Below are 123170 nucleotides of genomic sequence, written 5' to 3' on the forward strand. Positions count from 1 at the left end.
AGCTGTCTGGCAACAGAAATGATAATCTCTCTTGTCAGTGGTTGACACTTTTTTTTTTTTCTTTTTTTTTAATTTCAGCAAAGCCACTGCTCCAGTAAGACTTTGCCAAACTGTATGTGTGTGTGTGCGTTTGCGCGTGTGCGTTTGCACATGTACGTGCTTGCATACTATCAGTCTGTCAGTCTGTCTGTCTGTCCATTCGTTTGTCTTTCTGTCTGTATACATGTAATGATGTATGGCTGTAGGTATGAATATCACACTATATTATATATGCATGTATATTTGTGTGCTTGTAATGCAGCTTTGTAATTTTGATTTTGATGCACATGTCTGACAAAAATGCAAGAGAAAAAAATGGGGGGGAAAAATCTGATTTGGTTCTGACTTCGAGAAATAATGAAAATCTTGCGTATGTGCCTTTAGCACACAATTTATAGATAAGATATTATGTATCACTATCAGACATCAAGAAAGACAGAAACAATGCACTGAACAGAAGTTATTCTTTCAGGGAAAGGAAACGATGCACTGAACAGAAGTTATTCTTTCAGGGAAAGGAAACGATGCACTGAACAGAAGTTATTCTTTCAGGGAAAGAAAATGATGCACTGAACAGAAGTTATTCTTTCAGGGAAAGAAAATGAAGTGCTAAACATCAGTATTTTAATTTGTATATTCATTTTTTGTTTCATTTCACTTGTTATATTTTTCTTGCATTTTTTGATTCCATAATCCACAGAACGCTGATGAGGATTGCAGGGCCTTTAACATGCATATTTATTCTTCTGCATTCATATATGCAATAAAGTGGGTTCAGGCACTAGCAAGTGAGCACTTATGTTGACATGGGAGACTGAAAAAAACTCCATCCTTAACCCACCAGGTGCACGGAGACCGGGGTTTGAACTCAGGATATTCAGGTGAGAATGCAGTGCTCTAACACATTCGGCCAATGTACCTGTCTTGAGTATCTGAATGAGCCTGAAGAAAAATGTTCCTTTTGAATTGCTTGAAGCAGACACAGACAACAAAGTGCTTTGAACTCAATATTGGAATTGATTTCAGGGGCGTTCCTCATCCCCTTCTTCATCATGCTGGTTCTGTGTGGGGTGCCCTTGGCCTACATGGAGATGGCTGTCGGACAGTTCACACGCAGAGGGCCCATCGGGGCCCTGGGAAAGCTGTGTCCTTTCTTCAAAGGTATGTCATCAGCGTAAGTGTAAAAAAGATTGTCTTGTTTTGATATTGTGGAATGATGGCCTTTGTGGTACTCTGTCCTTTCTTCAAAGGTATGTCGTCAGTGTAACTGTAACTGTGTCAGTGTAAAAAAAAAAAAAAAAAAGAATGTCTTGTTTTGATATTGTGGAGTGATGGCCTTAAGAGTGGTACTCTGTCCTTTCTTTAAAGGTATGTCATTGGTGTAAATGTAAAAAGCATCTTGTGTGTATAGTGGACTGATGGCCTAGTGGTAATGTATGTCGAGGAATCTAGGAAGCAAGAGAATCTCACCACACTTGTCAGTATTTCTCCCCCTTCCACTAGACCTTGAGTATTGGTCTGGACTCTAGTTATTTGGATGAGACGAGGAGAAGTCCTGTGTATCGTATGCACTTTGCGCACGTAAAAGAACCCGCGGCAACAAAAGGGTTGTCCCTGGCAAAAATCTGAAGAAGAATCTACTTAGATAAACACACTTGCATTCAGGCAGTAGAAAAGAGAGATGTTGCTGCACTGTAGCAACATGCTGTCCATGGGGAGAGCAGCCTGAATTTCTCCCAGAGAAATCTGTCATGATAAAGAACTAAACAAACGAAAACAAAACAAAGCAAAACAGTACAATGCAATGCAATGCAATACAGTGCAGTGCATTACAATGCAATACAATACAGTAATTAGAACACCTTTACCAATATTTACTTATTTACAGTTGACTTGAATGTACTCTCTGCGGGTTTTTTCTTATACTTCCACGGGTAGAAAACATTTTGTGATTGTGTGTGTGTGTGTATTGGTGGTAAACATTAGTCACCAGCAGTAAGTTGAAGAGAAACCAAACGGGAAAGCCTATATGTATCTTGCCATCTCTATACGAAGACGGCTGCCAGTGAGTGCAAATCATAAATTTTGGCAAATGCTTCAAAGATGATTTTTTTTTTCTTTTGAAAATAAATATTTTCACAGAAACATTCATGAATTATGCCTACTACTGCTTTTTGCAATGGCCTTGCTAAAACGATACTCCAAGGAACTGTTGAGGGAGGGGGATGGAGGGGAAGACAAGAAAACCGTGGACTGACACCCCAAATGACTCTCCACAGAGAAGAGATCTTTTTCTCTCATGGATGTTTTAGTAACTGAAACATACCGTATCAAGGTCAGATCAGGTGTGTTCAGTGAAATCATCATTTTCTTCTTTTTCTCTCTTTAACTCTGTGAAGAGTCATTGGCGTGCAGCACTGTAGAACTGATGACCAGATGCCTCCAGGTCTGTCGGTTGTGTGTCAGTGCCTGGGTCTCTGCAACTGGTTTTCCTGTCCATTCTGCAGTCTTTGTCAGCCTGTTGTTTTATTCTCTGTCTTGTCGTTCATTCAGTGAGATGTGAAACTGACTGTGAGGAAGGTGGCAGAATGGTTAAGGTGCTCAGCTGCCAGTATAGAGTCTGTGAGGGTGTGGGTTCGAATCCTGCTCTCACCCTTTCTCTGAAGTTTGACTGGAAAAACAAACTGAGCATCTAGTCTTTCGGATGAGACAAAAAAAACCAGGATCCTGTATGCAGCACACACTTGGCACACTGAAAAAGAACACATGGCAACAAAAATGTTGTCCTCTGGCAAAATAATGTAGAAAGAAAATCCACTGTGTTATGTACACAAATATTTAAACAAGCACTCAAGGCCTGACAAGTGCATTGGGCTATGCTGCTGTCAGGCATCTGCCTAGCAAATGTGGTGTAGCGTATACGTATGGATTTGTCCGAACAAAGTGACGCCTCCTAGAGAAAGTGAAAGTGAAAAGTAGAAAGTAGAAACTGACCAAATGGAGAAAGTTTATAAAAACTGTGGGCCATAAACTTTCTCCGTTTGGTGTTTTATAGACGCAGCAGTCATTCTTCATTTCATCGTCACACCTAAAAACTGAGCCTGTGTGCAGGCAAGGGTGGGCCTGGCGACGGTGGCATCTGCCTAGCAGATGTGGTGTAGCGTGTATATATATCTGGATTCGTCCGAACGCAGAGACCCCTCCTTGAGCAAGTGAAAGTGAAAAGTGGAAAGTAAAAACTGATGACCCTGTGTGCGGGCAGGAGCGGGCCTGGCAACGGTGGTGATCTCCTTCCTGTTCACCACCTACTACGTGATCATCATCACCTGGTCCTTCTTCTACATGTTCTCCACCTTCCAGTCCCAGCTGCCCTGGGAGGGCTGCCACCACAGCTGGACCTCCCCCCACTGCTGGGTCAACGCCTCCAGCACCAACTCCACCTCCACCAACTCCACCGTGCCCCCTCGCTCCAACGACTCCCGCTCCCCGACTGAGGACTTCTACCTGTATGTGTAAAAATACAGTGTTCTGTTCTGAGTGCATAATGAAGTCAGAATGCCAGCGTCTTATCAGTCGTGCACTGTCTGAATGGTTCACCTGTAATTTTAGGACAGTGTGTGTGTGTGTGTGTGTGTGTGTGTGTGTGTGTGTGTGTGTGTGTTCTCTTGAGCATCACCACAACAACAGTTCCGTATCTGACTGACAACTTAAACACATTGGAACTGGCAATACAGTGTACATAATCAAATTGTAGCCTAGATTGTCAGGATAGCAGATGCCTCCTCTGCTGTTCTGGTGGTCATATTTTGGACACAGCTGACTATCTAAACTATGCTTTACTGTATTTGTGTTTCATGTTGATATATGATTTCTGTTTCACGTTTGTACTTTTTAGGTACTGTCCCTCCCGCTTCTCCACAATAAATCCTTGTGACCCCAGTACACTTGGTAATAAAAACCTATTCTGTTATATTCCATTCTATTCGATTCCATTCCATTCTATTTTTTTCTATTCTGTTGTACTCTATTCTATTCTGTTCTACTCTGTTCTGTTCTATCATAACATTTTCTACTCTCTTCTGTTGTACTGTATTCTGTTCTATTGTACCATATTCTGTTGTACTCTATCCTATTCTAATCTATTTTGTTCTCTTCATGATAAGAGAGCGAGTGCTGGAGAGGTCGTCGGGCATTGAGGAGCAGGGCTCTATGCGCTGGGAACTGTTTGGCATCCTGCTGTTTGCCTGGGTCGTCATCTACTTCTGCATCTGGAAGGGACCCAAGTCCACCGGCAAGGTAGGCAGTGTACAGATTGCTGTCTTCAGTTCCAGTTTGTCAAGGGGGCGTCACTGCCTTTGCACAAATTCATGTACACAACAGCACATCTGCTAAGCAGATGCCAGACAGCTAGCCAGGCCTTGAGTGCATGCATACATATTTGTGTTCACTCGTGCAAACTTGCCCAGCATCTACACCATCTTGATGCAGGCCCAGCTGCGCTGGGCAGGCCATGTAGTTCGCATGCCAGACCACCAGCTCCCCAAGAAACTGCTGTACGGCGAACTCCAACATGGCAAGCGCTCCCATGGAGGCCAAAAGAAGCGCTTCAAAGACACTCTGAAAGCTTCTCTGAAGGCCTTCAACATCAGCCACGACACATGGGAGCTGAATGCAATGGACAGACCAAAGTGGCGTTCAGCTGTCCACAAAGGCGCCAAATCCTGCGAGACCAACAGAATCGCTGCAGCAGAGCAATGCAGACAGGCCAGGAAAAGCAGTGCCAGCAAGTCCCCGACAGCCGCCACCATCCCCTGTCCACACTGCGTCGGAACCTTCCGGGCGCGGATTGGCCTGACCAGTCATCTGCGCACCCACAGAGCCCAACCCACCCACCCCCAGGATGACTAGATGGTCCTCGTCGATCCCGACGGACGAACCACACATATTTGTGTACCTATCAGAGTAGGATTTCTTCTGCAGAATTTTACTGGAGGACAGTACTTGTGTTGCCATGTTTTTGTTGTTGTTGTTTTTTTTTCAGTGCGTCAAGTGCATGCTGCACATTGGACCTCAGTTTATCGTCTCATCTGAATGACTAGACAACCAGTTTGATTTTCGATTCAGACTTGGGAGAAAGGGCGAGAGCGAAAGTTGAGCCCACACCCTCACAGAGACTGTATTGGTGGATAAGCATCTTAATAATTCTGCCACCTTCCTTCTTGCAAAATACAGAATATAGGATATTATAATATAAACAACAACAACAAAAATCAAACAGTAAATCACTCTAAAGTCACCACTGACAGTTGCATGGTTCAGGTGTGTGTATGTGTGTCAGTGTGGGTGTGGGTGTGGGGTATGTGTGTTTGTGTTGGGGTGTGGTGTGGTGTATGTGTGGTTTGGTGTGGTATGACATGTGTGTGTATTGTTGTTGTTGTTTTTTGTGAACTCCATTTAGAGGATGCATGTGGTAGGGGTTAATCATTCTGAACATTTTGCTGATATTTGATAAATCTATGTTGTCCTGAAAGCAAAACGCAAAACATAAGCCCTTGAAGGGCAAGTACACTGGTGCTTCCATCTGTCCATCTGGCCTTTCACAACCAGTGCTATATCAGTATATGATAATAATGATGACAATGTGAATTTCTACAGCACCTTCTTGAGGTATGGTTCTAGGCACTTTACTAAAACAGGTAAACACACACACACACACACACACACACACACACACACACACACACACACACACACATGGATGAAAAATACATTATTGAAATTAACCATTTGATTCATGAACTCTTACTAAGAGGCTCTCACATACCCTTTTGCTGGATTCCTTCTCATTGCGGTTTTTACTATAATGAAAAAGTTGACATTTTGGCTAAAAAAGGAGCTAGAAGCTCCACGAAGGAGTTAGATTTAAATATTTCGTTTTCACAACAAGAATGTTACACCATGGTAGAAAAAGTCCAGTGGTCAAAATTTCAGTTTGAAGAAAAACACACCGATAACTCGGAGTTACATATGAACATACAGAAAATGTATGGTTTCATGGGAAAACATTACCATAATGATTTTCATAAGAGGCAAATCATTTCTCTAATCTGCAGATGGAAAATGAATTGTTTTAGGACAAAATATGTCAGTAATGTTTCTTGCATCTGTGGTGCTTACATAACAGCCGATCATATACCAACTTGCGATATGTTTAGTCTCAAATCCCTGAACTGAAATCATCTTCAGTGTTGACGATCTTCAGCAGTCCATTGCTGATGTATGACTTTTTCAACTCCTTGTTAAATAGTCCAGTTGGTTCGCTGTTATAGTAGTTAGTTTTTCATTAGAAATATGTTATATTGTTATAGGTTTTTTTTTGTTTAAAAAAAATTTTTTTTAACAAAACTTAAATCAATCATTTTCTATATGTAATACACGCACACGCACACACACACACTCACTCACACACACACACACACACACACACACACACACACACACACACACACACACACACACACACACACACACACACACACACACACACACACACACACACTTTCACTTACTCGCATGCGTACACGGTAATTCCCCCCCCACCTTCCCCTCCTCCCACTCGATTTTTTTCCTACCCTCGTCTAATATCACTTACAGTGAAAAGACATTAAACTAAAGAACGAACATGAAAAATACACCATGAGAACAATGGAATGGCTTGTGGGTGTGGTGTACATCAGATTAAAGAAGTGAGTTTAAATAGAGTGGAAGAAGAAGAGCTCCCGATCTGCAAAGGGAGTTGGGCTGTGAAAGAGGGAACAATGAGCAAAGGACCCAACCGTGTGGTTTCAGGTGGTGTACTTCACGGCCACCTTCCCCTATGTGGTGCTGATAATCCTGCTGGTGCGGGGGGTCACCCTGCCCGGCTCACAGCTGGGCATCGACTACTTCATCAAACCCAAGTGGGACCTCCTGCTGGACGCCAAGGTAAAGGACACAGTGTTCATTTCAGAGATGCCAACTGTTACAATTTTGCCATATTTTGTTACACTCGATCGCAGTTTGTTCCTTCTTCTTCTTCTTCTGCATTCACTCGTATGCACACGAGTGGGCTTTTACGTGTATGACCGTTTTTACCCCGCCATGTAGGCAGCCATACTCTGTTTTCGGGGGTGTGCATGCTGGGTATGTTCTTGTTTCCATAACCCACCGAACGCTGACATGGATTACAGGATCTTTAACGTGCGTATTTGATCTTCTGCTTGCATATACACACGAAGGGGGTTCAGGCGCTGGCAGGTCTGCACAAATGTTGACCTGGGAGATCATAAAAATCTCCACCCTTTACCCACCAGGTGCCGTCACCGTGATTCGAACCCAGGACCCTCAGATTGACAGTCCAACGCTTTAACCACTCGGCTATTGCGCCCGTCGCAGTTTGTTCCGACATTACGCCAGTGTCAAAATTGTTCTAGACGAGTTCATTTTCGACGACATAGCATGGTCACATGCTTTCCTGTTGTAACATTACCCAGATGATGTAGACCTATTGATCACAAGGCCAGGGCAGTCACTACTAACCTTGGCCTCATGTGATGATGCTCAGCTGATAGGGTGCATTTTTACATTGAAACAACATTGAGTGGACCAGACAGCTTAATCGTTTGCCCGAACAAGAGAGAACCTGGCTAAATCAAGTGTTTGTATGCCTTGTAGATAAAATGTATGTTTGCTGATGTGGCTTGGGAGTCCAAGTGTCCCTACCAAATTCAAAATGTTCCAACCAAATTACCTGATTGTTCCTACAAACACTTGACAGGGGTTGGCACCTCTGGTCAAGGTCAAGGTCTGTTCCAGACAAGACCCCATGGGGTACATGGAGTGGGTGGGGTGGGGGTGGGGGACAGTGCAACAAAGAGAATAAAAAATGGAAAAAAAACTTGGGTGCAGTTACGTGGTCTGATTCTGTAGTAGGTAATGAACGTAAAGCCCTTGTGGCTGAGAGAGTCTGGTTTTTGTTGTTGTTGTTGTATGTCGCAGCTTCTGTTAATGCTTTATGCTGTGTAGTGTGTAACTTGCAGGTGGGTTGGTGTGTTTTATGCACATGCTTGTTCATGTTTTGACTAGCACCGGTTGTGAATGCATCATTTCATTCGGTTTGATTTTGGGGAATTAATTTGATTCGCATTACCAGCATACAGCTCATTCTGTCAGTGTTGTGATGTGACAGTGATGATGATTTGAGTGGTCAGGTGTGTGTGTGGGGGGGTCTGTACCATTTTTCCACAGGCCCTATGATAAGTCGCTCGTGTCCTGAGTGTGGCTTAACAGCTGAACAGGCCAGTGGCACAAGAGGCCTGTGGCTTAATGGCTTAACAAGCCTGTGACATAATGGGCATGTGGCATAACGTGGCAAAAAGGGGAGCAAAGAATCATATAGATAGTATAAAAGTATATTACCCATTGTCATAGAAAGAGGCTTTTATAGGTGCTTGAATTCAAGTCTAAAACCTCGTCAGTTGACTCTCTCAGACTTTGGTCCGATTCGCAGACCAATTCTGAGTTTAGCTCTCAGACTATTATCAAATTCATTACGGACCAAGTATTGTTCTAATGTCAAGTGCATATGCTTTAGTAACCTGACAATTAAGCGTATAATTTTTTACTGTAGCTTAATGAAGCCTTATGTACATGAAAGTGTGTCTTCACAGTTGACTGAGAATGTTGATGTTTTTGACTTTTTGCATTCATTATCAGTTGTTTCGCTTGTCAGTTTAATGACTTCACTTTTACGAAGTCCTTTTAGTAATTTCCTGTAATTGCATTTAGATTTTTTTTTTTTTTTTTTTTTTTTTTCAAATTTCACCCTCATTTCACCTTCATTTACCCAGTTTCCCCCAACCCTTCATTCATTCACATCTCCACACCCCTTCTAACCGATAATACTCAAATGTATTCATAAATACTTTAACAAAATGTCTTCAATCACCGATATGTGTGACAGGACATTAAACAAAAAATTCCTCCGCATTGTGGACACCACATGTGTGTACAGGTGTGGGTGAATGCAGCGGCCCAGAACTTCAATTCGCTGGGTGTGGCCTTTGGAGGCCTCATCACCATGTCCAGCTACAACAAGTACAACAACAAGGTTCTCAGGTGGGGGCATGACAGAGATGTGAGCCATTCATTTTGTGTATGACAGTCAGTCGTGTCTGACTCCTGCCATCAGAACAGCAGAAGAGGCAACTGCTGTCCCGACGATCTGGGTCAGAATTTGATTATAGTACAGGACGGGCGCAATAGCCGAGTGGTTAAAACGTTGGACTGTCAGTCTGAGGGTCCCGGGTTCGAATCACGGTGACGGCGCCTGGTGGGTGAGCCAGACTGAGCAAAGTGAGCCAGACTGAGCAGAGAGTGAGCCAGACTGAGCAGAGAGTGAGCCAGACTGAGCAGAGTGAGTCAGACTGAGCACAGTGAGTCAGACTGAGCAGAGCAGAGTGAGTCAGACTGAGCAGAGCAGAGTGAGCCAGACTGAGCAGAGTGAGCGACGGGCGCAATAGCCGAGTGGTTGAAAGCGTTGGACTGTCAGTCTGAGGGTCCCGGGTTCGAATCACGGTGACGGCACCTGGTGGGTAAAGGGTGGAGATTTTTATGATCTCCCAGGTCAACATATGTGCAGATCTGCTTGTGCCTGAACCCCCTTCGTGTGTATATGCAAGCAGAAGATCAAATACGCACGTTAAAGATCCTGTAATCCATGTCAGCGTTCGGTGGGTTATGGAAACAAGAACATACCCAGCATGCACACCCCTGAAGACGGAGTATGGCTGCCTGCATGGCGGGGTAAAAACGGTCATACACGTAAAAGCCCACTCGTGTGCATACGAGTGAACGCAGAAGATTATAGTGGAGAGTGTCTTGCCCAAGTTACATCCCCACTCTCTAGGCCAAGAGGGGTTTAGGATATTACAGGGTTGGGATTCATTGTAATATTGAATTCAATACTTAGTTCATTCATCCGCTTTGTACCATCCAGGGTGTTGTGTGTTGCGGGGAGAAAGAGTTGGCGATCAGCAGTAAGGTGAAAGGCTTGGAGTGGTGGGATGTTGTGTGCTGTCAAGGTCTCCTTCACACCCTCAGTCCAGGTCTTAATAATAATAATAATAATAATAATAAAATGTAGGCTTATATATTTGCAGTAACCCCATCTCAGATGGGGCTCACCGCGCTTCACAATAAAAAAAAATAAAAAAAAATTTATGACTAAGTGTCGTAAAATACGTACAAAGTCTACAAACTTTCACATGACAATGGCTAAAATATGCAAATATAAGACTAACTGACATGATAAAAGATATATATGTGTGTATATATATATATATACACACATACATACATATATATATATATATATATATATATATATATACACATATACATACATATATAGACACACATACATATATATGTAAATTGACACAGGCGCCATCACAGTCTCAAATCACACAGGTGCAAATAACAGCAAAACAAAGCACGCCACATTCACCACTGTCAAAAATATTCAGTGAGAAAAGTACAGTTTGAAAAGATACGTTTTGAGTGCTCTCTTGAATGCAGGTGTTGGGGTGTAACGGAGGTGTGAGGGCAGTGAATTCCATTGTTTAGGTGCAACAAAAGAAAAGGAATGTTCAGCATAAGCTTTAGTACAAATCTTTGGAATGGACAGTGTGTGCTTGTCATTTGAAGAACAGAGTTGTCTGGATGGTGAACAGACAGAAAGTAGGTCTGAAAAATAGAGAGGACAAGAATCAGGACTGAGAGTTTGTATTGTACTCGTGTTTGAAGAGGGAGCCAATGAAGGGAAGCGAGTAGGGGAGTGATGTGTTGACGTTTCTTAGCTTTGAGAGTGAGTCGTGCTGCAGAGTTTTGAACTTTTTGAAGTTTGTCAATACAGTATTTGGGGCAGCCAGCAAGAAGAGCATTTCTTCCTTGGTCTTTCCTCACCTTGAGCCCTGACGTTCTTGGGTCGCATGCTTGGTGCGCAGGATGGGGAATTGACATGCACGTCAGGTGTCCACACCTCTTGATTTTCTCTGAAGACAAATTGCCGTGATGTTGTGCAGCTCCCAGTACAAACAGAAGATGTACACTTCAGTGACATGCACATATTTAAACTTCCGAAGAGATCATATACAATTCCATGTTGATGAACGTAAGAATATTTGAAGTATTTAAAGCCTGAACTGGACTATAAATGGCGGGCGATTTGAATCAAGCCAGTTTCTCACCAGAGTCTGACACTGTGACGTCGGTGAAGGTTTATTCAAAATAAAAGCCTAATAAAGCTACGGTTTGGCTTCATTTATGGCAGAGAGCGAGATTTGCCTAGCAGCTTCCAATCTAGACCTGAATTGACTTTGGAAAGTACAAAATGTGTCAGCTACACGTAATACAAAATTTGAATGCAGAGAAAAGGGGCGGAGCTAGAGCCGTTTGTGTTTGCGCTAGACGTGTCTGTCAGATAAAAATAGCACCAGCACGTGGTACTGTCCGGTGAGAATTGGAAAGCATGCAGACAGCCCCTCGACGTTGGCAACCGTAAACGACCACATTGTGTGGCAGGAGTACACGGATATCTTTCTCCGCTAACAGTGAGTCGGTCTTTGTTTTGCTTTCACCTCCCACATGTTTACATTTCTACCGGACATGTGCTCGCGCTTTTTATAGATAAACTCCGCCCCTTTCCCTTTTATGGATAGGCTCTAGTGCGCATGCGCAACCGAAACCTTGCTCTCGGGAGTTAAGACTTTAAGAACAATTAACAGTTAAAATGATACATGATAAATAAATGATTTGACCAGTTAAACATGTATATGTTTAAGCATTGAAAAAGACCACATAAAATTACTTGGACGTTAAGAACATTTGAAGTATTTTAGAACAATTAACAGTTAAAACAATACAAGATAAATTAGCAAATAGATAAATTGACCAATTGATAAAGCAGTCAACAAACCAGTTAATCAGTTTATCATTCAGCCAATCAATTAACAAGTCAGTTACAACAACTACAGTAATAATATAAGAATATACTCCGAGAAGACATGCACATGTTTAAGTGTCCAAAATGATCAGATAAGTTTCTATTGACTTACCTAAAAGCAAGAGGCAAAGCCTTCAAGACTCACTTGTGCTTCGCGCTTTATCCAGTAGAGGAATCATGAGGAGCAAAAAAAAAAAAAATAAAAAAAAAAAATAAAAAAATCACAGAAAAGTGCTCTGTATTAAATATGATATATAAAATAAACTCTGGAGAAAAAATCTGAAGATTATTTTTAAAAAGGCACGTGAGCGGGATCGAACCATGCATGTTCAGTTCCGAAGCAAGCAGACTAATCCCCATTGCTACACATCATTTGACTAAATTTGATACTGAAAGGAATGTTGACGTTTTCTTCTTCATGCGATAAATAGATGTGATTGTAACATAATTATGCCATTTAAATCATTTTTTTGTTTTTTTTTTGTTTTATTATATCTTGATTATTCTTTTATTTCGGCAGTAAAGGAGACTTTGCCATCCCTTCAAGCACACCACAACACATGGTAGATCTCTAGATCTGCAGGAACCAGTCCAGTACAATGGGCTGAAAGAAACAATCGATTCAATTTTTTTTTCATGTTCAATCCAGTTAATTCAGTGACCACTTTAGAATATTTATATACAGTAAACACATCAGTGGTGTAGTTAGTATCTCTGTATGTGTTCTGTCCAGAATTTGTATTTCTTTACTTTTAATTGTGAACAAGAAAAATAAGGTCATGTTGTCTTGGAATACAACCTACCTTCTAGTAGGCCTATGCCTAACTCCGTAGGAAGCGGTTTTTAGAATTTTCGGATTTCCGAACGAACCTCAACAGAATAATAATTTGGAAAAACTGCTTATTTCGGGAGACTTACAACCTGTTATTGGTATGACTGTGAAATTTTTTTTTCATACTATGTTTAAGTCAAATTTGGTATTGGCAGACAAAGTATTTCCAGAGAAAATGGCAACGTTAAAGTTTACCACGGACACACACACACACACACACACACACAGACACACACACAGAAACAACCAAACATCGGGTTAAAACATAGACTCACTTTGTTTACTCAAGTGAGTCAAAAACCAGCACTTTTACATATTTATGTACAATACACAGCAGTGTACATGTTTGAGCATTCAGTGAGACCACATAGATATCCATTGATATATTCAAGACAGTTAGATCCTGGTGTTCCTGATATTGTCCCGCCATGTTTTATTCACGACCTTCCTTACATATCGTGTCTTGCAGGCATTGATTTGGCATTCAAGGGGCTTGGTTTGAATGCAGTATTACAACAAAAGAAAAACAAAATAGCAGTAAATGACCAACTAGCAATGTCATGAAAGAAAACAAGATGATGTAGGTGTATCTTTGTTAATGTTTTGTTAGACAGCTGTATGCATTTTTGCTTTTCTTCCAAACTTTATAAAGTCATACAATTTTATCTGATGTTTTTGTTGTTTTGAGCAAAATAGATTGTAAATTGAATATTTGCATTTTGTACAGAAGAAAACTGAAAAAAAGGGGGAAAAAAAAGCTGCTAGGTCTTTCTTTGAAAATGAAACTTTTTAATGGGAAGAAGGGCTCCAGATTTCTTTCATTTGATTTCACTAACACGTGACTGCTTGTGAAGACTATGCTTGTCTGGGCTGTCACACCCTGGTAAGACAGCTTACAGGTCAGGGTGTCAGTCCAAATCAGTGACACCACTGACAAGTGCACAGACAGTAGAAATCCTGTTGGAAACACATGCCACACTGATCTTGTTTCCCCAATGTTCAGCACTCAGGGGGTTTAGGAAAGACACACACACACAAAGTATCTGTTATTCCGTTTAGGATTGTTGAATAGTGTTCAGTGATTACCCTAATTAGTATTATTTCTATCTTCTTTGCCATCGTCAGTATCATTATCATGATAATTATCTTCTTCTTCTTCTTCTTCTTCTTCTTCTCAGTATGATGATGATGATGATGATAACTGTGGTCATTATTGTCATCATCATTGTCATCATGACCATTATTGTTATTATTATCATTATTATTCATATCATCAATGTTATTAACTTTTGTTGTTAAATCTGCTTCGGGCATCTAAAAAAAAAAAAAAAATTGAAAGCATCGTAAGCAAATTTGTCAATTTACCCCTACAAGGCATTGCATTTCAGATCTGTTGCAACTTCTAATTTTCTTCAGATACTCTGCTTTGTGTGTGTGTGTGTGTGTGTGTGTGTGTGTGTGTGTGTGTGTGTGTGTTATACCCCTTCATGAGGGGCAGTGGCCATAATAGGAATGAAACACTGGTATCACAGTGGTGATTGTTGTTGTGTTCAGGGACGTGCTGGTGCTGGCGGTGGTGGACGCAGGCACCTGTATACTGGCGGGGTTTGCCATTTTCTCCACCCTGGGGTACCTGGCCTACAGCCAGGGCAAGGCTGTGGAGGATGTGGTCAAAGAAGGTGAGACAGAGAGAGAGAGAGAGAGAGAGAGACTGAATACAAGTACAACTGTTTTACTGGTCAGGCCTTTGGTCCATATCAATAGAGGTTGACTTGTTACATTTGCTGTCGACTGGTTCCAGGCAAGCAAACTGTTTTGGCAATGAAACCAACATGCGAATCAAACACTCGAGTAAGGCAGTTGAGCAAAACCATTGAAAGCATACCAACAAGTTTCGTATTCAGGGGATGATGTCCCCAGCTCAGCCAAGTCGTATTTGCCACAGTTAGGAAGGTCAGTGGTTACAATGATATAGCATGATCTGTGTGGTTTTGTGGGTGTTTTTTGACAGAGTTCAGCATTGAACACAGTTCAGTTTTTTTATGTAGCTGGTCGGACCTGATGTGGTTCTGTGCAGTCAGCTGGCTTATAAGCAACAATGTTAAATGTATTGACGCTTTGTGTGTGTGTGTGTGTGTGTGTGTGTGTGTGTGTGTGTGTGTTTACATGTGTGTGTGTGTATGTTTACATGTGTGGTGTGTGTGTGTGATGTGTGTGTGTGTGTATGTTTACGTGTGTGTGTGTGTGGTGTGTGTGTGTATGTTTACGTGTGTGTGTGGTGTGTGTGTGTATGTTTACGTGTGTGTGTGTGTGGTGTGTGTGTGTATGTTTACGTGTGTGTGTGGTGTGTGTGTGTATGTTTACGTGTGTGTGTGTGTGGTGTGTGTGTGTATGTTCACGTGGGTGTGTGTGGGGTGTGTGGGGTGTGTGTGTGTGTGTGTGTGTGTGTTGATACAAGTGTATCTGTGGCTGCAGGTCCAGGCCTGGTGTTTGTCATTTACCCTGAAGCCTTCACCACCATGCCGGTGTCCCAGCTCTTTGCCTTCCTCTTCTTCTTCATGCTCGTCTGCCTTGGTATCGACAGTCAGGTATTGCTCTTCTTCTTCCTGCTTGTCTTGCACACGTAGAGTAGTATGTGTGTGTGTGTGCGTGTGTGTGTGTGCATGTGTATGTTTGTGTGTGTGTGTGTGTGTGCTTTATTGTGGGCCGAGGAGGATGTACTCTGAACAGTTGTACTTCTCAGCTCTTGTTTTTTGGGTTTTTTTGTCAGATGGCTTGATATCTAAAAAAAAAAAAGCAGTTATCGCTTATCCAGTGTACTGTCTTTAAGATAAGATCTTGCCCTGGACACTGTGGGCAGTTTGCATCCGTGGAGGTGATAGTGACCACCATACAGGATCATTTCGGCAGCGCTGTGCGACGTTACCTCCGTCGTAAAGAGGTTCTGGTGTTTGTCGTCTGCCTCGTCTCCTTTGTCTGTGGCCTTCCCAACATCACACAGGTCAGTGGTGTCGGACACTGCTTGCTTGACTCTCTGTTTCTGTTAACGATTTTGTGCTGTCGTTCACGCAGAACATAACACTGACATAGTATTTTAATTTAAATGCGTTACCTGTTAGTGCCTACAACTATAAGCAATCAAGCGCCTGTGCCTGGCAGTTCTGGACTTTCCCAGCATCCTGGAACAAAGAATGCTATCACTGAGGGAGCATAGACAGCCAAGCAGGCTTCCTCCCTCCTCACACATGTGTCAGAGTACTGACTCTATATTTGTAGCCTCAGCAGAGTATAGTGCCTTGTAAACTAATTCCACACAAGTTGAATCTAAGTCAGTTAGAATGTGAAGATAGAAACGTGACATTATCAGATTTCTGAAGCTGGGAATTGAGTGTTATCTGGAGGAAGGAAGCTGTCTGTCCTAGAATATGGGAAGGGTGTTGCTAGCGTGAAGGGGATGTCAAGATTGTCTTGTGGTGGGAAGACAGTAGTTGATGAAAGAAGGGTTTTATCCTTGAAGGGTCAAAACACATACAGTGCCTTGGTAAGCAGTTAGTCCAGGAACCACATAGGCACTTGAAAAAATAACATTTTTACACTGGCATGATAGTTACATTAGTACCTAGTAATTACATTATATTTCTTTCTTTTTTCATTTTTTCTTTAATCTTTAATGAAAATGATTTTTATTCAGACCATTGGTCCTTTCAGAAGAGAGGTGAACAATTATGTTACAAATCATAATCATGTACACATAAAAATGTGTAATCGTTTTTTCTCTACCCCCCTCCCCACCGTCTTTGAAAAGAAAACACAAAATTGTGCCTGTGTTCCATTGTCTTGTGTGTGTCCTTACCTAAAATTGTGACAGGAATTGGCTCATGTTGGATGGAGTTGGTCATGGTTTATTTATATATGTATCTGTCTGGCTGTCTGTATTTATTTGGTGGTAGTGGGGAGTGGGTAACGGGAATAAATCTCACCCGTTTTCATTCTAGTCTCACAATCATCAGGTGAAGAAGTGAACGTGAAAAAAAAAGTAATCTCAAATGATACAGTTGAATCATGTACAAGATGGATGCAACAGAAAAGTGGTTTAGGGTCTCTAAGTCAACGGGTTCTTGGTTTGATTCCGGTATTAGTATGTGGTGGTTTAAGAGTAGAGATTTTCAATCAAACAATCATTCAGTCAGTCACTTTATTGTCTGAACTAGAGTACAGAAATTCGCCTTCAAGCTCGTCGTAAAGAAATTAAACACTTATTTTAAGATATAGTTGCTTTTAAAAGTGAAGACATTCATTCCATCATTAACTTAAAACACACGAACAAGGCTGGAAAGAGTATGGGATGAGGGATGAAAGGCGTTGCACTGTCAACATCACAGTACATTTGACAACAATATAAGTACAAAGCTTCCACATACAAATACATTAGTTAACAAGTGTTAATGATGGACAGGTGAGAGGGGTGGCTGGGGGGTCCGAACTAAATTAGAAGGTAAGAGGTGGGGAGGGGACGTAATATAGCAACAAGGAAACCTTTATACACACACACACACACACACACACACACACACACACACACACACACACACACACACACACACACACACACACACACACACACACAGACTCACACAATCTCCCAGGTTAACACATGTTTAGACCTGCTGATGCCTTAATTGCCTTCATCTGTTTTTGCACAAGATCAAATCCGATGCTCATCAAAGGTCCCATATTGTGTCATTGTTCAGTAGATTATGGAAACACAAACATACCCAGCATGCACATTCTTGAAACAGACTATGGTTGCTTGCATGGCGTGGTAAATAAAAAACAACAACAAAAAACTCTTGTGCATGTGAAAGCCGTTGTGCACTTGTAGATGTAAGTGAACATTTGAGTTACACAGTCCATAAATACAGTATAAGAAAAGAAATTTTAAAAAGATTTTAGAAAATGCATAGACTTTAAACTGTGTGGCAGGGTGGGCAGTGGTTTTTCACCCTCATCGACTACTACGCTGCAGCTCTCTCCCTGATGATTCTGGCCTTCTTTGAGGTCATTGCCATCAGCTGGTTTTACGGTGAGTTGGACACAGCACACAGTGGTTTGTATTTTATTGCATTGCGTTGTATTGTTTTGCATTGCATTGCATTGCATTGCATTCCTTTTTCTCACAATGACATTCGCTTGTGTGAAATTATTGTGTGGGGTATTTAAACAAGAACATACTCGGCATGCACCCCACCTGAAAACGAAGTATGACTGTGTACAGGGCTGGAGTAAAAACGGTCATACATGTAAAAAGCCTTCATGTGAATGTGAGTGAATGTAGGTAGGAGTCACAGCCCATGAATGAAAAAGAAGGAGATAAAAGCAATTACTGGTGCAGCAGTGACAAGCCAGTAGACTGTTCAAAACGACGCTTTAAGTGAAAAAGGAAGGATGGAAGTGTGATCAGTCTTCACTGAGGCAGACTGCACAGTCACCCTTCCACTGACACAGTCACAGACTGGTTGGCCAACAGACATGTGGAGAGAGCAGTTCCTCTTGTCCACCAGGGGCCGTTTTCAAGAGAACATCGTGTCTGAGGGTAAATGGGCGGGTAATCTGCCTGAGGCAAGGCAAAGTGCCTGAGGGTAAGCAATATCCAGTATTCATGAACACAGGAGTCTACCCGCGTGTCTACAAACCCGAAGGCAATTTACCCTTACTACCTGCCAAGGGTGACTGCCCACGAAGCAGAGGTAAATATGGCGGATGCTTATGCAGCATTTTTCTTTCTTTTTTTTTAAGGGAAAACAGGCGTGCTTTACGGATGGCACATGTTTTGCGAACTCTCTCAACAATGTTCAGAGCTGTGGTGTGATGAGAAGTGAAACTGAGAGCATGCGCAGATGGGGAATTGTTGGGATTTTTTTTAAAAGACGATGGGTTAGCTGTCTGAGTGAGCCGCGTGTGTCTTGAATACGAAGATAACTTATCCTTCATGGTAAACTGTACCCGCGGGTCCCAACCATGTCAAAGATAACTTGCCTGAAGGCAAAATGAGTTTCTGTTTCAGTTTCAGTTTCAGTAGCTCAAGGAGGCGTCACTGTGTTCGGACAAATCCATATACGCTACACCACATCTGCCAAGCAGATGCCTGACCAGCAGCGTAACCCAACGCGCTTAGTCAGGCCTTGAGGGAAAAAAAAAGAAAAAAAGAATTTTGTCTTGAATACGGTCCCTGAAGGTTTAGTTGTCCCAGACAGTTGGACAGGAGTGGTATTTGGAGCCTTGCATGTGTTGTCAGGCCATTGCTTTCTGGCTCAGTAGAGAGGGAGCCAGAGTTTTGTTGTTTGTGTGTTGTGTGATGTTGTTTTTTCTTTCTGTGTGTCTGGAGGCATTTGGTGTGTTTTTGTGGGGATCTTTTCTCTTGTTTCTGCTAGTGACAGTCGGTCTGTTTGTGTGTGCGTGTGCATGTGCGTGTGTGTGTGTGTGCGTGCATGCTTGCATGCATGCATGCATGCTTGCATGCATGTGCACATATGTCTTTTGCCTTCGTGTGATGTTTTTGTGTGTCAACACGTACATATAATAATTATGATACTTGATCACTTGTGTGTCTGTCACTGCCATTGTGAGGTTAGTGCTGTGTGTGTCACCATTGTGTCCACATGTGCCATCATTGTCTGGGTGTGTCATTGTTGTGTCTAGGTGTGTCATAGCTGTGCCTAGGTGTGTCATGTCGTTGTGCTTAGGTGTGTGTCATCATCGTTTCTGTCATCATTTGTGTGCAGGTGCCAGAAGATTAGCAGAAGACATCCGGAGCATGACAGGCAGCCGACCCAATCTGTTCTTCATCGTCTGCTGGTATGTCATCTCTCCTGTGCTCATCTTTGTGAGTATTTCTTTTCTTTCTTTTTCTTTTCAAATATTTTTATTCAAAATTTTTCATCCAGACATACAGTGATAATGATATTAAATAGATTAGATATAAATGGAAGAAAATAACAGGAAAACCGAACGGTAACAGTGTATTATTTGGACAATTAGTATTACCAAAAAAACAAAACAAAACAAAAAAGAAGAAAAAAGAGAGAGAGAGAAAAAAAAAGAAAGAGTATTCCTTCTTCTTACTTCATTCATCACATGTATTGCTTCTCTTCGGGTTTTTTGTTGTTTTTTGTTTTGTGTTTTTCGATGTTGTCATGTTTTTGTTTCAACCAGTCCTGATAAGTGAGTTTTGTTGTGATTGTAATTTACATGTCGTTTGGTTTGCTTCTGTTTGTCTTGCCTGTAAGCTGAGTATTGTGCCCAATGTTGATATTTTTTTTGTAAGTGTTTCCCCCGATTGTTATTAATTGTTTGTTGCCTGGCCTCCTGTGCTAAGGAGGTAGAGCACATTATGAATATGCATTATTTTATTTCATGACTATCATTATTGTTGTTATCATTATTATGTTGTTGTTGTTTTGATTGGTTAGATTTTGATTTTTTTTTTAGAAGGGAGGGTTGTTGGGGGGTTGGGGTCGGTGGTGGTGGTTGAGGTGATGGTGGATGAATCTGTCTTGTATTGTTCCTAACTTCTGAAAAAAACACATCCCATCTTGCTCTCTACAGTCAGCTTCAGAACGACTCTGCTTCTGCATTCCCAGATTCCAACACTCCACAGTCTGCTGCCACTCTTTCTCTGTCTCTGGACCTTGCACTTGGAATGGGCTCCCTCTTCGGATTCATCAGGTCTCTGCACGTAGCTCTTTCAAGCCTGGCCTCAAAAGCAGCCTCTTCCTAAAATAGCACCAGCCCTCCCCCCACTCCCCTTTCCCTTCCCTCTCCCCTCTGCTTCTTCATGGTCCACACTTTAGTTTCTTCAGCTTTCTGTTTGCATGTGTTTATAAGTTTTATTTTTCATCTCTGTGATTAAAGTTATGCATGCGTGTGAATGTCTGGTTTGAGAACACTTTGATTTGTCTGTGTGCAAAATTCAGCACTATTATAAGTACTTGTTGTTGTTGTTATTATCACTGTAGTTTTTTTTGTTTTGTTTTTTCTTGTATTGTACCACTCTTTTGGTCACAACAGATTTCTCTGTCTGAGATTTGGGCTGCTTTCACTGCACAGAGAGCACCCCCCCACCCCCCACCCCCGCACACCCCCCCCTTTTTTTTTCCTACCTGCACTTTTATTTGTTTTGCTATCAAATCCTACTGTCATTATTATTATCATCAATCAGTCATTCGGATGAGACAATAAACCGAGGGTCTGTGTGCAGCATGCACTTAGCGCACGTAAAAGAACCCACGGCAACAAAAGGGTTGTTCCTGGAACAATTTTGTAGAAAAATCCACTTCCATAGGAAAAACAAATAAAACTGCATGCAAGAAAAAAAATTTTTAAAAAGGGGGAGGGGGGGGCGCTGTAGTGTAGCGACTCGCTCTCCCTGGGGTGAGCAGCCCGAATTTCACACAGAGAAATCTGTTGTGATAAAAAAAAAAGAGAAAGAGAAATACAAATTGATACAAATATTTGTTACTCTGTCCTTTCAGGGTATCTTCATCTTCAGCATGGTGCAGTACAAGGCGCTGACGATCGCGGGGTACACGTACCCGGTGTGGGCCCAGGTGGTGGGGTGGTTCATCGCCCTGCTGTCGGTCATCTGCATCCCTGTGGGCATGGTGCACGCTGTCTACACTGCCAAGGGGTCCACCCTCCTCACCGTGAGTGAGCCCTGTCTTGTGCCATAGAATTTGGGGGTCACTTTCTTTTCCGTACTTGTATTTTGTATTTTTGTTTGTATTTTCTTTTTATCCCAACAGATTTCTGTGTGTGAAATTCAGGCTGCTCTCCCCCAGGGAGAGCGCGTCGCTACACTACAGCGCCACCCCTTTTTTTTTTTCTTTTTTTTTTTGGTATTTTTCCCTGTGTGCAGTTTTATTTGTTTTTCCTATTGAAGTGGATTTATCTACAGAATTTTAATAATAATAATAATAATGGATACTTATATAGCACACTATCCAGAAATCTGCTCTAGGTGCTTTACAAAAACGCTTTTGTTAACATAAAACATCATATCTATGTTACATACACTCACCAAAATGTGACTACACACACACACACACACACACACACACACATGCGCGCGCGCTGCATACATACATTTTAACATACATGTGTATCTAATTTTGCCAGGAACAACCCTTTTGTTGCCGTGGGTTCAGTCTGTGTCAGTTGGAGAGCTGATCCTTCTATTTATAGGTCCCCCAACCATGCAAAGGTGGTTTGAGTCAACAAATGTCAGTTTGTGTTCATGTTACTGGTCATTTCACGTCAGGTTTAAAAAAAAATTTTTTTATTTTTTTTTACCTAACTCTTGATCAGAAGGGTGGATTACATGCTACATGTCATTTCTCTCATGTCAGCTTTGTAAAATGCAGGAAAGTTTTGGTCCCTGAATTTCTTCCTCTTCTGCACCCTTAACTCTGTGAAGTCAGTGGGGTGCTGCACAGATCTGATCACCAGATTCCTCCAGGGACGAGGTACATGAGGCGATCTTTGCAGCACTAAGTTTGCTTAGAGTTAAGAATATGCCTAAGTGTGTGGAATTTACCGTGGAGGTGGGAACATTCTTAACGAAAAGGAAACTTAGCACTGCTAAGTTGGCTCATGCAACCCACCCCAGGTCTGTTGGTTCGCTCGTGCAACCCACCCCTGGTCTGTTGGTTCGCTCATGCAATCCACCCCAGGTCTGTTGGTTCACTCATGCAGTCCACCCCAGGTCTGTTGGTTCACTCATGCAATCCACCCCTGGTCTGTTGGTTCGCTCATGCAATCCACCCCAGGTCTGTTGGTTCGCTCATGCAATCCACCCCAGGTCTGTTGGTTTGCTCATGCAATCCACCCCTGGTCTGTTGGTTCACTCATGCAACCAACTCCCAGTCTGTTGGTTCACTCATGCAATCCAGCCCAGGTCTGTTGGTTCGCTCATGCAATCCACCCTCAATCCACCCCAGGTCTGTTGGTTGGCTCGTGCAATCCACCCCAGGTCTGTTGGTTCACTCATGCAGTCCACCCCACGTCTGTTGGTTCACTCATGCAATCCGCCCCAGGTCTGTTGGTTCACTCATGCAACCAACTCCCAGTCTGTTGGTTCACTCATGCAATCCACCCCTGGTCTGTTGGTTGGCTCATGCAATCCACCCCACATCTGTTGGTTCACTCATGCAATCCACCCCAGGTCTGTTGGTTCACTCATGCAATCCACCCCTGGTCTGTTGGTTGGCTCATGCAATCCACCCCAGGTCTGTTGGTTCGCTCGTGCAATCCACCCCTGGTCTGTTGGTTCGCTCATGCAATCCACCCCAGGTCTGTTGGTTGGCTCATGCAATCCACCCTCAATCCACCCCAGGTCTGTTGGTTCGCTCATGCAATCCACCCCTGGTCTGTTGGTTCACTCATGCAGTCCACCCCTGGTCTGTTGGTTCGTTCATGCAATCCACCCCAGGTCTGTTGGTTCACTCATGCAATCCACCCCAGGTCTGTTGGTTCACTCATGCAATCCACCCCTGGTCTGTTGGCAATCCACCCCAGGTCTGTTGGTTCACTCATGCAATCCACCCCAGGTCTGTTGGTTCGCTCATGCAATCCACCCCAGGTCTGTTGGTTCGCTCATGCAATCCACCCCTGGTCTGTTGGCAATCCACCCCAGGTCTGTTGGTTGGCTCATGCAGTCCACCCCAGGTCTGTTGGTTCGCTCATGCAGTCCACCCCTGGTCTGTTGGTTCACTCATGCAGTCCACCCCAGGTCTGTTGGTTCACTCATGCAATCCACCCCTGGTCTGTTGGTTGGCTCATGCAATCCACCCCAGGTCTGTTGGTTCGCTCATGCAATCCACCCCTGGTCTGTTGGCAATCCACCCCAGGTCTGTTGGTTCGCTCATGCAATCCACCCCAGGTCTGTTGGTTCGCTCATGCAATCCACCCCAGGTCTGTTGGTTCGCTCATGCAATCCACCCCTGGTCTGTTGGCAATCCACCCCAGGTCTGTTGGTTCGCTCATGCAATCCACCCCTGGTCTGTTGGCAATCCACCCCAGGTCTGTTGGTTGGCTCATGCAATCCACCCCAGGTCTGTTGGTTGGCTCATGCAGTCCACCCCAGGTCTGTTGGTTCACTCATGCAATCCACCCCAGGTCTGTTGGTTCGCTCATGCAGTCCACCCCTGGTCTGTTGGTTCACTCATGCAGTCCACCCCTGGTCTGTTGGTTCGCTCATGCAGTCCACCCCTGGTCTGTTGGTTCGCTCATGCAGTCCACCCCTGGTCTGTTGGTTCACTCATGCAATCCACCCCTGGTCTGTTGGTTGTGTGCAAAGCCCTGGGTCTCAGCAAATGGTTGTCCTGTCCATTCTGCAGGGTTGTCAGTTATCATTTTCTTCTGTCTTCCCTTCCGTCTCCCTCCGTCAGTAGTTAGCAGGGTCACTGGATCTTGTTACGTGGCCATACCAGCTTAGCTTTCTTTTCTGGACTGATGTCAGCAGATCTTAGTAATTTGCTACGTTTTGCTTGGTGGTTTGGTGCACTTGTTCAATGGTGATGTGATCAGTGTACCTGATGTAAGTGCCTTGCAGTAACACCTAATTTCTGTGGATACTAGATCATAACATTACCCAGACAGGAAAATTTCTGTGGTTTCAGAAACTGCCGATAAGTGTGTTCCATGGACACTAAAACATTACATTACCCAGACAGGAAAATCTCTGTGGTTTCAGAAACCACTGAGAAGTGTGTTCCATAGATACTTAAACATAACATTACACAGACTGTGTGAGACCAGAAAATTTCTGTGGCTTCAGAAGCTGAAGGGAAGTGTGTTCCATGGACACTAAAACATTACATTACCCACACAGGAAATTTTCTGTGGTTTCAGAAGCTGCGGAGAAGTGTGTTCCATGGATGCTAAAACATAACATTACCCAGACACAGGCATGCCTACCGTTACTGAGGGCCTGTTTTTGTCTCGGAAATTTGATAGAATGGACAGGGTGTCCCAGAAATACGGATATTTGCTGCATGTCCCAGAAAATAGAAAAAAATCCGACCGTAACATTTTTTCCTGAAGTATCTAGTGGGTACAAGTGTACCCTTAGATGGCTTTCCGACCATTGCCGAAGACACTTCGGACACACATGAAATGCTGCAGAATATTACCAAAGCCACTTTGTGAAAAGCCGGAACTGTCTGCACAGTACTGAAGCCATTTTATGAAAATCCACTCAATTTCTGTCACTGGCAAAGTAAGACCAATGTCTATGCGGGTAAACACTAACTGTATGTTTGCTGAGATGCTCCTGAAAATAATACCCTGTCCCTGATTCTAATGTGTGTTGTTCCTGAAAAGAAAAGTTGGGGGTAGGCATGCCTGCTGAGACCGGAAGATTTCTGTGGTTTCAGAAGCTGCAGAGAAGTGTGTTCCCTGGACACTAAATCATAACATTATCCAGACAGAAAATTTCTGTGGTTTCAGAAGCTGCAGAGAAGTGTGTTCCCTGGACACTAAACCATAACGTTACTCACACAGGAAAATTTCTGTGGTTTCAGAAGCTGCAGAGAAGTGTGTTCCCTGGATACTAAATCATAACGTTACCCACACAGGAAAATTTCTGTGGTTTCAGAAGCTGAAGAGAAGTGTGTTCCCTGGATACTAAATCATAACGTTACTCACACAGGAAAATTTCTGTGGTTTCAGAAGCTGCAGAGAAGTGTGTTCCCTGGATACTAAACCATAACATTACTGACACAGGAAAATTTCTGTGGTTTCAGAAGCTGCAGAGAAGTGTGTTCCCTGGATACTAAATCATAACGTTACCCACACAGGAAAATTTCTGTGGTTTCAGAAGCTGAAGAGAAGTGTGTTCCCTGGATACTAAACCATAACATTACTCACACAGGAAAATTTCTGTGGTTTCAGAAGCTGCGGAGAAGTGTGTTCCCTGGATACTAAATCATAACGTTACCCACACAGGAAAATTTCTGTGGTTTCAGAAGCTGCAGAGAAGTGTGTTCCCTGGATACTAAATCATAACGTTACCCACACAGGAAAATTTCTGTGGTTTCAGAAGCTGCAGAGAAGTGTGAGGCCTTGCCTGGAGCTGGACCGTGGCCCCTCCGTGGCACTGCAGCAGGTGTTGGCGTGCAGTGAGTCCCCCACCCAGCACTCCACCAAACCCTCGGTTATCGTCAGTGTGGGCAGTGCAGGAGAGCCCCTGAATGCTGCCCAGCTCTAAGAGGACACGTTGTGTTTGTTGTTGTTGTCATTTTGTCAGAGCTATACTGTGATGGAAGAGTGCAGGGGGAAGACCAGGTTTCTGACCTTTTGTGTTTTTTCCTGCCCCATCATCTGCACCAAATCAGTGGCATTACTTTCACACCGCTCATTCCACGCCCCGCTTTGTCTGTCAAGTCCCAGTGTCGGCAGTCCGCAGGGAACCATCAGTGTTAGGTCACCAAGAGGCCACACACTAGGGGAGACCCTGCACTGCTGCTTTTGTGTTTTCTTTCTTTCTTTCAGCTCCAAGCTGAGATCATTTTGTTTCATCATTTAGCGTGTGATTGGTTTTTCGTTGATTTGTTTAAGACATTGAAACCTCAAGTTTTCATGTTTACAACATATGCACAGTTTTCAGAAGTGCATTTATTTGGTGCCTGTCAGTGAGTGGATGAATAGAACCGTTATATGATCATTAAAAAAAAAAAAAATTGTGATTGCATGCCAGATTTTGTTTTAAGAATCAAGGTATATTGTTTATATCTATGTTGAAAGTCTTCCAGCACAGGAATTTCAAACCATCCTCATTTTACAATGATGTGCTAGATCTTGTTTTAACTAACTAACATGAATGAATGTTGTGTTTAGTTGTGTGTGGAAAGTTTGCAACACAGGAAGTTTGTTCCATCCTCAGGCAGACTTGCATGATTTTACTGTACCCTGTTCGTGAGAGTGACTTCTCCATGCAAGATTTTACCTTGAATTAATGGTTTTAACTCACCTCCGCTTACGCCTTCCTGGTGATCAGAATTTCTTTGTTTTTGACACACTTTGATGAAGAGTTTATGCACATACCATTGATGCTGATGTATGTATCAGTGTTACAGTGTAGTCTTTCTGTGCTGATCAAGGTCTTTTCAGACCAATGGGTTTATGCAAAGGTCGGGCATCTGTTCCTTTTCATATTGGTCTCTTTTTTTTTCTCTCTTTTTTTTTTTTTAAACAGCAGATGGTGTGTAATGTTTATGGAACAGTCCGCATGTGTTGACATTTCTTGAAACTGAAGCCTTGTGTTAGAGTTTTGTAGGGTTTTTTGTTGTTGTTTTTTTTGGGGGGTTTTCTTATATTTTTGTTGTTGATTGCCTTCTTCAGTGCACTTTCATTGGCCTGACCTCAGACTGCTCATCCTTCCCGCTCTCTGAGGTCTTCTGGAGAAAAGCTCCTTCAAGTCCCCAGTCTCCTGAAAGACATATGGCCAAAGGGCTTTTCAGTCTCATGCTCCTGCTGTCTTGAATTCTCTTCCTCTGGATCTCCGTCGCTTATCAACGCTGTCCTCTTTCAAAACAATTTTTTTTTTTTAAACTTATCTGTTCAAAATGGCCTTTGGTTGTGATAAAGCATCGTTGTCTGTCTGTCTCCTCTCACCGCCCCCCACACCTGTATGCCCCCATTTATGTTTTTTTCTTCTCCTCTCTGTTGAAGTCTTCATGCACTGTGTGTATTTGTTTTATGTGTCTTTGTTCATATTTTGCAAATTGTAGTATTATGTTGTATGCAGATATACGTTTTTTTCCTAGTGTTATTATGTATGTTGATATATTTTTTTTCTATTTTTCAGTATGTCTTCATGTGGTGCCGTATGCTACTATGCACTATTGCGTATGTATTGTTTCGTGTGAGGCGCTTAGAGCCTATTACATGGGGAGGTTGCGCGATATTACTTACTGCCCATTATGCATTCTGGCATGTAGAGCAGCAACGAGATCTGCCACTCTTGTCTGTTTAGGGCCAGTCTCTGCATGCTACCCAAGGTGTGCTTCAGGGTCTTGAGTTCTCCTTTCACTGTTCTGTACCGGGTGGTTTTTGGCTGTCCTCTCTTGTGTCTACCTTCCAGTGTCCAGTGAAGGGCTGCCCAGGTGATGTGACCTTGCTCTGGGTGCCGCACTGGGGGGATGTGCACATGTTGATCAACATTCTGAAGGTGGTTGTGGCCATGCTGACATGACCCTTGATGTCGCTGCCTGCTCCCCCACCACTAGTGTCTGACAGTGCTGCCCAGGTACACACAAATTCTTCAGTCGTGGTTAGGTCTGTTCTGTGTACTTGGATTGGTGACGGGTTTGGAATGTCCAGTGTCATCATCAACTCTTGTTTTCTTCTGGCTGATCTTCAAGCCTGTCTTCGCAGTTCAGATTTGTTGAGACCGGTTGTCTTCCCTTGCATGTGATGATGGGTGTGGAAGACCAGCGCCAGGTCATCTGCAAAGTCCAGATGAAACCAGTGTGATCCATTGGAGCATCTTCCAGTGACTCTTGAGGCCCGTCACACACAGTACACTTGGTTTCTTCCGTTGCTGTTTCCGTGAGGGGCTCATCTGTCAATACATAGAGTCCGTGAAAGTCTGGGTTCGAATCCCACTCTCGACCTTTCTCCAAAGTTTGACTGGAAAATCAAACTGAGCATCCTGTCAGTTGGATGAGACGATAAACTGAGGTCCCGTGTGCAGCACGCATTTGGCACACTGAAAAAGAACCCATGGCAATGAGAGTGTTGCCCTCTGGCAAAAAAGAAATCCAAAAAAAGAAATTTGTAGAAGAAATCCACTCTGATAGGTACACAAATACACATGCATGCACTCAAGGCGCATTGGGTTATGCTGGTGGTCAGGCATCTGCCTAGCAGATGTGGTGTAGAGTGCATGGATTTGTTTGAATGCAAAAAAAAAAAAAAAAAAAAAAATTTCTATGGGACTGGGTAACAGTGTTAGCCCTGAGCCCAACACCCAACCTGGGTGACCAGAGGATTTCACTTCATCCAGCCTCCACCCTTCGACCTGTCCGGCTTGGGTGGCTCCCATCTGCATAGCTCTGGGAGTCTCTTGAGGTACACAAGCCACCCCACCATGGTAAGGTGGCAGTCCTTCAGGCACTCAAAAATGGGGTTGCCCCACATAACTACTGTATACCATTATCATTGTTGTCCTGAAACCTCCATGCACATTGACTTGTGGGCATTTTGTGCCAAGTATTGCCCCAGTGTCGGCAGTTAACTGCAGGGAGCTGTCAGAGACAATCTTCATGCCTGTTGGTGTTTTTGTGTAGGCTTTGCTGCTGCTGTTTTTTTTTGTTTGTTTTTTGTTTTTTTGTTTTTGTTTTTTTTTGTGATAAATTATTCTCTTATCAGAGACTAAACAAAACAAAAAATGAAGGTTTTATTGTTATTTAAGCAGATTGTGATATTGTACACACACATATATATATAAATATATGCGGCAGGGTGGATTTTGTTTTGGAAGACCCCCCCCCCCCCCCCCCCTTTTTTTTTTTAGATATATATATATATATATGTTGTTTTTTTTGCGTTTAGTTGTTACTGTTTAGTAAAGCAGATTATGCACATAGTGTCCTGTGAAGTGTACATACATACATTTTGATGCCTTGGAAACAGTAGTCAGACACCTGCATACATTTGGATGCCTCAGAAACAGCAGTCCGAAACAGTGGCAAAGAAAACTGTGGAAATGGTCTTGGTCAAGGCTTACAGTGCACAGGAATGTGTAGCTTCCAGTTGTTGTTCTTTGTTTTTCTTTCCGTTACACGACCAACATCGACTTGCTGATGAGTCTGTCATGGTTCATGCGTGCTGGGTATTTTCATGTCTCCATAACCCACCGAACACTGACATGGGTTACAGGATCTTTAAATAATGCGCGCGTTTGATCTTCTACATGCGTAAACACACTAAGGGGGTTCAGGCACTAGCAGGTCTGCACATATGTTGACCTGGGAGATGGGAAAAAGCTCCACCCTTTACCCACCAGGCAGCGTTACCATGATTTGAACCCGGGACCCTCAGATTGAAAGTCCAATGCTTAAACCACTCGGCTATTGCGCCTGTTCTTGTCAAGAAAGCTGAGACTTCAGTCCAACCGGCATGCAGTCTGCATTTCTGAACTGCTATGTCAGTTATCAGGGGTTGATATTTCCTCAGTTGAAGTATAAAAAAAAACAACTAGTGGCAGTGAATAAAACATCCGCTTCTGTTGTAACTGCCTGTACAGATGTGGGGTATAAGACTTCCTCTTCCCTTCACCAGACTGGAGATACACAGCACTTAGCCCCTTCACTGCTGAACCATGCTGAAATGAGATCAGTGTGGCATGAGTTCTGAAGTGCAGTCACTGCTCTCTCTGTACTTTTCAGTGGTGTCACTGATTTTTGTGTACTTTTCTGTGTCCCTGATTTTTGTGTATTTTCTGTAGTGTCACTGATTTTTGTGTACTTTTCTGTGTCCCTGATTTTTGTGTATTTTCTGTAGTGTCACTGATTTTTGTGTACTTTTCTGTGTCCCTGATTTTTGTGTATTTTCTGTAGTGTCACTGATTTTTGTGTACTCTTTCTGTGATGTCACTGATTTTTGCACACTTGCTAATAGTGTCACAGATTTTTGTGTACTTTCTGTGATGTCACTGATTTTTGCATACTTTTCAGTGGTGTCACTGATTTTTGTGTACTTTCAGTGGTGTCACTGATTTTTGCATACTTTTCAGTGGTGTCACTCAGTGGTACTGATTTTTGTGTACTTTCACTGATTTTTGCATACTTTTCAGTGGTGTCACTGATTTTTGCATACTTTTCAGTGGTGTCACTGATTTTTGTGTACTTTCAGTGGTGTCACTGATTTTTGTGTGCTTTTTCTGTGATGTCACTGATTTTTGCATACTTTCTAGTAGTGTCACTGATTGTTGCATACTTTTCAGTGGTGTCACTAATTTTTGTGTGCTATTTCTGTGATGTCACTGATTTTTGCACACTTTCTAGTAGTGTCACTGATTTTTGTGTACTTTCTGTGATGTCACTTATTTTTGCATACTTTTCAGTGGTGTCACTGATTTTTGTGTACTTTTCAGTGCAGTTACTACTTTCTGCATACTTTTAAGTGGTGACACTGATTTTTGTGTTCAGTGGTGTCACTGATTTTTGTGTACTTTTCAGTGCAGTCACTACTTTCTGCTTACTTTTAAGTGGTGTCACTGACTTTGCTGAACAACAGTAAAGCAATCCCCCAAGACAGAGAAGTACAAAAAAAGAACATTGACTGGCGTTCTGACTTGTAAAGCTCTGTCTTCAGGGTCTGAAAAAGTCTTGGAATTTCTGTATAACCCTTTATCAGTACCACTCAACAAAAAGCTTAACTCTCTCCATACGAACGGCAAAAGAGATGACGTTGACAGCATTTCAGCCCAATTACCATCATCAAAATATAAAACAGTGCAAGCGGAAGGCTCTTATACTGAAGAGGTGAATGTTGACAAAGAATACCACAATTCTGATGACAGAAGCTAAAGGTTGGGTCATTCAGACACCCACTGGACATCCGAGGGGTCTGTGTAGAGGAGAAGAGAGGACTGGCCGTACTGAGTGAGATAATGCACATAAACAACAACAACAAAGCAAACATAAAGTGATGATGACTGAATAGAACGAATGGAGTGGCTGGGGCATTCTGTGGACCTGAATAATGTTCAGGACATCATTGGATGAGCTGTGCTTTTGCATGTAACAACCATCCTTGTACTTAACCTGAGCTTGAGATCACTCTCCAGGGGCCATATTCAAGACAAAATTCATTTTGCCTTCAGGCAAGTTATCTTTGACATGGCTGGGACCCGCGGGTACAGTTTACCTTGAAGGATAAGTTATCTTCGTATTCAAGACACACGCAGTTCGCTCAGACAGCAAACCCATCGTCTTTTTATTAAAATCCTAATGATTCCTGTCTGCTCATGCTCTCAGTTTCACTTCTCATCGCACCACAGATTGGAACATTGTAGAGAGAGTTCGCAAAACACGTGCTGTCCACAAAACACGCCTGTTTTCCCTTAAAAAAAAAAAGAAAAAGAAAAGAAAAATGCTGCAAAAGGATCCGCCATACCTTTGCTTCATGGGCAGTCACCCTTGGCAGGTAGTAAGGGTACATTGCCTTCGGGTTTGTAGACACGCAGGTAGACTCGTGTTCATGAATACTGGATATTGCTTACCCTCAGGCAGTTTGCCTTGCCTCAGGCGGATTACCTGCAGGTACACATTTACCCTCAGGCACGATGTTCTCTTGAATATGGCCCCAGGAGGATTGGGACAGGATATCCCCAGCAGCAGACAAGAAACCTAGTTTTCAGCATGAGGCAGTGTTGCAGGGCGGTCATCGAGGTTTTATTTATTTATTTATTTATTATTTATTAAGACTTCTTGCTATAGCGCATATTCTTGAAGCTCTATGCGCTTTACAATAGCACTAAAAACATTCACTCAAACATCCCCACACAAACATATGCATATAATTTGAAACATAGGCTTGAGAGAACAATTAAAATAGGTCATGTCAGTTGATTAAATCAAGAAATGCAACAGGTATTTAAAAAAAAAAAAAAAAATAGACAATTGAAATTGAAAGAACACAAGCACGTATACACATGCATATATATGTAGGTACATACATACACATTCACAGCGTTCACTCGTTACTGACTTCATTTTGTGTGATTTTTACACTAATTCCTGTTAATCGAATGACTTTTTCCTCCTGTGCCTTGTTTGTGGTTGATTTTAGTGGTATCCTTTGTAATGTGTTCATTGTTACCCACTAACCCACATAAAATATTTACGAATCAATTTTCTTTGTATTGATTTCTAGACAAGGAATGTGATTTGACCATTTTGTCTTGAATAACATATTTTTCTTTCTCATCACGTGTTCAATGTCTGATCATTAACAAGTATTGAACAGTATATATCTGCATGCATGCGAAACCATACTCGGGTATTGGGTTATTCTGCCGTCAGGCATCTGCCTAGCAGATTTAGTGCAGCGTGCATGGGATTTGTATGAACACAGTAATGCCTTCTTCAGAAACTGCTGCCTATCTTGTGCTGTCTGAGCGAGCACCCCCCAGGTATAGCTGTTCTTCTTCAGTTCTTTTTCAACCATTTTCTGCCACGTGTCCTATGGTCTTCCTCACACTTTTTCTTCTGGGGTCCAACGAAGGGGCACTCTTGGAAGTATGTCTGGTGGCATCCTAAGGACGTCTCCTGTCAAGTGCCATCTTCCTTCACTTGAACTCTGTGGTGGTATCCATGATGGAGGTTCTTTTCTGGATCGCTTTGTTTGAGATGTTCAAAATCCAGTCATGTTATTGTAGTTTTAGATGGCGTTTTGCCAAACATAATTCATGATTTGTTCATTCACACACACACTCTCTTAGAGAGGGTAAGATTTGCACATATGCATTCCACATGGTGTGTGTTTTTGTGATGAGATGGAGACCATTGAAAAAAAGAAAAGGCAGTGGAGTAAATGTGTTTCTTGGTTTTGAATTTAGTTTTTGTATGTTGTGCAAGAATGAATTAACCTGTTTGTAGAAAAGTCTGTCTTCTTGATGTACACTTGTGCTTTTGAAAGCTTCTGTCAAACCTTCAACAGTAATTCAGAGCATCATTCAGTGTTTTTGAAAGCTGCTGTCAGACCTTCAACAGTAATTCAGAGCATCATTCAGTGTTTTTGAAAGCTTCTGTCAAACCTTCAACAGTAATTCAGAGCATCATTCAGTGTTTTTGAAAGTTTCCATCAGGCCTTCAACAGTAATTCAGAGCATCATTCAGTGTTTTTGAAAGCTTCTGTCAGACCTTCAACAGTAATTCAGAGCATCATTCAGTGTTTTTGAAAGCTTCTGTCAGACCTTCAACAGTAATTCAGAGCATCATTCAGTGTTTTTGAAAGTTTCCATCAGGCCTTCAACAGTAATTCAGAGCATCATTCAGTGCTTTTGAAAGTTTCCATCAGGCCTTCAACAGTAATTCAGAGCATCATTCAGTGTTTTTGAAAGTTTCCATCAGGCCTTCAACAGTAATTCAGAGCATCATTCAGTGTTTTTGAAAGCTTCTGTCAGACCTTCAACAGTAATTCAGAGCATCATTCAGTGTTTTTGAAAGCTTCTGTCAGACCTTCAACAGTAATTCAGAGCATCATTCAGTGTTTTTGAAAGCTTCTGTCAGACCTTCAACAGTAATTCAGAGCATCATTCAGAGTAATCTTGGACATCACAATACCTACCTTCACACTGCTGTTTACCTTAAACTTGTAGACTGTTTGAAAAGGAATGTTTTAATATATATATATATATATATATATATGTATATATATATATATATATATATATATGTATATATATGTATATATATATATATATATATATATATATATATATATATATATAGATTTGTGTTAAAGGATGTGAGTGAAGGACCGTGACAGACCAAAAAAGCCAGTGAACAGCAGAAGAGCTGAAAGCTCTCCCGCTCTGTTGAATTGGGAAGGCAACAGATTATGCCATCAGTGGAAGAGCAGAGAGACCTTGTATCATTGTGTTTCAACCCTTGTTTGTGTTCCCTGTTCACAAGGGGAGGTACAGCACATTGCTTTAATTTCTTCAAAGTTCTTTCACTCTTTTATCTCCAGGTTCTTTTTTTTTTTCTTCTTTGGACTTGTTGGAATGATAATCTATGGCATTCATGTTGTTGATCTCAGAGATATTTTTTTTACAACACACTGTGTAGTAATAGACAGGAAAGAGACCAAAGCAGACTGACTCACTGAAGTTCAATGGACAGGTGAAAGTCAAAGAGAAAATGGAGATTCTATTGCACCAGCACCAGGTTGAAAAACTAATTGTTGTGGTGTGTTCATTCACACGTCCTTATGCACCACTGCCCGTTACGTAAGATTAAAACACATTCAGTGCATGTGGATGGTCCAACATAATTTCCAGAGAAAAGTTATTACATAACTTTAAAAAGGAAAAAAAAAAGAAAAGAAATCCTGATCTTTTATTCCCTGGATAGTATTTTCCTTGTTTTGGGACTTCTGGGCCAGAGGTATCTTGTGCAATGGTACTGACAATGATATATTGTTTGGATGCTAGGCTTTTTATGCTATCGCAGTAAGTAAACATACATTTGTGTGTGTGTGTGTGATTGATTTTTTAACTCTCTTAGTCTTTCAAGGTTGTGTTACGATTCTGTAGGCTTTTTATGCTATCACAATAAGTAAACATACATTTGTGTGTGTGTGTGTGATTGATTTTTTAACTCTCGTAGTCTTTCAAGGTTGTGTTACGATTCTGTTATTTTTACTTTTTAGTGCGTTTGCACCAGCTGATTGATACACTCTTTTCGTTTCAGTGACCATTTTCCTCCCTTTTGAGCCAAAATGTTCACCAGGTGTGTTCAGTGGTAAACAGCAGTTGTTGAATAATTGTGTCTCTATGATAGTCATGAGTAAACAGCAACTGTTGAACCATACTAGTAGTGTTTGTTAAAGTTATGTTCAGTGAAGGTTCAATAGTTCAATACATGACTTTCTTAAATGGAATTTTCTGTGTATGTTTTCCTGTACCTTTATTTATTCATTTATTTATTTTATACTTGCATGATTCTGCTCAAAACTTGTCTTTATCTGTATAAAGCAGAACAAGAAGAAAAAACAGTGCGGACATTAGATTTGGGGGGGGGGGGGGGGAAGATTGATGTTTGTATAGACCCCTTCACAGGGGGCAAAGGTTTTGTTTGCGAATGCAAGTCAATATTAATGATTTGTTCAGCTAAGTGAGTGTGTTATCGCCTGCTGTTTGTTGTCCATGTGTGTGGTAATTTTCGACTCACTTGTGTAAACAAAGTGAGTCTATGTTTTAACCCGGTGTTCGGTTGTCTGTGTGTGTGTCTGTGGTAAACTTTAACATTTTCTCTGCAAATACTTTGTCAGTTGACACCAAATTTGGCATAAAAATAGGAAAAATTCAGTTCTTTCCAGTCATCTTGTTTAAAACAATATTGCACCACTGGGATGGGCACAAAAAAATTAAAAAAGAAGCCTAATTATATGCAAACTGCATTTACTGTAACAGGAACTTCTTTTGCTAAGCGTGGAATTTTTATTTATTTTGCAAACGTTTTTGTGCAGATAGTAAAAAAGGGAAATTACTCTGTAATTAATGTTAGGGGACTTAATTTATCACAAGTGAGTCTTGAAGGCCTTGCCTCTCTTGTTTAATGTTGGAATGTTCTCAGCAGCCTCAAGTAGAAAAGGAACCAAACTTGGAAGAATGGCAGGTACACACACATCTTTCTTGTCACCACACTTGATGTTGATGATCTGCTATGGTTTAGCAAGGAGAGAGAGAAAGATAATAAATTTTGTTGTCATATACTGCACCATATCAGACTAATACTCTCTGCCATGGTTTAGCAAGGAGAGAGATAAATATCATAAATTTTGTTGTCATATACTGCACCATATCAGACTAATACTTTCTGCCATGGTTTAGCAAGGAGAGAGATAAAGATCATTATAAATTTTGTTGTCATATACTGCACTATGTCAGACTATAATCTGTCAACCCACCCCCAGGCCAGAGCACCATTGTATCCCCACGGGAGGGGATACTGGTCGTGTTCACCGCTTTCCAGCCGCTCTCCCCAGGCACCAGCGTCTCTGGTGGGGTGGGAGGGGAGGGGGGGCGAGGTATGTGACGGGCATTCGTGCTTTCCTGCGCACCTCCCCTGGAACATCTGGATATCAGTGGTTGATTTTTTTTTTTTTTTTTTTTTTGTGAAACAAGTCATGCAGTCCGGAGAGAAGGAAGTCCAAATAAGAGTGGTGACGGACTTCCTGACCGTAAGTTAATAAGTTAGGTGAGGTGACAGCCCTTCACTGACAAGCATATTTTGTCAGCATCAGTCAAAGTGTTAAAGTGAGCGCAAGTCACTGCATAATCTTGTTCCTGTTAGTCAAAACTGGATGTCTCAGGTATATGAATCATTTATTTTTTATACTAGCATGTTTTTTTTTAGTTAAAAAAAATGTATATATATTTGTCAGTCTGCTCCTGAATGTATTTGGATGTGTTTATTTGCACCAGTGTATAGACTGCACAAATGTTTTGGATTTGTTGTCTTCACATGGACCAGGTAATCAGTCTTACAATTTCAGAGATGTTGAAAAAAAAAAAAAAAAAAGGGGTGGGGGGTGGGGAAGAGAAGAAATACTTAACCCGTTTAATAAACTGAATAACTGCAAGTGATATTATATGTTGTTTCACTGACTTTTTTTGTGCACATTTATTTTTGTCCCACATCAAAGCTTAATCACATGACTAAAACACATTGAAGAAGTGTTTGTTTCACTCACACGCACAACAAACCAATACTAATGTGAATTAGGAAATGTCATCTCCAACACACCAGACATTTTCATCACCAGGTTTCTTTATTGTCAACACCCCATGTGAAACCACTGTACACAAAACAGTCTTACAAAAATAGACCTCTCCCTCCCACCCTGCACACACATTTAACAGTTGGAATTACTCTTTGCATGTCGAGTAGCTGCCATGCTGTGAACAATGGATTTGAAGCAGAAGAACCGACTAGAGGAGCAAAACTGGTAAATAAGCCATCATGCATTATCTATGACCAAACGTCAGCAATGGATCCCCGCAACTCGACACAGTTCCAAGAATGAAGCTGCAACCAAAACAGAAGCAAAAGCAAAGCGACTTCGACTCAGGTCATAGTTGTCTTACACTCCAAAGACCGACAAATCACATTTCTCTCGGTGAAAAGCAGCAGATATTTATAAGGAAGCCCCAGATATGTCTTACAATGTTTTAACTATACACAAGTAGTTCCTTTCAACATTCCATATTTTACAAAATCAAATTGAGGGACTTCACAACAGTAACAGGAATGGGTGGGGGAACTAACTAAATGCACAGAAATGTCAAATGCGTTGATTGAACTTAGAAACATACATACATTAACAGAAGTTATTGTGAATCTTTTGTGCTGGTACACAAACATTAACAGAAAGCTAAACATGCATTTCTTGTTTGTTAGTACACCGGCTCAAAAATGAGTTAACAGAAATAATATGACGCTTTTGTTTTAGTTTCCAAGAAGTGGAAAGAATATTTGTGTTGGGATACTGACTTGTGCTCGTGCACATAAATTAACAAGAATAATCACTGATCTTTTGTGTAGATACACACAATAATAAAAAATAAACATGAAGCTTGTGTTGGTATCTTGGTCTAATTCAGTGAAGTACTGAAACACACCTCTATCAATTCAATACTTTCAACAGACATACTTAATCCAAGGAGCAGAAGGGGGGCTAGGGGGTGGAGGAAAGGCTGCCTGCCATTACATTTTCTGGAACAAGAGAGGCCAGGCTTTTTCAGAATTTTCTGAACATTCATTATGTCAGTGACACACTGTAATCTTGCATTGGGGAGAAGTGAAGAACTGCTGATGCTAGGCGACAACAAGCCAAGCATTGTGAAATAAACACAAACAACCCAAAGTTCTATCCCACCCCCCACCAACTCCTCCAAAACCATGAACACAATAGGAGAGGAATGTGTAGACATATACACCATACTGATATTACAGGACAGGAAACAATCTACAATCCGCGATGACACCAAAACCGACACTGCGCAGGATACTGGAAACGATTACAATACTGCAATGACATTAATCTACCACTGTTAATATTGGGTACATGTAAACGGTACATTCAGACAGTAAATTGCTAATACTGCTATAGTGACACTTCAGATAAACAGATGTATCAATGATATAATCTCCCCACCACCACTTTCCACATGCTGCCTTTAGTTCACATTGGGTTACTTCAGGAACATCAATCGTAACATTGCAACAACCTACTCACTTACAAACCAACTCTCTTTTTTATGGCAAACAACAAAAATTCCAGACATTGGATTATCACAAAGTGAAAATAGAACAATGCAACAGAATGCCTGTTGGGAGACCAAGACCAGTATGCAGAGGCGATCATGTCAAATGCAGATGAACAGGTTTTGAGTCAGTACCTTTTTTGGTAAAGATGGATTGTCAAATAAAGGATAGAAAGAAAAAAATATTAAAAAAGCAAAATGCTTTGTAATTTGACAAAGAACACTTCCACTTTGGTCACTCAAGGCTTTTTTTTTTTTTTTTCCACGCTCAAGCTAAAACAATGCACATACAAAACACTGTTCCCTAAAGTATGCTGTTTATAAAGCATAAAAATTGGGCCTTCATATTTTCAAGGTTCTTTCCATTAGAAAGTCGGGATTCAGCACCTCTCAAAAAAGCAGTCTCAAGATGTACACTAATATCTCGCTTTGATTTCCTTTCACATATGTAAGCTACACTGAGAAAAAAAGCACATACAGTGCCTCATTTCATCCGCTTTCATGAATGAGCTTGTTCAAATCTCCTCTTTCCTTACAGCTCTCAGTCACTTGATATGAGCTGGAGAATCTTTTCCCCACAATTTACTGGAATCATTTCAAGGAAATGGGTGTATTGTGAGACGGTCTTCTTACCACTGTCACATCACGTCATGACATTGTCAGGCATGTCTACTAATCACTGAAACTTGACCTACTTCATTTCCCCCATGTACCACCACCACCAAACAAAAACCTGTATAGAAAGAACAAGAAATTCATCAAAGCAGTGACAGATAGCAAGCTACGGCACAGACTAACTACACGTGCTGCACAGAGAGCAATCACCGACCCACCACCATCTGGCCTTTCAAGTGCAAAAACCCTCTGCAATAACAATCCCCCTGAAGCAAGCACACTTTGTTTTTGTTTGGGTTTTTTTGGTTATATTTTTTCCTTTCTAAACTACATGTTTTTGATCTCCACGGCACTAGCTGTTTCTCTGATAAATGTGTGTGTGATCATGTGTGCATGCATGCATGCGTGAGAGAGAGAGAGAGTGTGAGAGAGTGTGTGAGAGAGTGTGAGTGTGTGTGTGTGTGTGTGTGTGTGTGTGTTAATGACTAAAACCTGACTGACTTGGAAAACGAATGATGAGCACCAGAGTCAGCTGTGCCCAGGCAGGCAGCCTGTTGTGCAAATGACCCTGTAAAGCACCTGGAACTTCTCTAATGGAGGATAGGTGCTAAATCAGTATGCTCAACATTATCTTAATCAATCATCAAATCAAAATGTTGTGGATAAACAAACCCTTTGCAGTAAATAACGTCACGCCAAGACACTGCACCACCACCTCTCCCTCACTTCTTACTTCTTTAAGTAACATGCGTTGCGTCCCTGAAGAACTATCTTTGGAAATAGTCAAGAGATGAAACATGCTGTAGTTTTACAATGTGGATGAACGATGACAACACCGATGATCACCAGACGAGGGATCTCTCACAAGTCTTGTTCTGCCACAGACTGTTTCAGATATTCTGCGTACAGGGTTTGCTGAAACAGAGCACACAGAAATCTGTTGTGACAAAATGTACTGCAATACAATATAACACAACATGCACCAGATCAAAGAAACAGCATGCAGATTACAAAAAACAACAACAAAAAACAACTAAACAAACACTGACAGCATTTACATTACCCCCTTATCTGCTGAAGCTTGGTAAACTCAGATCAGTGTGGAATCAATTTCAGTTACAACTACTACTTTTTGAGTACATTTAAGTAATGTAATTGATTCTGCAAAGTCTGAAAGGCAATATTTTGTGAACTCTTCGATGGTGTCAATGAATCTGCTGAACTAAAGTCATGCAAGTCCCAAGAGGAAGTAGTCCAGATACAGAATGACAACCGACATCCTGACCTGAAAGCTCAATTTCAACACAGTGAGGTGAAACCCTTCACTGATAAGTATACCTGTCAGCAGCAGTTGAGGAGTTTACTCTTGTAAAGGTGTTATCAATGTGACGTCATGAAGATGTATTGTTATTTTATACCTTCTAGCTCATCAATTCAGGAAACACAAGACCAGATATGGCGTCAAATATTTATGATCAGCTGATTGACTCCATATATATCTATAAGCAAATTCAGGCTTAAGTACAATCGTCATGCTGCACTTGCACACACACACACATTTATATACTGTACCTCTCAGGTTATCAGTCATCAAATTTGGTTTGTCTAACTGGATATTATTTCAGTTACTGCTTCATGTCAACCTCTGGCCATTTTACTGTTTCCACACAGATTTTGATTTCTCACAAAAATACACCACCACCAGTTTTTTTTCTCAGCGGAGTATCTTATCAACAGAGTCTGAAGCACAGTGTATGGAAAACAACAATCACAGAAACAGATACAAAAGAGACTTTGGTAGATCACAGGGCTGCATCTGCAAGAATCTGGCCCACAAGGATGTTCCTTTGTATACTCCCTGTTTAGGAAGTACACTAAAAAAGGATGCATTAAAAAAAAAAATAAAAAAAAATCATTTCATAATTCCATTTTTTCATACAGCCAAGCTCCACCACTTTCCTTTGAAAATGAAATAAAACTGACTTTTACCCCAAACAGACCCTGTAGATCTGTCAAGAGAAATAATGTTCCATAAACACGTGAGAAATAATGTTCCATAAAGAAACTAAATTCATTTATACTGAAGACGATGAAATTACCTTTTTGCTCTTCACAACATTCTGCACATAGTCACTGATGTCCTCCAGTCCCCTCTTCTGTTTGCGAGTCAACGTGGGAGTAGTTCTGCAACCAGAAGAAAAAAAGTCAGTTTCAGCGCACTCATACAAGGCAGACAAAGCTGAATTAATTCAGCACAGTGTAAGCCAGTCGTTCAAAGGGGTCACTGACACAAAAAGAATGATAATTGCATGTGCCCCCAACTCAACCCCCTCTCCCATGAATGAACAAATATACATGCAGCACACTTGCTAGCACACACACACACACACACACCTCCCCCACATTCCCCTGTCTTTTTTGCATACAGCTCTATCACACTAAGTTACCGCATGAAATAAAAAAAAACCCAACAAATAACTACTTTAAATTCAATGAAGTTCTAAAAGAAAACATGCCCCCAAACCCATAAAATCTACACCAAATTTACACAGTAGAGGAGACGACAAGGTGAGCGAGCAAGCACAAAAGAGGGAGAGAGAGATAGAGATGCAGTGAACTGCTCACAGAAAAAACAACAGAAATATATAAATATACATTATATAGAAATATACATTGAAGAAAAACAAACAAAAACATAATAACCAATAACAACACATTTAACAAGTTCACACCACACTGTAGATTTGACAAAACTGGCACACGCAAAAAAACCCAAACGAACAGAACACAGACCTGGAAGTGAACTTGGCGATGAGCAGCATGAGGAAGGCCAGAGCCAAGATGCCTCCGATGACGTAGTTGGAATAGTCTGTCGGCACCCTCCGCCACATGTTGCTCAGGGGGCCCTGCGCACAGCGTCACCACTTCCTTGTCAAGCCAGCTTCATCATCTCTCAAAAGATATAGCCAACATGTCGTGGCATAGCTCGCAATACAAGCAAAAGATGTACACCAAAAAGACATGCACATCATGTTTAAGCATTCAAAGAGACCATAAAACACTGCACAGACATTTAAGAACATTTTACTTTACAAATATGCCGACAGGCAGGATAAAAAATTTAAAAAATAAGCGGTACAACACTGTATCAACACTCTCTCCAAAGAGAAAGCAGCCTGAATTTCACACAGAGAAATGTTGTGACAAAATAGTAACCCAATACAATACAGAGAACTCTCTAACAATACACTACAATACAGCCCGCCACCAGGCAGGGCTGCCCTTACCAGTAAACCAGCCCTGAAATGGCCCCCTTGTGGGTCATCAGCTGGGCTCTTTAATTACGCAACATGATTTGATCTGGCCCTCACCAGGTATGTGTCGATGAGGATCATGAGGTCATCCCCAAGCAGCGTGGTGAGGAAGGAGTGCGAGGTGCTGATGAGGAAGGTGGCCAGCAGCAGCAGGGGCAGCACCATGCCCACCAGGCTGTAGCACACGCCCCGCACACGCGCCCGCAGGTTCCGTGACGCTCGCGCACTGAATCGCACACATACACACAAGGTTCAGATTTCAAGATGGAGTTAAACCTTTGAATCCCCGTCTGGGGGAGTGGAGGATTTTTGTAAAGCAATATAGTCAAGAACACAAATGGGTTTAACAAAATTTTGTTTTCATTAATCAAAATAAAACATGGGTTTACATTCCTTCATCTGCATCATAGTAGCCTATGTAACACTGCAAGTGATTGCAACACGCACGCACAAAACCAACCTCATCTCATTCTTCAAGACTGAACAAATTAAAAATATTCAAAAAATATTCATGAAAAAACAAAGTAACAACAGTGATGCTAGTTAACAACAACAAAAACTCTGTCCAACACCATCTTCCCCCTAAATCCTCAAACCCTGTCGTACCCTATCTTCCTCTCTGACCACAATCCTCAAACCCTGTCGTACCCTATCTTCCTCTCTGACCACAATCCTCAAACCCTGTCGTACCCTATCTTCCTCTCTGACCACTGACCCCAATCCTCAAACCCTGTCGTACCCTATCTTCCTCTCTGACCACAATCCTCAAACCCTGTCGTACCCTATCTTCCTCTCTGACCCCAATGCTCAAACCCTGTCGTACCCTATCTTCCTCTCTGACCACAATCCTCAAACCCTGTCGTACCCTATCTTCCTCTCTGACCCCAATGCTCAAACCCTGTCGTACCCTATCTTCCTCTCTGACCCCAATCCTCAAACCCTGTCGTACCCTATCTTCCTCTCTGACCCCAATGCTCAAACCCTGTCGTACCCTATCTTACCATCTGCCCCCCACACACCCAATCCTCAAACCCTGTCCTACCCTATCTTACCATCTGCCCCCCACACCCCCAATCCTCAAACCCTGTCCTACCCTATCTTTCTCTCTGACCCCAATCCTCAAACCCTGTCGTACCCTATCTTTCTCTCTGACCCCAATCCTCAAACCCTGTTGTACCCTATCTTTCTCTCTGACCCCAATGCTCAAACCCTGTCCTACCCTATCTTAACATCTGCCCCCCCCACACCCCCAATCCTCAAACCCTGTCGTACCCTATCTTCCCCTCTGCCCCCCACACCCCCAATCCTCAAACCCTGTCCTACCCTAACATCTGCCCCCCCACACCCCCAATCCTCAAACCCTGTCCTACCCTATCTTACCATCTGCCCCCCACACCCCCAATCCTCAAACCCTGTCCTACCCTATCTTACCATCTGCCCCCCACACCCCCAATCCTCAAACCCTGTCCTACCCTATCTTACCATCTGCCCCCCACACACCCAATCCTCAAACCCTGTCCTACCCTATCTCAACATCTGCCCCCCATACCCCCAATCCTCAAACCCTGTCCTACCCTATCTTACCATCAGCCCCCCACACACCCAATCCTCAAACCCTGTCCTACCCTATCTTACCATCTGCCCCCCACACCCCCAATCCTTAAACCCTGTCCTACCCTATCTTACCATCTGCCCCCCACACACCCAATCCTCAAACCCTGTCCTACCCTATCTTACCATCTGCCCCCCACACCCCCAATCCTTAAACCCTGTCCTACCCTATCTTCCCCTCTGCCCCCCACACCCCCAATCCTCAAACCCTGTCCAACCCTATCTCAACATCTGCCCCCCACACTCCCAATCCTCAAACCCTGTCCTACCCTAACATCTGCCCCCACACACACCCAATCCTCAAACCCTGTCCTACCCTATCTTACCATCTGCCCCCCACACCCCCAATCCTTAAACCCTGTCCTACCCTATCTTACCATCTGCCCCCCACACACCCAATCCTCAAACCCTGTCCTACCCTATCTTACCATCTGCCCCCCACACCCCCAATCCTTAAACCCTGTCCTACCCTATCTTCCCCTCTGCCCCCCACACCCCCAATCCTCAAACCCTGTCCAACCCTATCTCAACATCTGCCCCCCACACCCCCAATCCTTAAACCCTGTCCTACCCTATCTTACCATCTGCCCCCCACACCCCCAATCCTCAAACCCTGTCCTACCCTAACATCTGCCCCCCACACCCCCAATCCTCAAACCCTGTCCAACCCTATCTTACCATCTGCCCCCCACACCCCCAATCCTTAAACCCTGTCCTACCCTAACATCTGCCCCCCACACCCCCAATCCTCAAACCCTGTCCTACCCTAACATCTGCCCCCCCACACACCCAATCCTCAAACCCTGTCCTACCCTATCTTACCATCTGCCCCCCACACACCCAATCCTCAAACCCTGTCCTACCCTATCTTACCATCTGCCCCCCACACCCCCAATCCTCAAACCCTGTCCTACCCTATCTTACCATCTGCCCCCCACACCCCCAATCCTCAAACCCTGTCCTACCCTGTCCTACCCTATCTTACCATCTGCCCCCCCACCCCCCCAATCCTCAAACCCTGTCCTACCCTATCTTACCATCTGCCCCCCACACCCCCAATCCTCAAACCCTGTCCTACCCTATCTTACCATCTGCCCCCCACACACCCAATCCTCAAACCCTGTCCTACCCTATCTTACCATCTACCCCCCACACACCCAATCCTCAAACCCTGTCCTACCCTATCTTACCATCTGCCCCCCACACCCCCAATCCTTAAACCCTGTCCTACCCTATCTTACCATCTGCCCCCCACACTCCCAATATTCAAACTCTGTCCTACCCTAACATCTGCCCCCACACACACCCAATCCTCAAACCCTGTCCTACCCTATCTTACCATCTGCCCCCCACACCCCCAATCCTTAAACCCTGTCCTACCCTATCTTACCATCTGCCCCCCACACCCCCAATCCTTAAACCCTGTCCTACCCTATCTTCCCCTCTGCCCCCCACACCCCCAATCCTCAAACCCTGTCCAACCCTATCTCAACATCTGCCCCCCACACCCCCAATCCTTAAACCCTGTCCTACCCTATCTTACCATCTGCCCCCCACACCCCCAATCCTCAAACCCTGTCCAACCCTATCTTACCATCTGCCCCCCACACCCCCAATCCTTAAACCCTGTCCTACCCTAACATCTGCCCCCCACACCCCCAATCCTCAAACCCTGTCCTACCCTAACATCTGCCCCCCCACACACCCAATCCTCAAACCCTGTCCTACCCTATCTTACCATCTGCCCCCCACACCCCCAATCCTCAAACCCTGTCCTACCCTATCTTACCATCTGCCCCCCACACCCCCAATCCTCAAACCCTGTCCTACCCTATCTTACCATCTGCCCCCCACACCCCCAATCCTCAAACCCTGTCCTACCCTATCTTACCATCTACCCCCCACACACCCAATCCTCAAACCCTGTCCTACCCTATCTTACCATCTGCCCCCCACACCCCCAATCCTTAAACCCTGTCCTACCCTATCTTACCATCTGCCCCCCACACTCCCAATCCTCAAACCCTGTCCTACCCTAACATCTGCCCCCACACACACCCAATCCTCAAACCCTGTCCTACCCTATCTTACCATCTGCCCCCCACACCCCCAATCCTTAAACCCTGTCCTACCCTATCTTACCATCTGCCCCCCACACCCCCAATCCTTAAACCCTGTCCTACCCTATCTTCCCCTCTGCCCCCCACACCCCCAATCCTCAAACCCTGTCCAACCCTATCTCAACATCTGCCCCCCACACCCCCAATCCTTAAACCCTGTCCTACCCTATCTTACCATCTGCCCCCCACACCCCCAATCCTCAAACCCTGTCCTACCCTAACATCTGCCCCCCACATCCCCAATCCTCAAACCCTGTCCAACCCTATCTTACCATCTGCCCCCCACACCCCCAATCCTTAAACCCTGTCCTACCCTAACATCTGCCCCCCACACCCCCAATCCTCAAACCCTGTCCTACCCTAACATCTGCCCCCCCACACACCCAATCCTCAAACCCTGTCCTACCCTATCTTACCATCTGCCCCCCACACCCCCAATCCTCAAACCCTGTCCTACCCTATCTTACCATCTGCCCCCCACACACCCAATCCTCAAACCCTGTCCTACCCTATCCTACCATCTGCCCCCCACACCCCCAATCCTCAAACCCTGTCCTACCCTATCTTACCATCAGCCCCCCACACACCCAATCCTCAAACCCTGTCCTACCCTATCTTACCATCTGCCCCCCCCCCCCCCCCCCAATCCTCAAACCCTGTCCTACCCTATCTTCAAAGCCTGTCGTACCCTCCCCACCCAGCGCCTCCCCAAGCTAACTCACCTGTCCTCTCTGAGCTTGTCCTGCACAATCTGAGAGATCTGGTCGCAGTCCCTCTCCAGGGAGTTGAGGGTGTTCTGCACTGTCTGGTTGATGGTCTTCTCAACGTCCTTACACACCTCCTCTATCTGGTTGGCGCACCGGCTCCCCTGAAAGTCACCCAGTGCACAAAATACTTGTTCAAACCAGTCCGTTATCATAGCAGGTCGCAGATGTTTCAATCATACTGAGAAGCTGGTTTCACAGCACACACCCTGGACTGTGTCCAATAAGCCTGCAGAGGATGGTCTCCTCTTTCCCCTTCCCCAGAATGGAAGGAGTTATTTGAGGTCAGATACCATCTGAGACAACTTCTGAGACATGTTCCATTCCTCTTGCCAAGTGTTTCACCTAGGACTGAACCCAGAGTTTCAAGTCTGTGAACCGGATTGTGGTGCCAGCACAATATGTGTTAGTGGCCGATCCATGCTAAGAAAATCAAAATGGAGACAGCATGATCGACGAAGCCTGTTGGATGAAAAATGCTAGTGTTTCAGATGAGCCTTATCCATAGAATCAAAATCACTTCATCCTGTTACCTCTGATCTTCCCTTTAGCTTTTAAACAAATTTGTATGACATTAAAACTGACTGAAGCGAAAACAAGAAGTGATACAAATTTCACACAGAAACCCTTTCTTCCTTACTAGAGAGCATGCCACCGGTCACAAAAAATGATGTACTCTACATTAAATCACAAGAATCTGAGTTTGTTTTTTGCATTCAACATAATCCCAATTGTTGTTTTGTGTTTGTTTTTTTAATTAGTATTTGCAGTGCAAATACAGTGTATACTACATACACATGTATACAATCATGACAACATGAGTTTTCTCTTGTTTAACAAGTTGCGTATTTCACACACTGTCATGAGAATTCTAATTTTCAGTTGTGTGAAACTGTTCCAGTGTATTCAACACACTCTACCATAACAATCATACTTTTGTTTTTATTCTCCCCCCAAAGTACAAAAAAGCCAAGGCACTGTAGAAAGAAAAACAAGAGAGGCAAGGCCTTCAAGACTCACTTGTGATACACTGAAAAAAAAATCCAAGCTTTTTATGTATAGTGTATAATTTCAAAATGTAATGTTTCAGATGAGAAAGATCAGTTTAAAGCAAATTAAGTCCCTTTGCATAATTACAGAGTAATATCCCTTTTTTACTATCTGCACCAAAACGTTTGCAAAATAACTAAAACTTCCATGCTTAGCAAAAGAGTTCCTGTTTGAACAAAAAATGATAATAATGACTGCTCTTGTTGTTGGGTCAGAATATCAGATCAAAGTGCCAAGTTTAGAGAATACAAAAAATATAAATATAACAGTAAATGCAGTTTGCATATAATTAGGCTTCATTTTTTTTTTTTTTTTTTGTGTGTGTGTGCCCATCCCAGAGGTGCAATATTGTTTTAAACAAGATGACTGGAAAGAACTGAATTTTTCCTATTTTTATGCCTAATTTGGTGTCAACTGACAAAGTAGTTGCAGAGAAAATGTCAATGTTAAAGTTTACCACACACACACAGAACCGAACACCGGGTTAAAACATAGACTCACTTTGTTTACACAAGTGAGTCAAAAAACAGAACAGAAAGACACCCAGTGACCCCACTGTCAGACAGACACACTGATACAGTTGTCACCTCACCTTCTGGTTCATGTTGGGCACATAGATGGTGGGCATGTCGAACCCTGTGCGATTGAGACCTGGCCGTTTGCACAGCTCCTGCACTATCTGCATCATCACCCTCTGCAAAAACAATGGATGTTCACATCAAAAAACCGGAGGTGGGGAGGAGCATCCACAGGATAAGCTCAACCACTCTGACTTGTTTCAGTCTAAAGCCAACCAGCCGCTGTGCCAAAGTGGTCAGCATTGTGAACTGACGACTGGGAGGGCACAGGTTTGATCCCCATCAGGTGGAGTTTTTTTCCCGCCTATGGCCTTCTTCTACCCACAGCTCAAAGTATTATGGGCTTAAATGGGAAAACTGGGACCACAACACTGAGGGTCATCTACTTCATGGATGCATCTCTGGCAGTGCTGCTCAAAGTTCCCAACTAAGACTGCAGACATCTTTATCTTTTCTTAGCCCAGTTCATGCCTGGAACAAAATTGTGATAGTACAGCTTTTTCAAGTAGTCCCAAACCTAAATAAAATAGACCCCCACTGCAGTGTTTTCATCACCCCCATCATCAACGTACAGAAAGCAAAATGTTCTAAAGTCTGGGGCACACACACAAATCTAAAGCCAGTAAAGTTCCTGTCCAAAGTTCCTTTTCAACTGGGGAAAATGTCTTGTAGTTCTGTCTTATTTCTGATGTGTTATCTTCTCTTTGTTCCGACTTTATAGAAAAAACAAAACAAGACTTTTTAAAATTTCACAGGCTTCCATGACTGAGCGAATCCTGTATATACCATGTCAGAACTTTTTATCAATCCTCCACACTGCCCTACTTTGTCATACACATACAAACACAGACGTAAGGTGCGGGGTACCTGCCTATCACTCTCTATTGTAATAATATTAACAAATAATGTACATTTATATAGTGCCCTTTCTAAGAGCTCAGGGTGCTTCACACTCCCCCACACTGCCCTACTTTCAGTTGAACACACACACACACACACACACACACACAGGTAAGGTACAGGGTACCTGCCTATCACTTTATTATAATAACAAATTTGTCACACTGCTCCACACTGCCCTACTTTAAGTCAAACACACACACACACACACACACAGAGGTAAGGTGCGGGGTACCTGCCTATCACTCTCATGGCCGGCCTCGTCAGCCTTGCTGAGGTAGAAGCGCATCCGGTCAGCATGCTTCTCGTTCAGCTTCTCCACCAGGTTGAGGGTGCGCTTGCACAGCGCCTGGCCGATGGGGTCAAAGAACACAAAGATCAGGTCCGCCAGGTCACCTGCACACCAATCATAATCATGCACATTTGTATACTGCCCTTTCTCTCTTACATGGGTGTGGGAGGTGGTAGGGGAGGGGATAAGATTTGCATGTCAGCCTATTCAAATTTGCGATTTCTTTTTGTTGCAAAATATGGTGAACTTATTTTAAGTTCATTACCCCTTCAAATTGGGCTCTGGCCTTACTGAATGAAATTCTGATTCTGAAAAATTCTGATTCTGATTCTGCCCTTTCCAAGAGCTCAGTGTGCTCTACATAAAGGCATAAGTTACAGATTATATGAACCATTCAGTTTCATTTGTTACTTTTATAAGTTTTATTTGTTCAACGCACTGAAGCAACAAACACTGAGCACAACAAGCAGAAGTTTTTAAAGCATACCACTCACTCTCCACATGACCAGTCCCCCCCCCCCCACTCTCTCCCCCTCCTCCCATCTCTTCCTCATTTCTAATACATGTACATGCAAAATGAGTTGGCAGGCATGGATGGGATGGTGTTGCAGAAGTGGGAAACCAAGAGTGCTTGCAGATTGGTTTTGAAAAGATGAGTTTCTTTGGTGAAGAGCGAAAGGCAGAGACTGAGACGGAGTCAGATGAATGGGCAAGATAAGGAACCAACATACACAGCAAACACAATGCATCAACAGTACAGCAAAGGAAAGGGACCAATAGAAACCTACATGTGTTGTCTTGTGTTGCTTTTTGTCACAACAGATTTCTCTTTGTGAAATTTGGGCTCTCTGCCCATGGAGAATGCATTGCCACAGTGCAACACCACCCATATACATTTTTTCTTCTTTCCTGTGTGAAATTGTAATTCACTTTCCATCAAAGTGGATTCTTCGACGGAACTTTGTCAGGGACAACCCTTTTGTTACCATGGGCTCTTTCACGTGCGCTAGGTGTGTGCTGCAGTTGGGTCCTTGGTTTATCTTCTCACCGAAAGACTAGCACCCAGACCACCACAAGGTCCAGTCAAGGAGAAGTAAAAATCCCAGCCAGTATCAAATGGGACTCTCACTTCCTAGTCCGGTGCGTTACCACCAGACCAGCACTCCATCCGAACTGTCACTATCAAAAACTGACATCTCCCTCCCTCTGAGTCTCTTGTGAAGAAAATTATCCTATGATAGAAGGCAACAAAAATGCTGAATGCAACCTGCATCCTCCAGCTCACTGAGATAATACAGCACTACTCCAAGACACTGCACACGTTGCCAAGATGAGGTTTCTCCTTGCCTGGCTTATGGCAAACTTTGTGGTGCCATCACTGACTTCAACAGCCACACCATGATTTCACAGCAACAGCCCCTTAAACTACAAGTAGTACACCAATGGTCAGACATGCTTTTTTTCTCTCTCTCTCCTTTAATTTTTTTAAAATAAATAACATACAGACTTAACAAAAAGTTAAAGACTACTTATGCAAGAATATTTTCATAAAATGTAAAAAAAATATTTTCATAGAGGATTTAAGCTATGTGGGCTGCTTATGGTCTCACACTGGCCTCTCAATTCACAAACATCTGTTTCAGGCATAAATGTTCCAATAACAGCTTGAAATGCGTATATGATAATGTTTCAGACAAAATTTTACACCTATTCACTGGTTTATGAACGATCAACATGGTTTTTGTAGTTGTAGTAAAAAAAAAAAAAGAAAAAAAGAAAGAAAAAAAGAGATATATATATATATATATATATATATATGCATGCACAAGAAAGTTCCTCTGGTTATAACTGGTGCTCATTACATTGCTTGCATACAACAGTGTTTGCAGAAATCATTTCACCATGCTCCCCAAGTCCATTTCCTTGATTTGAGGAAGGAAAAAGCATTACTGATAGGCTACTGGCATGAACACACACACATATGTATGTATATATATATATGTACGTGTGTATCTATAATATATATATATATATATATATATATATATATATATACACACACACACAAACACCCATATATTTATATATATGGTGATTAGTATTCTGCTGCTGATCAATAATCTTCTCATTTCCCCCCACCCTCAAAGCCTATGTGATCAGTGCTGAGAACTGGTGTCTCTTTTATCTGTCTCTGGACCTTACACATGGAACCATCTCCCTATTTCGCTTTCTCAAATCCCTCCCACTCAGCTCCATTTCTGGCCTTACAACCTACCCCCTTCCAAAATGGCCCCTTCCTCTTTCCGTCAACAGCTTCTCTAGCTTGTCTACATTAGTTATTCATCCTTTTGTTTCACAGTTATGCATGCATGGAAAAGTTGTCAGTGAAAGAGCTTGAAACTATGTCTGCACAAGATTCAACAATAAACAAATTCATTCTTTCTTCTTATTATTATTGTGTCAACTGGTGATAGGGAAAGACTAACATGCCAAACCAGAACTACCTCTGTGTGTGTGTGTGTGTGTGCGTGTGCGTGCGTGTGTGTGTGCATGCGCGCGCGTGTGCACGCTTGTTCATGTATGATGTCCTTGGTGCATGTGTAACTTTTAATCGAAAATGCCACATGTTCTCTGCCTGGGAGGCTTGTGCATCAATCTGCATTTTTATCATGATCATTAATTCATGATTAGTTTGATGCTAGCTGGTTTTTTGGTTTTTTGTTTGTTTGTTTGTTTTGCACCAGAATCCATCCATACCATTTTCAAAGCTATAACTTATAGTATAAAGCACACAACTATCAGTTAGCCTCCCTGTCTCTCTCTCTCATGTCTGCTAAGACTAAAAACGAAATCCTGTACAACAGCCTTGAAACCATTATCATTTCACTCCCTTCTTGCCAAGGTATCATTGAAACACAACACCCATCCCTCGTCACTTTTAAAACAATTCTTAAAAGAATCCTTCGACTGCTTCCCACACAATCAGCACTATCTGCTGATACAAGATCCCCCACCCCCATCCACCCCCTCCCCTTCACATTCCCCCCACCCACACTCCTTCCAGATTCATTTGCGGACAATTTACACAAGATAGACTTCAGGAGCTACTGCCAGGAGGAGGAGAGCAAAAAAAAAAAAAAAAAAAAAAAAAAAAAAAAAAAAGGAGAGAGAGAGAGAGAGAGAGAGAGAAAAGACACATAGAACTGAAGACGCAGGAAGCCAAACAAAAATAGCTGGCTGCCTATTGTGAGAAGAGGAGCTCTGACCTGCACCACCCACTGACTGCATGGCTGCCTGCCTGCCTGCCTGAACCGCAGAATAATCAATACCGCTGATCTGCATGTGAGAAACACTATATATCCTTGGGCTCTGCTGGCTCTCTACCCAACATGTATGCGGCATGGGGAGGAGAGAGAGAGAGAGAGAGAGAGAGCAAGAGAGGAGGGGAGGGGAGGGGAGCCAGCTACCCTCCATGTCTGTCTGCATGTTCTGCTGCTGCACACCCCAGGAGTTTCTTGCTGAGCTGGCATTTTTCCCCCCTCGCCCTCTCTCTGCCCACTACCTCTGTCATCATAATCATCATGGTGGTGTCCCACTGTACACTGCACGCTGTCTGCGGCTGGCGGCTTTCAAATTAAGTACCTTCCACACAATGGAAAGGATCATTTTTTTTTTCAAATCTTGGACATTCATTTTTTTTTTTAAACAATTTTTTTTTTTTTTTTTTTTTTTTTTTACATACTGTGTATGTTTCATTTTCTCATTTAACATCAGCCTCACTGATGCCTTGCTTCAAAATGTACACACACTTAAAGGCAAGATGCACACATGTGAGAGAGAGAGAGAGAGAGAGAGAGAGAGAGAGAGAGAGAGAGAGAGAGACCGAGAGACAGAGCAGACAAAGAGTTAAAGAGAACAGGGTCAGGTGGAGGGGGAAAAAGGTCAGTAACCAGATCTACTCCGACCCTAAAATACTCCCACCCTCCCTCCCCTGTCTCTCCAAATCTCTCCCGTTTTCTTCCTCACTTCAAGCACTCCCCTCCCACCCCCACCTAAAAAATAATAATAATAATAATAATAAAAATCCATAACCACACAACAGGAAAACCACCATCCGGGAGGACAAAGACCTGTCCAAAATAAGAAACAACAACAACAACAAAAAAGGCAATTCAGTACATGACCCCCCACCACCCCTCCTCCTTCCACACATTATATTATTCCTGAACCTAGCAAAGGAGGCAAAGCCCTACCCTGGGCTAATCAGCTGCTAGCCAAGCCACGCTCAAATGAGCCCTGGTCATTAGCGAAGCGACAGAGAGGCTATTCCACCCTTAATGCCAGTGGACTGACTGCCAAGGGGGGTGGGGGGTGACCAACATGGTGAGGTGAGGTGAGGTGAGGTCACTGACCACCACTCAAGTCTCACACTCACCACCACCCCACTAGCCATTGCCATCACCACCACCACCACCACCCACCATAGGCACAACACAGTGCTCCTCTTACCTCACACCGATGGACAAGAAAATCTGCTGACCTGTCACTTCCTTCTGTAGATGAGAGAATTACCAAGGGAGGGGTGGATGGGGCTGGGGGGGTAGGTGGGGGGAGAACAGACAGAATAAGTACACTGACAGAGAGAGAGAGAGAGGGAGTAAGGGAGGGGGAGAGAAAGAGAGAAAAAGAATGAGTGAGTTAAAGAGAGAGTGGGTGGCTGAAGTATTCAAGCTTAAAAAATAAAAATAAAAAGGGGGGGGGGGGGGGGGGGGGGGGGGGGGTCAAAATAGAGGAATCTACAGAAGGGAAGGAAATGTGGTAGAATGGATTAATTTTATTTACTAAGGGTAACAAGAGTAAGCACACAATCTTATATATATTTTTTTATTCTTTCAATTCGGCTCTGAGAGAGAGAGAGAGAAGTCTGAAGTCTGAATGGTTTATTGTTTAGGCCTTTCTGCCCGTGACAACAGGGGTAAGGGGGGTGAGGGGGGCTTCCGTGTTAACATCCATTATAAAGAACAGCGCCAATATATGAACAGCAAACAAAGAGTAGAAAAGAGAGAAAGGACAGACAGAGTAAGACAGAGAGAGAGGGAGGGAGAGAGGGACAGAGAAAAGAAGAAAAAGACAAAAGATAGATGGGCAGATTGGTGTGTAATCATGTGTCATTAACCAAAGATAGACTTGTTTCTATGGGTGAAGGCTTTGGACAAGAACAGAGAGAGTGGAATGCATGTCTTCACATCTGCAAACAACAGTGACAATTTAAATGCATTGGGGCGCACATGATACTTCTTCGGTATATACTGTTCTCTGAGATTTTTGTATTCTGGACATGTCAAAATAAAATGGAGTTCGGTTTCTTGTTCATCTTTACAGAATAAGCAACACATATTTTCACGCTTTTTTGAATATCTCAATCTATGCGGTTTCAATGGGGATACACCAAGTCTGACTCTTGTGAGAACTTTTCTTAAAGCAGGGTTCTTGATTATGTTTAGATATTGCGGGGCGTTGTGTAGTTGTCTGAATGTAGAATATAAGGTAAATCTATCATGTGATGTTACATTGCTTTCCAAATCTTGCAGATGGCAATCAAATAGTCTCTGTTTAAAAGCACACAAGAAACTGTTTATATTTTCCACACCCTGGTTTTCCCACACATAGCCAAATCCATATCTATATAATGTAAAACAAATTCGTGATGCCCAATTGTATTTATCCCTACAATGGAGACCATACAACATTCTATATGCTTTAAATGGAATGCGACTTTCATGCATCCTAGTAACATTTAACCAATATCTAATACAATTAGTGTAGGTCTGGATATATAAAGGATATCTACCCGTTTCACAGTAAATTAGGGTACTTGGTGTTTTCACACTAATATTTAGCAGACGTTTGATAGCGAATAAGTGTACTCTCTCAATGACAGTATGGTCTGCTATTAATCCCCAGACTTCTGACCCATAGGTTAACATCGGTTGAATTTGACAATCAAATAATTTGAAGAAGATTTTCGGGCAATTTTCTCCTAACGTCCACAAGAATTTAAGGATTCCATACACACCCTTTTTTGCTTTCAAAGACATTTCCTCAAGAGCATATGAAAATGTTAAACCAGTGGAAAAAAATACGCCTAAATATTTGTAAGTGTTCACAACTTCCAGTTTTTCGCAATTATAGAACCATTAGAGAGAGAGAGCGAGAGAGAGAGAGAGAGAGAGAGAGAATGGACTTACAAATTTTATTTTACGGGGGTAAAGGAGTAAGCACAAAGTACTTGTTTACATCCGGCCCTCTGGGCAAGAATAATAATTGAGAAAAAAAAAAAAAAAAAAAAAGCGTGAGAGTCAATTCACAACACCAACGTCAAAATTACATAAGCATGTGCAAACATAAACATAGAACTTATGTACAATACAATATCGCAATAGATGAATAACAAAGACAAAAGGATAGGGGCGTGGTGGACAGCAGAAGGAAGAATGGATAGGGGGAAGAGAAAAACTAGAAGGGGAGGCTGACTGAACAGACAGAATGACTGAACAGACAGATATAGTGACAGTGGAGACAGACATAGAGACTGACAGGGGAGGAGAGAGGCATGAAAATATTGAAAATCTATACATGTTTGTTGTTTATAATTGATATGTGTCACATAATCACATGTTTTTCAATAAATGTTTTTAAAGTTAGGGATGCTTTTTACAATGTTTACACTGAGGCAGGATAAAATTTCATTCCATAAACAGCCCCCTGAAAAAGACAGACTAGATTTAAAAAGATTGATCCTTGGAAGTGGTACCGTAAGAGAGAGAGAGAGAGAGAGAGAGAGAGAGAGAGAGAGAGAGAGGGGGGGGGGGGAGAGACAAATTCATGTTTATGTAAACCCCACCATTATCAAAACACTGCTTTTTTTTTAGCCATTTCACAAATAACCATTCCTGGTCCAGTACCCAAATTAAGCTGCACGCTACACAGCAGTTCGATGAATTTCACACAAAAACTGGCTTATCACATACAGTCTATAAATATTTCACTCTGTGTGCATTTTGCTTCCTGTTTTCAGTGCAACACCTGTGTGTATAGAGGGCTTTTTATAAAGACAAGCTGGCAACCCCATGGAGTTAGTTATTTGAATTTGACTTTCATTTTTTTCATTTCTAAATCTGAGTTTCTGAGTTATAAAAGGTAAAAAAATAAATAAATAAATAAAACAGGGGTTTTTGGGGGGCGAATGGGGGGGGGGGGGGGTAGGGGGGAGGATCCCTTACCCTTTTATAGCCATCAGAGTGGTGTCTAGGGACAGGACAGTTAAGTGGTGGTGACCAATCCTCTCCTTCCAACGTTTAAATTTTCCCCAACCAAAGTCAGGTACCCACTGACACCAGGGTGGAGAGAGGAAAATCAAAAATCAGAGAAAAGCCCCCCCCCCCCCCCCCCCCCCCCCCCCCCCGGACAAAACACCATCTGAAAGGAAGCCTCAAACTGGTCAACGCATTTGCCTGCGAGCCTCCAGCTGATCCAGAAGGCTAAGCTCTAACAAATCAAACTTTTTTTTCAATGTACCTTTGATTTATAAGCTCCAGCAAATCAAACTTTTTCAATGTACCCTTTATCCCCCCCCCCTTCCCTCCCAAAACATTCTTTTCTTACTCTGAGCTGCCTGAGGAAGGACCTGGGCTAAAACTCAGTTGACAGCTGGTTGGGTGCATGGGGCATTATGGTGTTTCGGAGGGAAGGAGGGGGGAGGGGGGGGTATTTTTTTTCTTTTCTCAATGGGTACTTGGTGTAAACAGGAAAAAGCTTCCTACTTTCTCTACCCGCCCGCCACCCCATCAAATTATTCACAGATAACTTATTCTTAATTTCTGCCTATGGCATCAACTAATACAGTGATAGCACAAACATTGGGAGAAAGAGACACGCATGCACACATACACACACGCGCGCACACAGACACTTAAGACAGACAGAAGACAAGACAAAAGACAAAAGGCAAAAGAGAACAAGAGTTTTGAAACACCAGACTGCATAATCCCTCCTCCTTCCTTTCAGCGCCATCTTCCTCTCGAATTGTCTTTCCTTGAAGAATCCCCCCCTCACCCTTTCATCCCCCACCCCACCCCCCAACCTCCCACCTCTGCCTGCCAACAGCACAGAACTGTCACCAAGCCAGCTGCACGGGCTAGGAATAACCAAGGGATTACTGTAATGCTGCTGTACTCTACAGGCAAGTCCTGGTGTCAGCTATTCCTGGAACACTGCACCAGAGGCAAAGCACTGATCAGCAGTCAGTTTCAGTTTCAGTAGCTCAAGGTGTCACTGCGTTCGGACAAATCTGTATACGCTACACCACATCTGCCAAGCAGATGCCTGACCAGCAGCGTAACCCCAACGCGCTTAGTCAGGCCTTGAGAAAAAATAAAATAAAATAAAATAAAAAGTGAATAAATAATAGATAAGCTACATAAATAAATAATAATTATGATATAAAAAAAAAGGGTAGTAGTAAACAGCAGACAGCTACTGAAAATACTGAAAGTGGAGCCATAGTTATGTCCAACTGGGAAAGTAGGACTGGAAGTGAGTCCATAGGTTCGACTTTATACGGGCAGGAACTTTTTACTCCCCCAAACCCCCTCCACTAGACCCTGAAAAGTGGTCTGGGTACTAGACTTTCGGATGAGCTGATTAACCAATGTCCTGTGTGCAGCATGTGCTTAGAGCATATAAAAGAACCCATGGTTACAAAAGGGTTGTTCGTGGCAAATTCTGTGAAAAAAATTCCAATTTGATAGTAAAACAAATGCTATTAACTGACAGGAAAAAACAAACAGTGGGTGGCACTGCACTGTGGCAAGTACTCTTTCCGGGAAGAGTAGCCTGAATTTCACACAGAGACTGCTGTTGCTTGTAAAGGAGGTAAAACTAAAAAAAAACAAACAAACAAAACAATTGTTTAGAACGCTGGAAAAATAGTAGAATGATTGTTTTTGTTTATGAGACCAACAGGCCCACTGAAATTTCAAGCTCTGATTATGTAAACCGATGATGGGGTAAAAAAATGCACACATCAAGTTTCATAGCATACATGTATACTAGAGACAGAAAGAGAGAGAGACACACACACACTGAGACAGGGAGAGACAGAGAGAGAGACTGAGAGAGAACACACAAACATGTTTAATGGTTTCAGTTTCAAGAAGGCGTCAAAGTAAGAGGACTGATCCATAAATGCTATAACTTGACAAAAAGTAACTGAATACAAATTACAATGTACATGACCCTTGATTGCCTGTCATGGACACTGGAGAGAGAGAGAGAGCGAGAGAGACAGAGACAGACAGACAGAGAACACAAGAACATGTTATACTGTTTCAGTTTCAAGGTGTGAAACCAAGTGGACTGATCCATATATATGCTAAACCTTATCCCCTTTAAAAAAAAAAACAACAACAACAAAAACAAAAAAACAAATAAAAAGGGGCATAACTGTTTTAGGCTAGACATCATGTAATCTTTGGCTTTTCAGGTGGCAAATAGCATTGTCAAACATTCCTGACGGACCATCATCATCATCTTTTTCTCCCTAAACTGTCTGAAGAATCACTGGGACAGCGCACAGAGGAACTGTTCATCACATTCCTCCGGGTCTGTCACTTGCGTGTCAATGCCTGGGTCTCTGCAAATGTTTTTCCTGTCCATTCTGCAGTGTTTGTCAGTCCGTTGATTTTCTGTCTTCCCCTCCATCTCCCTCCCTCAACCATTCCTTGGAGGATTGTTGCAGAAAGGCCATTGGATGCAATGGCCTTGCAGTGAAACATTACTAATTGAAAAAACAAAACAAAAAAACCCAAGAAACTGGACCAGACAAAGGCAAAACAAGACATCACACACACACACACAATCACACACACAGCATGACGGGCACAATAGCCAAGTGGTTAAAGCACTGGACTTTAAATCTGAGGGTCTGGGGTTCGAATCTTGGTAACCGCGCCTGGTGGGTAAAGAGTGGAGAGATTTTTCCGATCTCCCAGGTCAAAATACATGCACACCTGCTCGTGCCTGCACCCCCTTTATGTGTAATCATAAGCAGAAGATCAAATACGCACCTTAAAGATCCTGTAATCCATGTCAGTGTTTGGTGGGTTATGGAAACACAAGAGCATACCTAGCATGCACGCCCCTGAAAACGGAGTATGGCTGCCTACATGGTGGAGTAAAAAAAACAAAACAAAACAAAACAAACACAAAAAAAACCACGGCCACTCATGTTCAAACTGATGAACATGGGAGTTAGTTGCAGCCCACGAATGATGAAGAAGAAGAAGAAGTAGAATACACGCAGCATTAAGACTTGTCAAAAGTTCTCCAAAGACTCACCCAGCCACAGAATGGACTTGTTGACGTCAAAGGGATACTTCATGTCGCCATCCACCAGGCCTGGCGTGTCCACAAACGTCACCAGGCTGAATTTCTTCTGCTTGGACGTTGATATCTCCGTCGTCAGGTAATCGAGGACACCTGCACCGCAACAAACATCACTGTTATCATCATAATAATAATAATAATAATAATAATGTCAATAATAATAATGTGCATTTATATAGTGCTTACCCTGCAGCTCTTGGCGCATTTATCAATGACAAGAATGGAAAAGAACCAGAAATATAATAGCAAAAAAATGTTTATACCAACTTGCTAAAAACAGTATTTTAAAAAACAGTGTTAACATCACTTACGACTAACACACCTCTCCTACTTCACCCTGGACTCCTCCACACAAATCTATCGACACACAACCACACATAAATGATGGCTGGGTTGGTGGGGGTGGGGGTGGGGGTGGGGGGTTGGGGGGGGGGGGGGGAGTGATCTTGTTTAAATCCTCTTCCAATTTCCCAGTGTTTTGCCCAAAGTGTTGATACTGTTAGTGTGTGTAGCTGGAGGAATCCAGGTGGTTATGATCAAAGGTTCCACCGCCTTTAAGACAGCATTTTCATGAGACCCAACTGTGTTCTGTTCGTGTGTGTGTTTGCATTTTTATAATTAAGATTAAAGACCGAAGTCAGGGCAATGAATTCACATCCACAGTGTCTAGGAGAGGGGGGGGGGGGCCTAATCCCCTCTTCCACAGTTTTAACCATCCCCAACTGACACGAGGTACCCATTCATTTCTGGGTGAAGTGAGGGAGATCGGAATGAAGCTCTTTTCGAATTCCCAAGGACACACACACCAGGCTGAAACAGGGCCTTGAACAAAAAAGATTTATAACCAATTCAACAGTGCAATTTAATTTTCTAACTTAAAAGTAGCTGCTCTGACGGTAAAGAAATGGAGACATTCTCACACAATGATAACTTTTGTCTCAAGTTTGTGTGAAAAACTAGGTCATACTGTGTCAATGCATTATCACTTGACATTATCTCAAACACAAGCATGTGAGATTTTCTTCAGAAACCAATAATTCAAAGAAAGTAACGAAATGTATCAAAATGCAGTTCAACAAAAAAAAGAAGAAATGGAATCGAAAGTATCAAAACACAGTTCAACAGGAAATATATATGGAACGTATGGAACAGGAAAAAAAGTAACAGAATGCATCAAACAAATGGTCATACACATAAAATGGTGTGTGTGTGTGTGTGTGTGTGTGTGTGTGTGTGTGTCTGTGTGTGTGTCTGTGTGTGTGTGTCTGTGTCTGTAGGACTGAACCCGATTGATATGACACAGGAAATGAATGATGAGTGCCCAGTGGCAGCTGTCAGCTCTACCCACGTACGCTGCCTGTTGTGCAAGTGACTTCTTGTTTACAAAGTGCTTAGGGCTTGGTCCCTGACCAAGGACAGGTACTATGTAAGTATTCATATCAATCAAATAACAGTTCAACATGAAATAAAAGTAATGGAATGTATGAAATAACAGTTCAACAGGAAAATAACGAATCATGAATGTATCAAACAACAGTTCAACAGGAAAATTGAAAGAAAATGTATCAAATATCTTATCTCACTTTCCTACATTTAGGAAATGATTGCTCACAACCCTGTTTAAAGTTTTTGCTGCGCATCATTTTTTTTTCTAGAATTTTCACACACACATATGATAATCTAATAGAAAGTCCTTGCTTGAAACATTATCCTCCTTCACTTTAATTCTACTGTAAATTTTCAAATACAGAAAGATGATAAATTTCCTACTATTTTTTCAATGAAATATTTAGATAGTACCAACTGAAACTTCCTGTGACATTACAACTCAAAATACATATTTTCAAAACAGTACTGTTGTAGGTATACTTAGCATGTCATTCTGCACACAAAATTTAAAAAAATCAAAGATGCAATTCTTTCAACAAATTTCAATTCACAATTTGATAACTGCTTCTCAGCAATCACTTTTGTCACAAGCTTGCCTTGTGCTCAACTTCATTATCTGCTATGGAATTTTGTGTAATCTCTCTTAGTATATGTCCGTCTATCTATCTATCTATATACATACTGCCTACATCATGTACATATAAAGGAATCAATAAATCTGGATTGGCCACAGGTCTTTCAAGTCAAATGAAATCCTTTGCTGACGTCGCCACCCAGCACACACAAGAGGAGACATTCAGATGACTGTCATGCCAGCTGACCTCATGCATGTGCTGACACCATCCATTACTTTTCAATGTTCTTCTGAGGAGACATCATATCGGCTCTAGTGATTTCAACTCTGATCCTGCAGCTGACCTCACCAACTTGCACATCTTGAAAAAAGCAACCACTCTGACCATGATTATTTCAACTGAAATCCACTGTCCACACCATCATCAAAAACATGCTCAAGCTTCAACGCCAAAAGATTCAGAGACCAAAACTGTAACAGCAAGACCGGGTATGACCAGAAAACTACCAAGAACACTACTCAAACATATTTGATGATATCTATGGTTTAATTGTCTCAAGGTGTGACAGTGTTCCCTTCAAAGATCCGTCAACGCTTGTGGAGTTGCTGGAAGTGCTGGCATTCCCACCAATCACAGCCCTTCATTTGGCAGCTCTCCTTTCAACACACGATAGCTGTCCAAAGGAAGAGCGGAGAAGAGCAGGTTCAAGATGATGTGATCAACAAGTAAAAAAAAAAAAAACTGTTCCATCCGCACCAATGTTTTCATGTCCATCAACCATGAAGGCACATTCCCTGCCTGCAAGATTGTAAAAACAAATTCTGATGTCTGTTGTAAAAACAAAGAGATCTTTCTTGAAATTTCAGACGTCAGAGACTGGAGAACAATCTCTTATTCCCAACGCTCGGAAAGACTGAGAAACGGGGGGTTTTAGAGATGGGATGTGGGGGAGAAGAGAGAGAGAAACAAAGAAAATCATGTTAATTGTATTATGTTATTCCTAGCCCAGCATAACACAAAATAATTCCACTGGCCTTTCACAGCAAAATCAAAACTGGAATGCTCAATACCTCAGCAACACGTCAACCACTGTCAGTCCACATTCTGCTGAAGATTCCCAGGGAAAGAATGCTTTGGGGAACTTTTTACCCCTTCCTCTCTTAACTGTCCAGACACCATCTTATCAAATGGCACACAGACATGATCCTTCTTTTTAGCAATTAAAAAAAAAAAGCAAAAAAAAAACAAAACAAAAAAACAGCTGCTACAGGATGAACCACCATGTAAGATTTTGCAATGCAATCTGCTCTTGTATTCCTATAAAAAAACACAGGAACAACTCTTGACCGCAGAGATAATTCATCACATTTGTGTCAGCAGAGCATGACATGTACATGACAGCACATGGGGTATTGCATTTATCAGGTGACTTTATGTGACCATTCATTGATTGCACTACCAAAAGCCTTGTTGATTAAAATCTGAAGCTACCACAGCATGGTAAATGTAAAGCTGACAAAGGTCAAGGCAGATTAATTAGAAACAGATGTTGCACATTGGCTTCTTTCAGTCCAACACACACACCACTGACTGTATGACTTATCACGAATATTACAGAACAAGATGTTTGAACTCATGAACTTGAACAAGAAACTGGTCTGATAATGGTAATTATCATCCAGATCACATGCCCCAGCAGTTCCATCCCTCCCCACCCCAAATCAGACAGACATTTTTGGACACACCCTTCATATGCAGCCTCCCACTTCCAGGTTCACGTTTTCCTCCTCAGGTAGAAGTTGAAGGATTATTATTACTTTTTTCTCTTTTTTTTTTTAAAGGAAATCTTTCACCTATTCAACACTGGGGAGCTTACAACCTCAGCTGGTTTCAATGCCATTTTTATGTGGAAAAAAAAAAAACACACACAGAAAATATACTGTTTTTCATCCAAATTATGTGTGGACACATCCAAAAATACTGAGGAACTCGGTTCCCTTTCCCTGAGGTTTATGCATATTATATAGGAATGTGAAAACTATTTTAATGAGACAAATTTTGATGCAAGAGCTTTAATGAATGATAGCACAGCTGCCAACCTTCCAGAAACAAAATTGTGAATCCTGTTGGAGAATGGGTTCAGGAAGGGAGCGTGGCGTGAATCAATAAATGAAAACTGTTCCTTATACTGTGAAGTGCTGATCCCCCCACCCCCCAAATGATTTACTACCCACATGGACTTTCACTGCTTGACGCCATTTTAGTAAAACAGCACTGGCGCCTTGCACAAGCACAGTAACTGTTTTCCAGTTGAAAAACATGGATCGGTGTATGGACCCAGCAGGCGGGTTCAGTCACATTTTTTTTTTTTTGTTTGTTTTTGTTTCTTGGTTGAAATTTTGAAATTCAGAAAAAATATGCAGAAAATCATTTCAGAATCTGTTAAAATTCAGAAAAATTAGGAATGGTTTGCAGCTATGCCTTAGTAAGTAGACCCCACCCCAAGTCCCTAAACAAATTCCTATCCTTTTTTTTTTCTTTTTTCTTTTTTTTTTTTATAGCCATGACCCATGACCTTTTCTCAATGCAACGTGAACACAGTCAGCCAAAGGTGCTTTACCAACTAAGTTACTAAGTTACAATCATCAGCAAAAGTGCACATCATGCTAAACGGCGCTACTGCTAAGTACCCTGGCCAGAGTACAGTTAGCCTCATGAGCTGCTGCCCCGAGACTGGCCAGGTGCCCAAGCCAAGTCACTAGAGCTCTTCTACATGCCACACAGCCCATGATCCCTCAGGGTCTGCTGGCTGTGGTGATCAGCGCCATGTTACATCACCCTACACCCAACTCTAGTGGCTCAACTTGGCAAAGCAAACCAAGGGACTGCGAACAAGCATCGATTGATCATTCAAACAACCTTCTCCCCCCCCCCCCTTCTTTCTCTGACTCCCTCTCCTGTTTTCTGGTCTTAACAACAAAGAACTTTTTTTTCTGGGTTTTGTGTGTGTGCGTGTGTTCTAAGTTACTTTTCTGTGAACCATAAAACCCCATACTGTAATGAATTATTATTACATTAACTGTGCCTTATCAAAATATGCCCATTTGAAAAGAAATTAATCTGCGCGACAAGAGAGAGAAAAAACACCTTTTATAATGAATGCGTTGATCAGAAATAGCACATAAATACGCCATTCCGGAGTCAGCACACATGAAACCACAAGCAGTGTACACGCACAACTTCAGGCACTGTCAACTGCCACAGGCTACCACCACCATCACAAAGGACAGGTGCACACACGTTTCAAGCCACTGACGCCCACAGCATGTCCCACCAGCCGGCACGCTGGTGACTGAAAGGCATAGTGAGTGGTGGTCTGGTGGGAATGCGCCTGCCGAGGAAGCGAGAGAATCTGCGTGAATGGGATCGAATCCCACACGTGCTGCTATTTTCTACCCCTCCACTTGACCTTGCTAGTCAGATGAGATAAGCTGAGGTCTGATGTGTAGCGTGGCATTTAGCACACATAGAATAACCCATGGCAACAAAAGGGCTGTCCCTGGCAAAATAAAATCCACTTTAAATGGAAAACAAAAACTTACTGGCAGAAAAAAGAAAACAAAAATATGGGAAGGGAGATCAGCCCAAATACCACACAGAGAAACAAAGCAAGAAAACAATAAAATACAATACAATAAAAGAGCAAATCCTCTGAATCTTTCATGAACCCATAGATGAATAGGTCATGCAAAGAATGAAGTTTCAAATTAAACTTCAGGACTTGTTAGCCACCCTACCTCATTCAGGAGCAAAGAAATGTGTTGGCTACAAATAACATACACTGGCCATTCAACAGTTCTGGAGTTGTGACGGCTCCATCACAAAGCAGGGCCTGTGACAGGAGTCTCAAAAATGTTCCTGTCTATGCTTAGACTTTTTTTAAATATAAAGACGATCCACACACATTTGACAGTCCTATTGTTGACATCTGTTTAGCAAAGCTCCTCTGGGGAGTCCTTTTGTCTAAAAAACAATGGAGATAAGTTTGACTGAAAATCTGCCCCACTGATGCCTATGTCTAGACCTCAAACAATGCACTGCACAAATGTCTCATTACAGTTAAAACAAAAAACAACAAAAAACACTAGAATACACATCCTGAACAGACTGGGACACTCTGGAAATCCCACACAAACAAGCAGTGACATGTAATGACCAGTATGTTCAAAACTGGGAAATCATGCCACCTGCAACCAAACTGCCCCCACTGATATTGGTGAATGCCACTGATATTGGTGAACGACACTGATGTCAAAGTCTAGATTTCAAACTGCATACAGACAGATTGAGCCCTGCAGCTAAAAGGGAGAAAAAAAAACAAAGAAAAAGAGATCACACCCTGAAAAGATTCTGGACATTCTGGAAATCCACCAAGTAAAAATGTTTAATAGCCAGTATGTTCAAACTCGCAAATCATGCCACCCAACAGTACTGCCCCTTCCTCAAGGAAATTGGTAAATGAAAGCCACAACACGCAACAACCTGAAAACACTATATAGTGCAGTACATGGAAACCTTTCCTCCTGCCATCCACCCTCAGTTTATTGATCAATGATGCTCCACCTGTTGAAACCATCAAGGCAGCTGTCAGGTGTCGCTCTTTAAACCACCACCACCACCCTCGCCACCACCTCAATTTTTAATATCTGAACCTGTTGCAACACCTGAAGTAGTGTACCTGAGAGGTTCTGATGTGCACTTCAAACCATGTCTCTCCACATCCATCTCTCTCTCTCTCTCTTTTTTATGAATTAATCACTAACCATCTGTTATGTATCACATGTCACACTACAATAAATACAGACTGGCAATATTAAAATAAATATTAAAAAAACCCACCATAAAGCAATATACCCTAAAGGCTTAAGGTAAAAATCATTAAACTGTACGCCCCGAACAAGACCTGCACAATAATTATTTGGTTCAGTCTTTGAGAAGCACTGCCTAGACTTCTGCTATATCAATGTTTAATGTAACACTAACACACACACACACACACATATATATATATATATATATATATATATATATATATATATATATATATATATATATATATATACACACACACACACACACACACACACAAAGCATATATCATGTATATTTTTTTTCTTAAATGTCAGTGTATGTGGATGTTGCAATAAATGGAAAACTTTTTTAAGGGCAGATTTATCAACCACCGAGCACGAATGCTTCAGCTTGCATGCAGAAGAAATGTAGACTTTACATGAAAACTGAGCACACTTTTGCTGATCCAGGTAATCACAAATGCGCACAGGCTTTGAGGGATTTTAATGCTGTGTGTGCATGCCAGGCAAAACATTCCCAACAACAGTTCAGCTCAGAAGTGGTTGTCAGTATTCTCTCAGCCCCAATCCTTCCTGAATCCATGCAACAATCTGTCCTCTGCTTTTCCACGTTTTCTGGAAGAAGAAAACTGGTTACGCCGAGACAACAACATGACCAGAAAGTTAGCCATCCAGTCACAAAGGAATCTCTGACACTCCTCCTCCAACCTCTCAGCCACAGCAGCAGCAGCATAAATGTCATGACTCTTGGACATGCACAGACATCCATGCCACCCAGGTTTCTGGCATCACCTGCTCCCCATCATTCTGCAGTGTTGTCCTGTCCTGCACAAGAGGACAGCTCTTCATCAGGCAGCTTGAGGGTTCCACACAAGGCGACCTAGTGAAGAGCCGCCTCTGATCAGGACCTTTTACTCCACCTCCTCCTCTGCCAGCCACCTTCAGCAAGACAACTCCACCTCATGTGTCAGGCTGTCTGTTTTTAGGGATCAGTGGAACCCAGTGGCAGGGTTCTCTCTCAATGACGTGACCAAAGATACATTTGTTTTTTTTTCAAGACCTGACTGAAAATCCTCCTTACCCAAACCCAAACCGAATCAAAACATTCATCTGCAACACTGCCAATGAAAGAGATCGGTGGATATCCTGGTACCAATGTTCAATTTTCACCGCTTCTGTTTGTTGTTTTTATTTATTGTTATGTTTATTAAAATGCATGAAGCTCTTTGGTGCAGAATCTTTAGCAGAATCCGCGAGGCTTTGGTCTTCTGATCTAGCAGTCCGGCTTTGATCCCACTTTTTCAGCCTGGTGTTGTGTCCTTGGGAAAGGCACTTTACTCCCGATTTTCCTCACTCCACACTGGTGTGAATGGGTACCTATGTTGGGGATGGTTGAAATGATGGAAGGAGAGGACTGGGTCCTGCCTTCCTATGCCGAGCCCTAGATACAGTGAATATGAATTCAATGCCTCTATGGCCGTAATAGGCTACTGGACCTTTAACCTTTAACTTAACCCAAACTCTGTTGGATACTACTGGTCAAACTCAAAGGTTTCACTAACCATCCAAAACGTTTCAAAGCCATGAAGAGCAAACATTTTCCCTAAGTTTTTTTGTTTGTTTTTTTTCCAGCCCTAGAAATGGTTCTCTTATTTCCCCTGAAGACTTTAGGGAAATTCCCAGATTTCCATAACTGTACAAATCCTGGGAACAGACACTGCCTCCCCCTTCTTCAAGTCACAGCAATGGAACAAAAAAATGGGGGAGGGTGCTGATGGCACTATTACAAAACAGCATTCATTCTTTACAGATCTATACAATTCAAAATATATACACATGCATGATAAAACTATACAAAACAAGATTTTGGAGATCTAACATAAAAATGAAACAAAAACTTAATAGTGGCTCTCTCCAAGATTTCCATTTCCTTGACAACTTAGTATGTAAGTTTCCATGGCCACATACAGACAGACATTGCAACAGACTAGGGAAAAAAAAAAGTGGAATGCCATGCTGCTTGTAACATTTAAGTCTTCATGACTCGGATGTATGTATACACAAGACAGCACCAAATGTCAGCACCTTCACCTTTTCCAAACATAATTATTACATCATGAAGGTAAAATCTTAATGCCGAATAAAGTTTGCTTCATAAAGGTGAAAGGAAGAGTATTACAGCACTTGTACATAGATAAAAAAACCCAAAAAAACCCACCATGACCAAAATTTCTTGTGACTAGATGAACAGCCAGGAATAGTATGGTGCACCACAGACAATGAAGCATGCTAAATAACACAGGGGAAAAAAAAAAAAAAAAAAAAAAAAATCCCTCACACCCCCCTCCCCCTGTGATATAAACTTTTCAATGGTGTTCATCTGCAGACTCCAGTCAAGGTTCACTGTGTCAGCACCACCTTCCCATCGATTCTCCTGTTGCTATTTCAGAGTCCTCTTCCTGTCAGACAACCTTCGTTTCTTTTCTTTTTCTTTTCAATCGGAATCTTGTATCATCAAATTACACACTGACAGCAATTCTTCAGCTATCATTACTACATCTTCAGACAGACCCTCTCAAAAGGGAAACTGCCCATAAATTGTTACCTTATTATCAACAAAGACCGCTGAAGTCTGCCTTTCTCATCCGTTCTCCTCTTCCCCCTCCCCTTTTTTCTTTTAACCCCCCCACCACATAAAGATGGATTAAACAGGTGAAGGGAGCAAGCAGAAGGGAATTCAAATGGGAAGGGGAGTGGCAGAATGAACAGAATGAAGAGAAATATGGAACTGGACAAGATAAGGGAAGGTGCAAAAGGGAGGATTTGAAGTAGATGCATTGCTAAGGTGGCTATAGCCTTTAGATGGTCTAAGTGGTCAGCGATGACTCTAAGCACCATCATTTCATAATCTGAAGAGGGAGGGAGGGAGAAGGAATACCATAAATGCGATAAATCACCTACCTTCGATCTGGCGTAAGGGCTCAAAATGTGGATACAGATGCAAAGTCGCATTTCCCTGCAACGACACAACAATAAACCAAAGTAATATTAGAAAGTGTCTTTTAATTAAAAAAAACAGGAGGAAAAAAACAAAACAACCACACACAAGGTTCTTTTCCAGTTCATCGAACATGTACAGCTGGAAATATCTGGTAATAAAACCCAGACAGAATTATTAAGCTTCACAGCTGAAAAAAACCAAACCCATTAAGAGCAAAACTTGAGACCAAAAATAAAAACTAAATAATGTATCATTCTGTCTGTGCATGGGGTGGTTTTTTTTGCATGTATGAGTGTATGCTGACTGTACACAGAGATGAAAACAGCACAGCTGTTAACAGGCATGATCAACATGTACCATTCATCAACTGACAAAACACTTACACCTTGATCAATTTCGCTTATTCACAGATTCACCCCGTAACATCTTCCGCATGAAAACGCAGTCTCCATAATTAATACTTTAGTCATCCACATGCAGTTTGTCAGGACATACATGGCTGGTAACAAAAGTTCACAAAACAAAACCAAACTCATCTCTCTATTTGATGATGGTAGCATTAGATGTGGCTGAAAATGAAGTCTGATGCAACAAGTGGAAGTGAAAAGGAAAACAACTGGCCGCTGCTCCTTCTGTGTCCCTGGACCCTGCACTTCCAATGAACTCCCTTTTTCACTTCTGTCCAATCTCTGATCACCTCTCACAAGTGTCACCTTAAAAACCATCTGTCATTCCTCCAAATCAGAATGACTGGTGTGAATGACTGGTGAGCATGCGCTTCGATTTGTCTATGCGCAAGATTCAGCGTGAAATAAATACTTTTATTATCTGTACACTTCTTCACACTGTTTGCATCTCTAACATTCACTGATACAGACTGTGACAGAGAAAGCTAACTCAAAGAAAAACTTCATCCGTCATTGAAACCTTTTTCTAAACTTCAAACACTGCTAAAAAAAACAAACAACAAAAAAACAAAAAATACAAAAGCCAAACTTTAGCCGATTTTGTTAAGAAACAACCTTTGGCACCTAGGCCGGAAGTTTGGCAACAATCCCCCTGCCCCACACCCCTCCCCCCTTTCGAAAACGATTTTGGTGTGTTTCATTGAGGGGCAACGCAGAACCACATGATCCCCGAAAAGGCTTGCACCCTAGCTGTGACATTTAAAGCTGGAGGTATTTGGGTTTGGGGGCTGCAACATTTTTTAACAACTGGAAAGGTGAGAGAGACAGGGGGGGTGCTAACTGACCTTTCCCAAGTTTTCACATTATCTTTTTTCTTTTCTTTCTGAAACCCAGCTACTTTAATCAAATAGAGTTATTATTTAATTGCTTGCTTGCTTGCTTGAGAACTGGAAAAGACAAAAATTTCTGTTGCATACAAAGCTTTGATGACAAGAGAACTGGTGGGGTCTTTTTATGAGCAGTAACCATGTGGAAGTGGGCAACTAGAATGAGGAATGTTCATGGCAGTTTTCAAGTCATCAATGACATCAAGTGCTCATGTCCACATTCTCTGAACAGGAACAATGCGGATCCCCAGAGGTGGGATACTGTGTGCACTTTGTTCCCACTGGTTTTAACTCACTCAGTACGGCCAGTCCTCTCTTCTCCTCTACACAGACCCCTCGGATGTCCAGTGGGTGTCTGAATGACCCAACCTTTAGCTTCCGTTGTCAGAACTGTGGTATTCTTTGTCAACATTCACCTCTTCAGTATAAGAGCGTTCCGCTTGCAATATTTTGATGATAGTAATTGGGATGAAACGCTGTTAACGTCGTCTCTTTCGCCGTTCGTATGGAGAGAGTTAAAACTAAGGGGTGAAAAGACTGAAAAGTTTCTGAGCACCACTGGCCAATTCAGGAAACAGTTTGCGGTAGTAATGGGACAGAAAGTTGGGGGAAATGAAGGGGGAGGAGGAGACCTGTGACCAAACGCGAGAGGGGGGTGAGGGTGGTTGAGAGGTAGGGTAGGGAGAGAGGAGAGGGGAGTGGGGTGGCTGAGCCATGTGGCAAGGCCGTGAGCATGAAAGTGGGGTGAGTGAAACCATGCAAACATCCAAATGAGCGCCAGTGATGTTATGGACTGGTAAAGATGACTGATAAGTAGTTTTGGGGAAAAATAAGAAAAAAAAAGGGGGGGGGGGGGGGGAGTTAATATGCTGATTTATCCCACACTCTTGTGCATATATTAATAATACAGAGAGACCTAAACACTCATAGTCATACTCACGGTGAGGGACTCCCGTTTCCGGCCACTGGTGACAAAGGTGAACCCCTGCGTCTCAATGGCCACACCTGTCTTCTGTACATGCTCTTCCACGTACCTGACAACACACACAAGCGCAGCAAACCCGTCAATCATCTGCCTCCTTGTGCACATCAACCAGCTGACAACTTAACCACCTTCAACCACATTTTCAGCAACACGACTACAGGCATTTGCTAAACACAGGAAAGGGTGACACATGTATCACACCTTCACACGCACAGACATGAGGATTCAAGGCATGTGCCTGTGTTTCTTAAACCTGCCTGCCAGGAGGAATGTGTTTTCCTTGCCACTCAACGCACATGGTCTGACCGGTTGATCACCTTCGCTTTTTGGCCCCCCCTCACTTTCAGGCAGCTGCCAGGGGTTGGTTCATGTGACTGGGTTTTTCCCACCAATCTCAACCTCTGGACTGTATAGCTCTAACCCAGGATGCACATTTTCACTACACCCATACAACGCTGACTGCTTAAAGTTTAAACATATCACCCGTATTTCCTGTAATATACACATGACAAGAGATCCCACTTACATGTGACAAGGTTTTTGTCTGTTTAAAAATAAAAAAATTCTGTGATAAAGATGTTCATCAATAATCAACACAAACGCAGGTGGGGGAGTGAGAGGGGGTTGAGTGGTTGTGGTGGGATGAAACAAAGTCGGTTTCTTAACCATAAAAAGAAAATATCCAGTCAACTCAAATTTAAGTCCAAAATCCACTCAGAAAGTGATTCCTCTTGAATAAAACAACCACTGTCGGCTGTGCAGTTACGCAATGTCACTTGATTTTTTTTCTCTTTTTCTTCTCTAATTTTTTAAAGACATCAGGTTTTCTGTTCATGTGCGACCAATGATCAGTATCTTAATCATCGCCTATTCAAACAACAGTTCCTATTCAATCTAACTTTCAACACAAAGTTCCCAACGTAAGGAAAACTGATAAACCGAATGCTGCACAAGTCAAAACACCAGAAATAGAACTTCCCCTTCACTGCAAAACAACTTGTGATCTCATGCTAAATCTGGTCTTGTATACCGGATACCATCAGCAAATGGCTGTCAAGTATTTCAGTCAACCCAAAATACCATTTCTATCCTGAACCAGAGCTAAACATGCACTTGCATGTTTATACATGTCTGCAACATTTGCTGATGTCAGTAGAGGACACTGCACAGACTGTCGCTGAACAATCACTTCAAAATGGACTCAGCAACAACATATCTGGAAAAAAATATAAACCACTCCTCCTCCTATATCCACTTAGTCTACATTCCTTGAATAAGATGGGTAAGAAAGCAAATGGACAACCAGTGGCAGCGGTTTATGGTAGTCATTAAGAAGGTCAACTACTATCATCTTTTTACTGCAGTCCATGCTAAACACAGACTTCACAAAATGTTAACGACCAGTTCATAAAAGCAGATAGGTTTTCACAGAATGGGGGAAAAAATCATGGTTGATAAATTACGCAGACTGTATACGGTCTACCACTGTCCTCTCATTGAATACAGAGTCGGCTTACCACACAATATCAGGCACATTGTGTACCGTGAACAGCTTGAAAATGTGTTTGAAAAATCAATATCTCAGCCAAAGCATCAGTGGTTTGTAAATAATGTCTGTGTAATTTCATTTATCAAATGTGTAGTGCATGTGCTAGAAAGCACTTCTGGTTGAGAGTGGCGCTCATTCCACTGATGTTTGCTGGAAACTCAACATCAATTCACCATGCACCCAAGAAGAAATCTGAGCAAGTTCCCAAGTGGCCCTTAACTTTTTTGTGAACCCTGTAATTTTACTGATATTCTGTGATATCCTTAAATTCAATTTCCTGATTTTATTGAAGCCGGTGAATAATTCCAAGTTCGCAACATCCATGCCATTATGTTTAGTTATGGACTATTTCCAGAGTCTGATCATCCAATGGCAGCATTAGTTTTCTTGGTTCATTATTTTTCTATGTGTGAATGGAGGAATTCCCACCACCTTGGTTGCATAATGCGTGCCATTCTGTCCTCATATGTATTGGATGTGTGTTTTCAATATCATCCGACAGAATCACAGTTGTGATCCATGTAACTCTGTGGTCTCCTACTGCTGGTGAGTATTTTCAATATCCCACAAAAATCCACACATCCCAGCAGCCTTCCATATCAACACCAATAAACCAACAATTCAATACTTAGTGTGCAATCAAGGCCAAACACCCCCTTTTTTCCTTCTCTCTCTCCATTTTGAGGTGGATGTATCTTCAGTATCTAACACAGCCGAAGTTACCAGCCTCTGGTAGCAGCTGCGCTTAAAAACCCCACCTGCCCATTCACAGTGCCAAAGGTTTCGACCTAGACAAAACTATCTCCCCACACACACTCCCCTCCTAACACATTCCACAGTCTGAATAGTCTCCATGAATGGCACAAACTAGAAGTGGGGTAGCAGGGTAGGGAGCGAAACTGAAAGAGGTGGGGTGTTGTTTTTTTGGTTGTTTTTGGGGGGGTGAGGGGGAGAGGGGGGAGTGGGTGGGGGGGGGGGGGGGGGGGGGGCAGGAAGGGCTGACTCATCCTATTATACTACCAGCCAGCCAGCCAGACCGGGCTGGTGGGTATAGGTTAGAGGAGTGGAGACTTTCCAAGACTTTCTCAAACAAATTACATTTGTCTGGCATACAGGCGTGTGCCACCTCTGTCTAGACTTGTCCTGGCCAATGGAATGATGAGCTTGCAAAAAATGTTCAGGTCCTCTGCAGCCCTACAAGAGCAGTCAGAAACATTTCATATTTTCTGTTTCCCCCCCCACCCCCTTTCTCTTTCTTTTTCATTTGATCTTATTCTATTCTTATCCAGAAACAATATGGCTAGCTAGCCCACAGTATGCTAATACTAAAAATGAGAAATGTGATGAGATGAAGAGGAGGGAAGGAAAAGGTGAAAGAAAAGATAAAGAGGAAGAAATTCAGTTCAATCCGAAAAAACTTCGGCTTTTTTCCCTCTCTTTTCTTGAATAACATTCAGGTGAGAACAACACTGTCAATGAGAAAGACAAGCAGAGATACAATGGGATGTCTGTAAAACACAACTGAGAGACACATGCCTGCACACACACACACACACACACACACACACACACACAGGCCTGAAACTGAAGAATGTAACACAAGAGACAGAAAGAGACAGGGGAATGTGTAACAATACCCTCCTCCCCCACACACCCCCACCCTGAAAAAAAATCACACCATTATAAGTAAGAAGAAAAAAAATCTGCTTCAAGGTAGAGCCAGACTTAAGATAGCCAAGCAGAACCTTCCAGAAGGTGTGTTTGGTAAGAGGGGTAAATTATGCACGCCAGTGTAAATATTGTGACACAGAAACAATGGCTGAAGACACAAGCCAGCCCCCAAAGTCACAGTCCTGACAGCAGCACACACTGCTGACAACCAACTGGGGCCTGTGCCCTTCCCAACCCAGGGAACACAAGTGTCCAACAGAAGGGGAAAAAAAAGTCCTCAATGAGTCAATGAGCCGCTCTCTCTCTCTCTCTCTCTCTGTGTGTGTGTGTGTGTGTGTGTGTGTGTGTGTGTGTGTGTGTGTGTGTGTGTGTGTGTGTGTGTGAGAGAGAGAGAGAGAGAGAGAGAGAGAGAGAGAGAGGGAGAGAGAGAGAGAGAATGCATGTTACAGCAACAGTACAGAGGAAATGAGAGAAAGCAGCCTACAAGTGAAAGAGCGAGAGAGACAGAGTGAGATAGTGTGTGAGGCACACACACACACACACACGCACACACACACAGTGTGTGCATGCAAGTACACATATTATGCGTGTGTCTGTGCGCATTCCCGATTAGACCTTATCTGTATGGTGTTTCTCTAAGTGTCTTTCAGAAAGCTCAAACCAATGTGTGCTGAACATGACTAAATGGAACAAGAAGATAAGAAAAACAACAACAGAAAAACAAAATGCAAAGTGCGCAAGTACCACACCTGTTAAAGGTATGAAGCAATGCGAGATGTATTGGGCAATGACTGAACTAAAATATGTTTCTAAGTCAGCACTGGAATCTAAAGCTTGTATGTTTGCGTACACACACATACACAAACTCACGTCTACTAGATAGATTTTTCTTCCAATCAACTTTCTTTAAACTGAGCAACATTTGATACTGGACGAGTTGAAAAGCTTGCCACAAACAATGAGTTCACTGATCAGCATTCAAATAAGCTTCACACATGAAGAAGTATATCCCTAACTGGCTTTTTTTTTTCATTTTAAGGTCTACAATTTTCTTGCACCACACACACAGGTGTACCACCACACCCAGCCTATTTACAGGCAGATATCTTTGTCCTTTTTCAAACACCCAATTTTAGTACTTTTGTTGTACTGTGCAGCTCTTAAGCCTCTCACAAACGACTAAGCGCGTTGGGTTACGCTGCTGGTCAGGCATCTGCTTGGCAGATGTGGTGTAGCGTATATGGTTTGTCCGAACGCAGTGACGCCTCCTTGAGCAACTGAAACTGAAACTGAAACTCGCAAACAAACCTCTCAATGTATTTTATCACTTCACAATCAGAAACAGTTTTTTGCATACACATACATATACATACATGCGTGCACACACACACATGCTACTCATTATCTTTTCTACTTTTTTCTCACCATTTTTGTTCTGATTTTTTTCCTACCATTTCTGTTGTACTGAGCAGAGCATGTTTGCTGAAAAGTTAACAGGTCTCAAAGTATCAGTCCATACACACTCCATTAACAAACAGAAATGGAATGATTTTTGAATATTTCTCTTCGTCTATTTCCCCCTCAACATTTCTCACATAAACAGCTCTCAACATCTTTTTTTTTTTTAATATCAATTTCTCATAAAACGTGTACCCCAACAACAGTGTTTATGAAGAAGCACTTTGATTTTTTAAACAGACACACACACACACACACACACAGATATCTTCCCCTCTCTTTCCAGCCAACAAAAAGTGCAGACATCAAGCTTTCCAGCAAAGCCTTGTGAATCTATTATCTTTCTTTTTTTTTTTATAAAGCAGTCCGAAACAAAAGAGACAGGACGAAGGCGACAACAATAATATATACCTACCAAGTCACACAAAACCAACACACATGCCTCCTCCCTTTCTTTCACCGGGCACACACTGGCACACCCTGTAGCAACCACTCCAACCACAGAACAACGACGACCCTCTCGCTGTGTCTTGTCTGTCGCTTCTCCTGGTCGCCAACACAGCATACAACATAATACCCACCACACACACACACACAAAGTAAGTGTATGGGTGTGGAGAGAGAGAGAGAGAGAGAGGGCTGCGGTCTGTCCGGTCTGTCCTTTCGTGTCCTGAGCTCTGTAACCAATGACACAGACCCCCACCCACCCCGACAGGTAACACTTGCCAGCAGGAGAAGGGACTTGCCACATACAACCCAAACTACCAACCAACCAACCAACCGGCTAGCTGACCGGCCGGCTTGCCACCACCACCACCACTACCACACCCCCATCACCACAACGCACCACGCAGACACAGGTTGCCCAGGGATCAATGGCCGCCCACTCTCATATACTGTGTGTATGTGTGTGTGTGTGTGTGTGTGTTAGTAGCTGGGGGGGGCTCACTGAACTGCTGACTTGACAAACAGCCCATCACTAAGCATACTGGTGGTGCCGCTGACAACCAGCTTTTTCATTGCTGCACACACAGCCATCCAACTAAACGGTTGAGAGAAATGTTGCAAGAATGTGTGTGTGTGTGTGTGTGTGTGTGTGTGTGTGTGTGTGTGTGTGTGTGTGTGTGTGCGTGCGTGCGTGCGTGCGTGCGTGCGCGCGCGCGTGTGTGTGTACGTGTGCGCGCACGTGTGAACACATGCTTGTGAATGTGCGAATGCTTTAATTAGCATGTGCACGTTTGTGTGCCAGTGATAAACTGTGCGCATGTAAACCTTTTGTCGTCAACATATGTAACACATTCAGTGCACCAGGCACGCTGTAGATCTATCTGAACAAAAGCTTGCAGCCTGTTCAAATATGTATACATATAAAATACATGACAGTACAAAACTAAAGTGCGCCCACGCAAATAATCATCTACATAAAGATCTGTAGACGAAAGCTGTTGCAGGCAGTCTGCGACATGACATTACAAAATTGCTGGTGATTTCCGTGTACATAGAAAAAAAAAAAGAAAAAAAAGAGAAGAAAATGAAGATATGTCCTTAACTTGCTAATTTACTTCACATTCTCTCACATACATGGGCGTAGGGTGTGGTGTTCAAACGTGTATACGTGACAACGCAAAAGCAAGGGCGCCTACGCGCATAGTTATTATATACACATTTGTAGACGAATGCTGTTACCGACAGTTTGTGACATGGCATTACAAACTTACCCGTGACTTCTGTGTAACATTATCAATCACTTGGGGAGGGAAGATGGGGAGGGAATCCTCGTCTCACTATTTTTAATGCTATTTTACTTCACATCTTCACACTATTTTTAATGCTATTTTACTTCACATTTTCAAACACATAACTAAGAACTCAAAACATTTGAATCCAAGGATCAATTAAGATTTTTGGCATGGCATATTCTTCCAGTCCGTCCTTGCTAATCTACATCCATTAGTGCGCACACACATATACGAAGGAAAAGGGAGAAAGAAAGAAAGAAAAAAACCTTTGTGCAGAAGGGAATAAATGATGGAGAGCACTCACAAACGCACACACACAATCGCGCGCACACATTGACAGATGGGCAGGAGACTGAGACAGGGGTGGTGTGGGAGAGAAGAGAGAGAGAGAGAGAGAGAGAGAGAGAGAGAGAGAGAGAGAGAGAGAGAGAGAGAGAGAGTCCACATATTGTCATCTAAACCTGCGCAATGAGAAAAGCCAGTGTTATTTTGACGAGTGCGTGCTCACACACGGCAAAACTTCTCCTTCAAATTAATCATATAAAGTGAATATACATTTATGCTGATCATACTGATGCATAACACACACATATATATATGTGTGTGTGTGTGTAGAAAGAGTGAGAGGGGGCAGAATGAGAGAAAGAGTGCGAGACACATAAAGAGAAACAGGGGAAAGAAAAGGAAACAAAGAAAAGACATAACGAGAGAAACGGTTTTTGATCCGAAACCACACTTTGCAAATACAAATGATGTTAAACTGATGATCAGTTTCAGTTTCAGTAGCTCAAGGAGGCGTCACTGCGTTCGGACAAAACCATATACGCTACACCACATCTGCCAAGCAGATGCCTGACCAGCAGCATAACCCAACGCGCTTAGTCAGGCCTTGCTGATGATCACCAAGCAACACAAACGCGCACAGTCGCACTCATTAGCGAACTCCATTCCTCTCTCTCTCTCTCTCTCTCACACACACACACACACACACAAACACACTCATTAACCAACCCCATCCTACAACTTATCTCACACCACGGACATAAATAGGCTCGTCTCTCTCTCTCTCTCTCTCTCTCTCACACACACACACACACAAGAGTAACGCCCCATGACTGGACAGGACATAATAACGGGACAAGTGAACTTGACGACGTGGAGGGGATGATGACGTCAACGGAATGTGGCAGAGTTTTCACCGCTCTCACCACCACCGGCTGTTGTCAACTGAACTCCGACGAGACCCCAGGTTAACGATAAGCAGGCGGACAGCTCCACCACAACCACCACCACCTGATCCTTCAGGCGTTTTCGTTTGATGACTTTTTCGCTTTTTTTTTTTTTTTTTTTAAACACGTCAGAGCCGCACTAACTAACAAACACGCACGTTCTCACAACCCCGATCTCTCTCAACCATCACTGAAGTTCAACCACCATTTCTCCCCTCCCCTCCCCTCCCCACACAGCTGTCGCGCAGTTGCGCCAAGAATATTTTTACTCGGATACCGTGGCATTTCCTCTTGGGAGACTGACGGGACTGAAGAGAAATAGAGAATGAGACAGACTTGTAGACAGACAAGGACAGAGAGAAAGAGACACACAGAGACAGAGAGGGAACGAGGTTGGGGACATGGGGGATTGGCAAAAATGAAGCAACTGGAACTGACAGGGGTGGATGTTGAATCAGCTACTGCTTCCACCACCATCTACAGAACGGAAGTCCCGTGGTCGGCATTCTAGAGGAAAATCAACAAAACAAACGACAACAACCAACCAACCACCCTACCAAGTTTCCGACATGAAGGTAGTGAAGCGGGTGGTGATGAGTTCGCGGACTGATGAATGATTCACAAAGCAACGATGGGGATCCGAGTATGTATATCAACGATCGAGAGATCCGAGTACATTACATGTAGATCAACGATTTTCAGCTTGTTGTTCATAGTTATGATTCTCTGTCGAAGTTTTGATTCAACCAAAAGTGTTGTCCTTTTTTTAACGATACTTGGGGTGGTGGGCGGCCATGAATGTCCTTACAAAGGACTACGATCGACGAGAACTTTTGGGGATGGGAAGGAGGGGGTGGGTGGGGGGAGAGGGGGGGGGTAACGCCGACTTTGTGCGCATGGGAACTTTTTAACTTTTTCAGATTTAAACGACCGATTCATTTCCAAGCGCCTTTTGCTGACTCAAAGGAAACCCCAGTGCTATACCACAGACGCACAAGCGGATGACATGACAGGTCTCTCTCTCTCTCTCTCTTGGGGAGGGCGGGGGGGGGGGGGGGGGGGGGGGGGGGGGGGGGGTGCGGATGGACATGTATCACACCCATCGTGTGTGTGTTAATACATGATCGGTTTTGTTTTTCAACAAGCTGTTATTGAACAAAGGCGTTTCATTTATCTGTTGATCCGAACTAAGAGAGTGACGTACTTGTATCTCGCCCGACCCAGGCCTGTACAATTTAAAAATATTGTTTATCCCTAACCCCTATTAAAAAACAAACAAACAAAAAACAAAAACAACTTCACGGTAAAAACTGATTTCGGTCCAAAATGACTGCGTCTGCCTCCTGTCCGGCCTGAAGCAGTTTGTAACCGGTTTTCTTGTGTGCGGAAAACATCCGGTGAAACCTGAACCGTAGCTGCCCTGGGAGTTGAAGTGATCCGTTTCGGCGACATCAAACATGACTGAAACTCCTCCATGAAACTCCAGCTACTCTCACCATTGACCGTATATATCATACGGTCTTTGCTCTTACTAGGAATAAGTATCCTAGTTTTCATGCATCGCTTGGTCAGTGTGGTGTTGATGGAGATTAAAAAAAAAGAGTTTCATAATATTAATCCACTCCAAATATTAATCCCTGTTAAGTCTGCTATTCTTTATTATTATTATTATTTACCTGTACCTTTTAATGATACCATAATCAAGCAGTATCAAACACACTTAAAGCCGCACAAATATACGTAGGTATTACGATTATGACTTCCATTAGTATACTATAATTACGATGTATATAAAAACGTTTCCACAGTGGTTATCGAAAATAACGTGTCAAGTCCCTATCATTTAGGAGCCCACTGCGAGACAGAGTAACAAGCTGCGAAACTCGGACGGGGCACCACCACCTACTGGGTGTACATAGTTAGCAGCGTAATTTATCAACCTGAGCCTCGGACCAGTTTCTGGACGATGTAAACTTCACCATACACGTACCTTTCTAGAAATCCTCTCATTCCACACACACACACACATATATATATATACACACACACACACACATATATATATATATATATATATATATATACACACACACACATACACACATATATATATACACATTGTGTGTGTGTGTGTGTGTGTGTGTGTGTGTATGTATGTGAGTGAGAGAGATATTAAATCGTAATTAACACACTTACTCAGCAAGGGGGGAGGCAGGGGGGGGGGGGGAGGCGGCACACTGAACAGTGAATTTTTGTACTTGAATCAGGACAGCAGTCTCGAGTCTCTCAGTGGCGGTAAAGCCAAGGCACTGTATTTTCTTTGGCAGTACTTTTGGTGGGGGCCCTTGAATGGAGCAGACAGTAGTGAACTGCAGGTGGGTGGGTGTTATCTGAAAACAGACGGCGCCTGAGTCCTGGCTGCCTTTGTTTCCGGGTTGTACTAAGGTTGGGTTTTGTTCTGTTTTTCGCTGCCACACTTTTCACTATTATACAGCTCTGTGTGAACTTCCCGACTTTCTACTAACAGCCGTAAAAGCACATGAACTTTTGTAGCTGCTCCATAGCGTGTGTGTGTGTGTGTGTGTGTGTGTGTGTGTAGTGTGTGTGTGTGTGTCACTGTGTGTACGCGCGCACGCTTGATATGCTGGACCAATGTCGTCAATTTCAAGTTCGATGAGGTGTAAAAGCGTGCAAGCAGATTCTTGTATGCTACACCACATATCCCCCCCGCCCCCTTCTTTGTTTAAAAATAAATAAATAAAGGAACAGATGACTGACCTTCACATAAAATTTCGTACCAATAACTGGGTAGGCAGGGTAGGTAGAAGGTGGGAGCAAGGACGGTGGTATTGTATTGCATCGTATTGTATTGTATTGAGGGAAGGGCAGGGGGACAAAGATGCGAATGTGTAAGGTATCTAAGGCATAGGCATAATATAAGGGGGTTTAAGGAGAGGCAGTGTGGATGAGGGTGGGTGTGTGTCGACATCACCTCCCAACACGGCGTTCCATCAGTTCACTGCCAACCAATGCAACACGCCCCCACCCCTTCCTCCATCCACCCTCACAGACAAAATGCCTGAGCAGCATGCATCATGCATCGTATCACCGAAGACTTGCCAAAGCCGATGGCTTGCCGCCACGTTTCTCCGGCTCTTCAACAAACTGGGCGACTGGTGTGAATCAAACTTCTCGTCCCTAATCACCTCCGCAGTCCTCTTTCCTCTTGGTGGAGTTAGCCAACAAGGAACTGTCCACAGCATCTTTCTGATCTCATTCATCCTGACATACCCTCACGTCAACTCCGCTCTTCTTTTGACACCCGTATACTTAGGACCCCCTGCTAGTTTCAGAAATTGTTGGTTGTATTTTTGATTGTGTACTATTTACGATTGTGTGCTATGGCTTCTATGCGTGCGTGCTTGTGTGCTTGTGTGCATTGTGTGTGTGTGTATGGGGAGGGTGATTAATTTTTTTATGTTTGGTATCTTGTGTTCAATTTTTTTCCTTTTTGATATTTACATAATTATGTGTTCTATTTGTAAACGCCTCGGGCTTATTCTCAGGAGTAGGCGTAAATGCTCATAATAATAGTTTTGTCAGGCCCTGATCCTTCTTGACTCAGGCTCTCACTCATGTGTCTCTTTCATCCGAAATTACGCACAACTCGAAACTGTTGACAGGGAAAGGACGTCGGACCACTTGCCGAAAACAGAATGTGAAAAATTCATCACTGTTGTTATTGATAAATTCAAAATTTGCCAAGGCACGAACGATTGTATTGTATTGTATGGTATGTTATACAATATTTCTCTGTGTGTACTGCTGTACTCGGGTACAGAGCGTTACAATGGAACAGCAAGATTTTTTTTCTTTTTTTTTTTCTTCTATCTGCAAGTGTACATGTATTCGTTTTACTGTAATAAAATATTGTTTATCTTTTTTCTTTGCAGTGACAAAGTCCTGGTCCGTATAATGAAGGTCTTTAACCGTTTCATGCTGATTTATTCTTAGATCAGTGACTCGAACCCGTGAACACTAGCTTCCTCCTGGTCGGGCACATCACCACTTGCTCCGCGGAGAGATTTACCGCTCAAAATGTCGCAAAAGCATCATCGCGCACGAATAATGACGCTCGGACTCCATCCGAGAATACTGGATGAGGCTATTACCCATACGTCACTTTTTCACCGTTTTGGTCCCTTTAGTGTCCTGCTGTAGCCAGGCGATGCTACACTAACGAGTTAATACTGCTTCGAGTCAATAGCGCTACGTACCACCAAGCACTACGCTCATTATCGTAGCGATATAACTAAAAACACGATACGTATCGACACGTACTGTGCTGCTGAACGTACCACAATGGACAGTGCTGTCGAGGGAGGTCTCCGCCCTGGGTGGTCGGGCTGGTGGTAAACGGGAACAAGTGCTCTATTATGTTCAGAGGACGGTTGGGGTCTGATGTCCCTCACATGCCAAACACTATGACGTGTTTTTGTCATCAGCATGACGTCGTTCCATTCTCAGCAATCCTCGCAGCGGCATTGCTGAATGTGTCCCACACAATCTAACAGCCTAACAGTATTGGTACGACTGTTGACCGTCAACCCCCCCCCCCCCCCCCCCCCCCCCCCCAAAAAAAAAAAAAAAAAAAAAATAAAAAAAAAAAAAATCATGATTTCCTTATATACCCAGACCGCTTTGTTCTGTCTGGCAGTTCTTTCTTCCTTTAAAAAATATATATATATTATTGCTATAATTATTATTATTATTATCATCATCATTATCATTCAAGATTAGCTTTGGGTTATAATTGAATTTCGCGCAGAATAGCAAAACGCAAGCATGACTCGTGAGCGCGCAAGCACGACACGTACACACGCACGTGCGCACGCGTCTAAACGTTCCACCACATCTGCAATTATTTCACTGGTATGCACACCAGTGGGCTTTTACGTATATGACCGTTTTTACCCCGCCATGTAGGCAGCCATACTGTTTTCGGGGATGTGCATGCTGGGTATGTTCTTGTTTCCATAACCCACCGACTGACATGGATTACAGGATCTTTAACGTGCGTATTTGATCTTCTGCTTGCATATACACACGAAGGGGGTTCAGGCACTAGCACGTCTGCACATATGTCGACCTGGGAGATCGTAAAAATCTCCACCCTTTACCCACCAGGCGCCGTCACCGTGATTCGAACCCGGAACCCTCAGACTGACAGTCCAACGCTTTAACCACTCGGCTACTGCGCCCGTCAACAGAAGGACAAGAAAGAATTCTGAAGCAAGCAACCCACCATACGTCTAAGACAGAGGAACAAGAAGTGGCAGCCCATCTTGCCAACAACTGTTCTTCAACCCCTTCTGCCCAACGCTCCCCCCCCCCCCCCTCTTCCACATACACACAATTTGTGTGTGTGTGTGTGTGTGTGTGTGTGTGTGTGTGTGTGTGTGTGTGTGTGTGTGTGTGTGTGTGTGTGTGTGCGTGTGTGTGTGCGCGCACGCGCAAGCGCGTGCGTGCGTGCTTTCCATTCCGCCGCAACCAACCCATTATTGCCCCATCTGATCGGTCTGAGAATGACTAGTATTCCTTTCCTGGCAGACAAGTCAGACAGACACACCCAAGCTAAAAATACATAAATACATATAAAATGTGAGAGGGGGGGGGGGGGAGAGAGAAAAAAAGAAAAGAAAAAAGAAAAAAAGGAAATGAAGGAAAAGAAAGAAAAGGTGTCCAGTAAGCCAGCAATCTCTACGGAGTCAGTCAAGTGTTGCACGTGGTTGTCTGTGTGTCACACTACTTCGCAGTTTCAGTCAGTGAGCAGTACACACTCACAGGCACTTTCCCCTTGTGTGCTGCTGCTGCTGCTGCAACCAAGTGGAAGAAACAAATACGCAATTTCTGTCGTCGTCTTGTTTTATGTTTGCTACAGACAACAACACAGACAGTGCGTACCTACATGTATCTAAATATTCATCCTGACATGTTTGGTTGACACATATATTATCATCTTGCACATTTAGTATTCGTTTTCATTATCAAACCACAGTATTGTGTACAAACACACACACACACACACACACACACACACACACACACACACACCGTTTCAATTAGAGACAACAGCAATTAAACAGCACTGAAGCGTGCTGAACGCAGAACTGCCGTGTTTTTCAACAAAAATTAATACGTTTCGTGTCAGAGATCCATGAGTCAATTTGTAGCAGGTGCGCGCGCGCGTGTACGCGCACACACACACACACACACACAGAGGGGAGAGTGAGAGGAAGGAGAGAGAAAGGGAAGAGAGAGAAACAGGTCAGTGACATGATCTCGGGGTCAACAACCCACAGTGAGAGAGAGAGTGTGTGTGTGTGGGGGGGGGGGGGGGGGGGGAGTGCGGAGTGCAGCGAGACCGAGTTCAATGACTGATGCTCCAAGGCTAATATTACAGTAATCCACAGAGAGAGAGGGGTGGGGGTGGGGAGAGAGAGAGACAGACACAGAGGGGGGTGGGGGGGGGTTAAGACGGACTCAAATTGAGAGGCAAACATGTTCAATGACTGTTGCTCCCAGACCAACAATTCAAAGAGAGAGAATGGGAGGGGAATGGGGGCATTTTGGCTGAGAAAGACTCAGGACTCAGGAGACAGATAAAAGAAGACAGACAAATTCAAGGACTTCTGCTCTCAGGTTTGCAACCCACAGAGAGAGGGACTCGGAGAAGGTAAGACAAACTCGGACAGATAAAAGACCAACATACATGTTCAATGACAGTTCACTGCTCCAAGACTAACCCACAAAGAGAGGGACTAAACAGAGAGGCCATGACAGACTCGAAAAGGGAGACATACATGTTCAATGGCCGTTGCACCCAGACTAACAACCCAAAGACAGACAGGGTTGGATGGGGCTGGCAGACAGTGAATCAAGACAAAGAGGCTAAGACAGACTAAAAAATGGAGAATAGTAAAACCAAGAGAGAGAGAGAGAGAGAGAGAGAGAGACTCAGGCGAAGACAAACTCAACTGAAACAGAGAGATCTCACACAAGTGCAATGACTGTTGCTCCCAGATTAGCAACAACCAGAAGAAAATGGGTAGTGGTGGTGGGGGGAGGCAGACTCAGACTCAGAGGCTGAGACAGACCGAAAAAAAAAAAAAAAAAAAAAAAAAAAAAAAAGGTGAACAGGTTGAATGACTGTTGCCCCCGCGGACTAACAACCCAGAGAAAAAGGATGGGGGAGAGACGGATTCAGACAGAGAGGTTGGGACAGACTCAAAAAGGGAAAACTAACAGGTTATACGGCTTTACGTGCTCCAAAGACTACCAACCCACAGAGAGATATTGGGGTAGGGGCAAACTGAGACAGACATCAGGGGAAGAGACAGACTCAGAGAGGCTGAGACAGATTCAGAGACAGATAATTTAATGGGAGAGAGACAAGTTCCATGACTGTTGCTCCCAGTCTGACAAAACCACTAAGAGAAAGGGGTGGTGAAGAAGACAAGACAGACAGGCCGAGTCCGAATTAGAGACAGATAAAAGGGAGAGACAGAGAGACCAATCAAATGACTGTTGCTCCCACTCCCAGACTAGCACACACAGACACACACACACACACACACATAGGGGGAGGGGGGGCGGGGGAGCGGGGGGAAGAGACTTGACTCTAGAAACACACACATTATAAAATTAAAAAATCTAAAAAAAAATCTAAAAAAAAGAAGAAACAGACCAGACCAGTTCAGTGACCCACACGCTCTCTCTCGAGCCGACAGCCAGAGAAAGAAATGAGAAACGGCAAAGCGAGACAGTACGGTTCTAGAAAGAATAAGAGACAGACACACCAGACATGTTTCGATCACTGATGCTCTCCAGCTCCAGCCATCAACCCACCAAGAAAAGAAAAATGTGTGGGGGAATGGGGGGCCGGGTGGGGGGGCGGAGTAAGAGAGACAGACATAGAAAGACCGAAGTCCAATGACTGTTGCTCTCAGCCTTACACCCCTCCCCCTCTTCCCCAAGAGAGAGAGAGAGAAGAGGGAAAAATTGTGTGTGCGGGGGGTGGGGGGGGGGGAGGTGGCGTGGGGGGGGCGGAGTGAGGGGGTGTGCGGGAGAAAGAGAGAGAGGGAGGGAGGGAGGGAGAGAGAGATAGAGACAGAGACAGAGTGAGTTCAGTGACTGAATGACCAGGTCTGACTGGAGACATTCTTAAACTGGACTGCAGGTCAATAGATATTGCTCATCAATGGGGTTGATATAAAATACTTCAATCTCCAGATGGGTTTTCATTCCCACAAAATAAGAACCTGGAGACATCCTCGGACTACAAAGGGGAAGATTATGATGCAATGTAATATGAGATGTATGGACATTCACTGGGAACCCTTTAGGGACTCTGCTCACCCCCCACCGACACACATACCCTGTCCTCAAACACACAAGCTCTTGCAATTATTCCATGTGAATCACTGATAAATGTCTGCCTTTAACATCCCCACATAACAGTATTTTAAGCACAGCCAGTTTGACAATGAAAATGCATCATTGACATTTTGCTCAAACTGTGTGTTAATTCTAAACACAAGCGCGTGCGCATAGCATGCACACACATACAGGCAAGCACATGCACACAGGTCCAAACGCACATACATGCTTACATACACTCGTTGACAACATATGTATGCAGACGCTGCTTTCGAAGATCAGTGCTTTCCCATGTTTTATGAATTATCAACGCTATCAGACAGAAAGCAAAGCCAGACAGGCAGAAAAGCACAGATTTGTCACGACCTAGCTTACAACAAAAAAACAAAACAAACAAAAAAAAAAGTCCAAACAAAAACTGACGGAAAACCGTTTTGCTGCCAAGGTTTTATAAGCAGTCATGTCTCTGCGCGCGCGCGCACATACACAACAAAGGAACGGTTCGGAGTCAAGTGAGTGCATAAACAGAAAAACCGAACAATACAGTTCAACCTGAATCTCAACTTACAAGTTACATTCACTTCTCATAGAAGGGGAGGGGAGACAGGTGTATAGACAGACACAAGGCAAACAAAAAGGGAAATACCAAAAAAGAAAAAAAAAAAAGAGTTAAAAGCGAAAACGTGAGCACTAACACTGGCAAACACAAAAAAAGTGTCAGTCGTCCCTTCACCTTTCTTCCTCCTCTCTATTCAGAATTTTTTCTTTCCTCCACCCACCCTCCCTGTGTGTGTGTGTGTGTATGTGTGTGTGGAGGGGGTGGGGGCGAGGGTCAAGAAACACAAAGGTGTGGTGGTGACCAGCGTCGACAATGCAGACAAGAGAGGAAATGGATGACACATCATGCTGGCTATGAATGGTGGCTGGTGGACTCACCTCTTTGTTGTTTTTTTTTTGGTCCGTCCCTCACGTTTTTGAGCTGGAGTGCACTGAACCCAGCTCTCGACCTGGCCTTTGCCTGAACCGGCCGGCTACATCGCATGGCACGGGCCCAAGTCCGTCAAGTCCGCATACTTTCGTGAGGGGAGGGGGGAGGGGGAAACCTTTCGTGATCACTTTTCGCTCGGCTCTGACAAGTTAATATATGTAACATCCGGCATGAAAGAATAATGCGACTATTTAAGGAAAAAAAAGAAGAAAGAAAGGTTTGGGGAGGAGAGACAACACATATTGTCACGAGCACCAGACTTCGTGTTACATGCCGTTCTTTTCGAGGAATGTGCATGGGGTAAATTCTTGCTTCTGTTGTTTCGTTCTCTCTCTCTCACCCACCGTGTCTGACCATCTGCGTTCACAGTTGATCAATGACCGGAATTCAACATGGATTTTCTTTCTTAAAACAAAAAACAAACAAACAAAAACCCCAGAAATAATAATAACAAAATAAAATAAAATAAAAAGTGGAACTGAAAGAAGAAAACGCTGGAAGGCATGCAGGCAGACGGCACAATGAGATGCTCAGACAGCGCGATTTGGGGGTTTGGGGGGGGGGGGGGGGGGGGGGAGAGAGGTAAGGGGGCGGATAAAACAACAGTCTGGGGCATATAGCGCTGTCGATACGATCCGTTGAACGGGCAAGAGAGACAGACAGACAAGACAGACTCCTCCGAAACATTCCTCCCTCGCCTACCCTATGAATAAATAGACTGAACGATGATGCGAGATAATAGACAAGACAGATAAAACTGATAGATACCGGCAGCAGCAGGAAGAAGCAGGCTGACAGGTTGAACGGGAACCACCACCACACAGTTGGTTGGAAGACTGTTGTGGCGAGGAGTGACTTGACTGACGACTGACGACTGACTGACTGACCGGCCGGCACGGCTGCTGTGGTTAGTGGCGGATGAGGAGACAGAGGAGGAGGAGGTGGTAAGGAGTGGTGGTGCAGCAGCAAGCAGCAGCATCGAACTGCTGCTCCCAGACTGAACTGAACTGAAAGCAGGAAGCGGAGAGCTCCAGCGCCTCTTGTCTTGGAGGGGGGGGAGGTACGGGAGGAAAGGAAAGAGCCCCCGCACCACCCCCCAATCTACCACTGGCCCTGCAGTCACGTGTCGGCTGACCCTGGCCTGACGGTTCTGTGGCAACGAGGCCTAAAGCACGTGATTGCGGTGGTGGGACTGCACCGCAAGCTGCACACTAGCGGGAGCTGTTTAGTGGCTGTGGCTCTGTGTGTGTGTGTGTGTGTGTGTGTGTGTGTGTGTTTGCGTGTGTGTGTGGTCTGCCTGTCTGCCTGCCTGCCTGCCTCTGCCAGCAACCCGCTACTGCTGGGGAGCGCCGGCTGTGTGCGCTGTGGATGGATAGTCAACAGCAACCATACTCACTTCTGCACTGCGCCACATCCAGTCTCTCTTTTCCAGCCGACCGCCAGCTTCACACACACACACACACACACACACACACACATGCACAACGCCTCGTATTTCTTCCAACTGTTCCGCAGTTATCAGAGGGGGGAAAGAACGAAGGGTGGGGGGTGGGGGGGGGGGGGGGGAGGAGTAGGATGTGAGGTGAGGAAATAAGGATCGGCCATACTCTCAAGCCACCCCCTTTAACCACTTTGTGTGTGCCATGATAAATAGTGCGTGTGCAATCATGACCGACCGTTGCCCAACTTTTAATGAATCAGTGACGTCGTGTATGTCTTCACGCGCAGGCCCGTGTGTTAACCACCTCCCCCTCCCCCCCAAAAAAAGAACCCCCCCCCCCCCCCCCTAAAAACAAAAACAAAAACCACCACAAAAAAACCCAACAAACACCGCACATCAAAATGACCTTCTGACATGTGTTGAAAAAAACAAAACAACAACCCTCACCGCAGAAAAAAGCAAACGAACAAGAAAAAACAAAACCACCACAACAAAAAAAAAACAAAACCCCAAACCAATCCAAAACAGCATGTCTATGATTGTTATTTCTATATCAATTGAGAAGAATGAAATAGCATCATTGCTGTATCAAGCTGTGTTGGTAACGGCCACATGAAACAGTTCAACCAAATTATGAACCGGAAGTGACAGCATGGATCCGGGCTGATATCGTGTTGCTTAAAAGTAATTGTCAGTTACCACTGAAACAGGAGACCTGGAACGCGCAAAGGGTTTTTTTTTTTTTTTTTTTTAAATACGTGAGAACCAGGGCAGTGAGAAACCATCACCAAAAAGTGTTTACACATGTAAATAAACACACACACACACACACACACACACACACACACACACACACAAAACGTACTTCGTACGAAACGACCTTTACACAGAGATAAACGTTTCACACTGAGGACTTTGAAACTCTTCTAAAATTATCTTTAAGGCGCAAGTCAGAGGGCTAACGCATTTATCTTGAAAACGAGCGTAAATATTATTTATCCTGATGTGTGGCTGTTACATTAAAAGTCAACGGGCGTTAAAAACACGCACATACAATGATACATGCTTGAATCTGGCAGCGCGTTTTCAATTTTATATTTTATATACAGTAATCGAAAAATGAATCACAACCATCATCAGGCCACCCCTAACACACATACATTCAGACAGACAGACAGACAGACAGACAGACAGAGAGAGAGAGAGAGAGAGAGAGGGAGGGAGCGAGCCACAATGAACACGATTCCTGACATTCCGAACAGAACCTTCTGGTGAAGAGAGGGGAGCGGAGGTGGGGGTGGGGGGTAAAACGAGGAATCCGCGTTAAAAGCACAGACAACACACAAACATTCCTTATCTAATTCATCCAGTTACTTATTTTTGGTTTTTTTTGTAAAGATGTCTGTGGGTTAAGACATCAACTCTACCCAAACCACCCAACCCATCAAGTCAAGACAGTCACAAAACAGTGGCATCCCGTTGCCCCTCAACTGAAAGCCAAGGATGGGGTTGCGCCAAATGTTACAACACACGCCGGCGGTATGACACCATTACACTACAAAGAATCACCAAGAGGCAGCAGCAGCAGCAGCAGCACAGAAAAGAGGCAAGCCAGCAGACAGTGGTGATTAAAATTGGGTAAACTTGGCACGTCTTCTTCCCCGACGGGGCGGTGACGGCACCGGCCTGTTGTTTTATCGGAGGCGGAGGAGCAGGAAGAAGAGGAAGAGGGGGAGGAGGAGGAAGAAGAAGCAGAGGAGGAGGTGCTGCCAGACAAGCGGATGAGGAGGAGGAGGAGGAGAAAGGAGGAGATCCGCCAGACAGCTAACGTGGCTCGGGTGGTGGTGGGTATGGTAGGTGGATGGGAAAAGCCGGTCGTCACGAGGCAGACATCGATCCTCCTCTCCCCCCCGCCCCCACCACCACATACCCCCCCCCCCCCTTCCATCCCTAACCCCCATCTTTCTACTCACGCCCTTCATCACCACCATGACAAGATTCAGCGCAATATAAATATATACAAATTATTATCATTATCATCATTACCACAAGTCAGTGCCTACACACAACACCCTATCCCCCACCCCTCCTCCCACGACTTTCCATGTCTTCCAAACTTTCCTTTTTCTTTTTACAATATTTCTTTCAATCCAGTCCACAAGCTTTCCAGGGGAAGTATGAGAGAGAGAGAGAGAGAGAGAGAGAGAGAGAGAAGGAACCGGGGAGCAGAGAAGGGGTGGCAGCATAATAATAATCATGCAATATCACAAGGACATCTATCATCCGGTAACCAGCTTCAGCCTACATACTCACATTCACTCGCCGGAGCCCGGGGGTGGGGAACAGTTTTTTCCCGTTTCTCCCGCACCCCCCCTCTCCCCCCCCTCTCTCTCTCACTCACTCACAAACACACACAAGCGCGCGGATAGTTTGTGTGCTGGCCATCGCCACTCATTATGAAAGAGCTGCCAGAAAACAATCATTCGAAGAAGCAGACTGAGTACAAAAAAACAGACAAGAACAAGTATTGCTGAGCAAGCATTAAATTCGCACGCCCCCAATCCCCCTCCCCCTCCTATACAAGTCCGAGAAAAGTAGAGGCAGACGAAGTGGAAAGGGTACAGAATGGGTGAGGGGGGGGGGGGGGGGGGGGGGGAGGGGAATTGGAAGGGATCAGCAAGGGAATTTCGCACTCCCCTCCCTTCCACCTACGGCGGCAAGTCCAGATATCCCCACCCCACCCCAACTTTCCCCTCCAGAAGACATTGACCAGCAAGGAGGGATAAGGTCGGGAGATGGGTTGGCGGGGAGGGGGAGGAGAGAAAGACAGAGAGAGAAAGACAGAGAGACAGAGATAGAGACAGAGAGAGGCAGACAGAGACAGAGCCAAGAGAAGAGGAGACAGGCGGGCGGACGGACGGGCGAGAGGACACCGGCGCGGCACCGGTGGCTGCCAAAGTGGGCAAACTTGAGAGCGGAAAATCAATCAGCCAAGCCTAGCACCCCCCTGTCTGGCTGCCCGAGCCTGTCTGGGTTAGCAAGACCTGTGGTGTGGTGTGGCCTGTGCGCCCCCCCCCCCCCCCCCCCACCCTCCCCCTCCCCTTGTGCCGTCCTAACCCCCTACCCCCACCCAAACCACATCCCACACCGACCCGGCCTCCACCCCTTCGTCGTCGCCGCCGCTCCCTCCTACCCTCTACTGCTCTGCTTTCTTCCCTCTGCCCCCACCCCTCCTGCATCTCCATCCAACAGCAGCGCCCTTGCTAACGGCACAGACAGCAGCCAGTGTCCTTTGCTGAGGGTACAGTGTCCACTGACAACGGCACAACGGACCGGGTGTCCTTGGGGAACGCGCACGAGTTGTGTCCTTGTTGCTGTTACCAGTACACGTCACCATTATGCACAGTGTCATCGCAAGCGGCTGTGTGGGGCCTGTGGGGCCCCTGGCTGCCAACGGCACATGGGTCAGTGGCCTTTCAGTTTTGCTGACAAACACAGGTCACTGGCTTGTGCAGATGACGCACGAGTCCGTGGCAACTGGAACTGATAGATGAATGCTCTTGCTAGCGGCACAGCGTGCTCGCTAACGGTAAAGCGTACTTGCTAACGGTAAGCGTACTTGCTAACGGTACACGGAGTGCTTACAAACGGTAAAGCGTGCTTGCAAACGGTACAGCGTGCTTACTAACGGTGAAACGTGCTTGCTAACGCCACAGTTGGTAAAGCGTGCTTGCTAATGGTAAAGCGTGCTTGCCAACGCTATAGCGTGCTTGCCAACGCTAAAGCGTGCTTGCTAATGACACAGTTGGTACAGCGTGCTTGCTAATGGTAAAACGTGCTTGCTAACGGTACAGATTGCTTACAAACGGTAAAGCGTGCTTGCAAACGTAAAGCGTGCTTGCAAACGGTACAGCGTGCTTGCCAACGCTAAAGCGTGCTTGCTAACGCCACAGTTGGTACAGCGTGATTGCTAATGGTAAAGCGTGCTTGCTATTGGTACAGCGTGCTTACCAACGCTAAAGCGTGCTTGCTCATGACACAGCATGCTTGCTAACGCTACAGCGTACTTATTACAGCATCCTTCTGAATAGCACAGTTTCCTTGCCAAAGTGTAAAAAAAAAAAAAAAAAGGGGGGGGGGGGGGGGGGGGTTTGCTAACGGCACAGCATGCTTACTAAAAAGAAAAAAAAACAAGAGAGGCAAGGCCTTCAATACTCACTTGTGATAAATTAAGTCCCCCAGCATTAATTACAGAGTAATTTCCCTTTTTTTTTTTACTATCTGCACCAAAACGTTTGCAAAATAAATAAAAATTCCATGCTTAGCAAAAGAAGTTCCTGTTTGAACAAAAAATGATAATAATGACTCCTCTTGTTGTTGTGTCAGAATAAGAGGTCAAAGTGCCAAGTTTAGAGAATACAAAAAATATAACAGTGTTTGCATATAATTAGGCTTTTTTTTATTTTTTCGTGCCCATCCCAGAGGTGCAATATTATTTTAAACAAGATGACTGGAAAGAACTGAATTTTTCCTATTTTTATGCCAAATTTGGTGTCAACTGACAAAGTATTTGCAGAGAAAATGTCAATGTTAAAGTTTACCACGGACACACACACACACACAGACAACCGAACACCGGGTTAAAACATAGACTCACTTGGTTTACACAAGTGAGTCAAAAAAGCAGTGACGTCCTTCTTAACAGCGGTGTCCTTGCTGCTGGAACAGAGCTCAGTGTGGATGTTAACAACACAGATGTCTAACCCGATGATTATTCACTACGATATCCATGCCAGCGGCACAAATGAATGCAAGTGTCCTCGAGACCGCGACGCCAATGCCCATGCTGGCTAACGGCACAGGGGGGGGGGGGGGGGGGAGAGAGGTTGGTGGGTGTCCTTCACTGCCAGCGGCAAAAGACCAATGTCTTAGCTGATGGTGCTGACGCCCAGGGTTGGCTGGGTTAGTTATATTGTGGCTTCATTAACGCCGACAATCACCTCGGGCGTCACTACACCCAGGTTGTCGCTGTTAACCGGATGTTTATGTATGTATGTGTGTGTGTGTGTGTGTGTGTGTGTGTGTGTGTGTGTGTGTAGGGGAGAGAGAGAGAAAGAGAGAAAGATAGGGAAACAGATTCCACTCCAGAACAGTACTGCGTCAAAGGGAGCGAACCATTCAGTTCTTTCTCGTCCTATCCTCCCTCCCTGCCAATCTCCAACTACAGCAAACATATCACCCATCCCAAACAACCGTCGTCGATGCCCATCTCATGATTTTTTTCTTCTTTTTTTCTGTGTATAATGAGGGCTAACACTGTGCTTTGAAAATAAATTTAAAAAAGTCGACAAGCATTAAAGCCAACTCCGAACGAAATGGACAATCTGATCAGTTGTCTGTCTGCATGGAAAGCACAATCAGTTGTCTGTCTGCATGGAAAGCACAATCAGTTGTCTGTCTGCATGGAAAGCACAATCAGTTGAGCGGCATGGAGCTTGTACGCATTCAGATAGTTGCCAAGTTTGATTCCCTGCTGCCTTAAAAAAAAAAAAAAAAAAAAAAACTCACTCACTCACTACCCATCACCTCAATGCGTGATCACAGGAAGCTCACACGCATTCAGAAGGTTGTGAGTTCGGGTCCTGGCTGCGCACCCCCCCCCCCCCCCCCCCCCCACCCCCCCTCATAAACTCACAACTAACCCTATCTCTTTAATACGTAGTCGTTCGCAGTGCAATCAGAACAGATGGACGCCTTCCCACTTACCCCTCTACACTCGTGTAATGTTTTCTTCTAGTTGGTTAAATCACCTGCACGTGATGGGTGTCGACCGGAGGCACGATTGTGACTCAGTCAATCTGAATGTATTCAGGTACAATCAGCGGGATGGCTGAAGCAAAGGACAGACGGGATAAGTTAGGCACTCAAACACACAGAAAGAGACAGACCGACCGAAAGAAGGGGGATTTGGTTTCCCAACACCTTGGATTGTTGGTAGAGATTGGGGCCGGTCGACAGATCAGTCACCAAGGCGTGCAGTCAAAGCGCACACACACACACACACACACACACACACACGCACGCACGCACGCGTACAGAGAGAGAGGGGGAGAGAGAGAGAGAGAGAGAGAGAGAGAGGGAGGGAGGGAGAGAGAGGGAGGGAGGGAGAGAGAGAGAGAGAGAGAGAGAGAGAGCAACTGCAAATTCGTAATGAAGATGTAAACGGCAAGCAGCGGAAGACGATTCTTCCCCCATCCCCTTTAAAAAAAATTTTTTTTTAAACCCCCACCCAATACAGTACATATAGCACGATAATTTATAAATATTTTATACGTGCAGTATGAGGCAACAGCAGCATCTCAGCTCAAGTCAACTCAATATAGCTGGCTGGCTGGCTGACCGCGACCCTCGGACAGTGATCAGATGACTGGGGGGACTTAACTGGGAGAGGTCAAGCTAGCCATGTGGCCAGCAGCCGAGACAACTCCCCTCCCTCCCTCTCCCCATCCTTCGGCCACCTTCCACGACGAAACCCTCCTTCCCCGTCCCCACTCCACTTCCATTGGCCAATCACTTACCCCCCCCCCCCTCCCCGCCCCACCAAACCACCTCCACGTCTGCTTTCTTGCCTGCGGGCTGTAAGATCAATGGATGGTAGGGAGTGGAGGTGGTTTTGAGGCGATGGGGTGGGGGACGGGGGGTAGGGGGGAGGGAGCTCATCTTAGAGGTGTCCCCGACACGACCTTGCCAGAGCTGGGCCCTAGACCTCTATCCTACACCAGAGGGGACAGATAGAAAGACGCAAATGTCATTCTTCATCCTCATCCTCCTCTTCCTTCGTGTCGTTCCCCCACCCCCCTCTGTCTGTGACGTGTCCAGTTGAGTAGAGTCGGGTCTAGTCTGCGGACGCGAACGGTAGTCAACAATCATATTATGTAGCTGATGCAGACAGACCGGATCAGCAAATATTGTGACTGTCTGGCTGTTTCGTCGTCGTCGTCGTCATAGTCATCGTCGACGTCGTCCCAGGCTGGCACCTGCCCCTACTCACAACACCCTTCCCCCCGTCCAATCTTCATGCTTTGATGCGAATTGTATTCTACACAGTACTGAATCTCTCTAGAAAGTTTACTTCAACAGACAACGAATTTTGTTCGCATAAAAAAACCCTGATAAATCGTGTGTGTGTGTGTGTGTGTGTGTGTGTGTGTGTGTGTGAGAGAGAGACAGAGACAGAGACACAGAGAGAGAGAGAGAGAGAGAGAGAGATCTTTTCCCTCTAACATATTCATTTCTATTCACACTGTATTATATATTCTGACCTTACAAATCTTTGAAAAATCATTTTGTTACTGACGCCAGACAGAACAGTTGCTCGGTTTACCTACGCTCTATTTCCCGACACTGTTGTGTTGCGTGTTTAAACCACCAGCCACTCCTTCAGCCAGCAAATCACAGTAACATGTTAACGTTTTAAGCTTGAACAGAACAGTCTGGGGACAGTTGACGTAAACACGGAGGCGAGCTACGTCCTCACTGTGGACGATACCCTCTCTGTTGCTGGATTTGTTTTGAACGTTCTAATACAAGAGACAAGACAAAACAGTTTGTGTTTGTTTTTAAGAAAGAAAAAAAAAGGCCAAAACACACAAAAAAAAACGCTTGTGCAACAAAAAAGCTTCAATTAGTGCTATTTCATGCTGCTGCTCCTGGAGTTTAAAATTGTTTCTACACATACTGCAGCCAGAAGGTTAACATTTCATGAATACAACGGCTGTATCATTAGCATAATATAGACACAAGTCTTCCTTTTTCCCCCCATATATTTTACATCGGAACGTTCAGTTCTGTAACACACGATACCATGTGCTCTGAGCGTCTGTGGTCTCTGGGGTCCATTGTGGAGGGTGTTATTCAAAAATAAAATGGCCTGACCAAATATCGTTTAAAAAGCTTCAGTTAGTGCTGTTTCACGCTGCTGTTGCTGGATTTTAAATTGTTTTCCCACATATTGTAGCCAGAAGGTTAACATATCATGAATATGCAAACGGCTATATCATTAGCATAACATACCCACTAGTCTTCCCCCCCCCTCCCACATATTTTTACATCGGAATGTTCATTTCTGCGACACACGATACCATGTGCTTTGGGCGTCCCTTGTGGAGGGGTTTATTCAACAATCACCACCACCAAAAAATAAAAATAAATAAATAAATAAATTAAATAAAATAATTAAAAAATTTTTTTTAAAACGCCTGGCCAAATATCGTGTTACACACACCTACGCACTGACAGAGAGATGGTCAGGCAGACAGAAAGGGGGGATGGGGGGGAATACAATTTCGCCAATGAAAAGGTAAGCAAGAAAATATAATGCACTGGCGGCGGACAAGACGAGAGATGCACATACAACTCGCGCGCACGCACACACGAACACACACACACACACACACACACACGTGCAGGCGCGCGTTGTATGTCCAGCCCTCTTCGCCTTGTCCGCCGGCAGGGCATTTTCTTGGAGACAGACACACAGACATAAACACGCACACCCACTCTTACACAGAAACAGACTGACCGATAGTCACTGCCCTCATCTCCCCTCCACACACGCACACAACCTGCCAATCAATTCTGCTGCACTGGTAGTATGACAATTTACAAAACCTGCTCGGGGCTCGGGGCCCACCAAACCTTGTTCGTGCATTCTTACTCTCTAACCATCAATCCTCTCGGTTTTTCCAAGGCCTCGCCTGCCGCCATAGCCCTCTATTTCGTAACAGTTCATTATGCTGAACGCTTACTCCCGTTTTATGCCGGTTTTGCGGATTATCACACTCCGTGACCGAAAGCACCCCGATTCGATTGCACAAGTGAAAGGGGCTGTCCCAATCTCTCACCTGTAAAGTGAGCAAGCGAGCGAGAGATATCGACCTTGTGTGCGTGTGTGTGTGTGTGTGTGTACGAGGGGGACGGAAACGTGTGGGGCGAGGGGAGCGGCGGGGGGAGAGGGGTCAGGAGGATGGGGGGGGGGAGTGGGGGAGGGGGGAGTTGAGGGTATCACGCGCGCGATGTGCACACGCGCGCGCGTTGAAGACGGACACAAAAAGAGACCGAAAAACAAGGGACAGAAAGAGGCCATGGGGAAAACAGAAGTGGGGGATTCCCCCTGCCACCACCACCACTACCACCCCGCCATTCCTCCTCTCCTCCTCATGCATGCAGTCCCAATCATCGTCGTCATTATCCATGAAGGGTACTGCAACAGCCAATGGGGGAGGAGAGGGGGAAGGAAAGTAACGAGCCAGATCAAGAACAATGAATCTTATTAACAACTGTAAAGAGCTTCCAGCATCCTCTTCCAGACCCTCCCCCCTCCTGACCCTTCCTCCCTCTGGGGTAGCCCGTAGCAAGCAGCCAACAAAGGCCCACCACACCACACCAGAGCCCAGTGCAGACAGACCGACCCTCATCACCCCCTCCCCCCATTTACTTCCCCTCTCCTGCCTTTGGATGGCACGCCAAGAATGTCAGGTTTGGCATGCATTACCACTGCATTGCGGCATGCTACCAACCACACAGCTAAGCACAGGCAGGGGCAAAAACCGCTTGCTGGCTCGCTCACTCTCTACTACAGAACTGGCCCTCTCCTCCCCCCGTCCCCCCCCCCCCTCTCTCTCTCTCTCTCTCACACACACGCGCGCACTATTCGCCCACAGCACAACACACCACAAGGTCTTTTGCAAGTTAGTTGGTCCGTGTAATCGCGTTCCTGGTAACCCAGCTACCCTCTACCACCATTTAACAACACTCGCACTTTCTCCCACCAAGCGAACTATTGTTAACAGGATGTTGACCTCAGTGCAAGGGAACTTTAAACAGGGAGAGGGGGGGGTAGGGGGGGAGCAGGGGGTGGAGAGGAGTATGGGGAGTGGGGGAGGGGGGATGTGGAGCTGCGTGGCCCGCACACACACACACCGTTTGATCAGTTTCGCCCTGTCCGAACAGCCACGAGCCCCGGGTACAAGGTGTCCTTTCATTACATCCAGCATCACCTCCCTAACAGTAGCCCCCCACACACACTCCCACCCACCCCTCCCCCCTTAACTGTGCAGATGTCGGCTATCTTTAGCTCCCCAAAGACGACGATGCTGATGGATATATTTATATTTACATATAAATATATATTTATATATATATGTTCATGTCCGGAGGAGGGCGAGGTAGGAAGTGGGAATGCATGGAATGCACAGTGGAATGTTCACGCTTGCACAAGTCTTACACAAGTGAGATTACGTTGGAAGGGATTGTTACACCAGGCTCTCGTTCCTGTCACGCGCAGTCTGGTTTAGATGAACGCTATATGTTTGACTAACTAACACGCATTCCACCGCTGCTTGGAGACGATCAGCTGTCTGCCACTGATCTGGAATGTCAATGTCCATATTTATCAATTGTTCACACACTTAGAAGGCAAAAACAAAAACAACCCCATGACCATTTATTCAAGTACACTTATATAAATAACAGGCCTTCTGAAAAAGGTAAACACACACACACACACATACCTGATAAAACTTTGGCTTGAACTTTAAAAACCATGCCTGCCAAGAATGCTGGAGCACTTGAGATTACATACTGGTGAGTGTGAATGTGTGCATGCACTTGTGCATGCATATTACATACAACACAGACGGACTAAAAAAAAATAATAATAATAAAAATAAAATAAAATAACTGAACTCGCGTGCTAGAGATTATAAGCATAAGCGCACAACTATAGAGGCCAGCCTCTGCTTGTGAGAAAAAACTCAATACAACTACATACCATAACTGCAGACACAGTTCTTCACTACAAATTGTCATCACATTGCATCCAGCTGCATACACAGTATGTAGGCTAAGTTCCATTCAGAGTCTACCCCCCACCCCACTTCAATGTCCTTCAAATGCCCTATCATTTCATAGCTAGACAAGCCAGTGCTTTGTTACACTCCCTCAAAAGCAGACAGACTGGTGTCCCTTAAAAGAAAGAAAAAAATCACCAAGGTTGTCTGTGAAATCAATAAATCAATGCCAGCTGCCAGCAAACTTTGGGACACATAAATCACCACCAACAGTGCTTTATCATGCTGGTCTTGTTTGTAATGTAGTCTGCACTAATTTTGCACACCATTTTCCTTTGAAATTTCAGTTTAAAAAAGAAATTCATTTGCAAACTTTTTCTGAAGATTGATATCAAATTCATTCTACCAGTCCAATTATCTATTTCATTCAACCAGTTCAATTACCTGCATTACATATTCAATACTTTCTGAAACACTTAAGTTCCACAAACAACTTAAACAGTGAAAAATGAATGGCAATACTTAGGATTCAGATGTTATGCATTATATTTAGTCCTACAGAGATCACTCAGGTATGTCACAGACCTGATCTGGGGAGGGAGCATGGACTTCAAATGCCTTGACACTTTACATTCAAACTTTCAGTGTCCATGAGCTTTCAGAGACCAGTAAACAGATCAGCTAAAAGTGCTGACTAATGAATGTGGAGCACAGCAGCAGCAGCATCTACTACTACCTCTCCTTAAAAAAAAAATCAACAACAAAAAGAAGAAAGAAATTACCATTTTGTTTGCTTAATATACACCCCCTCCTCCCCTTGTTTCCCTACAGTTTTCTCCAACCCATGATGTCCCTTTGCCCCTTCTTATTAGGTCATCAAATTCCAGTTAGCAATGTAATGCCAGACAAATGGGTCTGCTGCTTTTGGAGCAGAAATGAATCTGGTCCGATCAGCTTTCCTCCTCCACTCCCTGATTCCTTTACTGCCAGCTGAAAAGCAGCTATTCTACTGACCTTTTTTGAGGGATGAGGGGGCGGGGGGGGGAGGGGGGGGGGGGGGGGGGGGGGGTTCTTTACTTCAGTGATCACATTTCCTTAAAAAAAATCAAATTGCACAAACAGGGTTTAGACTTCCTCCTTAAGTGTGTCACCGAGTGACTTCACAAAGCATGTGCAAAAGGCTCAGTCACAATCTTCACATCTTTAACAACAATGATCTCTACTTCCAAAACAGACTATGGCAATTTTCTTTTTCCTTGTTTATTCTGTGTATGCATGTGTGCGTGCATGCGTGCGTGCGTGTTCATATGTAGGGTACATGGAGGGAGCAAGTGTCATTGTTACTTATACAATTATTGATCCAGCACTTTTTTCTGAAACTCACAAACTCTGTTCATAAATATAAATGAGCACAATGTCTGTAGGTGGGTTTTTTTTTTGCCTTACCCTTGGATCAGAGCTGAAAGTCCTGGTGTGACACTTCACTCATTGCACACACTTCTTGCCTTCAAACCAAATCTCACATGTAAATACACAAGTCACATAATCACGAACAAGACCACTGGACAGATGTGCGTTTTTTAAGATTTTATTTTCATGCGGTTTCATAAACACTAGATAGCTCGCTTTACTGATAATGGCCGCTGAAAACAAGTGCTGACACTGCAGTGATCCCTCCATGTTTGCACACATGCACTGACACACATAAAACACACATGGGATACTGCACAGGGTGGGAGAACATTCAACGACAAAAATACTCAGAAGCAAGGCCTTCAAAAGTCATGTGATACTCACTTGAGTCAATCGAAACAGGACATGAAAAATCTCAGCTTTGTAATAGTCTTACATACATACATCACATTTTGCCATGTTGTGACCTTCAGCTCTAACCTTTGAAGATAACCAATCACTACTGCAGATTGTATGCAAGACCTTGTAAGTTATATCTCTTGTACCCACTAAGTGACCACAGAAAAACTGCGGTAAATAGCCACGAATGCTTGCAAACAATCATTTTTGGTACTTTGTACAGAACAACGAATGGTCAGGGTACTTTCAATATTGTCACTGTTGTCCAGAAACACTTGGAACAGTCAAGAAATCAGTCATATTGATTTGAAACATGTACAAACCAATCTAAAGGCAATTAAATGTTTGATGATTTTTCTTCAAGTATATAGAGCATTCTCTTTGCCCACAAAGTTGCCAAGGGCTCAGCCCATCACATGGCGCTACTTGACAGCACTAAACCATGCCTGCTGCACAGTATCCTGGCCTCATCACCTCCGCATTATGCGGAATGGCTGGCAGACTGATTTACGTCATGTAATGACAAGAACACACATTTAGTAATGTACTCACACTGTCACACACACACACAAGCTAATAATCAAAGACATGATAGGGAAGAAGGAGACAGAGAGACTCAGTTTCAGAAAGAACATCATTTGAAGTAAGCAACAGTTAACAGACAACTAAAAGATTCAATTCCTAGAGAAAAGGTTCATAATCAGCAAATTTCTTTCCATTTCTTACAAAAAAAATTTAAAAAAGAAAAAAAAAAAAAAGAACGTAAACTTAAATGTGTGTTTTTCACTTTTTGTGGGTTTTTTTTTTTTCCAGGCAAATTTGCACACACAAAAAATGTTACCAATCAGTATGAGATTGACTCAGTTTCCTGTCATCTTGAACGCTGTCAGCATACAAAGCATAAAATCTTGGGAAGCTGCCATGGACGGTGCAAATCGCTGCCAGTGTTTGCTTCCACTTATCTGTTTGCTTTAGACACCAATTACGTTCACCCAAAGAAAATATGGGGGATGGAAAATTCCAGCAACGACATCTCACATACTCCGAGTGCCAAAACAATAATGAGCAGCAGCTTCTTTGTTTTGGGGTAAAAAATAAAAATAAAAAAAAGAGAAAGAAAGGAAAAAACAACAACGATTCTTACTTGTAATCACTATGATGTATCATGAATGTGGTGTATACTCAAACGATTTATGAATGACAAATTTCACTGTTTCAATTACACCTTGGAGACTCCATTCTGAAACATGTCCACATCAGCTCTTCGTCTACTCATTCTGGGAATAGTCCGAATACCACAAAACATCATCTCCCTTGGGGGCGATCCAGTATCGCAGTTACAATAGTATGAGAAAGACTTTGCAGTCTACTCTAACTCATTCTGGATGCTAGTGTCTGAAACGTTAAGTGATCAATCTTCATTCACAGAACACCAAAGCAGTCTTTTGTTCCCACAAGTACACACTGCAAAGTGTGTGATATGGGCATCAACGAAAACACCAACATCTTACCAGTGTGAACTTATATATATGATGCACATTCTGACCATAGTCATCTTACACCCCAGTCAGACGAAAAAATAGATCATGCTCTGTCTCCACAAGGCAGTGGATGCTCCCAAGAGATAGAATGATCTGACTCGGTTGGTTGGCTTAGACATACATTATGTAATATGACTGCACCCATTAATGAAGTAAAAGTCGCGGTTTCTGACCAAAACAAATTACTGTACCCTGTCTGACAAGACTTGGTGCAAGACCCAAGCACTATTTTACCTCCAGCTTTTTTTGCTTTTTTAATTTTTTTTTTTTTTATCTCATTAGTGTAATCTTGACTTCTTGACCTAAATCCCTGGATCAATTAATCTTATTCTTGAATTTCAAAGTTCTGAACTTGAAGGTCTGACCAAAACAAATTTCTATAACCTGTTTGATTGTTTAAAAGAGTGGAGCCTGCTGTGCCTCCAAGATCTCTGTTCATCTTGTGTCCTTGATTTTACCAGACATTCAACAGAGTGTGCTCTCACCAGCACCAGTCATGAGACAAGTTAATTGAAGTCTGGAGTAACTGTAAATTTGAGGAAGACTATCACACCAAACAGCTCTTTCCGTTCTTCTATCCTGTCACCTTCTCCCCTTTAACCACAGACACCGAATTTCAGGAAGACTATGGCTCAAAATGTCTTATCTTCATTCATGCTGATTTTGATTACTCTGCTGAGAAAATCAAAATGCCACAATATATGTATATCAAAGAATCAACCAGAGTTGCATGCACATGTGTAATTAAAGGTTATTGCAGGAACTCGAATCAGTCAAGAACAAGAGGCAATCCCTTCACATGTGATTCCTGCTCATTCCTTCATGTTCTTCAGCTCAGATACTTTACAACAAAAGCAGCTGTCACGTGCTGAAAGTCCCCACAGAAAGTGACTGCGAAAAGACAGCGGGTGAAGTGGTGATAAAATTGTCACCATCTTGAATTTTTTACATTATAATTACAGATTTTATAGTTAGTATCATTCTGTGTGGTCTGTCCAGAATTTCTCTTTTCCTTTCTTGTAACTTAGGATACGAAAGAGAAGAAATAGAATGCCATGCTGTCTTAAAACCGCAGCTCAACAGAATGCTAATCCAGCACACACAAAAGAAAGAAAAAGAATGACCCAAGAAAATCTGAACAAATCAGTAAGAATCACGCATGTAATTTATTGTTTATACAGAAACTGCCAGAATAAGATGTCACGTTCGAGTAAGAATCTTTACCAATAATTTCTTTATTTACAAAGGTTATAGTAGAGGAACTGTTTCATGTGTGTGTTGTCTGTGTAAATACATGCAAAATGCATGTGCGTGCCTGTGTGTGTATTATCTGGCTGGCGGGCTACAATCAGCAAAACCTCAAAAAATGCTGCAGAACATTCAATGCAGCTTACATCAACTGGGCATAATTCATGTTATGACTGGAAATCATCGCTAATTTTCACTTCAAGGTCACTGGTCCAGAAAAAAACATTTTTTTTGCACCTGTACTGCTTACTTGAAATAACAACAACAAAAACAACCAACTGCCGACTTCCCATAAAACTTGACAGACTAAATGACTGACTCACCACTAACAGTTCTCAAAGTCAAAGTACAGCCTTGCCCAAGTGACCTGGACTTAAAGTCTGGTCACAGATGGCACTCTTTAGTTCATGGTTTTGACGTGGCTTGCCCTAATGCGTGGAAACACCAACAGTGTGTAGGAAATAACCATTTGTGAGCTGACCCTGTTTTCAAGAAGAAAAAAAAAAAAAGAAAAAAAGAAAGAAAAAGAAACCACACCACAGAAAAACTTTATTGCAACAGCATGTCCTTCACCTCAAGTTGCTATGTCCCTTACCTGAGCAGAGGAGCAGCAGCAGCAGCAGTACCACAGCCAGAGAGGTTTGGTTCATTTCATGGCTATTGCCAAGTGCTGTGTGGTCTTGGGTCAGAACTCCAAGCACTTAGTTGTAATATTCTAGCTATCATCTTTCCCAGTCCCTAGTTCTGTTAAATTACAAAGCATAACACCCATCTGCCAAAAATATGGATACAATGTTGGCTTACTCAATTGTGAAATCTTACTTTTTGCTTTCCAGAACGATTATTTGGACCTCTGGACCTTAGGAAAAATCAATAAGTGAATCAAGGGGAAAAAAATGTTTCTAAAATATACTTACTGACAGACACCAAGTTATCAAAGAATGTGTTTATACCAGCGGTACACATGCTAAAATGATTGCACAAACGCTAGAAAGATTTAGTGCATGCCTGTTTGCAGATGCCAACGTACTATTCTGCAACAAGAGAAAACAAGGCTTACCAGTTGATGAATGAACTCTTTCCAGCAGAGTGGTTGCCTATGAGGAGGACAGTGATCTTTTTGCGTGGTGCCAGCAAAGACAGCCCCAGGCTCTCAGCAACCTTCACCAGACCTGAAACCAGAATTAAACCATACAGCCTGTTAAAGACTGGAACTTAGTTTACTTAAGATCAGACCAAAAATCAAGACAAAAAAAGTAACATCAACCACAATGGAGATCTTTCTCCTGCTCTCCCTCTACTTTGAAGAGTCATTTGAGCGTCACACAGAAAGAAAAAAAACAAAAAACACTGTTCAGCAGATTCCTCCAGGTCTTTCATTTGTGTGTCAAAGTGTCAGTCTTTGCGAATTGCTTTCCCATCCATTCTGCAATGATGTCAGTCCATGAATTGTTCACCCCTCCCCCCTCCTTCAGTCAGGTCAAAGGTTCTCCTCTGCTACTGGTAACCATGTAACCCAGTACTATCTGCTGCATGTGGGAAGTTAGCCCAAGAAAACTTGATAGATCTAGAGATGGATTGGATGGGCTCCACCGGATTTGACTATGTTTCAGTGTATGGGGTGAATCGGGAGGAAGGGCTTTTTTTTAATTTAATTTAATTTTTTTTTTTTTTTTTAGTATTGCCTAAAAATTCAGGCGCTGCTCTGAGGCCGTCAACGTCGAGTTGCTGGTTAAGGTCAGTTGGGTATTTTATCATTAAATGGTTGAAGGTTAAAGGTCCCATAGCCTTTAGACTGCATCAGGGAGTGATTTCAAACCTACTTTGTCTCGAGGTCTGCTCAGGAAGGTGGGACCCAATCCTCTCCTTCCACTTTTTTAACCTTCCCCAACCAAAGTCAGGTACCCATTCACACCTCCTAGGTGGAGTGAGGAAAACTGGAGTAAAGTGCCTTTCCCAAGGACAACACAATGCTGAAACGGGGCCTCAAACCTGGATCACTGGTGTACACTGGATCAAATGTCCAATGCCTGATTCTGCTTCAGCACCTCGATTTGTTCACACTTATGTTTGAATAAAGAATTTTTTTAAATTCTAGAGTGTTGCATCTTGTCATTCTGAATTTGTAATTGCTGACCTAACTGTTGCCTTTTTGATCTTTAACTATGTGCATACACTAACAAATTATCAAACTCATTTTATAGATTATAGTCAGCAGGGAAGCCAGTGAGCAAGGACAATGGAAGGAACATGTCCTTTTCTAACAGTATTTCAACAACAAAAAGTGTCAATTTTATTCTTTTTAAGTGTACAGGCTTAGGTATAAATTATAATATGTTGTGTCCATTAAAGACTGGGTCAGAAGAGAGGTAATAATACATGTACCTGGCAACAGGTGTGTGTGTGTGTGTGTGTGTGTGTGTGTGTGCGCGCGCTCATGTGCACACATATATATACACACACAGTCATGCATGTGTATGTTTCAGAATAAAGTGGAGAGGAACTCCAAAATGATCTTGTGTGAAAGAGAATCAAGAAGATAAATCAAGTAAAGAGTAATGGGACCCTGAAGCATACCAAGATAGAAGGGGAGAAGACGAAGACTGGTATCTAGTAAAAAATAAAACATCATGAATAACTAATGACTCCAGTGAACAAGGTCGTGCAACATCAGACTTGTACCAGTTGATATGTGACATAGATCTTCAAACACCTCCTGAGCCTCTTCACAATCACTTCTTGTGACCTCATCTGTCAACTGTCACAAAAGTGTGTCAGTGTGTTTTCATCTCTATCTCTACATCATTTATACATGACTCCATCTATATATGAGAAAGAGAGACAAATATAGAGTAACAGAAAGACAGAGTGACAAAGAGACAGAAAGAGGAGACTTGGCTGTCCAAAGAAACAGAAGGTAAACAAGGACTGGAAATGGAACTAGAGACGAATGGAGCAGAGGAAGGGTAAATGAACTGACACTAGTGACAGAACCGAGAGCCATAGGCTGACAAGAGTGACAGACTGACAAAAGGTAAACTGACAGCCTCCATCATCATCCTCCCTCCCACCCCCAACTTTTATGTTTTCTTCCCTCTGCTGAAAGAAGGAATGCACTTCTGTCGTCTTCTTTTTTTCTCAAAAACATGCTGCCTGCCAACATGGCTGTGTTATTACCATTGTCATGCTGCCAAACTTAACTGTTTAGTCTTGCTTCCTTCTTTTCCTACTTCCAAGAATGTCTAAGGATAATCTGCTGACTGTTACTAACAAAATATAAGTTGTCTGCTTTGAACTGGGTTTTATAATATGTATATAGTACGTAGCAAAAGAACACTGTATTGTGAGTATCTTTGTTATTCTACACAATAAACCAGAGAAAACTCAGAGGAGCGAACCGCCCCTGACACTTAAAGCTAACTTGCCTATGGAAAAGCCTTCTCCGAAAAATCTCAGTATTCATCCATCTAAACACACACACACACACAAAAGAAATGTACTATACAAAAAAGACAATAAAAAAAGGACATGGTTTCATCATTATAAATAATGAAAGCTTGGTGAAATCAACCAAAATATAGATTATAGATCACTGACATGCATGTGCTTAGTAACAACATTGTAGAACATATATCATTATAAATCCCCTTCTAAATCATATGTGGCAGGCACGAACATTTTAGGGGGTATAACAATATCATCAATCCCCTAAATATGGCAGACATTTTTCCAACAGTTTAAAAAAGAAAGTAACACACTGTAGCACTTCTTCCTGACCTTCTTCCCCTCTCCATGGACCATTACAAAACCTGTCCCACTCACTCACTCAGTGGTTTAGGGTCACCAGGGACAGTGACAAACTGAGTTCCACTGACTCACGTCACTGTCTTTCAAATAACTCACTTTCAAATGACCCCTAAACTCAAAACACACTAAAAGTCTAAAGTGTCTTTACTCTTCTTGTCTAGTGTGTAATTATTCCTCACACTCACAGCGTTAACCAAAAAAATGAGGTGTGACTCTCAAATGGCAGTATGCCTAAACCAAGTTTAACTGAGCATGATCTAAGCTGTGAGTAACCAGCTAGATATATCAATATGGCAGACGAAATCTGACGGGCACCAAATAAGTACTTGTAAAATGTGGAATACTTATCCATTCTTTCTTAATTGTAGGAAGGAAACTTCTGACGTCTGAATGAGAACAGTACAATGAAATGAAAATGCAGAAAAAGCCATGACATCTGTTGCAAATACTGCTTATTATCAGCAAACAAGCAAACACTGAAGCAAAAGTTAACATGAAACTACTGAGTGTGCTTTCTCAAAAGAAAGGCAGTTTTTCGTTAAGGCAAGAACCAAAACTGGCTCCTGCAACCTATGAATCCAGATAATTATCTACAGAATGTATCAGCGAATGGCATGTATTCCACTAGCTTACTATCTGAAGAAATGATGATGGTAGGCACTGGCTAGAGCAAGATAATTGTTCAAGACTGAAAAGCAAACTGATGCCATTGTAAGAATTCATTAAATGCACTGGCTTATCAAAGAAAGGCGAATGTCCAAGACAAAAACACAAACAAGTGCCGCAATGCACAAGTACTATTACAGTATAGTATTTTCTACTGTCTGGGGAAAGCTGCCTTTTTCCTGGCTGCAAAATCATTACCTCAGACAAAAATCTTTAGTTACTCGCAACATTGCCAGCATTTCACCTATTTCAAACTGAAAATCGGATCTCACTCTTTTAAGTTTACACATGTACTTCTGTTATTGGTGTATGCATATCAGCCACATTACAGCATGTTAACATCTCACCTTACTGCAAAGAGCACTGCAGGTTCATCTGTCTGGACCTGTCTTCCCGATACAAAAGTTTGTAGAACTACTTTTACTGATAAGTAAACCATTCTAAATTAAAAGGGCTCTAATCCTTGTGACTATCAGGCTTTCTTTTGGAAATAAAACGTTAATTCTATGTATCTTTCAGTCTGCTTTTGCCCCTCACTCCACCGCACTCTCTCCATCCATTGGGCCTACCGGCAAATCCGGCTGTGAAGGGCTGCATATTTAAGTAGCACAAAAATCGAAAGGTCTCGAACTGAATTGTTGATACGTTCGTTTATTTAAGAGATATTAAACATCATTACATAAGGTGAAAACATCTTTGCATGACTCATCGACATAAAATGACCTTTGATCAACTGAGGACAGCAACCTCGCCCAGTCCCTCGTTATTCACTTTCCATGTCGAAGTCGTGATCCGACGGCCGCACCGGCCACGTCAAACAAAATCAGCAGAAACTAAAACAATTAATTTTCCGCCAAACATAAAAATTGGACCTGGAAGATATTTTTAAACAGGCTGCTTTTAAACATAAATTTTGCAGAAAACAGCAAACGGACCAGTACAAGCCCACTTTCTTCCATCAAAACCGCAGAGTCAGCCGTCTGGTCTCGCCACCGTTTACGTAGATCGGAAATCATGTAAATTTTTTCCCAAAGCTAGCTTATTTCAACCAAATTGTTTACTAGATACAAAAAAGGAATTGTATACCGTTTTCTGGATCGATGTACAGCAAATGACATTCTTTCAAAATTCTTTCGTTGAGTGATTGCGTGGCAGTGTCCGCAGCATTCGCAGAGGACCTCGGCTTCACCTTCCCAGACATCTTGCAGTTCTCGCTGTCAGCAGTGGACAGACGAAATTCACGCGAAAGGATGTTCTTGGAAATGAACACTGTCTGGGAAGGCTTTCATTGCCGTAACATATTGTACCCAAAATTTGCACATTAAATGAACTTTTCACACGCAATTTCCATTTTGTGTTTTGATTAGCATGCGCTGCGATCTTACAGTGTATATCGAGAGATATAACTAGTTTCATTATTATTTATAAATCCAAGGAATCCTTTAGGTTCTCTTCTTTCCACACTGCGGACATCGATATCCGTCAGCTGATCGAAGAGTGATCATTGTAATTACATTGAAGATAACAAAAACTGTTGAACAGTTTAAAAACTTTACTTTATTTCATTATAAACTTTTCAGTTTTATGTTTTTTCAATAAAATACGTGCGTTTTTCACGTACTTTCACGATTGTCAGTGAAGACACGCGCATGGCACGATGCCGGTAATAACATCCAATGAAAAAAAAAAGGTCTGTTTCTGCGGACTTTCGATTTGAAACAATATGGCTTCTCTTGTCGCAGATTACGGCGACAGCAGTGGTGATTCTGAAGAGGAAGAAAACACAGGATCTATAGGCCTCAAACGGTAAAGTTTGCAAATGTGTTAGAATTCATTTATTGTGGCGCAGACGTACAAGCTTTGTTTGCATGTTTTTTGGACGATTTTCTTAAAGCCCAGACGTAAGTTTCACTTTGAGAAATGCCAGAGATACCTAGTCAGATGGTGGCAGACCAAGCTAATCATTTTAGACATTTCGTAGTGTATTGCAGTGACTCATACAGTATGGTTTTGCATGGTTATTCTCAAACAGTGAAACATGCAGGCTGTCAGCGCATACACATGAACATGTGTCACATAAACACACACACACACACACACACACACACACACACACACACACAGTCACCGTTATTTCATACAATAGAATAACAGACTCGATGTTGAGCTGCTATCTGTTAAAATGCCGTCCGTTCAGTAACATCAATAATATACCAATAATCAATTTTATCATACTGCCTGTTTATACAAATAGACTGATATAAAACATGCAGACATTACATCCCTCCACATCTATGAATAAACATATTTAAAAAAGGTGTTGATTTAGAATTTTTCTTGCACAAGTTTGAGACTTCATAAATTTTTAGGAATGAATTATGATACTATTAACTCCCTGGAGTTTTTTCCCTTCATTTTCGATCACCGGTGATCGATGAAGAATTTTTGGAAATTATCATACATAAAAACACCTGTTTATTAATAAGAGCAATCATTCACTAAAATAAACCTAAACAGACACATTATCATGAAAAAAGGTATTACATTTAAGATTTATTGTCCTGAATCTATGCGAAAGGAGAAGGTCGCCACATGCTTTCGCTTCTGATGCCATCTTGAATTTTGACATTTGACCCGGCATGTGCTCACCAATTTTTCCTGCAGTAGGACTTCAAACGACTCTTTCTCAGAAGACTAAGTCTTCAATAGCTCCAATAAAGACACCTGGGAGCTACAGGATGCCATGTCTGACAGTGATACAGACGAAGACCCAATCTCCCTTCATCAATTCCAGACCATAGCAGATGACACCATGCGTGAGTGTTTCGTTTTCATCGTTCGGTCTCAGTTAATTAAAAATATCACAGTTGCGATACATAAATGAAGAAAACTGGTCACTGGAAATTATTTGTCGGCTTGTTTTTTATGTGTATCATTGATCATTTGACAGTCAATAACATATAAACATGTGATTCTGCTTCGACATATCACATGCTGGATCTTGCAGACTGACCCAGTTTCTGCTTGCAGACGAGCAAGTGTTTCGCTATGAGAAATCAAGACAAACTGAGCAATTGCACTAAGTGTGTAGATGCTGCGCTGGTTATAATTGTGTGTGTCCATGATTTATGTATTTTTCATGACAGTCTGTGTGTGTGTGTGTGTGTGTGTGTGTGTGTGTGCTCTTTTTACTGTTGCATTCAAGTGTGTGTGTGTGTGTGTGTGTGATGGCCAATGGCTAGTACAGTATATATATATATATATATATATATATATATATATATATATATATATATATATATATATATATTGTGTGTGTGTGTGTGTTGTGTATGATTGTGTGTGTGTGAGTGTGTGCATTATTTGTGGTGCACACTTCTATCAGCTGAAAAAAAAGGTTATTTTCGCCTTTTGTTACAGGAATGCATGTTACAACATGGAGGATCCAGGATCACAGAACTCCCTCCCCCCCCCCACCCCCCACCCCCCCTTTTGAACCTGGATAATGTCAAAACAAGGGCTGACATCAACCAATATTTGCAGCCAGTGGACATACTTTCTACGCAATGGGGAGACAACAAAACTGTTTCATTTCTGTCAACAGCTCATACAATGAATAGATCCAGCTTTGTTTATCAAAGATCAAAAGTTCTGGGGAAGTTTAGAAAAAAATCAATGTTAGACAGCCACAACTAGTCAAAGTGAATAAAAAATATGGGTGGGGTGGACAAAAGTGATCATTTAATCAACAAATACCGTGCATTACACAAAACAATGGTGGGAAACCTTTTTTCATTGGCACAGCACAAGTAAATGCTTTTGTTTTATTTCAAGATTTCAGGAAAAACAAACAGACATTCCAGAATTACAGAGACATGATAGATATTGTCAGTTAGAATTTACTGAAGAAGTGATTAAACAGCTTGCAAGCTTGGGTGAATATGAAAAAGTTCCAGAAGCATCAAATGAAAAAAAAAAAAAAATATATATATATATATATATTCACTAAACGTTCCATTTCCCTGTTAAAAAATGAGAGAGAGAAAGAATTGCAAACAAAAATGTTATGCAGAGTTAAAGAAAGAATTTTTTAAAAACAAAAACAAAACAAAAAATGTGATGTGTGTTACCTGTGGAAACCACCTGTGCCTTGTGGATGGCAGGAGCTGCCTTCTGAGTTTTCATGTAGGTCAGGTCACGCATGTGTGTGTGTGGGACACAAGTGCAAGTAGGGGCAGGTTCTCTTGTTTTGTTTTGTTTTTGTTGTTGTTGTGTTGTTGTTTTTTCTGCAAGTAAGTGATGACTTGTGAAACAAGTATGTTCAGTGTGTTATTACCAGTAGTGTTATGCCAGGGAAAAGCCAGAATGGAAGGGTGACGACTTTTTAACCTTCGCTGGCTGTCGCTTTTGACTACACACGGAAGCTCATGTGGGTCGTCCATGACCCATACCTTTACAGAGACAAAAACCTGTATATTCCTCCGAAGCTTGTGTGGGTCGCGCACTACCCATACTTTGTAAAGAGACAAAAACCTGTATATTCCTCCAAAGCTTATAACAAAGTATAGAAGAGGAAAACATATCGTAACAACTGATTACACACACATGCGCTCGCACACGCACACACAGACTCACACAAACACATACACTCAGAAGAAACACATGCTCACACATTCACACACACGCACATACACACACAAACACACACACAACTGATCACACTCACAAACGCATAACACTACATGCACATACATACAAACCCTACTTATGCACACAGAGATAGATAGAGAGGGAGGGAGAGACTGAGACAAACAGCGAGACAGAGAGAGAGAGAGGGGGAGAGAGATGACTCATAGCATCATATACACGTACAATCAAAGATATTCAGTCACACAGGTACATGCTGTTAGAGAAAGAGATGGAAGGGGGTTATAGCTGAAGACAGGCGAAAGGGACGGGGCGGGGAGGGGGTGTGAGGGAGGGGGGGTGGGGGGGGGGCAGTGGGAGAGTAGTGGGGTAGTGAGGCTATTGAAAGTAAAACTTCTTTATTTTCCTTCACTAATTGCAAATTAAACCTCCTGAAACCACTATTAAAAAGGTATGGGTTGTGCATGACCCACATGAGCTTTTGAGGGGTGACCACGTTTTTTCCTCTTTAAAAAGCATGGGTCATACACAACCCACACAAGCATCTGTGTGTAGTTAAAACGCCACCTTTAATTACTCATTAACTAATTAATGAATTTTTTGGCAAAAGTTGGCCTTTTAGGTGTAGGAAGCATTTCTGAAATTTTGTAGAAAAATATTAAGAATTGGCTGAGATATTTTCATTTTTGTACCCTTCTGGGTCGTGTACGACCCACGATAGCCAGCGAATGTTAATATATATATATGCATTTGTTTGTCTCATACATTTCTTTCATAGTTTCTTCCTCAGGATGTTTTCTGTACATTCTTTATATACCTTTTTTTTTTTTCTTTTTTAAGAATAGATGTGTAAAAACAAATTGGTTTCTTTTTGACGTTCTCTTCATAACCCATGCGTATCCAAAGAACCAAAGCAACTGTTTCCACTGTAAAAACAGGTAAATTGTTCATATAGGGGTGGTCGGTCTATTTTTAGCAACAATATCAACAAATTTTTGGTTTAAAGAAAGAAACTGACTGTAGTTTGTGAATAATATATATTTTTGTATCCACGGGATGCTATGTTAGTGTTAACCGTCTAAACTCTTGTTTTTTTTCTGCAAAACAAGAAGTCTGTTGTGGTGTACGTGACTGATGTGATTTGTAGTAATCAATCAGGAAATATAGTTATGATTTTATTCACAGTACTGAACATGTAGTTTTTGACATAGCACTGTGAATTTTGTTTCAAATGAAATAAAAATGATTGCTTTCTCAGTAAAAGTTAAAGTTGTGAATTTGAACTCAATATTTGATTGTTTGTTCAGTGAGAATGTGAAGAATATTGAAAATACTAAAATTTTCCGTTTTTAGCGACAGAGGTCAAAGGTCATCAAAATAACTGCTCTACAGCATTTGAAAAAAAACATCATATTTTGAAAGTTTGTTTTATTCTTATGACATTGATATGTAACACATGAAGTTTGGTTCATGAATGCACATTTTATAGGCATTTTGAAATTGCTGTATAGTTATTATATAAGAAATGAAAAACTCCAAAACTGTTGACAGTTAAGTGTGCTTACATTTCTTACACTTGAGAGTTCATAAGTTGGACAACCAAAATATGTTATTAAAATTGTCCTTCACTTATTGTACTTGAGAGTTTATGTTCATGAAGAAATGTTCTTGAACTGATTAACACATAATTTAATACAATGATGAAAATATGAACTTTACAAAAGCATTTAGTAAAACTGAACTGACTGTAATATGCATTTTAGCGCACACACACACACATCGATACATATGTTATATGAAGGAACATGCAATAGAATTAATAGCTCATGTGACACATTCAAAACAGATCAGCTACATAAATGTCAAATGAGTATGTGACAGGACAGAATCATGACGTGTGGAAGGTCCTCTCTTGAACTGTCAGATTTTGTTTTGTTTTGTTGTATTGTTGTTGTTTTTTGTTGTTGTTGTTGTTGTGTGCATAGTCACAAAGTCTTTGAGATGTGCTGGCATTTTATAAATTCTTTTCGAATGTCGTGTTTTTCTCGGAATTAGACTGCTCATTGTGGACTGTGGAATTTCTGGTTCACTTGGGGCAGGAGCAGGCATGGACTGGTTGACTGGATCAGCATCAGATGTCACTGGGTCAGTTGGATCACCACACCACCCACAAGGTCCTTGTTGCTGAGGTCTCTTCTGGCAGTTACTTCTTGAAGTGGAGCTTCTGGGGTTGAGCATTTTTCTGTGTTAATCTTCTCTGTGATGAACAGCGTTTGCAGGCTTTGTTTCTCCTTCCATGGTTTTTGCTTGGATGTCTGATAACTCTAATGCACGAGCAGTTTCTAGGGGTTGTCTAAGACTCACTTTTGTTTCATGGAGAGCAGATCTCCTGAGGCGTGATGAAATGCATCCTTACATGATTTGAGTTTCTATTTTGCGATCAACATCATCAAATTCACAGTTGACAGCTAACAGGCGTAGACGAGTGTTGTGACTGTCAGTTGTTTTGTTTTCTTGCTGTCTGCACTGTCGGAATTGGAAGGTTTCAAAGTCAGTGTTCTTTTTTGGATTAAATCGTAATGTCTGTTTATACAGACTGATATAAAACATGTAGACATTACACACACACACACACACACACACACATACACACACACAAAAACAAAAACAAAAAAACCCCACACAAACACACACACACACACAAACACATTTGCATGCACACACAGTCAAATGCTGTTGATTTTGAACAGCTTTGCTGTGTCAGCAGCTCCATCAGAGTCCATGGTGGCTTTTTTTTGTTCGTTTGTTTTTTGCAGTCATTACTGTTAGCAGACAAATCAGTGTCCATTGTTGGCTTCTGAAGTTCTGTCTCTTTCAGTTTGAGTAGATTTATTGACAACCTGACAGGGTGCTTACACCTTAGAAGAAGAATTGTATCATGCGTAGCATTATGGTTGCTGAATCAGTGACCGAGACCTATATGTACACTATCAGAAGTATTGCAAATTCTTTTGTGCAGACTGCTGAGTGATAACTGATGTACAGAGTGATAATGCCATTGTGATACGCATACGCATACATGCACGCACACGCACACGCACACGCACACACACACACACACATGCAACAGTCTCAGAATTATGATTATTTGTAACAAGTGGGAATTGTTCAGTTCGCTAAAGATAGCTTTCAACACCCGGCACATCTACCATGACTCAATTTAATTGTCAACAGTGACTATGTTGATGAAAAAATGGTGACTGCTGGACCGTTTAAAACGAAGTTAAAAATGATAAAAGGTGGTGTAAAATCATAGGTGCCTCAAGGTGACGATTAAAACACAATGTTTTGAGTCTTAGACTCTTTGTCCAGTGAAGAGGTGTTGGGAGGCCACAGTAGTCTGTACTGAGGAGGTGGGTTCAACTCAATGGCTGGAAATTGCAGTTCAGCTCACTGACTTGATGTTGGAAGAGAGGGGGATGGGATGGGTTGAGGGTGGAGTGCAAGGAAAGGAAGGGGGGGGGGGGAAGGGGAAGACGGTGGGGGTTGGGTGGGGGGATTGTCAGGGGGAGGGAAGGGGAAGAAGAGGAGGGGGGGTGGAAGGGGAAGGAAGGGGAAGGGAGTTCAACTGGTGTAACTCTCTGACATTAATTCCTTGAGGTTGTTCTGTGCCTGGGCAAGAGATGATTTGGCTTTTCATGAATTTTCTGTATAGACGTCTCACATTGCTACACCAAAGTGCTGCCAGTGTGTTGGTTTGAGATTTAATTGCACACAGAGATCAGAGTGAATTGATCAAGCAATGTAGTATCATGTATGAAATCATGAGTTGAATGTGAATTTTGTGTGTGTGTGCTCATGCATGCGTGCATGCTTGGCTGCATGTGTATGTGTTCAGAGTATGCAGGAGACCATGATGGCTGGTTGGTGAGAAACGTATATATGAATGGGAGTGCATCGAACCTTCTTAGGATAAGTTCAGTATCAAGAAGAGTAGGTGTGCACATACTTAGATGGATCACCCAGTGAGTGGAATGGTGGCTTTGTGATTAAAACCATCTCCAGGGAAAAAACCGGAAAAAACCTGTATTCATGTTTTCGTGTTCACTGGTGTATTGTCTGCGTTTGTTGTCCATATCCAGCAGTTGATAGTTTATATGGAAACACAACTAATTCCTGGTACAGAGGTAGCATAATACATGGAAATAAACTATATCTGCTTCATATCTGTGATTAATTTTGATTGCTTTCATTTTATTTTTTATTTTTCTGTGCGCCTTGCCAGCTGATCTCCTTTGGCCAAGCGATGAAGCATCTACTATGATTCAGGGACAAACCCATCAGTTACATGTGGCCTTCACAAGAGATCTCTTTCTTGTCATAATGAGAGGATGGCCTTTGTTTAGGTCTGATTTCTGACACACATAGAGAAAAAAAGGGGAGGGTAAACAATCTCATTTTATGTTTCAGGGAGGATGCAGGCATAACAAAGGAGGTCAGCGTCAACTTTTTCGCTGAGGGTGACAATGACAGCTCAGACGACGCGACTGCTGATGCTGAGTCAAACAGCAGCAGCAGCAAACCTGAAGAGAAGCAGCAGCAGCAGGCGGAGAATGTGCCCAAGCTGCCCAACCCCTTCCTCCAGAAAACCAAACTGCCTTCCCCTCATCTCAAGTCCAAAAAGAAATCCCAGACCCTCATCCCAGGCCCCACCTCCTCAGTGTTTGTGAACCCGTTTGAACAGGCTGAGCAAGCCAAACTGGGCATTCTGGAGAAGCATGTCCGCCTCACCGAGGCGGCTCCCCAGAAGCCGGCCACCAAACAGGTCTGTTTCAAGTTCAAGAAAGGCAAGTGTTTTCTTGGGGACAAGTGTCGCTTCTTTCATGACAGGAGCAACATCGCCCTGGGTGCTGGCAGCGGCAGCGAAGGGTCAGGGGAGGCTGCCAGCCCAGTGGCGGTTCAGGACGAGGGACCGGGGTTTGGCAGGGGGGACAGAAGCTTCAAGTTTCCAGGCTTTGGGGGAGCATCAGGGGTGAACGCTGATGGGCAGTTCTATCATCCTGCCGCGCAGTTCAGCCAAGGTCAGCCAGCTGATCCCCGCACCATGGACGACGACAGTTACATGGCAGGTGCAAAGGGCAAGAAGCGCCATGGCATCACAGACTCTCTGATGCCTCCCAAAAAAGCCATGACGGATTTGGGGGGGTTGAGGAAGCAGGAACGACCATGGACAGTAAAGAAGTAGTTGTGACTTATCTGTCTTGAGAAATGGCTGTGGTTTCTGAGGAACCGAATGAGGGAAGGTGAGCAATGTAGAGTGAATAATTATATACGTATACATGTGTGAGTCTGTTGTGTGTGTGTGAGTGTGTGTGTGTGTGTGAACATGTGTGAATGTGTTATACAGAAAAGCAGCATTTACAATCCTCACAAAAGTACTTACTAGTGCATCTGCATGTTCATTCGTGGTTGCATGTCTTTTGTTCAACAGTGTTCAAGTTCTCAACTATGTCACATGTTGAAAAATTGATTGATTAATAAAGTATGTGGATTTACAATATGTTCTGTGAAATGAATTATTTCAGCAGTTTTCTTTTTGTGTGCATGTCACCTGTCAAAAGGTTTGGTATTTCACTCAAGCATAGACAGACATGTGCACACTACAAAGACACACTTGCAGTCTGTTGATGCAAACCTCTTTCAATCGGGTCATAAACACACACACACACACACACACACACACACACACACACACACATGAGATCAGGCAGCTCTGTGGGTGCAAATAGACTTTTTTCCTTAAAAACAAAATCTTTTTAATATCTTATTTTCATATCACAAGTTTACTTGGAGGGGGGTTTGGGGGGGGGGGGGGGAGAAGGAAGGATGAAAATGGCTGTAGCCATGAGCAACAATGCATACAAACAACAAGGATTACACTATTCCATTCATATAAAAAAAAAATTACCAAAGTGAAGTTTTGCATCTAATCTACTGCAACAGAAAAGAGAGAAATGTTGTTCATTAAAAAAAAAAGACAGATGACAATGAATATTAAGAGATAGTACATCAATTGAAATTGAAAACATCAGAGGACAGGGTGCCATTTCCAGCTGGCAAACTTCTGCAAGCTGAGATTATAGCAATCATGCTAATTCAAGAAGTAATTTGTACATGATCTGTTTGTTCCAGATGATGGAAGGGAAATTTGATTCCATTTCAGCTTAATGGTGTTAGAACATGAGAAAGAGAGAGAACACCGACCAGTTAAAAATCTAAAAAAGAAAGAAAGAGAGAGAAAAAAACAAACAAACAAACAAAAAACCACGAGAAAAGGGGCATACAGAGAGAAAAATACCTGATTGAGTTCAACTTTTGAGTTTAATTGGAAATATATTAAACGAATATGTACACTTTGTGTTCCTGTCAGGGGTTGGCTATTTTCTTTGACACCCATGTGTGAAGAAAATAAGAAAAAGATTTGTACAGAAAAATATCCTCACAACCCACCATGTCCACTTGACTCTCAACCTTTCTACCCCAACACGCATCCCCCCACCCCACCATGTCCACTTGACTCTCAACCTTTCTACCCCAACACGCATCCCCCCACCCCACCATGTCCACTTGACTCTCAACCTTTCTACCCCAACACGCATCCCCGCACCCCACCATGTCCACTTGACTCTCAACCTTTCTACCCCAACCCGCATCCCCCCACCCCACCATGTCCACTTGACTCTCAACCTTTCTACCCCAACCCGCATCCCCCCACCCCACCATGTCCACTTGACTCTCAACCTTTCTACCCCAACACGCATCCCCCCACCCCACCATGTCCACTTGACTCTCAACCTTTCTACCCCAACACGCATCTTCACAACCCACCATGTCCACTTGACTCTCAACCTTTCTACCCCAACCCGCATCCCCCCACCCCACCATGTCCACTTGACTCTCAACCTTTCTACCCCAACCCGCATCCCCCCACCCCACCATGTCCACTTGACTCTCAACCTTTCTACCCCAACACGCATCCTCACAACCCACCGTGTCCACTTGACTCTCAACCTTTCTACCCCAACACGCATCCTCACAACCCACCGTGTCCACTTGACTCTTAATCTTTCTACCCCAACCCGCATCCCCACACCCACACACACACAAAAAAAACAAAAAAACAACAACAACAAAACCGAAAGACGGGGGAAAAAAGAAGATATTTTGGTGATTATATAACAGACTGTACATGTTCTGTGTTGCTATTTGTTAACACATGAATTCCTTTCTTTCTTTCTTTTTCTTTT

General features: G+C 43.0%; 3 protein-coding genes across 7 annotated transcripts in view; 2 read left to right on the plus strand and 1 right to left on the minus strand.

Annotated features, from left to right (window-relative positions):
- The window catches only part of LOC143288350 (sodium- and chloride-dependent GABA transporter ine-like), an 82397-nt gene extending 52937 nt beyond the window's left edge, over nt 1-29460 (plus strand). For both annotated transcript variants that reach the window (XM_076596732.1, XM_076596731.1), the window contains 12 exons: nt 1066-1200; nt 3302-3545; nt 4203-4335; nt 6889-7023; nt 9092-9195; nt 14469-14593; nt 15390-15502; nt 15775-15915; nt 17898-17997; nt 19697-19797; nt 21446-21616; nt 26011-29460. In XM_076596732.1, coding sequence (XP_076452847.1) covers nt 1066-1200; nt 3302-3545; nt 4203-4335; nt 6889-7023; nt 9092-9195; nt 14469-14593; nt 15390-15502; nt 15775-15915; nt 17898-17997; nt 19697-19797; nt 21446-21616; nt 26011-26178 — 1670 coding nt within the window. In that variant the 3' untranslated portion in view covers nt 26179-29460. The remainder of the gene's footprint in view (nt 1-1065; nt 1201-3301; nt 3546-4202; nt 4336-6888; nt 7024-9091; nt 9196-14468; nt 14594-15389; nt 15503-15774; nt 15916-17897; nt 17998-19696; nt 19798-21445; nt 21617-26010) is intronic.
- Nucleotides 29461-39197: 9737 nt separating this feature from the next.
- LOC143288351 (uncharacterized) lies at nt 39198-112431 on the minus strand. The gene is made up of 12 exons (XM_076596734.1): nt 112303-112431; nt 107804-107915; nt 72734-72827; nt 70460-70514; nt 60616-60756; nt 50161-50321; nt 49040-49141; nt 47356-47501; nt 42960-43128; nt 42382-42494; nt 41688-41772; nt 39198-40503 (listed from the first exon to the last, which is right to left on the minus strand). Exons 1-12 carry the CDS (start codon nt 112415-112417, stop codon nt 40450-40452), a joined length of 1347 nt encoding a protein of 448 aa, XP_076452849.1. The 5' UTR covers nt 112418-112431; the 3' UTR covers nt 39198-40449.
- Nucleotides 112432-112901: 470 nt separating this feature from the next.
- LOC143288023 (uncharacterized) lies at nt 112902-121415 on the plus strand. Of its 4 annotated transcripts, none has more exons than XM_076596276.1 (3): nt 112925-113022; nt 117963-118052; nt 120334-121415. In XM_076596276.1, the coding sequence occupies exons 1-3, from the start codon at nt 112940-112942 to the stop codon at nt 121106-121108; spliced, it is 948 nt and encodes a 315-aa protein (XP_076452391.1). In that variant the 5' UTR covers nt 112925-112939; the 3' UTR covers nt 121109-121415. The 4 variants fall into 4 exon arrangements, 2 of the variants coding, with proteins under 2 accessions (XP_076452392.1, XP_076452391.1); XR_013056026.1 differs by lacking the exon at nt 117963-118052 and adding an exon at nt 113881-114032 and having other exon boundaries at nt 112954-113022; nt 120334-120452; XR_013056027.1 differs by lacking the exons at nt 117963-118052; nt 120334-121415 and adding exons at nt 113881-114032; nt 114637-116150 and having other exon boundaries at nt 112954-113022.
- Nucleotides 121416-123170: the final 1755 nt, after the last annotated feature.

This window comes from Babylonia areolata, chromosome 12, assembly GCF_041734735.1.
Source record: "Babylonia areolata isolate BAREFJ2019XMU chromosome 12, ASM4173473v1, whole genome shotgun sequence".
NCBI lineage: Eukaryota > Metazoa > Mollusca > Gastropoda > Neogastropoda > Buccinidae > Babylonia > Babylonia areolata.

What these genes read in the sequence shown, in the direction of transcription:
- LOC143288023 (XM_076596276.1), top strand. Translation starts at nt 112,940, where the DNA reads ATGGCTTCTCTTGTCGCAGATTACGGCGACAGCAGTGGTGATTCTGAA. An exon ending in GGATCTATAGGCCTCAAACG is followed by an intron (nt 113,023 to 117,962) that starts GTAAAGTTTGCA and finishes CACTTGGGGCAG; the next exon opens with GAGCAGGCATGGACTGGTTG. An exon ending in ACAAGGTCCTTGTTGCTGAG is followed by an intron (nt 118,053 to 120,333) that starts GTCTCTTCTGGC and finishes TTTATGTTTCAG; the next exon opens with GGAGGATGCAGGCATAACAA.
- LOC143288351 (XM_076596734.1), bottom strand. Translation starts at nt 112,417, where the DNA reads ATGTCTGGGAAGGTGAAGCCGAGGTCCTCTGCGAATGCTGCGGACACT. An exon ending in GCCCTTACGCCAGATCGAAG is followed by an intron (nt 60,757 to 70,459) that starts GTAGGTGATTTA and finishes GTTGCGGTGCAG; the next exon opens with GTGTCCTCGATTACCTGACG. An exon ending in TCCTCATCGACACATACCTG is followed by an intron (nt 42,495 to 42,959) that starts GTGAGGGCCAGA and finishes CGCTGTGCGCAG; the next exon opens with GGCCCCCTGAGCAACATGTG.